The 143,307-nt window shown below is 44.9% G+C and overlaps 4 protein-coding genes across 9 annotated transcripts; 1 reads left to right on the forward strand and 3 right to left on the reverse strand.

Moving 5' to 3' along the window:
- Nucleotides 1-1,029: 1,029 nt before the first annotated feature.
- On the reverse strand, nt 1,030-8,795 carry ift57 (intraflagellar transport 57 homolog (Chlamydomonas)). Its single transcript, XM_041948363.1, has 11 exons — nt 8,254-8,795; nt 7,253-7,427; nt 6,625-6,743; nt 5,968-6,058; nt 4,547-4,618; nt 4,247-4,369; nt 3,793-3,864; nt 3,325-3,456; nt 2,993-3,055; nt 2,393-2,459; nt 1,030-2,293 (listed from the first exon to the last, which is right to left on the reverse strand). The coding sequence occupies exons 1-11, from the start codon at nt 8,412-8,414 to the stop codon at nt 2,112-2,114; spliced, it is 1,257 nt and encodes a 418-aa protein (XP_041804297.1). The 5' UTR covers nt 8,415-8,795; the 3' UTR covers nt 1,030-2,111.
- Nucleotides 8,796-18,086: 9,291 nt separating this feature from the next.
- On the reverse strand, nt 18,087-31,360 carry cavin4a (caveolae associated protein 4a). The gene is made up of 2 exons (XM_041948365.1): nt 30,822-31,360; nt 18,087-19,925 (listed from the first exon to the last, which is right to left on the reverse strand). The coding sequence occupies exons 1-2, from the start codon at nt 31,227-31,229 to the stop codon at nt 19,362-19,364; spliced, it is 972 nt and encodes a 323-aa protein (XP_041804299.1). The 5' UTR covers nt 31,230-31,360; the 3' UTR covers nt 18,087-19,361.
- Nucleotides 31,361-37,567: 6,207 nt separating this feature from the next.
- tmeff1a (transmembrane protein with EGF-like and two follistatin-like domains 1a) lies at nt 37,568-106,833 on the reverse strand. The gene is made up of 10 exons (XM_041948366.1): nt 106,671-106,833; nt 72,226-72,335; nt 67,472-67,601; nt 60,760-60,789; nt 56,028-56,124; nt 54,806-54,954; nt 46,151-46,210; nt 40,238-40,361; nt 38,576-38,737; nt 37,568-37,757 (listed from the first exon to the last, which is right to left on the reverse strand). Exons 1-10 carry the CDS (start codon nt 106,828-106,830, stop codon nt 37,673-37,675), a joined length of 1,107 nt encoding a protein of 368 aa, XP_041804300.1. The 5' UTR covers nt 106,831-106,833; the 3' UTR covers nt 37,568-37,672.
- A 21,185-nt stretch (nt 106,834-128,018) lies between these two features.
- slc39a6 (solute carrier family 39 member 6) lies at nt 128,019-141,586 on the forward strand. 6 transcript variants are annotated; one of them, XM_041948356.1, is made up of 13 exons: nt 128,342-128,587; nt 128,674-128,754; nt 130,856-131,063; nt 131,623-132,238; nt 132,692-132,848; nt 133,576-133,668; nt 133,775-133,944; nt 134,484-134,681; nt 135,088-135,172; nt 135,440-135,838; nt 136,542-136,622; nt 136,767-136,957; nt 138,597-141,586. In XM_041948356.1, the coding sequence occupies exons 3-13, from the start codon at nt 130,858-130,860 to the stop codon at nt 138,747-138,749; spliced, it is 2,349 nt and encodes a 782-aa protein (XP_041804290.1). In that variant the 5' UTR covers nt 128,342-128,587; nt 128,674-128,754; nt 130,856-130,857; the 3' UTR covers nt 138,750-141,586. The 6 variants fall into 6 exon arrangements, with proteins under 6 accessions (XP_041804291.1, XP_041804290.1, XP_041804292.1 ...); XM_041948358.1 differs by having other exon boundaries at nt 128,342-128,583; XM_041948357.1 differs by lacking the exons at nt 128,342-128,587; nt 128,674-128,754 and adding an exon at nt 128,019-128,137.
- Nucleotides 141,587-143,307: the final 1,721 nt, after the last annotated feature.

Genomic DNA, 143,307 nt, shown 5'->3' on the forward strand with positions numbered 1-143,307 from the left:
CTAGGAAGTCCACGATGGCTTGTGTGGACTCATGTTGCGGAGTTTCCTGCTCTGTCTGCTCAGCACTAGCAGGTGCACTTTGGTTGTTGCTGCTAGCCTTTCTGTGTGCGTGAGGAGTAGGCATAGCCTGTTTCTTAGCTCGTGGCTTTATCAAAGTAATAGTTCATGTTGTCCTCATGGCTCACTCTTGATGAGGCTCATTGACCCTCGAATTCGTCCAGTACTAGTAGCCTAGCATCTGCTGTGGCTAAAGAGGTCTGTATCTGTAGCTCTTCTCACTCTGCCTTTATCCTAGCCTCTTGTACATCAAGTAGTCGTTTCTGTTTTAGAGCAGATGCTTGGGCTTGTAATTCAGCTTTCTCTAATTCAGCCTTCAGACGCGCTGCTGATACAGATGTTGACGCTTTGGAATGTACTGAGGATGGTGCTTTAGACCCTTTCCTTGACATTCTTGAGACGGTTACGACAGATGCACTATCTTCAAGTGACGCAACTTTTCCTCAGGGGCTTTTACTGTGACTTTAACCTGTCTAGGTTCATTAGATCTCGGCATTGGGGTGAATTTCTCTGTATGGCTCATGTTGACTGTCAGTGGTTATATTGAAAGTCACTGAATATCTATTACCGTAGCAGCTGCCACCAAAACTGATCGCGCTGGTCTGTCACTCCGACACTTCACACACAAGGACCACACCAGCTGGCACTAGCTTTTAATTTAGCTAGCTAGCTACTGTCAGCACGTCATTAGCATCAATAGTTTCATGGGATAGAAATGGCTCAGATGGCGCCTACCTTCATCCTCCTCACTCTTCAATAACTCACGGTAAGTCCTTTATTTCTTTATCTTCGGGAGCAGTTTTCTTACTTATGTGAGGGCCGGCAATCCGCTGATTTGTTTAAGTTACTCGTATTGAAGTACGCTCATTACTAGCAAGGAAAAACTCCGATGTAAAGATGACAGATGAACGTTTATTCTTCCACAGGCGAAATCTCTTTACAGGAGTAAATGATATTCCCTTAACTAAACCATAAACTTGGCTATTTGCCACGAAATAATACTTCAGTTATGGTAAGAAAACTGTATACTCGTAGTACAAATTCACCGCCGTCTCTCCCTCACCGCTCACCGCCTTCCGTCACAGACAGCGAAGCACGTCTCTGAGTCCCTTAAAGGGCCAGTACCTTAAAAAATGAACATGAGCTCGAAGCAAAATAAAAGAGTTACCTAGGCTCATCTACCGAACTAAAACATGCTTAGTACAAATATATCCAAAGTTATCAATCTAAACATTAATTAGAGACTGAGAAAGTACAACAATGTGAAATACCATTAAACTGAATTTCAATGTCCAAAGTAGGACATGGCAGTCGGCAACTAACTTATAGAAATGAAATAAAGGCCTATTCCATAGTCCAAATCACATTTAGGACGCTTTGGCTCCTATATTCACTGAGCCTGCAGCAGCTTCAAACAGCATCAGTAAAAACAGGTTTAAATAGATGTGTCGTTCTGATTCAACGACATGGAAATACATGGAACCAAATCTAAAGAATCACAGACTGATTTCACGATCCTGTGACTGGACCAAATGTCGGCTGCACATTGTCCAGCTGTTGCTGAAGTTCAAACCCTTCGCTTGTTGAAAAAGCTCAGTCTCTCACGGTGTCGCTCACGATCCCTCTGCTACTTTATTGTTTGGTTTTCTAGTCTCTGTTCAGAACTGCCTGCTGAGAACATTTCACACGTATGAATTCTGTCACACATATTACACATGTTTCAAATGAAAGCTGTAAAACTGAAAGTCAGAAATTTCTCTTCTGGCGACATCTAGTGGTCACGTTGGAGTAAATGTTTAACAAAACAAATTTCACTTTAACATCTGAAGAAATGATCTGCATCAAAATTTATTTCATGTTCATTAAAAAACAGAAACAAAGAAATAAATAAGTGACATTCAGGGAAAAAGAGTCACATCAGGAGGTGGAGCTCAGGAGGAGGAGGGCCCAGTGCACAGGTGGAGCTCAGAGAAGGGCCCAGTGTGGAGGTGGAGCTCAGAGAAGGGCCCAGTGTGCAGGTGGAGCTCAGAGAAGGGCCCAGTGAGCAGGTGACGCTAAGCGAAGGGTCCGGCGGCGGGCTCAGGGATGTTGGTGGCGTGCATGTCGCGTGTCATGTTGGACTTCTCTTTGAGTTTGGCCTGCAGCAGCGTGTGCTCGACGACGCCGATCCTCACGTCCATCTGAACGATCTCCTGCTTCAACTTGGTCAAACTCTGCTTGATCTTCACCACCGGAGCTGAAGGACCGACACAGACGGACGTCAGAAGCAAATACAGACGGTTCATTTCTTTAAAGTGAAGCTAAAGTCAGACAGAGATTCAGTCATCAGTTTCACCTCCATCAGACATGCTGCTGCCTTTCTCCTCCATCTCCTGCTTCACCTTCTCCAGCTCCTCACTCATCTGAAACACACACAGCTGTTACACTTTGAACTTAGCCCTTTTCCCTGCTCATGACTCTGACTCTCAGACAGCATTTATTCTTACAATCAATACATTTTCATTTATCGATCCTGTGATTCTCAGGACCTCTGATTATTCAGCTTTCATCATTACTTAAAGAGATTCATTATTTCACTCTGACTGCACATTTAAAGGCCCAAAAATGTCCCTGACTACACAGAACTGACAGCTATGTTCATATTAACTGTAGAACTGAAGAATAATGTGATAAATGGGATAAAAGCTTGGTGACATCTGTTGATGCGATTAGGAATCAACTCTGGCTCCTCAATAACTGATCAAATGTTGAAGCTCCAAATGAAAAGCTGATCGTCAGCAACAGACAGAAGCCTCAGGAAGTTTACCTGCAAACTGAGACGGAGAAAATAACAGGAAGCCCAAACACTACAGAGTCAAACGTGTTTCTGCCTCAAACTTTCTCCACATGGACGCCACTGCAGAGAGGTATGAAAATGTGTGATGTGTTCTCTGACCTCTGCCAGGACTCTGGTCCTCTCAGTCACTCCTCCACTGGCCTGCTGGTAGCGCTCCTTTGCCTGGAGGAGAACACGGGTTTGTTAGCAGGCTTCTCTTTGTTCCTCAAACAAAAATGATTTTATTTGAGTTTCACCACATGTGACAGAGTTGACAGCTACAGTCTGAAATGTAAACGCAGATCAGGACACAAGGTTTATTCACAGCTTTCCTGTGTTTTCAGCCATTCCTCAAACCTGCAGCCCATCAGCTGGAGCTCATGGCTTTGTGTTTCTGTATGTTTGGACCTTGTGGGCAGTTTGGAGTCGCAGGTGTGACTCTGGTGTTTTACCTGGCTGAGTTTGGCCTGAGCGCTGCGGTACTCCTGGATCAGAGGCTCCAGCTGGTTGTTGATGTATTTCTCTCTGCTGCTCACCTTCTCAAGAGTCTTGCCGATGTCCTCCTGCAGTTTGTCCAGGTAGCTCTGCAGAGACAGGAGAGGACACACCACCACCACAGCTGGATATTATGAAGGATGTTTGCAGCCTCTTTCCAGCAGAATCCTGCTCTCTGGTTTGTTTTCAAGTTAATACTTGGTGCAGTGTACTGATAGTGTCCCAGTATTTTGCCATATCAACGTTGTGTGTCGTGAAGACGGTGTCACACAGCAGAGGCTCGTTGTAGTCAAGGCAAATATGAGACTGGAGATAAATGTAGATGTAATTAAACTAATATACAGCAGGTGGAGCCAGACACACACAGAGACATCAGTTCAACACTCATCACAGCTGTAGTCATTGAACCAGGTCAGTGAACGCACCTTGGCCTCTTTCAGAGAGGACTTGATCCCGTCTCTGTGCTGATGCATCTGGTCCACGTGGATCCTCCAGTCCTGCAGACCGACACACAGACCAGAGACCCGTCACACACAACTGAAACAACAGCGCCCACAGAGAGCATGCTGGGAAACTCCAACAACTGTCTCACTTTGTCATCATGTCCATAATGTGCATAAAGGTTGTCCTTTAAATCCTCAGGACTGAATATTTCAGACTGATCTTCATTATATTTATTTACTGCCCACGTGGACAAAGTGACAGATGCATGATGTTGATCATGATTACTGTAATAATAATTATCTGCAGTAATACAGGAGTCATGGTAGCAGCAGACGTTTAGCATGTCTCCGTCATCACAGCTGACCTATAAGACCACATTTTATGACCTCATTCAGAGAACAGAATCACCTCCAACCTTTCACATGAAGGCAGTACCTTGTTGTCTGTCCTGATGGTGACTTTGAGTTGTGGCAGGACTCTCTCCACCTCCAGGTTCCACTCTGCTGCATCAACAGTCGACTCCAGAATCTCATCTGGTTTGGAGGACGGCTCGGCTTCCTGTCAGAGAACCAACAACATGATCTGTTTCATCAGAAAGTGCTGCAGAGCTCACATTCACAGACCTGAAGGAAGGAAGCTGTCAGTCGTGTGCTGACGAGATCCTCCTCACAAAATGTTCAACTCATTCAGTAAGTTCAGAGTCTTTAAACGCATCATGCTTCCAGGTGAACTCACAGTGTGAGTAGTTCGTAGCTTCAGAGCCTCCAGGTCCATCACGTTCTCTTCTTCCTCCTCCTCAGGCTCCTCCTGGGGTCACACACAGGAGACGTATGAATCGACTTCACAGATATCACATGATTCACATTTTTCTTTTGGTCCATTTGAAACTGTATTCAGGAAAAGCTGTTGCAGCTGACAGGTCTTGATTTGTTACACAAGGAAAGAAAAACATGTTTCTATGAGCAAAGTCAGCAAATAAACTTTTCGATTTGGGGTTGGAACTTAAACTCTGGTATCGTACTGTACACACTATGTGTGTGTGAACAGGAAAATGTGTGTGTGTGTGTGTGTGTGTTAGATTGGCCATGACAGGTCACAGGTCACACCAATATATAGATCCACAGTGATACTGAGCTTATCTGCTGCACTCATGTGTCTGTACAAGAATCCATTATCGCCTCCATTTCCTTCAGACACTGTTTTTGTTGTCTGCAGGAATATTCTGATTTTTTTATAGCTCTACCAGAGTCCGTTTTACAGTGTGGTGTTACCAGCTGGGTTGGAAACCTACCGGTCAAATTTAGGCCTCAAATATTTCGTCTGGTTAAAAGGGTGGGGAAGATTATGGGAATGTCCACATCCCACACCTCCGAAGACTTGTTTGAGCAGTCTATCCTTCGGCAGGCGAACAGGATTTTATCTGACCCTTCCGATGTGCTGAACTCTGAGAATGTGCTGATGACTTTTGGAAAGAGCCACAACGTCCCCTTGTGTAAGCACAACTGCTATAAACATCCATTTGTCACTCCGTCAGTTAAAATGAATGATTGGCAACTCTGCGAGGACAGACACAAGGGTGGAGACTCTCCCAGAAAACTGGATGGTTCCCACCCACCGCTTGTTTTTACCATTGTGAATCGGTTGTTTACCTGAGGTGAGTGTTTGCACATGTTTTCCTCTTTCATGTATTTTATTGGGATGTTTGGCTTTGATGAAGCAAATCCTTTAATTAAGATATTTTCTTCTTTTGGAGGCTAAAAACAACCTTAAGAAGATTTCCATCGACATCTGTGACCTGCCAAATTCACCAGTGACACTGATTCAACGACAGCTGGTTACATAACTGAACAGTTGTTGCCAATGTTTGTGATCCCTTCCTCCACTGATCAAACTATAGCTTGTACCTGTTGGAAAGTATTTTTTGGTTCGCTGTCGTGGATAGCTGCAGCTGGTGACCAGCAGGTGACCTTTTATCTAAAAGTTGTTTCTGTAGAGTCACAAAATGTGATCGGTCACTAATTTCAATGCAACAGCATAAAAAAAATGTTCCAAACAGTGTCAGAAATAAGACAGCAGGGTGATTTTGTTGGATTTAAACAGGTTTAGGTTTGGAAGTGATAAATAAACATTTAGTTGAATAAAGTTGGGACACCTACGATCATCTCCTCCTCTACTTTGCTGAGTGTGAGCTCTGCGTCGTCCTCTATCACCGACTCTTCTTCTGTGGTTTCTGTTGGGTAGTTTGGTCTGGAGGAAAGCAAGAAACAGGACAGGAAATCAAAAGACACAAACACAACTGGCTTCTCATAGATAAAAAAGGAGATGAACAGTGCAGACAAACTTGATAGTGGGGTTGAACCCTGTACATTAGAGGTTCCCTGTGGTGTTTTAGACCCCTGGTGGAGCTTTTTTCCTTTGAGAGGGTCTCTGGTTTGTTTATCTCATGCACGAGGATGCATACATGGGTGAAGCAACACACTGTCCTCGCAATAATGACAGTACTCCACTGATCAACAGGTGGCAGTAATGTGCAAAACTATGCTGAAGACAGCAGCTTTGCAAATTATTTATGAGGAAGGAAATGTACACAGTGCATTTTGGTGAGTAACACTTCATGCAAACATAACTTTGTTTACAAGAAACTTCATCTTTAGAGCTAAATAACAGCCCTGAAAATGTCTGAATCTTTCCAGACCTGAGAAGGAACCCAGCAGGTGATCAAAAGCAATGAGCAGAAGCACAAAAAAATAAAAACAAATGAGAGCTGAAGTAAGACTGGAAAGATCAGATTTGTTTTGGAAATGTTTGAGTACCTTCTGAAGGAGAAGCCCCTCCTCCTCAGAGCCTCTTCAGCCAGTCGGTCCAGCACAAAGCAGACGTGTTCGCCTGAACCTGATTTCAGTTTGGAGGGCGGGAAGTCCACTTTAACCCCCTGACAGACACAGCGATGAGTCAAATAATTCCCTTTTACTCTCAAAGTTCTAACTGTATAAAAGCAGCTAACAATGAGCAGTCTGAGTCGGCTGAGTTTGAGGTCAAGATCAAAAGCACTCAGAAGTATATTCATTGTTACATATTTTATTCATCTGTTTCACTCAGTATTCATCTGTCAGGTTCAGACTTTTTTGAACTTTTTTAATCTGAGTTCAGTGAAGCAGACACTTAATTCTGCAAAGTGAAAAATGAAAACCAAGTGTAAGCTGTCAGGATGGGCTGATTTCTGTTTTTGTTTTGCATATGTGATCAATATATTTACATGCTGTCTGCACATGAAGACTTGGATCTACCTCATATGCTTGATTTATTACTAAATAAAGTAACATTTGTAACACCTGAAAATCTGAATCTGATTTGACCGGACTCGACACCGTAAAGTCTTGATTTTAACTGCAGACACTCGGGAGTCACGACAAACAGATCTGTCGGTTAAGCGTCACTTACGAAAGCCCTGAGCTCTGCCAGGATGTTGGACACGGTGGCGTTGGGCTCGTCGTACTCCTGAGGCTCAGTGAACGGCCTCCCTGCCGTGCTGATGAGCCACGCTGCGATGATGGTGAACATGTAGAACTGCTCACCCGGGTTGGACGCCAGATATGTACTGGAGACGAAGTAATGTCTGATGGGGGAAAACAGGGTGGCGATCACTGCATTGACAGGTCTTTCGTGCCTTATCTCTTAATAACTTGCCTAATTTGGGTCATCTTCATAGATGAATCCTTTTCTTTGAATCGACCTGTTTTTTTTTTTCTTATATTGTTCTGGAATCTTGTTTTTGTTCCTCGCCCTGTGAGGCTTTGTTTTTTGCAAAGTGGTGGAAGACATACTCATATCATTTACCTAAGTAAAAGTAGCAATACTACAGTGTACAAATACTCTACTACTCTTGTTAGGTAAAAGTCTGGCATTCAAAGTACAAATGCATAAACATTAAAATATACTTAAAGTACTCATGATGCAGAGTGGTCTGTTTCAGAATATCATATATTACTGGATCATAATTACTGATGAGCTGATGCATTCATCGCTTTAATGTAGCGGAGTAAACAGTAGAATATTTTCCTCCAAAATGTACTGAAGTAGCAGAAAATGGAATAGCTCAAGTTAAGTACAAGTACCTCAAGACTGTACTGAAGCAGAGTACTTGCAGTACTAGTACTAGTAGTAAATGTTCTTAGTTACGTTCCGCCACAGGTCCTACTAAAGTTAAATCTCGCAGTAAGTGAACCACAATTGTAATTAGGACATTGTGGTAGTAATATCCTCCCTACAAACTATAGATCTTCACTCATTTAAAAGCACCTGACAGGGATCATTTCTGGTGGAAGTAAACAGTAGGTTAAGCAGTTCAGCTGCCAGCATTTGCAGGCCAGGTTACTAAAATAGATCTAATCTGTGACATCCAACGGCTTTAATTAACTAGTTAACTAGAAGTTATTTCTCACCTGGACAGGTTTTTCATGTTGTGTTTGGCCAGAACTTCCTCCTCATAATTTAACACCTTTAACTTCTCCAGTAAACACTCCATCACTACAAACACCTGATGAGCTGCTCCGGGACCGCGATCATCTTCATCTCCTCGTCTAACATTACCGTCATCCGCCATAGTCTGTAAATTACCATCTGCCAAACATACAACTAAATGTCTAAATAATATGAGACTAGACCAATTCTTGATCTCCTTCAGCCAGCTAGTGCGTTGTTAGCCTGCTAGCTGTGAGCTGGTTTGTTGGGCTTCGTCTCTGTTGTCAGGCAACCGGGCGCTAACGTCAGTAGCTGTGTGGGTAGCTAGCTAATCTTAGCTGCCATCGGTTTCAACTTAGATTTCGTACTCCTAGTTTATCGAAATAAACGTGTTTTTATCACTTTAAAGTAAATGTATAGGCCAGAAACTTTAAATGGGCCATGACAATGGAGTTGCAGCACTTTAGTTATCCAACACGACTAGCTGTTAGCACTCGTAGCATCTATCAATACCAGCTGCAAGTGGTTCCGTTTTGACCTTCGAAAATAAAAGCCTTCCTGTGGTTGTTTTGCTGGCAAAGCCTTCAAATTAAAAGCTCATTAATGATGTTACGTTTTCAAAGAGGAGGCTGTCAAAAGTGTAATTATTTTTATGGTTACATACATTTGATAATTTTTGAAAAAAGCGTGTCAAAGGCCAGAATAAAGTAGAAAAAAGTAGACAGAAAAACCCAACAATGTATAATATATTTGTCAATCAATTCATTGTTGTAATGAGAAAATATAGTTTGGAAATAATACAATACATCATATTGCTTTGCCACATCACTATGTCTACTCTCATTCTCCATGTATAATGCACCACATCCCCAAAAACATTTATTTGAACTTTATTTTAGAGATATGTGGTTCTCACAGGACAACCACGCCACAAGATGATCGTATAGAATATGATGCATGGCTGTAGATTAAACCAACCAATAGTATATAAAGTAGTTCAAATGAGCTCAACCTGAAACATCTACAGCAGTAAAATGCAGAATCCACATTAATGCAGCAGGAATATTAATCCACAAACATCAGATATGATAGAAAAACACTGATAGGAACAATTTACCGCTACATGAATTCTTTTACTTTGATACTTTTAGTAGAGGATCTGAACACTTCCTCCACCACTGATGCAGCGTGTGTGCATTTGTCTGTGTATTAGTGAAGGGAGGGGGGTGTTTGTTTAATCTGCATGCTTCTCCCTGCCTGTCTGTGAGCACACAGGTGGAGCTCCCTGGTGACTGCGTTTGATTGACAGGCCTGCTGACTGCCTGCTGCATCGCTGATGACGCTCAGCGAGCTGCAGAGCTGCTTCACAGAGAGCCTCGACTCACCACCGGCTCAACTGAACTGAGATATATGATCATAGAAACACAACATGGAGGTGTGGGTGTGATTCAAACATATTAAAGGAATATTCAGACATGTGACGTGATGCGTTTAATGTGTTTAATCTCTGTATGTTCAGGAGCATCAGACACAGGTCCAGGACATGTTTAGACATGTTATGATGAGGAAATCCAAAAGAGAAAAATTCCTACAACTGTAAAAAAAGATAAATTAATCTTGGAAGATTGATGTGTTTTCATCGGGATAATTTGGTCAAGATAGTTGTACAATGAACTGTACATATTTGCTTGTGTCTTTCATATCACAGCAGGCCATTGATTCATTATTAATATGAAAAGCATCACCTTGCTGTCCACCACCACCACACAGACAGCCTGCTGTCCATGAACATGTGCTGCAGCAGCTGTTAATGAATCTCCTCCAGACACCTACAAACCAAACCCAGACCTGAGCCAGTCTTTACACAACCTGTGGCCTTGCCTCCTTTCCTTGGCTTGCCAGTGTTCGATGGAGAGGTAATTTAGAGGAGAAGCAGAGGTGGATCCACGGTTTAACCTGAGCGAGGCGGTAATGAGCGCCTCAGGGCCAGCAGGAAGCTTATCAGCCCGCTGGGCACCATCCAGAAAGGCTATTTATGCCTTCTTGCACCAAAATAACTGACTCTGAGAGTCATTATTTCACTGGATATTTTCTAAAAATGGTGATAGGTGACGTTTCTACTGTTCTGCAGCATTAAATGACCGTTTGTGAGCTGATATGTGTCATGGTTAAAAATGTGTGGTAATGAGGAGGATATATCAGAATCACAGTCGGCTTTATCGGCCAAGTATCGTACAAAAAGGTTGACACAGAAAATAATTTACAGGCAGATGGAAATAACCACACAGCTAAAAACAGAGCTCAGTTAAGGTTAGCATGGACTGACAACACACATGCACTGAGAAAGGCCAGAGCAGACCGGACCTGCTGAGGAGACTCGGGTCTTTGGGTCTGCAGGGGACACTCCTGAGGACCTGTTTTGACCTCTATGGAGGGTCTTCTGGAGACTAGTTAAGAAGGCCAGCTCTGTCCTGGGATGTTGTTTTAGCGGGACAGAGTTTCTGACACTGTGCGACTGATTTAAGAGTGACGGCCTGTTGGGAGAAGCTGTCCTTGCGTCTGCTTGTGTTGGTGTACATTGCTCTGTAGCGCCCACCAGAGGAGAGGAGGTGGAGCAGGTTGTGTCCAGGGTGTGATGGCTTAAGCTCCAAACCAGACAGAGATGGATGGACTGGATGATCGCAGTGTAGAACTGGATCCTGAGGCAGGTCGAACTCGATTAGATCCTCACTTTAGGTCCAGAAAGAATGTAGATCTCAGAAACCTGAAGGTTTCCCCAGCAGTCCTCTGTCATTATCAGTCAGCTGCCATTGATCACATGTATCAGGAGGTCAGTAAAGGTCAAAGATGACTCCTTTAAAGAAACAGGATGTGTTGTAATGGTGACTGTTGCTTGAGCACAGAAGTGAGACCGGCTCACAGCTTCATCAGTATTCCACCTCCTCTGCCCTCGCCTCAGCGCTCATCTCCCTAACAGAAGGTGTCAGTTCTTTCAAACGCCGAATTCGGCATTTTGGAAGGAAAACACTCCCTTTTCACAGCTTGATGAGTCATTATGTTCCCTGAAAACTGACTGGCAGGTGAAGCGATTAGATGCCACACACTGAGTGCTCCATTCACCCTCACTCTGCATTGATAACACCTCTACATTCAGAAGGTCCACAGGTCTGCAGATGATGTTTCAGGGCACCTGGACTGTACACACAGACATTAGTGGACACGTGTCCTGATCTATAATGCTTCTGTTTCAGTTTGGACCCAAAACAAACCCATTAAAAAAAAAAAAAAAACTTTATTGTGATGCTTATTTTGAAAGCAAAGAGCTGCCAGAGTTGAAATAATTGTCTTGAGAGAGTTAAGGGTTGTTTTAAATGTAATAAATAATAAAGTAATTAACACGTGACATAATGGTTGATTTCAGCTTTTGAAAAAAAGGAGAAGTTTAATTAGATAAGATAAGATATACTTTTATTGTCCCCGTGGGGGAATTTTAATGTATATATATGGATTTTCTCATTTTTTATTCTGATCACTTCTATCAGTAATAATGACACTGTGCTTAACATCTGTGAACAAAGAGAGCTCACTAACAAGAAGAGACACGAGCAGAGAGGTTGGAAACAAACCAGCAGGTTGCACAAACTTAAATGGAAATAATAAAAAAAAAAGTTAAAACGCAAACTGTCTGCTGGAAACATCAGACCCACTTCCTGTTTCTACTTTGACCCTGTGTGCTTCCTGTAGCGTCCCTGCTCAATGAGGGATTATTAGGAGTTATCAGGGGTGGTCTCTCACTGTGAGTTTGACCTCCACATAAAGTGGTTCAGCTCATCTGGATAAACTGTAGAACGAAAACAGTTTTCACTCCTCAATCACACTGTGGTGCTGGAAATATTCTGAAGCTATGATGAATGCTTCATAATTTCTCCAATATGGAGGATGCAGACAAATTAAACCCGTCCACCTGCTGCTTCTGTGCTGAGGCCAAATGGATGTGATAAAAAAACAAAACTCAGCGTTTATTGTCATTTTGTGGTTTAAACGGTTCATCTGTTCGTTTATTTCCTCGTCCTGTTGGGAAAGCTGTCGTCGAAGCTGAAACAAAGTCGTTAGCTTGTGGAAGAGGATGATGGAATGTTGTGGAAATGTGATGCTGAGACAGTGAGACAGGTGTCGGCTGGTTGTGGCTGCAGGTCCTGATAGCTCACAGCACTAACAGTGTTGTTGTCTAGCTTGATGCTCAAAGGTTTGACTACAGCTGACTGTTACATTTACCAAACAACTGATTCAGAAAAGCAAACACTCGCCATCCATACTTCAACTAGCTGTCTCTTATTTCACAGAGCGAAAGGATCCTCTAGAAAACGTAATAAAGTTAACTTAAATATAAAGATTTAAATTCAACATGGATTCTGAATGTGCACTTATTGCACTTTGCATAAACAATAGTAGAATATTGTCTTGACTCATTTCTGCTTAATGTGACGATCACAGCGATGCATATATGCAACGCTGCAGATGCAAAATGGTATCAGGCCGCAGCTTAGCCTAGCACGCTATCTTGTTACTGACTCGTCTTGTTGTCGCCACCTGCTGGACTGCACCGGTGGAGCTAGCAGTGGCTAATGCTGAGGTAGCAGCTAAATACTGACTCTGTGTGTGTTTCCAGGTGTTGCTGAGTGTATGTGCGTCTGATGAATGTCCTCAAGTGATGTCACTTGAGTCAGCATTGTTATAAGCCGACGACTGCAAGTTTGAAAATTAAGAAACAAAAACACGGCCCAAGCTCCCACCCAGTGATCTGCAGTTGAGGTGCACTGTGGGTAATAGTCAGCAGGTTTTGACGAGGAAGCAGAATGCAGAATGAAAAGACGGTGTCTCGGCCCTGTTGTGTCGATTGTTCGCCCATCATGAGTCGGACGCTGTTACAGGAATTTAACGTTGAACCTGTGCAGGACTCTTTTAATGGAAATGTCATTCAGGTGGCGATATGTTCGTGTTCCTGCCACACTTTGTGCAGTATGCAAATGTAATTTCTGGGAGACGACTGTCTCTGTCACTTGTGTTCTGCACTTTGACTTCTTTTGTCACTTGATAGCTCTTCTTCTGTGGTCTTGTAGCAGTCACAGTGCACAAAGAAGCAACATGACTAGACCTCCGAGCCAGAGCCTTGGCCAGTCTTTGACACAGATCACTTTCAAGAAGACATTTCCTGGATGGTAGCTGAAGATGTCGGCTTTTCAGGCTACGAATCAAGCAAAACTCAGAAGTAAAAGAGTCCTGAATCCAGACGTGACGTTCACTCCTGCTAACACAATATGTAAATCCTACCTGTGAGGGTGTTAATGCACGCCACGCTGCGAAAAGAGCAGATTTGACAAGTCAATTTCAGAGCAACAGAGACTCCTCATGGAGCATCCGCAGGTTATTCAAGTGTTTCTGGCACAGAAGAAGAAGTGTTCACACTCGGAAGGAGATGATGAAACTGTGTAAATGGAGCCGTGGATCAGCAGACGGCGCTCCTCTTTTCCTTCTCCGCACTGGAATCACCCGAGGCCATTTCTCTTCAACAGATTGCTTGAAGAGCTCAATTGTGCTCAGCTAATGCATAACAAACAGATGGAGCTGAATGCAATCACTCCAGAGTGGCGTCTCCATCTCTTCCTCTCTGCCTCTCTCTCTCTCTCATAAGCACTGAAATAAATCAAAATGATGGTTTTTGGCGTCAGGGCCGCTATGCAGCACTGCAGTGCAACGGAGTTACCATGTGGCACAGAAGCACGGATCTGCCTGAACGAGGGCAAATTAATTACCGTCATTTTGCTGCGCTTCTCTCAAGCTTTGACGGGTTCAGTTGCCGTGACAACCCGGTGATTGCGAAGCACAGGTGGCCGCAGGCGACGGCCGGTATCTATGGCGGGAGGTGTCATCTCTCTAAGTTTGGTAGGGGTTATAAAAAGCAGCGGCGCTGAAATTAGACGGAGCAGCTGACAGCCTGCAGAGAGCAGATCTGAGTCTGCAGCTCGTTCACGGAAACATCCAGATTCATAATCACACCGAACACAGAGATTTAAACACACGTCAGGCACTGAGCTCAAACTCTCTGACAGAAGTGACCTGATAACTCAGACCTGCTGGTTACAGCCGTCAAACATGTGATGATCTTATAGAATATGATGCATCGCTGCAGATTAAACCAGCCAACAGGATATAAATGAGCTCGACCTGAAACATCTACAGCAGTAAAATGCAGCATCCACATTAATGGAGCAGGAATATTAATCCACAAACATCAGATATGATGGAGAAACACTGACAGGAACATTTTACTGCTACGTGACGACTGTTAGTTCTACTTTAAGTACATTTTGTTGATAATATTTTCACACAAGGATCTGAATACTTCTTCCACCACTGGTCAACAAAGCAGAAGCACTGCGGCTTTCTCCTGTCTGTCTGTCTGTCTGTCTGTCCGTCCGTCCGTCTGTCTGTCCGTCCGTCCGTCTGTCTGTCTGTCTGTCTGTCTGTCCGTCCGTCTGTTTGTCTGTCTGTCTCATGAAATGCAGTCCACTGTATGGTCCATGTTTGACAGTCATTAAGGCTCAGTTCACTGAGTAATCATGTCTCCAGGACACTGAGCAGAATCAAATTCGCCCTGTTCAGAGCAGCACGTCTGAAGATGAACTGCAACACTCACAGCATTGATCAAGTTGCTAGAAAACGACCCGTTCGGTCGGTTTAGGTACGAGGACGGGCTGAACAGTAACACTACATTGGTACATTGTTAACCCAGTGTTTTTTAGTGTGTATGTGGTATCAGTTCATCAGTAAGATAATATCGGCTGTCGATCGGTCCAACACTCAGTTTGAGGACGGGTCAGGACATGTGATTCATTGTCTGTAGTCTGTTGCTGACTACTCTAAACGTCTTCCGGCCATCTCTTCTTCTCTTCGTGCTTTCTGAATCGAACAAAGATGTTTTAGTCGTGTCGAGAAGTGATTCAAATGTCTCAGCAAATGTCTGCCCAGCTTAATGACCCTGAAGTGCTGTTGCTATGGTTACCAGCAGTTTATTACCTTCATTACCTTAAAGTGACCTGGAGGGTCCTGACCCCCACTAGGTGTCGCCAAAGCCTCACAGGGGCTCTTGAGGGCGCTTTGATTTTGAAGGGTGTCACAAAACCTTTTCTTTTTTCTTTTTTTTTTGAATATGCTTCAGAGAGAAAAAACTGTGAATCTGTCAAAAAAAGAAGCCAGTTAAGTCTGTATGATTATTAAAATGCAGAAATACACAATACAAACAGAGAAATGTGTGTTTTGTATTGCAGGAAGGACTTTCCTTTTCATTTTGTGCATTTTGTGAATTACAGTCATTAAAAAATAAAGTCTTCTGCAGCATTTTGCAGCTTTTCTGGTAAATTTCTGTCACATTTCCTGTGAGGAAGAACAACCATTCGACTGTACATCTGATCGTCCAGTCTTTTATCATTTTACTGGGTTTATGTTGCAGTTGGTTGGTTTGATTGGACTCTTTGAGGAAACAAGGGCCCCTGTGTTTGCTTTAGGGCCAATAAATTCACAGCTGACAGAGCGCGCTGGGACCCCCGGCCACACACGGACAAGTCCAACTGTAAATTCCCTCCGGAGTGAAGGAGACTGATTGGCATTTCATCTGGACGCCGCCGCCGGCGGAGAAGTGAATCCGCGGGACTCTGCTGACTCAGTTGAGTGATTGTGTTTTGCTTGAGCCGACATCAAGTTAGAGATTTAATTTGAGCCACAGAGAGATGAGATCGGTGGAAGATAGCGACAGGCAGGAGGGATGCTGTGAGCCTGAGCCCCTCACGACTGTGAGAAGATAAGCAGGAATCAAAGGCCAGACAGTATAACAGTCATGATAACCAGGCCACAGAAATGATGTTATTATTAATATTATTATAAAGCAGGGTCTGAAGGTGTCCACAGCCTGATTTAGTGACTGAAGCAAGATCATTTTTAATTTTAAAAGCATGTAGTATTATATTATATATTGCATTTTTTATGCAGCGTACCAGTTCAAACAGGTTTCATGAGAACTTTATTTATACAAAAACAGAACAAAATGAGTAACGTCTGCTGCTGATTATACAGTACAGGCCAAAATAACAACAACGCAGGTCCTTGATGAGCCGAGTTTCCCCCCACAACATTAAAACTGGATTGAGATGATTGTAAAAACGACAAAGGAAAAACAATATGGAAACTGAGGTCAAGAATCAAAAGAGGGTAAAATATATATATATAATATGCAAGAGGTGAAACCTCGTTCAAAATGCTCAAACCATATAAACATATACTATTGATCTACTGCATTACATCCACCATCAACACATCAGAACTGAGCAGGAACATAAATACAGGAATTTGTGAAAAGAAAAGAAGTTTAAAGCTATACAGGAAGTGTATTTTTCAGAATAAGACACAGCACTATAAGATAAGCTTCTAGTATCTGATGACTAAAATCCTGTCATCCTGATGAAAGCTGTTACCTCACTAATCACTCCAGCAGAATAAAGTCAGTATGCTCACTGAACTTCAAAAGAAACTACGAATATCAAGCAGCAAAACTGAAAAAAAAAATTAAAACATTCATACAGCAGAGCTCAAAAAGCTTTGAAGCCGCCAACACCACATCTCAGAGCGCCTTAAATCCACGACGCTCACTTTCAGAAGAGTAATTACAGCCTAACGTCTAAAACATGACAATCAAGATGAGTTCTGCATCACGACTAGTTGTGAGAGACTGTGCTGCGGCAAAGTTCATGCAAAGTTTTCATGAGTTCGATGACTCGATGGCTCCTGTAGTGTACTGTTAGTGTAACTTTATTTAAATTCTCGTGGGGATCCCAAAGTCTCCAAAGACACCAAACCTGTCAGGCTGAATTCTGGGAATATTTCCCTCAGTGTAGTTTAACTGTAGAGCTGGAACATGATGATATAAAACACAAATCTCTGCGACATTAAAGGTTTGCAAACTTTAAAGACACTCAAAGGTCCAGTGTGGAGGATTTAGAGGGATCAGCTGGCAGAAATTGAATTTAATACCCGTGTTTTCATTCGTGTATGATTGGCTGAAAATAAAAACTATCGCAGAATGAGCTCTTTGTGTCTGCAGGGGGAGCAGATCCTCTTCCACGTAGTCCACCATGCTGCACCGCCATGAACGGGCAGCCTTGAACGGACAAACCAAACACTGAATCCAGAGACATGGGTAGTTTCTCCTACACGATTGGAGTGGGAGCGCTCAGGTGGTTGCAGTTTGCAAATTTACAGATTTTTTACTGTGCAATTGTACAAAAACACATCGTATTTTATAATCCACATCGTACGTGCAAGTCAAAACTTTCCATCGTGAAACTGAGCCATCTTGTTTAAAGGATAACTTTCGTTTTTTACAACCTGGACCTTATTTGTAGCATTAAATACGCCCATTTACTCACCCAGTGGTGACATGTTATCGACATCCGGCGTCTCTAGACAACTACCTCTGACGTGGATGATGTCATTACCGAACGCCGCGCGCTGCGAGCAGCCAGCCACAACACGGCTGACTCTGCGGCGGTCGGCTACGAATACGCAATAACGAACCACAGCTGTGCCAAACTACAGCTAAACTAGCCGACTGCCGGCTCAGAGGGGAATAGCACCAGCATATCATAACTAAATATTGGAATATGAACGAGTTTCAGCAGATTATGCGTTATATAGAGGCTGCGCATGGATGCCCCGAGTACTCGCATTATACGGATATACGCGCCGCTCCTCTGGGGCTAATTTCTTCAAAACGACTCCAAATGCCACCAAAGTTGTCTGGGGGAGTAAATGGTCGTATTTAATGCTACAAATAAGGTCCAGGTTGTAAAAAAACAAAGTTATCCTTTAAGGCAATATTGTTAATTATTATCATACTCTTTTTGTATCTAATGTATATGTATATTGTTGATTTTCTTCTTATTTTTGAACTCATTTCGTGTCTTTACTTCTGTTTGTTTCCGTTCTCGTCTGAATACCTTTGTATCGAACGTCTTGCTGACAGGCACTTTCTAATAAGCTTGATTTGCCTTGCTAGCTAGCTACATCCACGAAAACCAGTGATGGAGCTTCACAGAGTGCTGTGAGTCAATAAAAATGAAGTTGGTGGGATGGATACGACACTCACCGCTGACTGGATCAGGTAAAAAACCAGAAACCAGCCATGAACAGTGTGTCAGGCTGAATGAAGCAGAATCACTCTGTCATGAAGGTAACAACACTGTGACTTCATGCTTATCTGCTTATCTGGTAACTGATAGCCGTATTTTATGCTGCAGTACGATGGAACTGCCCCTCCAGATGGTGTCTTATCCAGTGTTTACTCCACATGACAGTTTACTGATGTTGCCTCATTGAATTTCTGGTTCATGAAGCCCAACACTGAAATCTCTCGGATGTCTATCGGAGCCGATGCTGCTTTAAAGCACCTTGAAGTTTTCTTTCACTTCATCGCCTTCCTGCTGTTTTACATACAGAAACCAGTCTGACGTTGAATCCGCTGTATTTCAGCTCCTCAGAGACCAGCTGAGGCCTGCATGCACCCAATTTCACCTGCCCAGTTTTTTTGGTACAACGCTAGTATGTACATTCAGATCGACATTCGCCATCATTCACCAATCATTTACCTTTTACTATATTTCCTTCCCTTCTAGCCATCTTGTGCAAATAAACCTCAACCCCAAATGTGGATTCACAAATTAATCAAACAAATCCTGAAGCTGAATCTTTCTGAGTGGATTCAGAATAAAGATTTTCAGCTGTTTAACTTCTATAAATGTTGAAAACAGGCAGCAGCTGATTAACTTAACTTAGGTTTGATAAATCGCCAGCTCGCGCTCTGATGCGTTTGTGGTGTCAGTGCCGATTCCCATCTCAAGAACTTCCTCTGTTTTAAAACGCTGTGGCAAATAAAAATGTCCGTCGTTCATGTCGACCAATCGCAGACCTTCTCTCTACATCCTGGCCATTACGTGCTTTCTCCAGTGCTACGTCAGCGCTGTCTGATCTGACGTCCGATCTACTTCCTGTAATCCTCTTCTCCTATCCGGGTGGCACCGGCCTCCTCCACGGGCCCCTCCCTCTTGGTTTCCATGGCGACCTCAGTGTAGGCGACCCCCGCCGGTGCGACGCCCTCGGCCTCGGCGCCCTCCTGGCCCTCGGCGACGGCTCTCTCCTTCTTCAGCTTGATGCGGAAGGTCTCTTTGCTGGGGGCCTTCTTGGCGATGTTCTCCTTCAGCCGCTCGCCGGACTGCTTCAGCCGCTCGCCGGCCTGGTGCATCCTGTCCCTCCGCTCGGCCGGCATCACCTTCTCGCCCAGGTTGTGGAACTTGGTGCCCAGGCTGTCTTTGGTTTTGCTCATATTCTCCTTGGAGAAAGCAGCCTTCAGGGACTCTGTGCTCTTCACCACTGATTTCTTGATGCGGGCGGCTCGCGAGGGGTCGGCCTCCTCCACGCTCAGGTACTCCTCGTCTGAGGAGAGGTCGACGGGGACGTCGTAGGAGTCGGGCTCGATCTCCAGCCCGTCCAGGCCGAGCCCTTTGGGAGTCTTGGTGACGGCCACTGATGGGATCTCTGTCTCGCCCTGCAGAGAAGAACAGAATCAGGGAAACAAGGCTTGAGGACAGTCACCATCACAGGTACCCCCTCCATGCGCCTCTCTGACTGCATCAGCCCGCCACGATACTGCAAATCCATGGTCAGGGCTCCTCTGTGGTAATGTTGTCGATGTTTTTCTCAGGAGTTTAAGTGTTTGTGTTCATTCATGTCTGAATATTTTATCTATAAGTGATTTTGCAACATTACCAAAAGGAGGATTTGATCTTCTTTAAGCAGGTAACGGAGGCGTCTTTGTAGCCTCGCAGTGTATTTCCGTCTGTCTGAGTGTATAACTGCATTGATGAGCTGTAAGCTGTGCTGCTTTCACTGTGCAGGCAGTACAAACACAGAACTGAGCTCCCAACACGTCGCCTACCTGCCTCTTTATCACGGATGTTTGTCCTTGGCTCAGGTAAGCTTTCTGTTGGTTTGTGAACATCAGAGAAGTACTAATATCACACTGTGAAAGTCCTGCATTGAAAATGTTACTTCAGTGAAAGTATGTAAGTATAATCAGGAAAATATACTCAAAGTATTGAAAGTAAAAGAACTGTAAATGTCCCCTGTGACTGTTCTCCTGTTCTATCTGATCTCATTAGATTATTGTTTCTCAGTCGTTCATGTAAAAGCAGGATTTTACAGCTGGTTGAGGTGGAACTCAAATTTCATCATATTTCATATTTGTGAGATTGTGAAAAATGTTTTGACCTGAAAAATTATGATTATCAACATTGTTGCAATTCGTTTTCTGTCAGTCGACTAATTTATTAACTGACTAACTGATTAATCTTTTCAGCTGTACTTGTACACACTGTTTGGTAGTTTGATTAACAAAACATCTTATTTTCTAAACTCTGTACATGTTTTTGTGAGTAAAAAATGGAAAGAAGTAAAAAGATTTCCATCTGAGATGTAGTGGAGTAGAAGCAGAAAGTAACATGAGAAGAAAATACTCAAGTGAAGTACCTCAAATTCGTACTTAAGTACAGTATCTGACTAAATACTTAGTTACATTCCACCACTGATGGTAACTCAGGGGTACACTGCCTTCAAGGCTTTTCACGCCCTTCGTGCAGGCTTGCAGGTGTTTTCACTTATCGTCCTCTCTCGCTGCACCTGTCGGCGCAGGACGACCGCCACATTTTTCATTCTTACTGCTATTTTGAAGCTGTTGACCCCTTATTTTCCAACCAATCTCAGCCAAAGTTCAACCCAAGCAGAGGACCAGTCAGTCAGGTTAACTGGCAGCACCTGCATGGGTGTGCAGAGCTTTTAATTACACCCCCTCAAGGAAGGTCCTTTATTCCATCAGCTGTCAGATTATTCAACTCCAGCACCATTTAACATAAGACTGTGTCGATGTTGTTTGACAATTACTATTTGTGCAATATTACATATCATTTACTGTTGTTGTATATTTTTATTTTCTGTGCAATAGTAGTAACACTATTTATTATTATTATTATTATTATTAATGTATTAAATACATTGTTCTTTTTCCACAGCTATTGGGGCAATAAATACTTTTTACATATTTTTTATAAATATTTTTTTTCTACATACCTTATTTTTCTTTAATATAGTTAACTTTTGTTTGTATAATATGTACATATATATATAGTCTACTTTTTATTTTGTATTTTGTTTTTTTTTTTTAAATGTTCTCTACCTACCTACCTCTCTCTAAATTTCCCCGGCTAAGGATAAATAAAGTTTTATCTTATCTTAAGACTCTGCCAGTTTCCTCCAGTCTTTGTGCTAAGCTAGGCTAAACAGGTCCTGGACCTGTCTCTGTGCTAGATGAAACTGACGTCCCTCTGAAACATCTGAGTCTGGAAGACAGAAAATAGGAGGATTTGAAAAAGTGCTGAAGCCTTTAAAGCCGAGTTCTGCTGAACTCTGAGCACGGCTTCCCTTGAATCTACCTGTTTATCAGGTGGGTGGCTCGCTCTTTAAAGCTCTGAACCAACTGACTTAATAAAATGTCACACTGCACACGTCATCATCCACCAGGCTGCGGTCCTGTCGCTGCACTGGACACACAGTGAAACTGATGCATCTTCTCATCCGTCTCTTCAGGCCAGTGTGGATTAATTGCTACGTCGCTCACTGATGCAAGTCCAGATGAAAACATGATATTCCTCAGAGAGATTCTGTCAGACCTGCAGCCTCTTGCCTCCACCTCACTGGCATCTTCATGAGATCAAGTTTTATCTATTTTTACTGATGAGGGGAAACTGAGACTCGTTCAGACAGGAAGCTGCCGGCAGGAACAACACCTGTAACTCAAGACGGCCGGTAATAATAATGATGCCGTCCGGTTTTAGCTGTGGGGCAATGAGCTGTGCTCCAGACGGGAAAATCTCGAGGAGTATTGGATAATTTGTCCTGAAATTTGGTTCTGACATTCACGTCTTCTCGGGGTGAATCATCATCAGATTACTTTCCAACCAGCGCCATCATCAGGTCGACATTTCACTACTCCCAATACTTCGTTTTCTGACCAAATACCTGCAGAACCAATGACACATCAGCCTTGGCTGGAGATGGTGTTTACTGCTAATTATTAGCATGCTAACAAGCTAAACTACAGTGATCACCGTCAACACTGCACTTGCTAAACATCAGCATGTTAGCATTATCATTGTTGGCATGTTAGCATGCTAATGTTAGCATGACGCTCAAAGCACCACTGTGTTTAAGTAGCTACAGCCTCACAGAGCTGCTAGCTTGTGCATCTTGTTTCAGGCTTTTAGTGTGATATCATATTTTACTTTGAGGTAACTGCTGATTGGAGTTTTAATTATTTTCTCTGCTCACTTACACTGCAGTTATTGTTATTGTTGTGTTCATGGAAGCTGACAAAGCATCGATATTATCAGCTTTTCAAAGGAAAGGATGGAATGAGCATTATGATTCTGCTTTTCTGACCAATTTATTCAGTGTTTACAGCAGCGAGAGGAGCTGTACTGTTTCTAAATAGCAAAGTGGGATTTCATTTAAATTACTGATAAACCACGTTTCAATCTGTCACAGTGTAAAATCTCTAAAATCACAGTAAAACATTTTTATAAACAATCAGACTTTTTTAGAAACTGTCACTCTTGTCGTGTAATTTTGATTTTAATTGACCTTGTATAGCTTCTATTTTTATTTCTGCTCTTATTTTTCTTATAAATACTTTTTACTACTGTTATTATCTTTTATTTCAGTCCCGCGCTGCTGCAACACCTTGACGCTTCTTGATGGACTCAAACAAACCAGCTCTTGCGGGGACTTCCTCCCCAGGCCTGCTCCACCTGCCGTGCCCCACAGGTGACTTTAGATGTGAAAGCCAATTAATCCTAATTAAACTGCGGCCACCTGCAACGATCACACTCATTAATCAGGGAGGAGTCATCGGAGCGCGTCCAGTCGCGGTGAATGACACAATAATTACACCGGCAGGGAATGTGGGTCGAGGCGTGTATTAATAACCTCGGGTGATGGCGGAGGAGGGGGAGCGACAGGAAGTCCGGACTGTGCCTTCCAGTTCGACGCCATCGAGACATCGCTCACACTCTTGCTTCAAAGTGTTTCTCGGTGTGAAGTTTACAGAGAACAGATGAGTGATCGCTCTGCTGTTAATCCAGAGGAAGATGTTTTAAACCCTGAACGCACCACAGCTGCGTTTCACCTGTCAGCACATAAAACTGCCCCGGTGTTCTCCAAAGCACTTAATCTAGCAACCTACTGGGAGCGTTCTCGAAATGTTGAACGAATACTTAAGCTAAACTATGTATTATCAGGAAGTATGAAGAGTAAAAGTATTCATGTAGCAGTAAAATGTTCCTGTCAGTGTTTCTCATCATCTCTGATGTTTGTGGATTAATATTCCTGCTGCATTCATGTGGATGTTTCAGCTTGAGCTCATTTGAACTACTTTATATCCTGTTGGCTGGTTTAATCTACAGCGATGCTTCATATTCTATAAGATCATCATATGTTTGTCCTGTGAGAACCTCGTATCTCAGAAAAACAGCCTGTTTTCAGCTTTGTGACGATGCATTTTCAGCTGATCCAAGAGGCTTTTTAAACACTTTATTTAGCTGAAGAAGGACGAGGATTTTCTCAAGACATGAAGGGAAACTTCATCCTTCAGTTCATCACAAACATTCAACACATCTGGAGATACGTGCTTTTCACTGGACAGGAAGGAATCTGTGAAGTAACTAGTAATTAAAGCTGTCAGATAAGTGTAGTGGAGTAAAAAAGTACAATATTTGTAGAAATAAAAAGTTGCATCAAATATAAATACTCCAGTACAGTAGGAGTACTTGAGTACAGTACTTGAGTACATGCAGCCTCTGCTCGTGTAGCTCACAGTAAAAAAAACTGAGGCACAATCTTTTGCTTGTTATCACAGAATAACACTGCAGGAATATCTGTTCAGAGGCTGGGTGTTAGGTAATGCTATCGCAGCGCTCTCTGTTGGCTGGCTGACCTCTTCTTTTAATTGTGGGAAGTTTAACTCATAAACTTGTCATTGCTCAGCTCCTCTCATTGCCGCACAGCAGAAATATCACAAGCTAAAACCCATTAACGCCTCTGAAATTACACTCTGTCCTCTAACGTCCGGCGCTGTGAACGACGGCCGAGGCAGAGCGGCCCTGGGTGCAGACCGGCAGCCGTTTATCTTTTTCTTATTACTGTCCCGGCCTTCATTATTCGGCCGCTGGCGACGACTGTCTCTAACAAACTGCCTGTTGCTTCCTGGTTAGATGACCGCAGCTGAAGCTCTATATTAGGAGATGAACGGAGGCCTCAGAATAACCGACAGCACATCAGTCAAGAGGAAACTCGACACTGCGACCGTCTCCTCTGCAGGCAGGAGGACCAGCAGGAATACAGATACAGCTGGGATCACATGCAGCTGCAGGGACCAGGCTGTGGTTTGGTGATCCAGTGTACTTCCTGCACTCTGTCACTGACACACAGTCAAATATATCAAGTATCAAATATATCAAGCGGAAGCTGGCTGGTGTGTTAGCCACGGCTAGCCTTAGCTCCTGGAGAGGTAAAACTAGATTTACCTTCAAATCATTTAAATCAATCAATTATATTCAGACTCAATAAAATGAAATAAGAATGTATTCTATTGATCTTGAAATCGATATTGTCGTATTGTTGAACAGCATGAACTGCAGTATTATAGCAGAGAGAGCAGACCTGGTACCACAGACATACGTTTAATCTCTATGAGCAGGAAATGATGAAAACCAGATTTCCAGTAGTTGAAAACAAAAATGTACATTTACTCAAGTACTGTACTTAAGTACAATTATGAGGTACTTGTACTTTACTAAAGTACATCCATTTTCTATGCTCAGAGGGATTGTACTTTTACCCCACTGCATTTATTTAACTTTACTTTGATTTTACATACGGAACAAACTTTATGATTAACTTCTCAGTGATGCATTGTTGTAGATTAAAGGCCCCGCAGACGCTCACAGGTGATGCAGCTGGTTGCACCCGCCCAGGGGGCCGCTGTGCGAAGTACATGATGTCATCGTGTAGTTAAATGGATGATAAAGTTGTAAATGACACAAATTATTATCTTGTGTGCATGAACGTTAAAAACTATCATCATTCAGGGCCCTGAAGGCTCTATAATTGAACACTCTGAAAGGGGCTATTTTGCGTAGTGAGTAGTTTTACCTTCAGTACCTGAAGTTTATTTTGCTGGTAATATTTCTGCACTTCAACTCAAATTAAATTCAGAAAACAGGACTTTGACTTGTTTGTTACTTTGACTTGAGTAAAGGATGGGCTAATCACTGACCATGTCCTCTGTTCCAAATCAGAGTACACTGCGGGTAACCATAGCAACAGTACTGATGCTTCAGACTCAGGTCAGTTATGATGTTAAACTGACGATAAATGTGAGAACACAGAGGAGGATTTAAGCTGCCATCTTTTGCTCACAGACAACAGACGACCCTGCTTCGTGCCACATCGTTTTCTTTATTTAGGAGTACTCAGGAATCTAAGTGTATTTATACACATGAATGTACTGTATGACCACTTCATCCTGAAACAACAACTCAATTTATGAAACCTGCAGCATTTTTGACAGTAAACTCACCTGATGTCAACACGTCGAGAACAAAATGTCTGTTAGCGGATAGATGACACTGTTACACCCATTAAAAGATTCTGATGATTACTTCAATGCAGGCCTGAGGCATCTTATACTTCTTCTGAACTTCAGTGCAGCCTCACTGATGGAGCCTGCTGGTCCCTGAATCCAGACTGAAGAATGAAGGTGACTGGTCTTATTCCATCAGACCTGAAGACTGAGGCGTGCTTGACTTTGATGTAGTTTTACTGTATTCAGACAGTTTTATTCGCTCTGCCCCTGAAATGCTGACGGCTCGAATCATCAGTCGAGATGCTGCTGAGCCTCGTTCGGTGGAATCACCGCGCTGTGTCCTCGTTACAGCATGGCGGTTTCAAAATGAAGTACTTCTGAACCAGACGCTGGTACAGCCTCCTCTGCAGCCAGTGTCGCTAAGCTGCTAAAAGCTGTTAGCAGCAGGAATCACCAACTAAACACAACACAAACTAAAATACACGCCTCCAACTCACAGAGACGAGAGGTGAAAAGAGAGGAAGGAGGTAAATAACAGGAAGAAGTGGAGTTTAGTCAGAGGCTGAATGCGGAAACACACATTCAGTGACATCTGCTCAGCACGCCACTGTTCCTCCTACAGGAAGGAAAAACCTTCATCGTGCTCCTCGGTTATTTAACTCATGACTGGACGGCGTCTCAAGCGTTGGGATGTTGTCTGTTGTCTTTTAGCTCGAGCTTCCTGTTTGATTCAGTCTCAGTGTTTCCTGCGTCGTAAGCAGCCACGTAGCTGCAGAGCCTCGTGTGTCCCTCAGGAGTGGAGACCAAAGCGGAGCTAAAAGAGGGCCAACGCTGGGCTCCATCACGACGCCATGAGTGATCATGTTGCTCTGCTGGATGATATGTGTGATGTGCTACCTGTGGCAACCTCACGAGGTTATATACTGCATGTATGCAAATATATGTTGGGTTTTAAGCTTGTTCTGCTGCCCCCAAGTGGCCAAAGAAGTTGATGAAAGCAGCTTTAACTTCCTTTTCTTTACATTATGTCACATGATTATTTTTTTTCTGACAGTATTTAATTTCATCTTCCATTATGTTTTGTTTTAGGTGGTTAAGGGGCGGTCCTTGCAGCAGCATGTCAGGATGATTGACACCTCCGCCCCCCTCTCTGTGATGAGATGCTCTGTCAGACCCTGATTGTGGTTGACAGCAGTTTATAGCGTGTCCCTGCTGGCAGCGAGGCAGAATGCCGAGGTCCCAGAATAGATGCCTCTGTCACGGATCCACAGCAGCTGTTAGCAGCACATAGTGGCCCGGTTACCGCTCTGAAGTCCGGACGCTAACGAGGATGACACCTCCAGCTAATGCAGCCTGCTGAATGTACGTCTGCGGAGCCCAATGAGAGTTCATCTCTGTTTTACTGTCAGCGCGGCCGTCCATCGTTAACATCGTCAGGGTTTTTACTTCAGTTTGAGCGAGTCAGAGGGTTGCAGTGTTTCATCTGCTGATGTAAAGATTAGAGACACTAATTGAACTCCACAAAACCTGGAAAAAAGACCCAGGATACTGGAGCTCACATCACTTTGAAACAGAAGCACTTAATTGTTTGTCTTGAGCTTAATAAACTCAATGATAATGATTAAGGTCATTTTAATGAATTTTAAGTTGACTAGATGAAATTAGGTATTTTTCATGGTTTATCTGCACAGTTTAAGTTAAAACTCCTTCAAATTAACCAAATAACAAAAACCACCTGAACACGTTTTAATACACTCTAACATTATCGTGTCAATTATAGGCTGTTAATCTAATCAAAGCAGAAAATCCATGACCTAGATTCACGTGTTTGGTATGTTGTTAGCTGTTAATTAAGGATTAATTAGCAAGTAATTATTTTAAATTAAGTACTATTCACTCAGTATAACATATTAACTGCATGATTTGAAATATTGTGTCAGGTGGGTTTGTTTTTACACTGCAGTACTGGTACTTTAACTAAAGTAATAGCTCTTCCAGCACTGCACTGGGTTGTATGTCAGCTAGTTTGTGATAATTTGATGAAACATACATTTATTGGAGGATATGAACTATTTGAAGCTAAGCTAAGCTATTTGAAGCTAAGCTAAGCTATTTGAAGCTAACATCAACTATCAAAGATATTAAATGAAGCTCAGTGTAAGACAAATTTTTAATGAACTGCAAATGAGTAATTAACCAATCTGCCCCAGATTACTTTCCACGGAGGAGAAGGTGTGGACGTGCGACTCCACAGCAGACTGAGTGCTTCTGGTTCCGGCTGCAGACACTGTTCAGCTCTGACCCGACTCAAGCTGCACTCACACAGCCTGCAGCGATGAACACAGAGTCTTTGATCACCATTAAAAGTCCTCTGAGTTCAGAGAGACGTCTTTTTCTGTCTGTCCTCTCAACCCCCACATCGCTCCAATTGAGTGCCATTATAAAGTCCGTCCATCTCTTTAGCAGCGACAGCCTCCTCAATCAGCACGAGGGCCTCGGATCCTCTGCTCTCGCTCTCTTTGCACTTGTGCGGCACTTTTCATGTGTCTATTTGGAGATAAGACGCCTCTTTCGGTTTATTTTCCCTCCCCCTCATGGTAAGAGATTACTCAACAGGAATATTTGTTCATGCAAATGTTGATTTTTGGGCTCAGAAGCTCTCCGACGGTTGTGCTCAGTGGAGTGTTTCAGATTAGTAATTAAACTCCGAGGTGAATCATCTTGTTTTCACTCGTTTCACCTGACCTGGTTACGGTCCTTTGATCAAAGTTTGGCCTCTCAACGCAACAAGGAAGCTTTTTTATAGATTACCTGTGTTATGGAGTCCAAGGCTCTTGAGTGTTGAACTTAAACCACATTTCCTCACACCCCCGCTCGCCCTCTCACTGCGTCCACCACGTAATGAATTGAGTCAGAGTTGATTTGAGTTAAGATCTCGCTGCTTGGCACGCAGTTTGTCGCGCCTGAGGGAAGGAATCGACTTTATTTTTGATACTTAACTTAATTATGCTCCAGTTCCTCGTAAACTGAAACCTGGACGGGACCCTGGATCTGAAAACCCGGAGCAGAGCTGCTCGATGTCCTCTGACTGCCTCCGGTGTGTTCAGAGATTCTTATTTCAGTGTCAAAGCTTCCCCCACCGTTAAAAAACGATGTCATTGATCGACGTCTCACTGTGATCAGTGGTTTCCTCCTCACACACAAAACTTTCCCTCAAAGTCACGGCGACTGTTTTTCATTTCACACAGATCCGACCTTCTGTCCACACTGATCTGAAGTGGGCGGGGCTCAGGTGAGCAAACATGATGTCATGCGTTGCCATGCACCAATCAGGACTTAGCATAATTTGAGTCAAAATGTGAGGACAGTTGTTCTGTTGTGTGCTTTGTTGCAGAGTTTTAAACTCTTCATTAACAACATTTTAACACTGATTGTAACATATTTAACCATCTATATTTAATATTATTGATATTTTAATTAGATATGAATTAATTAGGCAAGATTTGACACCTTGGGGCTTTAAGCACTGTTTGTGAAATATGAAATTAAAATACACGTATTATCAGTTAATTTAGTGGTTCTTAATCCATTTATCTTTAAGCTTTGTCACAGGTTGCATATTTGTGGCGGCCAGTTCAACCAAAGCCTGAAATCATTAGATTTATAAATAAAAGTGATTCACAAGCAGAAAGCAGTTTTGTTGTTTTGTGTGGCAGGAAAGTGTTTTTTCTGCTTTCCCAGCCAGACGGTCGCCTGAAGAAGCCTCAGATTCATCTTGTGAACACACATGTTGGAAATCTCTGGATTAATCTATCAGGTTTTCTTGTTTCGTACTGCGAGGAAAACAAGCTACTTCAGAACAGTGAGGGACGGCTTTTTTACCTGCATAGCAGGTATCTGAAACTGAAAGCAGTTCAGTAAAACTATAGGACTTATTGCTGAAATGTGGCTATAAAGAGAAAACCTGCAGCCGGTGGTGCAGAGGCGCACCAAAGAACAAAAAAGGCTTCGCTGGCTGACGCCTCACAGTGTGCTATGATAACGGATTTATTGAAGCATTCTGCAGGTGATGATGTTATTGTGTGACTGAAGTAAATGAGATCATTCATACGATCAGGCTGGAGGTTGTTTGAAAGAGACAGACATGAGTCAGACAGGGAAACGTCTGAGGAAGTAGAAGGAAGAAGGAAGCAGCCAGCGTCACTGAGCTTCAGAGTTCAAACGACGCAGAGTCAGAACAGCACACAACAAGCATGCCGGCCCAACCTTAACGCGAACAATACCAATTAACAGAGTTTGTCTAATTGATGATTTGCTCAGCGAAAAATGTGTCAGTTTGAATTTGGTGCATCGGTCTGGGGCAGCATGGCAGCAAATTCCTGCTGCTGCTTTTTTTTTGCTTTTCAAGAGGTGGTTTGCATGAGAACAACCACAATTTAAAAAATGAAGGTGGCGATTATAATGATGGTTTACCTACAACATGCTGTAGAACACTCTGATTGGATCAAAATGTAAATATCTACTTCGTGTCTGATACTGTAAGGGAATGATTGAGCTGTGTTTTACTGTGTGTGAGAGAGAGAGAGTGAATAACTGTAATTCATCGTTAGGTTGCATTTGCAGGCCACTCAGCAATGTTTTGCTAGCCTGCCATTGGGTTCTCTCTCTCACTGTTCCCTCCACCCATACTCACTGAAATGGAAGCACACAGTACATGTTTTTTTAACTTTCATTCAAACCTCTGCTTACCTGATAAATGACGACCCGGAACTTGTTGCGGGTGAGCAGCTCATCCTGCGTGGATTCAACCTTCTTGACGCGAACGTTTTGTTTCTCGACACGCGTCCGGACCTCCTTGACGTTGGCGCTGACCTTGCGGGTCTTCTGCAGGAGCTTCTCCACCGTGCCGCTGGTGTCGGTGTGGTCCTTGGCCAGTTTCAGGACGTCGCCCTGGATGGTTTTGATGTTGTTCTCCAGCTCCAGCTGACGCTCCTCCATGCGCTGCTGGCAGGACTGGACGTTATCGATGATGCCGGCCACGCGCTCCAGCAGGGACAGGATGGTCAGGGCACTGATGGGGTTCCCTGCCTCGTCCTCCACCCCGATGATCTCCAGTTTCTCCTGGACGCCCGCTGTGCGATACTTGTGCTGATCCATTGCAGTGTTTCAATGACGGGGGGCCGACTGACTTTGGTTGAAACCTACCTAAAAGCTGCAGATGTGTGGTTTACTTTGGCTCAAGGAATCAGGAACGTTGGTGTTACCAGCAGGGAGACCGGAGAGAGGTAGCACCCAACCGCTGTGACCCAACCTCAGGTCTGGCGACAGGGAGAGTGGAAAACTCCACCTACCCCTTTTAAAAAAGGCTTCAGGATCCAAATGGAACCTGAATTCAGCCCTCATTGGGATTTGGGCCAGGGGGTAAACTCAGAGGGGAGCGGCAATGCTCACACGAACCCCCAAGCTAAAAATAAAAACCCTTTGTAAGGCGACACTCTGACATTTTGGAAGATGCAAAGCAGAGGATGGTGGAAATCCCCGTCAAAGTCCTGCTCTGCTTCGTTAGAACCACGCAGACTGATTCATAATTTTCCAACATTTGCACATATGTTCGTGCCGGCAGCTGCGAAACATGTACATCAACAGTAGCTTAGGAGTCATTCTGCAGCTCTGCAGTCACAGATGCAAAGAAGCCACAGTTGTCTGGTCTGATTACTCAGCACTGGAATGTTTTTCGGGGGATTAAACAGTGCAGCAGCGCCCTTCTTACTTTCCCCTGGGCCGGTCCAAACATTGACTGTGACTGAGATCTGAAGCTCTTTATAGAGACGACGCAAGAAGTGACTGACAGTATTTTAACACTCGCGCCTCTGAACAGCCAACGCACAGCAGGATTCATTGGTTCTGAGGTTCTTCTGAGCAGTGCTTTTGTGCTGAGTGCACACTACATGTCTCGGGTGAGACATGTCGTTGGTCTTCAGCTTCTAGTTTGACAAAGTCAGGAACTTGCTTTGTCACCTTTTAATGACAATGTGTTCAGAAATATTTGTATTCCATAGATAGACACATGAATGTGTCAAAAATAACAGAGGCCCACACTCAGAGCCGCCCCCCCCTGCAAAGATGAGCTTTCGTGTCTTCCTCCCACACAGTAATGGGAGCCTTAGGGTGTAATCAGAGGGAACACAGGAAGTGCACACAAACAGCGCTCTGACAGCAAGCAAATAACACAAAGCAAATTTGACTGGGCTGTTTTTTGTAGTTTGTGTTTGCGTGGACGAACTGTACAGACAGTAGCTGTGAGCTAGCTGGTGACAGAGTGTGTGTGTGGTGTGACAACTGCGACTGATCTCAGAACTCACCAGGAACTCCACTGGTTCTTCTTCCTCTTCTTATCCTTGCATATACAGACGCAGCTTTGCCTCAGTTTATGCTGCCCACATTCAAACTATTCACATGTCATGTATGATTTTCTTTGGGTTTGGTCTTCTTTATAATGGCTACAGTTATTGTTACTAACTTTTTATCATGTTAGGTTAATCACAGCCTCATACGGTCAAACACAGGAGCTAATGATACCGGATTTTAATCTGCTTTAAAGGAGCAGTGTGCAGGATTTAGTGGTATCTAGTGGTGATGTTGCAGATTGCAACCAGCTGAATACCTCTCACCTCACCCCTCCCTTTGTAAGTGTGTAGGAGAACCTATGGTGGCGCCAACTAGCATAAAACACAAAAGACACTCTCGAATCAGTGTTTGGTTTGACCGTTCTGGGCTACCGTAGAAACATGGCTGTGCAACATGGCGGACTCCGTACAAGAGGACCTGGAGATATGAAGAGCTAATTCTAAGGTAATGAAAACAATTAATTATTCTTATTTTGAGGAGAGTAAGCACTAATGGAAACATGTTTCCGACCACGAATCCTACACCCTGGACTTTAAGGTTAGCCTTCTGTTAGCCAACATTAAGAGTTACTGTTACTGACATTTTTAGCTGGACAAAAACCTTGTGTTAGCCAGTGTTAGCTAATGAAGCTTAATCATGTTACCTTAACCCTTAGTCTTGTTATGGTTAAGAAACGTATTTTCAGTTCAGCGTCTCTCGCGCTCTTTGTGAATTTCTTTCCTTATTTTGAAAAAAGCTCCACCCTGAGACTCCACCCTGAGACGGCACCACTTCAGGATCAGGGACTTTTTAATGAATGAATGTTGGATCATGACGGACGTTTGGTAGTTTGGACATTGCTAAATGTGTTCGACTGAAGCCAGCAGCTGCTCCTGCCCCTGAATACTCCCCCACCCGGTCCCACCTCCTTCCACCCCTCCACCCCCAGTATATAACTCTATATTTACTCCAGGGTAGCGTGCCTGAGTCCCTGCCCCTTGCAGAAATGTACTACACACATGTTGGTGTATTTTCACGTGGAGAGGCGCTGACCTCTGCTCCGGTTCTGGCTTCTGCAGACGAGCAGTTTTTAATTAGACAGAGCATCAATTAATGATGTGGCCCCTCCTCTCTGACAGGTGGGCGGTGGCTGATAATGAAGACATGGCCATTTTTAACCTCATCTGTCCTCCTCCTCAAACCACGAAGTCCCAAAGCTTCTAAACATGGGGGTAAGGATCAGTTACATTTATTACACGCTAAAATATCTATTTTCTGCAGGTGATATACTGTCAGTTAACTAAAAACTGCAAAACGCAAGACAAGAAGTGTTTCAACATAATACGTATGATATCAGATATTAAACAGCAGCAAATGTTCACATTGGAGAAGCTTGAGGAGGAAAGTGTTTATATTTTTTCGTGTTAAATGTGATTCGACGGATGGAATAATTGCTGAATCACAGATTGCACTGAGCTGAACAGACGCGACGTCATGACTGATGTTTCTACACAGCAGCCAAAGTCAGAAGGTTTACCTGAAACGTCTGCAGCGTCATAATTGTACAAAGAGTGTGTGGAGGGAGAAGCACCAATGCAATAAATATAATTAGCTAACACTGTTAATATGATGGCACAAATTCAGTGTTCGCTGGGAACTCAAAGCTGTTTAATACATACTTTTGTCACGTGCTAGGCTAAATAAAATTTTACTTGTGCTTTCTCTAAGAGGGCTGATAGCCTCACACTGTTACAGATGGATTTCTTATAAACACTGCCAACATTAGAGGATGGTGTGTACTGCATAATGTTCGGACTTGGTGTCTCTGTAGAGCAAAGACAAAGAAAAGCGTCTGTGTATGTGAACACACAGGTCACACTTGTATTTCCATCATTTTTGGACATTACATAGACTAACATTCATTTCCTGGTGACTTACCCTATCCATAACTACAAGAACTACTGCCTGAACCTAACCTTATCCTAACATCGACCCTAAAATGCAGTAATACATGCCGACACACACACAGTTTCTTCAAACTGACCAGTCAAACACAAGTCCAGACAAACCTCACAGGACGAAGAGATTAAAGGGGACATTTGGCTCGAATGACACATCGGCACTCTGGTGTACATTAAAAAAACATTTCCTTTTTTATTTTGGCAGAGACCAAAAATGGCCTCTCAATGTCTACATGCAGAATATTAACATGTCAAACACATTCTAGTCACATTTAGAGAAGTCACGGCTGCGATGGTCGACAACAAGTGGAAACACGTTGCTCAGCAGAGGGGGGGTGAGGGCTGACCTACGACCTGCAGACGTGGACTAAGACGCTACAGAAAATAAACAGAAACGTTGAACATACAGAGCAGACAGACCTCCCCTGAACTCACATTGTGGACCTCAGCACAGCCTCAGACTCTCACTTCCTGTTCCACGGATACACAACGAGAAAGAAGCACGAGGAAAACGCTGAAATCTGCCGTCATTAGGATCCCCCCCTACCCGATAAATGACAGTGTCTCTATTAGCCATGCACAAGAAAATCTAAATGATGAGTGAGTTATTACTTCACACTGACGCACCGGGGACGCTCATTGTTCTCTGGAGATTTACTTTTGACCACCGTGGCTCGTTAGCTAGCACTGATTTTCTTTTTTTAATGACTCACAATATAATTGTTAATAATTAACCATAAGTTAAGAGAATAACTGAAGAGGTGTGTGCACCAGCGGACAGTTGAACCTGCAGCAGAGCAGGGTTAGATGAAGCTAACACACTAGCTTCCTCAATACTCTTTGGCTGTCTGTTAGCTTAAAGGTCAGCACTGTCAGCATAGCTTGCTGTTGGTCAATAGTGTGATTTAGAGTCCGTACAAAAGGTCAATGTGGATTTAGTTTAATTGCTTCCTAATCCTTTATCCTGAAATGAATTGGTTTTGGTCCAAACTTTCACTGTCGCGATGCTGGTGTGAACGGGCCTTTTAGGTACTTGACTGGCAAGCTAATCGTTACCCATTCATTAGTCCCAGACTAATTTAACAATCAGCTGTGGCTTCAGTTTCCATTAATGTTCATCATTCGCTCTTAGTCTCTTCTTTCAGTCTCAATTTTAGTTCAGTTTAGTCATTGTTCTATAAATTGCAAAGTGAAGTCAATGGCAGTAGAGTTAGTGCATAGTTCATTTTCCTACAAGCTCCCGGTTCAGTTCATATCGCGTCAAAGCAAGCAGAGCTTTCCCACTCACTTGTGTTATTTGATCATTGATTTTGATGCCTGGTAAAAACTCGTATGGGAACGTAACGCTCTGACAAGAAGTCCTGAACACTGAACTTCGACGATCGGCTGCATCAAAGGATCAGAAAGTTTACCTGCAATGAAACGAACATAAACTCTTGACAGCTGGTTTAGTCTGTGATTGATTATTTGCTGTAAAACATAAATTCTGATGTGTCAATAACAAGCTGATCAGAAGCAAACAGATTTCAGTTTGAGAGGGACGGAGTGGGACGAAGAGTGGAAAGTTTCCGAGACAACGTGATGGGACAGCAAAAAGCCTCGCTGGACATACAGAACAGAAGGACAGGCTGTGCTTCAGTGGACGGGGGGACACACGGGAACAAGACAGAAAAGACAGAGACATCATTCATCGGGCGTAAAGTTCCTGTTGACACGTTCAGGTTGTTGTTTCAATCTAAAACCTTTGTTGCTTCTTGTCTGATTACTGTCATGTGACGTGTCTGCCATCACTGTTTAATGCTAAGACTTGAAAATATCAACACGCCAAAAGACTTTCATGATAGCGAGTTAGCGACATGTTACTAATATCTGTCAACCCTGTACCTGATCACGTTAATACTGAAGGTACTTTGTTTTGTAAGGTGTGTTGTGAATATTAGCTAGGGGATTATTCTGTAGTTTTTTTGGGGGAGGGGTCGTCTGTGCTTGGAATGTCTCGCTGAGGAGAAAATGCAAAACTAGAACAAAGACCAAAAAAAGACAATTATTCTGTCACATTCAAAGAAAAGCCTTGATCGCAGCCTTCTGAGCAACCAAGACTTTTTTCCAGGTACATAAAAAATAGCATTTAGAGTTGACCTCCATTTGCAGTTTCAGTCCTTCAAACCCCCGAAACAGCCGACACACGTTTCCTTTACAATCCTCTGAATCCAGATTTTCAGACAAAGATGCAAAAACATTCCCGCCTCTGAGCGTTAAAGTCGTTCAAAGCAAAAGCTTTTAGATGTTTGCCACCATCAATGATAACTACAGTTTTTTGTTGTTTTCTGGGGTGGCTGACGACTGCTTTTCCAAACATTACACATTCGTTTCTTTAACACCGACGAAAGCCCCCCCCTCAGCGTCGTCCGTTCATCAGTCCGACAGTCCGACAGTCCATCTCCATCGGATCTCTGCGGCTCTGAGATGGAGGCGGCGTCGAGGCCGTTGGCTTTTCTTTTAAAAAGTTAAAACTACACCACAGTACACAGTTTTCACAAGTCATGCGAGTATACAGGAACTAGAATTTAGAAACCAACATTGAAAATAAAAAGTAAGTAAAAACTTTTAAGTAAAAACTACTTAAAATAATAATAATAATAATAAATTATGATCTTGTTTGAACACAGTGACGTCTTTAAATGGACTTTCATCCCGAAGAATAAGCGTAAACATATCTATGTCACTGCCTGCCCCCCACTCACCTCCTACAAAAAAATAAAAATAACACTAAAATAAATTAAAGTCAAACTGCATTTGGTGATCAGCTGCACATTTTTAGTAAAAGTAAAACAGAGAGGGCCGTGGAAATGATCATTTTCAATAAATATCACATTCCAGAGGGGGAGACGTTATTTGTTAGCCAGTTTAGCATAAAGCATTCAACAAAACCTCGAAAGAAGCAGTTTACAGTGATTAAGACAGCAGACGTGGGAACGATGTGAAGTGACGGCGAGTTTTCATGATTCGGCTCCTTCAACTTGGTTTTGCGGCAAAGAAAGAAAAATCACTGTGGCGCAAAATTAATGCGCAACAATTCCATCCGAAAAGAAAAAAAAGGGAGGGAAAATAAGGCCCCTTAAATAAATATTCTCATTCTTCTTTTTTATGATTTCCCGGGAGAAAAAAATTGAAACCACACATCTATTGTTAAAAAATGGTATTCCCATGCCGTAAGAAAAAACTTATCAAAAAGAACCCAGACGAACGCGGCTATACCATCCTGGAGTTAGTGTCCGAGGAAAAGTGTCCCAGGTTCTGTTTTTGTCGGCGCCCCCTGTTGTTTTTTGGACATTTCCTAAAGAGACACACAGAGAGACATTCATTCATTTCCATTAGCTCACCGTTAGGGGGTATCAAGGGGCACTTAAAGGGGATACCATGTGCACAAGGCTTTCTGACAGAAAGGCTTTCTGACAGAAAGGTCACAGTAAGAAAGAGATTTTGGTTGGATGTTTGAGTTAAAATACTTTTACACAAGCAAAGTTAAAATCATCCAAACTGGTGTCAATAAAATAAACCGATATGATCGTCACATTATCCATGAAAGTGCCGTGTTTCTGTTTCTAGGAGACGAATATTTGCTATATGAATTTTTTTTTTTTTTTTTTTTTTTGTTCTAGAGTGAGGTGAAAACTGCGAGTGCTGAGGAAGAGCGACGTCCTGGTCGCCACATGTGGGCGGAGACGAGCGTCCAGGTGTATGAACAGGTGTATTTATAACCTCTTAATGAGAAGTGAGGCTTGTTTGACTGTCAAACGTTTGCTGAAAACTTTGACGACGCAAAGCGAGACTGACGTTTTATTTCCTCCTCGGGGTGATGGAGTAAAGCCCGTGTGCTGCTTCAGAGGAGGGAAACGAGGCCGAGTCAAATCTGTTTAATTCTCCTCAGCTTTAAGCCTCAACCGTCACCGGCAGCTCCATCCTGACAGACATCACACCTACACTTCATGTGTGATGGAGGAACAGTGAGGCGGCGTGTTCGCGGCTGTTTGTCTCAACTGTTCTTGTCTTTAATTTTCAGCTTGTTTGTCCGACCGAGCCAAACAACACCGAGCGAACGAAAGCCTGAAAACGTCTAATCTAACACTCATCTAACCCTAAACGGTGCCTTACCTTGTGATGCACATCACCACGGCGACGATGATGGCGATCTGCACGGCGCCGATGATGGCGGCGATGAGGACGTAGTGGAGCTTCTGTCCGCTTGGAACCACGTAAAGGATGTTGAAGTCCTGAGTCTCGTCACACTGAGGACCTTTGTAGCCTGCATCACACCTGGGACACACACACACGCACACACACACACGCACACACACACACACACACACGCAAAGGGACGTTTGGTTTAGCATCCGGCCTGCACAGGTTGAGTACAGTGAAAGCAGCACGTTGGCAGCATCAGCATCAGCACTCCATCAGGTCACAGAGGATGCGTTCAGGCACAGTACTGAATGTAGTTCATCCGGGTTTCGGACACACAATCACTGAAGCTTTGCAGGCTGATCAAAGCTGAAGCTTTTCTGTCGGACGCACACACTGAAACTGAAACACAAGGCTGACGATGCACGATGTGTAAAAGCTCACCGTTCATGTAATTCTGACACGTAATTGGTGGCTTCATGTTTAAAACGTACAGGCTGTGTTCTGTTAATGTTCATTTACTCTGAGCAACACAGACATGAACCTCCCGCAGCTTGTTATGCTGTTGGTATGTGATTCAGTACAATTACTCAAGTTCTGTACTTAAATACAAATTTGAGGCACCTGAGTACTCAAATTTAATACGACTTTAAAGTTCAACTCCACAACGACACAGAGACAAACACTGATGCAACAGATGTCTATAAACCAGGCATTAGCCTCAGAAACCATAAGTAACAACAAAACTGGCAACCTGTTGCTTCTTGAATTGATTTCAAGACATTATTGATTACTTTGAAAGCCCTCAGAGGGCCCACCCTCAGTTATTCATCAGCTCTCTTAGTGCCCCCGGTCCCCTGAGATGTGTCCTTCCTGGTTCTTCCAAAGCCGATTCTGAAGTCAGGGATCCTGCCCGGTGAGATCAGGGCTGAGAAATCTTTCCAGCTTCACGCTCTATCTGGGATTTTATTTACTTTTTATAATATTTCAGTTCGTTTAATTCCCTTTGTGTTTCAGAGTGGATCACTTTTTGTAAATCACTTTTTAACTGCGTTTGGAAAGGTGCTGACTACATTAAGTTCAGTATTCATTCTTAATGGTGGGTGTGTGTCCATATAGTGCTGCTCTGTGGGTGCTGGCAGGGTGCTGGGAAGGACTTCGATGAAGAGCTCTATATGGACACAAGCCCTAAAGCTGCTATTTCAAAATCAAAGACCACATTCATCAATCAGAGCAGTCACAATAAACGAAGCACTAGCAGAGGGTAGCATTGTCTGTTCTGAAACACCAGCAGCGCTGACCATCTGGAGATGGTCGCAGCCTCTGCGACGACACATCGGAAAGACGATGCACAGGGGACGTCCAGCCGTATGCAGACTGTTGCCCTTCAGTGCTCCTTTATGTCTTGAGAAAGTTCTCCTCCTTCTTCAGCTAAACAATCTGTTTAAAAAGCCTCTTGGATCAGCTGGAAATGCATCGTCACAAAGCTGAAAACCTGTTTTTCTGAGATACGAGCTTCTCACAGGACAAACATATGATGATCTTATAGAATATGATGCATCGCTGAGGGAACATCTGAAGGATCAGCAGCACTGCTAACATCAGTGGTAGCAACATTAGCAGGTAGTCACAGACCTGCAGGTGGCCATGTTGTACTTGATCTCACATTTCCCGTGAACACAGTAGCCGGCGTAGCTGTCGGCGCAGGGGATCGGCATCCCGGCGTAGAAACCGTCGCCGTGGTCCAGACCTGTGGTTTCTGAACGGGTCGCAGAGAAAAACACAAACACACAACGTGAGAGGACGATCAGCTGGTGTCTCTGCTGCAAACACTGCAGGATCAGCTGCTGTACAGGTGAGAGCTGGAGGGCGATGGATTCACCTGGTCAGGTGGTTTTTAACCCTGAACCTGAACCTGAACCTGAACCTAAGTCTATATCAGCAGGAGCACAAGAGATGAGAAAACAGAAAAATAAATATTTTAATGACATAAATCAAATTTACCATAATTACAGTAGTAAGCTATTTAAAACATTATATACAATAAACACATTATAACACCTTAAACTATATAAATTAATTAGGAAATATAGAGTATATGTGCAGTAATGAGTCATCGTCCAGGAATCTGAAGCCTTCTCGAGGTATCGTGACTTGTTAGAGTCCAACTGATATAAATAAGCAGGTACAAATACAAATATAATACATGTAAAGAAGTATAAATAACTAATACAAAGTACATTAATGTGTAGTGTCATAGATCTTCCCTGTGCAGTATAACTTTATAGAGACACATTCAATTATACAATAACAAAGTCAAATGAAATAACAACATAAGTTACATCAGGGATAATGTATAGTGAGCAGAGTGTTATTTATATAGATCTATATACACTCACCGGCCACTTTATTAGGTACACCTGTCCAACTGCTCGTCAACACAAATTTCTAATCAGCCAATCACATGGCAACAACTCAATGCATTTAGGCATGTTCAAACCGAGCATCAGAATGGGGAGGAAAGGTGATTTAAGTGACTTTGAACGTGGTCGTTGGTGCCAGACAGGCTGGTCTGAGTATTTTGGAAACTGTTGATCTACTGGGATTTTCACCGACAACCATCTCCAGGGTTTACAGAGGATGGTCCGAAAAAGAGAAAATATCTAGTGAGCAGCAGTTCTGTGGGTGTTGCTGTGTGTTGATGCCAGAGGTCAGAGGAGAACGGCCAGACTGGTTCAAGCTGATAGAAAGGCAACAGTAACTCAAATAACCACTCGTTACAACCGAGGTGAGCAGAAAAGCATCTCTGAACACAGAACGCGTCGAACCTTGAGGCAAATGGGCTCCAGCAGCAGAAGACCACACCGCGTGCCCCTCCTGTCAGCTAAGAACAGGAAACTGAGGCTACAATTCACACAGACTCACCAAAACTGGACAATAGAAGGTTGGAAAAACGTTGCCTGGTCTGATGAGTCTTGATTTCTGCTGCGACAGTCAGATGGTGGGGTCAGAATTTGGCGTCAGCATGGATCCATCCTGCCTTGTATCAACGGTTCAGGCTGGTGGGGGTGGTGTAATGGTGTGGGGGATACTGAATTGAGCATCGATTCAATGCCACAGCCTACCTGAGTGTTGTTGCTGACCATGTCCATCCCTCTATGACCACAGTGTACCATCTTCTGATGGCTGCTTCCAGCAGGATAACGCACCATGTCATAAAGCTCGAATCATCTCAGATTGGTTTCTTGAACATGACAATGAGTTCACTGCACTCAAACGGCCCCCACAGTCACCAGTTATCAATCCAATAGAGCACCTTTGGGATGTGGTGGAACGGGATGGATGAACGGATGTGCAGCCGACAAATCTGCAGCAACCGTGTGATGCTCTCATGTCGATATGGACCAAACTCTCTGAGGAATGTTTCCAGGACCTTGTTGCCACGAAGGATTAAAGCAGTTCTGAAGGCAAAAGGGGGTCCAACCCGGTACTAGCAAGGTGTACCTAATAAAGTGGCCGGTGAGTGTTTATGTATGCAGCCATGCAGGTGTGTGTGTGTGTGTGTGTGTGTGTGTGTAAAGTGACTGTTTTAAAAAGTTAGATCAGAACTTGTGATTATTAAAGTACGGCTGAAATCGATACCACAGATGTCGCAAATGCATGATGTCATCATCATCATCATCGTCATGACGATAATCAACACACGATTTGAATTATCAAGTAAACAAACTGAAATCTGCTGCTTCAGATTCAGTCACTCTGCGTCCGTACGAGCAGATAAATGAATCATGAATGCTTCGCACATTCAGGGATCGTTCAGCCGTCTCTTCGCCATAATTCACTGCAGTGATACAGAAAACGCCCACAAAGCAAAGTGGCGCTCATTAAAATGACTCACACGCAACGTACCAAACGCACACCAACACGAGGAAAGTCTTCCGTCATAAAAAACCTCGGGCAGGACTTTAAAGTTCACCGTTCGCCACTTTTACGACTACAGAACGAACAGGAAATGTGGGAGATTTAAAAACCTCTAGAAACCAATAACTGCTGTTTAATTAAACCTTTTAAAATGTCGAGTTATCAGGACTATTAGAGAGGAGGAAGAACGCCGTCACGGCTTCAGAAAGCCAGGAGCTGGACTGCCGGACAGCAGCTCACTGAGCATCATTCCCACCGCTGTTCCAGGAACCGGAGCATTAACTTCTCGTCTTTGACTCATGGCGTGAGCGGGATAATCACAGACCGCGGTGACACGATACCTTCACTGCCGAATTAGCGAGGCTGTAATTACAGATTCAACACACATCCTGGGAATCGGTCCTACAAACCTCCCGGCGACGAGCTCAGAGAGGACAAACATTAATGACCAGAATTTGCTCGAGAGCCCATGTTTAGCAGTTTCCCTCACAGACAGATGATTACACTGTGACAGAGATGATCGCTGAGCAGCGGCTCCTCCAGGTGGCTCCTTTGTTCGATCAAAGCTCACTTCTTTTTGCCATTGATGCTCCTGTTTTTCGCTGTTGGCTTCAAACAGACAAATTAAAGGCCGCTTCTAGTTTTCAAACGACATTTCAGTGACTCGCGACTTATCAAGTTGTTGTTTTTGTAAACTGTCCTCCAGTCAAACTGGGTAGAGATTTGTTCATTATTTTAATTTTCTGATGAATAATGACTGAATATCAGCATCAAATCAGACTCTAGTCTTTACTCACTGCATCTGTGTCTTTCTACCCACAATCCCTTGTGTTTTGGGGTGGTTTCCACGGTGGATTATGTAGCTTGGTGACATTCATTTCAATAAAAACTGCTGTAATATGAAGAATGATAACTAACAGTGTTTTATACTCTGACATCAACAGTTTCACAGAATTCTCGTATGATAGTGAACTGTGGTTTTACTGAAGATCTGCCATTTTCTGTGTTCTACATACTCCAATTATTACATAAATGATTAAGACAGTATGAAACCAACAATTACAGGAATAGAATATATTTAAAACCCCAACACAGTCTGAGGATTTACCAAATGTCACTTCATGGTTCCTAATTTTAGCAAAAGAACAAAACCTCTGAGCCGAGAAGCCGACTTAGCTCGTTAGCAGGCAGAGTTGGGTTTCTGAATTATTCCAGAATTTACTGATTTTCATTTCTATCCATAACTTTTGTTTCAATGATAACTGGAGGTCATAGAGACCGAGGAGACGAGACGACGGCGTTCAGGTGAGGGTTCCAGACAGGTGAAACCAACAGTTCAACAGTTTGGGAACAACACTCATTTGCTTTCTTGCTGTGAAATGTTCAGATCGATGCCTCGCTCATGTTTGTACGGTAAATATGAAGCCAGCAGCCGTTAGCTTAGCTTAGCATAAAGACGGGGGGACGCAGCTAGCCTGTCTCTGTCTGCAGGTGACAGCACGTCTAAAGCTCAGAGTATCAGATTTGATCTTCTGACGTGCTGCGATCACCTTGTGGTTCTTTTACTAACAAGTTTCCCATTTTTTGAATTCACTGAATCCGCGACGACTCGAGAGGACTTCACTTTGAACCTTCAGCTGAACGTCTTTGTGAAGCGTGAGCGATAAAAGCAAACAGCTGAATGATTTGAAGTTCGAATGATTTATTGCTTTGAAGGACACGTCTGAATGTAGCGTTTTATTAGACGAAGGTGGATGAACCAGAGCAGGAAGCCCTGCAGAGCGCAGATAAACGGATGTGAACGTGGCGGCAGTGAACGCAGCCTCTCTCGAGTCGTGCGTGTCACGTTATCAGCCGCAGAAATGTGTCGCCGCGTCCTTCGCCGTTCGCGATGCCGACAATGCGGCGGTTTAATCCGATCCCCCTATTGTTCGTCTCTGAGTCCAAGTTAAAACACAGAGTGAAGGAAGTGACGGAGCCGCGGGGGGATCTTTCCCCCGGCGCCGCTTCAGTCAATGATATCAATGCACAGAGTGAGCTGCAGATAATAAAAGCCTCTGGATTCACTCTCATCTCCGCTTTCATCTCCAGACTCAACGCTTGCATTGTGCAGCTGGCTAACGCTAATCTCTGTGTTTACTGATGAGAAATTACAGCGTCACAGGCTCAGGCTTAAAGAACAGTGAACTCACATTCTGTTCGCTACCAGCAGAGACTCAGAGCGGCGAGGCTCCGTTTCCCTCCTGTGAGGACGCCATTGTGTTTTAAGGAGACACTCGGTAGTTTTATCCTCTGTTACTGCTGCTCGCCAGGTTCACACGCAGGTTAACAGGCCGCCGAAAGGCCACGAGAAGTTTTACCATCAGCTGCATTAAAGGCAGCAAAGTGGATTTACAACTCGGTTATATGATCTGAGTACAGATTAACACAGAGCCTGGGGGGTCGCTAACGAGGTGAGTGAATCTCTTTAGCCGCGCTGGCAGCGTAGCTCCAGGGTAAAGATGTCTGAAATATCTGAAACAAGTATTTCAACAAGCACTGGATGGATTATTATGACATCTGGTTCAGATGTTCCCCAGAAGGTGAACTCTGGACTTTTGTGATCCTCTGACTTTTCATGTAGCGCCACCACCAGGTCAACATTGTACACGCTCTCATACTTTGGTTTAGGACCAAACACCTGCAAAACTGATGACGCTCCCATCATGTTAGAGATGTCTGACTGCGGGTCCAGTGTTCACGTTTAGTGTGAGCGCGACACTGCGGACGTCAGTCAATCCAAACCGTGAACGGAGCATTAAAGTCGCAGCTTCTGGACGTGCAGGAAAGACGGCTAAAACGTGCAGAGCTACCAGTGGGAATCACAAACGATCCGATTTGTGTATCTCGCTGCCCCTGATGAGCTCACTGAGTTGTTGCCCACGGCGATGCTTCGGTTTCTTGACTTCCTCTTAGCGAGCTTGTCTCGCAGTTATCAGCCTGGTGGGTAAAGTGTGATTATTACTGATAGAAAGTTGGAAGAACTTATTGGCTTTCCCCTCGTGGTCGTTCGGGAGTAGCTCATTATCACCTTGTTTACTTCCTGCTATGGTTGTCATTGTTTGGTTTAGTCACATGACACAGCCATGTCACAGTTCAGAGGTTATGATCAGGAAGTCCTTTGGTTGTTACGTTACATGTGATCATCTGCAGCTAGTTTGTCCTCAGTTTGAGTCTTGCAGCTTGTAAGTTACAGTTACAGTTAATTAAAGTACTCCAGAGTCATGTGACACATTCTGGTGTGTTCTATTCAATATTTTGTTTATTTACATGTAAGTTCATGTTAAACTAGCTATGAGTGGCTCTGCTGTTTCCTGTTGTCATAGCTGTGACAGCGGTCATGTATGCCAGTGCAGACATTTACAAGTTACATGCAGTTTTTTACACGTCACTTGAAAGTGGTCTTTGTTAGAACGTTGCAGCCATCGTTAGCATCATTTCATGCGTCATGTCGTTTGAACAGCAGGAACTGATGCTGTTCATCTTTCTGCGTCATTTCAGTTTCAGCTTTCTCTTGAAGCCCGTCAGCTGTCTGTCGACACACACACACACACACATACACACACACCAGGAACAGAAGAGCCTTACCTAAGACCTTTACTTTGAAAGGACTGCTGTCGTCTTTCTTCCCCAGTTTCTCTTTATCAGCTGTGGAGGAAACAGATGTCAGTTACAGTTACAGTTACAGTTACTCTGAATAAGTAACGTGGTGAAAAAAGACATGAACAGATTTGAGCCCTTTGCATGTGTGCGTGTGTGTGTGCGAGTGCGTGCGTGAGTGCGAGTGCGTGTGTGTGTGTGTGTGTGTGTGCGTGCGTGAGTGCGAGTGCGTGCGTGAGTGCGAGTGCGTGTGTGTGTGTGTGTGTGTGCGAGTGTGTGTGTGTGTGTGTGTGCGTGCGAGTGCGTGTGTGTGTGAGTGCGAGTGCGAGTGCGTGTGTGTGTGTGTGCGAGTGTGTGCGTGAGTGCGAGTGCGTGTGTGTGTGTGTGTGTGTGCGAGTGTGTGTGTGTGTGTGTGCGTGTGTGCGAGTGCGTGTGTGTGTGTGTGCGTGTGTGTGACGACAAACAAAACAAAGAAAGAGGCAGCATGTTTGCTGTCTTCATGCTGTCTGCAGGAGGAGGAGCTGCTGGGGATGTTATACAGTGCACACACACACACACACACACACACTCGCACGCACACACACACACACACACGCACTCGCACTCACGCACACACTCGCACTCACACACACACGCACTCGCACGCACACACACACACACACACACACACACACACTCACTCACTCATCCATTTTTAATGCTTCTTCTTTCCTGAGGAACTATTGACACAACTCTCTCTCTCCTTCTTTCTGTCTTTTCCTCCCCCACCCTCCCACTCCTCATCCTCCATCCCTCCTCACATTTCTCCCTCTGCCATTTCTTCCTCATCATCATCCCTCTCTCTCTCTCTCTCTCTCTCTCTCTGTCTGTCTCTCTGTCTATCTCTCTCTCTCTGTCTGTCTGTCTCTCACCCTTCCTCCCCCTCCTTCTTTCTCTCTTTGTGTTATCAAAGGACACAGAAAAGCGAAAACATGGCATGAGAAGAAACACTGATTGCATAACAAGAAGAACAAACGGAGCGGAGGGCGTCGGTTTGTCTGTGGTGAGAAAGCAAACCGAGAAACTGCAGACTGGATGAGGATGGTAGTAGATTTAGATGATGTCGTGTTCACACTACTCGTCATCAGCCTGATAACAGCCGGCGGCGGTTTTATTCTGCCGGTGAGTCACGTGGTCGACAGTCGACGCCTCGCAACGCCGCGACAGAAACAAATGATCGATCGAGGGCCGTCGTGTCTCTGGAATCACCTGCTGATCTGACAGAGACCACCTGAACAAAAACACCTGTAGTCTGAAACCACCTGCTGATCCTCAGCGGCTCAGAAAGCGATCTGGTGAGTGATCTGTATGCGTGACGTGAACCCGTGGTAACACGTCAGCAGGTTGAGTTCTTCTCACCTTATGATGTGTCCTATGTCGTGTTCTGTAGAAGCTGTGTGACGCAGCCATCCTGCAGCGTTCTTCATGATGTTTCTGCTCAAGACGCCTCTTTTCTGTCGCTCATTATTCTGAACATTTGCTCTCTTTTAACACTAATAATGCTCATAGTTATTTCTAATGGTGGAATGTAACTGTAATGTAACTTAAATTAAATTTAAAGGTGGTTTTACTTGAGTATTTCCATTATGTGTTTAAATGCTGTACATTTATCGGACATAGTTACTTCCAATTTTACGTAGCACAACTTAGTTTTTCTTCTTATCTCTCCCGTTAAGCATGTCACAACCCTGCAGCCTGCACTGACGCTACATGAAGAGCTCAGTCATTCCTCTCACTGCTAGCTGGTAGTCACCCCAGGCGAGCCTGATGGAGCTGTGCAGCTCTTTGGACACTGACTCAATTATTGACTTTCACTTGAGGACGTTTCTCAGACCTCAGGCCGCTTCCTCTGGAGTCGCTGCAGGCTTCATGCGGCTCGTTCACACCTGCAAACACGCTCAAAAGTTCTGCTAACGTCAGCATGTTTAGATGCTAACGACGGAAATGCTAGTATGCTGATGTTTAGCAGGTATAATGTTCACCATCTTAGTTTAGCATGCTAGCATGCTAATTTAACACAAAGTGCCGCTGAGGCTGATGGGAATGTTGTTAGATTTGTGGGTATTTTGTCATAAAACAAAGTGTTGAACAAATTCAAGCTTTAACCTGATGATGGCGCTGGATGAAATGAAGCTTGAAGAAGAGTTTAAAATTCATCCTCTGGGGACATGAATGTGTGAACTGTATTTCACAACAATCCATCCAATAGTTGTTGAGATATTTCAATTAATACATATTGCTGCTAAAACTCATTGATCACTGAAGTTGACGCTGAATATCTGAAGCAAACACCACGTCAATCCATCAGAAACTGCAAATACAGGTACCAGTTTTTCTGATTTGTTCTGATCGGCTGATAAAGTGTGTGGGGGGATATTTAATTTCAGTGCTGGATCAAACACCAGAGCTCACTGACTGCCAAGACAGAAGGAAAAAGCTTAAAACTGCAGTTTTATCCTCCAGAAACAATAAAAAATAACTGAATTTCTTTGCTGTGACAACAGTTCAAATCAAATCCTTTGACTCGGGTTTGTGGTGTTTGGTGAATGTTGGCCCGACGCCTCGAGGAGACAGCAGATCAGGAGAGAGGGCAGCTGCTCCTCACCTCAGGGTGCTAGACACCCACATACCCACCCCACCCGCCACCTCCCTGAGCCAATCAGACGCTTGGTCACCGGCCACCCGAAAGCCATAACGGCTGACAAGGAATCCATAAATCCTGCCGGGCCGCCGTCTCCTGCCAACCCCCGCAGAGACAGAGCTCAGAGTGTCTCCAATGAGACGACACATCGTGATTCAAGGTGAGTCCGTCAACATAAATCAGATGTTCGTGGAGGATGTACCGAGACTGTGTGCTGGCACAGGCTGAAAAACATTCGACGGCAAACTGTGACTGCAAATGAGGTTTGAACGGAAGACTCCCACCACCCCCCCCCCTCTGAAAAATCATAAAAGCTTTTCTTCTCCTCCTTAAAAGCTGTTGTGAATGAATGAAATGCAAATGTTTCACAGTTTGGTAACTAGGTTTTGAGACTAACAGACAAATGAGACAACCGTAAAAAAAATGTGCAATTCTACCAAATGTTGGCGTCTGACGTCTGGTCAGATCCTCTTCATGCACTCTTTCAATCTGTGAACTTGTTTTTTAAGAGGGGCAGAGAAGAGAAGACTGAGTCTTTTCCACTTTTTGCCTCTAATCCATATCCTGATCCTTCAGCTGTGTTTGAAATGGTGCACACATGACTTAAAGTGAGGCTCAGGTCCGCATCAGTAAAACAATATAATATTCATAGTTTTCATCAGCTGAGAATAAGAGTCGTTGTGTTTTTGTGACCTTAGAATGAGTCTTTATATCTACAGAGGAAGCAGCTCCTCGTCCACGGAGTCCGCCATGTTTCTCCAGGAGCCCAAACTCTAAAGCATCGATAATTCTAATCCAATAATAAAAGATATATCATTCAGAAACAGGCCATTCTGCATAATGAGGACTTTTACTTGTGGTACTTTGAGTACACTTGATGTTAATCCTTTTGCCTTTTTTCTAACATATGAACGCAGGACTGAGAGTATTTCTACACTGAGGTATTACTTCTTACTGAGAGTAACAGATCTGAGTACTTCCTGCTGAGCTTTGAACCACAACAAGCTCGCTCTCAGTTTCTGGCCTGGAAAAGCTGATTTCTGACAGAGTAAAACCTGCACAGACGTATGAACCAGCAGTTAGTCTTGACCAAATAATTCCTCAGGGAACGAGGTGGGGATTAATGCCTGGTGTAATCAAAGCTCCGCTTCCATGGAAACAACCTCATGCTTGGTTTGTGGGTTAATTGAAAACGCTGGTGATTAGACATACATTTGTCTGACACGGTTTCAATAATGAGGCGGATTTATGGACGAGATGAAACAGTCACAGTTGTGCAGTCAGCAGTGTTCACGGAGGGCGAAACAACATCAATCCTGCGTTTTACTACATCAGCAAGTTAATGTGGAATAATGATCCCCGTCTACAGCACTTAAATGATGCTGGAGGTGGAGGAATTAAACAGTGAGGAGCAATATCTGTGATTCAGGGAGAATTATAGACGCAGATTTAAACCAAATGAAGGTTTCTTCTCAGCGAATGTGAGAGACTGAACGATGTCGGGTAGAGGAAGCAGAGTTCCCTGCTGTTGAATGGAAACCTTGAATTTCAAGGACAGAAAGAAAGAAAACAAGAACGACGGGCATAAAAATAAGGAGACAGAAATCTGGGAATGTATGTAGAGAGATGTACGAGAGTAAAAAAGTGGGAAGGATAGAAAACCAGGAAAGAAGGACAAAAGAAAAATGGATGACAAGGAAGAAACATTTAAAGAAAAGAAGAAAAACAAGGGAAGTAAAGAACGACACATGAGATGAAAGTAAAAAGTAGGAAAGTCAAAATGAAAAACGAATGAGGGAAAAGATGAAAAGATTAAAGGAAAGAAGGAGTGAGAAATGACGGAAGAAAGACAAGAGACATGAAAGAAGAAAAAAGGAAAGAGAATAAAAGACACAAGGAAAGTGAGAGGGGACAGAAACACTGAAAGAATAGCCAGAAAGAAAGAAAGAAAGAAAGAAAGAAATATAAAAGGAAGAAAGGAGGAAGGACCAGTGCTTTAAGTGGGCCGGTGTGGAGTACCAGCACTTCTTAGGTTCACATGAGCCCATCATATCCCCTCTTGTTGTATTTCTCTCTTGCGCTTTGTGATATTTATACTCCTGTGGCTATGCTATTACCCAGTGTGCACTGGTACGCGCCACACGCCCCCCCCCCCCCCCCCCCCCCCCCGCGAGGCGTTCACTTGTAATGAGGTCTGACAAAAAGGACGTGAAGAAGACATCTCGACGACGTTCAATGCAAACATTAGCGCGAGTTGAAACCAGTTGAACCCGCTAATGTTGGCGTGGCTCCAAAAGGCCCAGAAGAGAACCTGGACTGGTGCTGGACCCGGTGAAGATGACACAGGACGACACACAGACGTCAACGGTAATCTTGCAAGTGACGAGCAGCCAGCTAGCAGTAACGTTAGCGCTTTTGCTAACACAGACGTGGCTTCTGATTCACCTGTTGACAGGAAGGTCAACAATAACTCCAGAGAACAAGAACGAATAAGACCAGATAAGGTATTTTTATCTCACAGAATGAGCGGCTTATAATTAAGGACAAAAGGCGGGGGTGCAAGGTATGTAGTAAAGTTAATGCAAACTACTTGAGCCCCCCCCATCCAAGTGAACAAACAGAATTTATCTGGAAAGTTTCATACTCAATGAAAACAAATTTCTTTTTAAAAATCAGGATCATGTCCTAGTATTTAAATACATCACTGAATGATCTGCCCACCGTCTAAGTTACCTAGCAACAGTCAAATAAGGGGAGTACTGGCACTTTTTTTTTCACTTAAAGCACTGGGAAGGACTGGAAAAACAGGAAAATGAGTAAAGAAGAAAGAAGAATGACAAAAAATGAAAACAAGAAGGAAAGAAATGGAGAAATAAGGAAAGAAGAAGAAGAACACAAATTAAAGAAAGGAAGGGAAGAAAAAAACAGAAAAAACAGAAGGAAGGAAAAAAGAACAAACACACTCATTTCCTCCTTCTAAGGAATAATTAGGAAAAAACAAAAAACAGCAACCGTACACTCACAACTCTGCACAATCATCAATTTATTTCTGCGAGCTTTCGGTTTGTGACCTTCAGGCAGGCACACTGAGTGAATGTGGCTGTAGATGAAGGATTCAGGCCCTTCACTTGATTGCATAATGCCAGACACCTGTGTTGACATGAGGCTACGAGGATATCATGGAGAGTGTAGTCCTACATCAGATACAGCCTTAGACAGAGTCTACTGAAACCAAGATACATAAAAACATCATTTCATCAATAAATCAATACATCAGTATCTCAAAATAATTTACAATTAAATAAATTTTAACAACACAATAGAAAGAAGCGACATTTTTTATGCAAACATCAGGTAAAGACCATCACAGAGCACAGTGTAGCCAAAATAAATTGATGATTGTACAGAGTTGTGAGTGTGCGGTTGCTGTTTTTTGGTTTTTTCCAGTGTCATAGTTCAGCTCCAGCAACTCTAAGAAGAATCTTGTCCACGGATGAGCGGTGCCTTTTTCATTAAGGAATAATTAGGAGAAAAGAAAAACACGAATGAAAGTAAAAAACTACGAAGGGGCAATGGAAAGAAAAGAAAAAAGGAAACGACAGACACAGCTGTCAGATAAATGTAACACAGTAAAAAGCACAACATTTCTCTGTGAAACGCAGCAAAGGAAGTAAAAAGTCTGCAAAAAATACTCGACGAAAGAAGTAAAGCTTGAATCCAGAGACTCAGAGACTCTGAGCGTCTTCTTCCATCTGAGGATCAGTGAGTCTTCATGGTGAAGAATGGACCTCATCATGATTCACAGAGGTCATGGTGGCCATTTCTGAAGCTCAGCAGGACGCGATGGAGGGATTTTCCAATGTGGAAACAATAAAACGGTGATAGAGGCATCAGCCTCTGTCTGCACGCAAGCTGAAGAGGCCGACACCCGCCCTCGAACGCACTCCAGTCGAGGTCAAAGGTCGACACTGTGAGCGCTTAGTGCTGCAATCTGCATCATTTACACTCAGCAACAGGATAACAGCGTCACTGAGCTGTGTGCAAACACGCCACGGGTTCTACAGATGGAAGCATCCAGGCGGGCTGCGTGAGGCGGGCTGCGTGAGGCGGGCTGCGTGAGGCGGGCTGCGTGAGGCAGGCCAGCTCCCAAAGAACCGCAGGAAAACACAAAACTAGATCAAACTGAGAGGAAACGTACAAAGAAAAGCTCAAATCAAGCTGCCATTGAACACTGAATGGCTCATTTTAACGTGTAACACACATCATCATCACGCTCACCAGAAACGCTTTCTGTTATGAGCGTCTTTAAATTCAACGCTCCTCATTGGCTGAACGATATGTTGGCGCTTCCCGCCGGCCGCCACAGAGCTCCACCTGACCGCTCATTCACGTCAGTAAACAGCGTGATGACTGAGAGCTGGACAGATTGCAGAAGGCTGGTGGTCTTCAATCAGTGGACAAGCCTCAGCCACGCCGCTCAGCAGCGAATGTTTCCACTAACAGGAAGTGTGACAGATCCTCCTCCGCCGAGCCGCAGAGCTCCAGCACCGTCCAAAAACTACTAAAAACACGTCAGCGAGCCTCAGAGTTGTCAAAGTCAAAGTCAAAGTCAGCTTTATTGTCAATTCTGCAGTATGTACAGGACAAACAGAGAATCGAAATTGCTTTACTCTTCAACCCTTTGTGACAGGACATATATTAAAAAAGAGATAAATAAAAACTGTACAATCTAAACAATGAAACATTGAGAATGTAATAGTGCAAATGCTCTGCTGACATTGTTCTTCATCACCATGAACACACACGCTGTAGCTTACTCTGCCTCAGTCTCACACACACACCGTCCCGCTGCCACAAACACGCACCACAGCACCAAACGTGGATTAATCCGCCGCTGAAAGTAGTCCCAACAGATGCTCCAATTTCCTCCTGTTTCCTGTTTGTTTGTCGTGTTTTCGTTTAAACTTTTAGGAAGAAAAACGTGGCTGGTTTGTGTGTGTTTCAGAGTGTGTGTTTGTTGTGTGTATTTTCAGTGTGTGTGTTTGTTGTGTGTATTTCCAGTGTGTGTTTGTTGTGTGTATTTTCACAGTGTGTGTGTTTCTTGTGTGTATTTTCAGTGTGTGTGTTTGTTGTGTGTATTTCCAGTGTGTGTTTGTTGTGTGTATTTTCAGTGTGTGTGTTTGTTGTGTGTATTTTCAGTGTGTGTTTGTTGTGTGTATTTTCAGTGTGTGTGTTTGTTGTGTGTATTTCCAGTGTGTGTTTGTTGTGTGTATTTTCAGTGTGTGTGTTTGTTGTGTGTATTTCCAGTGTGTGTGTTTGTTGTGTGTATTTCCAGTGTGTGTTTGTTGTGTGTATTTTCAGTGTGTGTGTTTGTTTTGTGTATTTTCACAGTGTGTGTTTGTTGTGTGTATTTTCAGTGTGTGTGTTTGTTGTGTGTATTTTCACAGTGTGTGTGTTTGTTGTGTGTATTTCCAGTGTGTGTGTTTGTTGTGTGTATTTCCAGTGTGTGTTTGTTGTGTGTATTTTCAGTGTGTGTGTTTGTTGTGTGTATTTCCAGTGTGTGTGTTTGTTGTGTGTATTTCCAGTGTGTGTTTGTTGTGTGTATTTTCAGTGTGTGTGTTTGTTGTGTGTATTTCCAGTGTGTGTTTGTTGTGTGTATTTTCAGTGTGTGTGTTTGTTGTGTGTATTTCCAGTGTGTGTTTGTTGTGTGTATTTTCAGTGTGTGTGTTTGTTGTGTGTATTTCCAGTGTGTGTTTGTTGTGTGTATTTTCAGTGTGTTTGTTTGTTGTGTGTATTTTCAGTGTGTGTGTTTGTTGTGTGTATTTTCAGTGTGTGTGTTTGTTTTGTGTATTTTCAGTGTGTGTGTTTGTTGTGTGTATTTTCAGTGTGTGTGTGTGTGTGTGTAGAAAGCAGCAGAGCCTTCACAGGTCATGTGACCTGTGTTTGATGACCCTCAGCCTTACCGGGGCACCTGCCCAGGTGTTTGACGTCGATCTGCTCCTGCTTCATGCACGACGCCTCTCGGACCAGACAGGGGTTGTTGTAGGAGTTCCCGTCGGTGGCGCAGACCGGGTTTTCGTTGTGGCCGCTGCAGTCGATGTTACATATGCACCTGAGGAGGAGAACGAATGTGGCGTCGGCACACGGCTGCTCTCATCAGCACTAAATCACCCGCCGGCACATTTAGAGACTCCTAAATGAAGACGCAGCTCATTAATTCACCGCAGGCTGAGATACAGTTCATGGAGTCTGAAGACCTTTTCACACACACAGATTCAGCTCAGAGTGAATGAGTCCAGAGATTCAGGAGAACAGTCCTCTTTCCAAACATCCCACCATCACAATCTATTTTCAACAAAGTCTGAGGAACTTCAGGAACTCTAGTTCTCACTTGTTTAAAATTCCCTTCGCTAAAATCCTTCCGAACACGTTTATAAGATGTTAATCTGTTGGTCGGTGTAGGGGCGCAGCATCAAGTGTGTGAGGGAGGTGGGCACTGAACGTCTCGTTTTGATAGAAATCAACTGATTCTGATTGATAAAAGATTCAATTAGATAAAAATATCAAGGTTGAGTTAAGATCTTTGCAAATGCAGTATTTGTTTTACTTTAAAATCCTCGCAAAACCATGAAAAATGATGAATCATTAGCAGAACAGTTGCCTTTGTATTTCCTGTCAGTCGACTAATTGATTACTTGATGGATCATTCCAGATGTTCGTGTCTTCTCTGCTGACATACGTCCATTTACAAACTGCAGGTGTGTTTACTTCCTGTCAGCCTCAGCTTTCTCCTCACAGAGCTTCATCACTTCACTTTTCTTTTTGTTCGTAGTATTTATTGATTTGTTGTGTAAAGTGATCATTTGATGGCTTAGATAACCGTTAGCGATATTAGCTCGTCACTCAGTGTAGCACAGTTAGCCTGATTTTTGCAGAGCTTAGCTAACTTAGCTAAGGTTCACAGAGAACCGATGAAGAGCGAAGGACCGAGCAGAACTGCCCTCCTCTTCAGCTTGACGGAGCTCTTCTTCATTTAGCCGCCGGCTAGGCGAGCTGACTGGCTAAACTTGCTATCTAAAGACATTGAGGTGATTATCAAAATGATCAACGAGCACAGAACAAAACATCACAAACTCTGTGTGTTTTTCCTGTAGCAGAGGGGGGGTGTTAGATCACAGCACTCACCAGACGTCCTCTGAGTCTTCATCACACTCGGCTCCATATTTACACGTGCTGCACTTGGTGAACTTCTTCCCGACGTCGGAGCCCGAACCTTCATCATCTGAGAAAAACGACAGAGAGGAAGAGGAGATACGGTTTGTCCTACAACGTGAAGCAGTTCTCGGCTGTCTGACGGGGGCTCAAAGACCCGTTTCTCAGTGCGTCTCTTCTTCCTCGCTGATGAAACGACGCGTTCTTCAAAGAAAACACAAAGAAGCAGCGACTGAATGCAGACGTTTATAAAAAAGGAAGGAATCGATCACATGAGTCCTGTTGTCAGCCCGTACTGACTGAAGTTTGAGTCTTCATTCATTCACTAAGGAAAGTGAGCAGAGTGTTATATTTAACTGGGGAAATTAAAGACATTTGGGGGGGTGGTTTGGATTCCTAATTGGAAACATGTTGGATGTTTCTATTGAGACAAACTCGTTTCTCCAGAGACTCAAAGTGGAGAAAGTGACTGAGACCTTTTCAGCGTTGAATATCTGAATCATTGAATTCTACGTTTTTCATCTTTTCTTTCAGCCTCGATGTGTTTCTGCTTCACCAGCCTCCTCGACTCACACAACATAATCAGATTTTATTATTATTATCATTGCACTCCTTCCAGAACAGTGACTTGATTTCATTTCCAAAACAACCTCCAGCTCGCATCAGTTTCTGAGCGCCGTTAACGCCGCCGCCGTCTCGAGCATCAACACACGACACGGCTCGCACACTTCCTATCAGACACGGCGGAGCCTGCGAAGAGACTCCTGAAGCTTGTCGGCCAAATGGAAACAGAGCCGCGCATTATCATCTTATGATGTTATTATCATTACGGGGGATGCGTTTAATGCCATCTCGCATGGCAGCGTCCATTTTCCAGCAGAGAGCGAGTTCAGAGCGGACGAGGCGGCAACAACCGGAACATCAAATATCAAAGAGCTGCGGGGATTATTCACGAGCGCCTTTCATCACGGGAGCCCCCCCTCCTGACTCATCCAGTGTCATTTTGTGAGGGAGCAGAGGAAAAGCCCGTGTTCACACAGAAGTTCAGTAAACCAGAGCAGCTGCTTCTCTGCAGCCTCGCTCCGAGAGCGAAGGCGAAAACGACGAGAGCAAAACACCTGGAACAAGCAGAGGCCACACATCGCCGCGGGAAACACAACCCGCCCAGCACGAGCAGCAGAAGAACACGTGACGAGTGTGTCAGCACGTCGAGGCTTTCTGGAGCTTTCGACCACATCTTCACGGCCTTCCTCAGCTGTGATCACATGACCCGAGGACGGAGCGACCGAGCAAACTCAACGCAGCTCCGACGGCTTTGAGCTGGATGACTGACAGCTGAGCGGCCGGCGAACGCCTGCACCAGGTGTGTGACGCCTGCCTCCCAGCAGCGTCTTTGACTGCAGGACTTTTACTTGTTACACAGTATTTTTACTATGTGGTACTTTTACAGTACTTTTATTTAAGTAAAGGATGTGAGTTCTTGGTCCACCACTGGAAATGAGAGTGGAGAGGTCTCACTCTGCTGCTGATTCCTTCTCAGATACTGTAAGAAAAAGCGACTTTAGGAGTGACAACATGATTAAAATGACGTGAGAGGATGGATGCTGGTGTGTGAGTGTGTGTGTGTGTGTGTGTGTGTGTGTGTGCACGCCTGCTGGCTGACAGATTGGCCCGCTGCGTGTGGATGTATTGAACATGGAGAGCTCAGCCGGGGCTCGGAGGCTGCAGATCGATCGACGAGGATCTGCAGCAGAGAGGCTCTTTGTTTGTGTTCGACTCCGCTGACGGCGGGAAGCTGCTGCTGCTTCACACACACTCAGCCCCCAACCAGACCGCACCAACATCCCCCGTCATGGTGCTCATCCAAAAAATATGAACCTTTAGTGAGGTTGGATTTGAAAAAGCCTACAAGTCCTCATTAGTCAGGGCAGAGTGGAGGAGGTGGTGGAGTGATGAAGGTGGAGGTGGAACGACACAGATCTTCACAGAGGACAGAATTACTGGATTTTAGGTGAAAAAAGGAAAATAACTTGTGATGTAATGACCACGACAGAATGAGCCCTGAGTCGACTGATAGAAGGTGTCTTTAAGATGCTTTAGAAAGATGAAATGATGCTAACAGTTGATATTAAGGTAAAATAAATCATCATTAATGCTCATTAGCATCAGTAATCGACGGCTCTATCAGTCATTAAAGCACTCAGTAAAGCCTTATTGTGCATATTCTCCAACTACTCGGACATTAACTCCCCTCGATAACCTCCTGATTACTGCTGCTGTTGTACATGAATTATTATTAACCCTTTTAATAACCTAATAAGTGCTTTATCATGACTAATAAAGAGCTAATATGCTACCAACGCACGCAGATAAGCAACAGTTAACAGTGTTTATGTGAACCTTAAACTAAAGTGTGACCAAGATAACTTTAAACCTTCACCGCAGTGAGACCTCAGCAGCAGTTAAAACCTGCAGCAGCACATGATGATGAGGCGTTCAAAGCTCAGATGATTCGCAGGATAAAGTCCAAACGCCACGAGGAGGTTTTCTTCAGGCAGATCAGCTCGCTTCAGAAAACCGAGCCAGACCTCATCATCGCAACATTTACTGTGAGGCTCAACATGGAGAACACACCCAAAGACACACACACACACACACACACACACACACACACACACACACACACGCACACGCACACACACACACACGCACACACACACACACACACACACAGAGGCAGCAGTCGGTTCATTAGAAGCAGCTACACACACGTATCCTGCAGGTTTATTCGGCCTCGTCAAACGTTAACAGGTGTATGATTTAAACTCTTTTAATGAGATTTTACAGTTTGCAAGCCGAGTAACGATAACTAGAGTTCATGAGTACATGAAGAAAGGACTCTCAGCCACGCTGCTGCCAGCTTTTCAATGCAGCTTCCTGCGCAACAGTTAGCTGGAGCTCGTTACGATGGAACCAATGACAACATGAGTAATGAATGCAGATCCAGCTGCACCCACATCGTAAACGGATGGTAGAAGACGAGAACAGCTTAAACAGTTCAAACATCACAGAATTAAAAACGTCCTCGCAACATTAGCTAACTGATATCTGTGCATGTCAAGGTGTAACCTTTCAGCCCGTATCCTGTCCCGTCCTGCGCTGGAGAAAGCACAAGAAGTCTTACTGGATCTTATTTTGGGAAACAGGATGGCGATGTTGAGCTTTGGTCCAGAGTCCTGCACCAGTCCAGTTCTACAAACCCGCCGCTCGCCTGCAGAGCTCAGCTCAGCGTCGGAACCTGCAGCCATCTCTGATCACGACTGGACGGAAGAAATCTTCATGAATAACAAATAAAAACGCAGCGACGACTGCAGAGCCTCCACGTCTTCACACACTCACATCTCTCCAGTGTGTGTGTGTAACACTGCACAGCTGGATACCTTCATTAACAACTGAAATCCTGTGGCCGACCGCAGGATTTGACTGACTGTGTGTGACGAAACATTCACAGTTTACACACTGACACCGTTTGTAGAAGCAGAAACTCCACACTGATGTCTTATTATTTTGTTTCCAGATCTGAGGACTGTTAAACGACCTTCTTCTGTTGGGTAAATAAGAACATAACACGCAGACGCAGCAGCATCTGTAAAATCAGCTGCATGGTCTCTGTGTCTGTCCTCACCTCTCGATGTCTACACATGTTTAAACGTGTTACAGTCTCCACGGATGCAAACAGAAAGACGACTGTTCGTTTCCGGGACCCTCTGAGCTGTAAGTTTTCCAGATGTTTTAAAGATGATGTTTGAGCATCGCTGTGGCGCTGTGTGCTCAACTTTGGTCTTAGACTTTTATTAACCAGCTAAAATAACTGTTAAATTCATATGTTTTGTTTCAGGGAGGTGGATATGAAGAGCGTGACTCTGCCAAGTGTTTATGATAATGAATTCAGTCATTTTGCATTGACAGTCTGGAAAATAAACTGTGCAGACGACAAACTACAGTGAAAAAGATGGACTCGGCATCATCGTGTAAGTCCAGGACCACCTGGGGAGGGGTTTGTGCTGGAGGTCGGACAGCACACAGAGCTTTTATCAACCCTGTAAAAAAGTGGAAACCGTTTCCCGGGTGGAGGTTTTCATGTCTGGAGAGTAAAAATCAAACAAAGAAGCGAGTTCAGGTTTAATAATTCATCTCTCTGACTCGACCAGTCCTTCGCCTGCAGGGGGACCACGGGCTCCTCGACTCAGCCGAAGCCTCCGCCACACGCAGATGGAGGAGATACCGTCTCTCCGGGGACGGCCTCCGATTAAACCCCCCAGCGGCCGGATCAAACGACAAACGCTGCGGTCGGCGCTCACAGATGGTCGCAAAAGGTCTCTGTTGCCAGATCTGGCAGCGGCGAGGCTTTCAGCTCGACTCCAGCGAGACAGCGAACATTAATCCATCCATCAGGGAGGAGTTAATGCAGAGAGCGAAAACCTCCACACGGCCTTCATTAGAGGAGGGGGGGCAGGTACAAAAAGACCCTCAAACGCTGCGTTCAGGCTTCATTCAGCCTATTCAGACCTCAGCGGTGATTCGCTTCTCAATACAAGCAGTTTGTGTTGGTGGGAGGCAGATAAAGACTCACCTGTCATTGATTTGTGTTTGACTTTCAGGAAATGAAATCTTTAAATAGCCCAAAGAAGAAAAAAACACTCACCGTCTCCGTCTCCTGAACCGGATCCAGGATCTGTAAAGACACAAGAGACACAAAACCTTCAGTCACGTCTTTATGAGCGTCACGAAACATCGATCAAGCGCCGTAACCACGAAGGACGCTCTTCGTTGCCATGAGGCGTTTTGGAAAGTAGCTTGAAGCAAGTTTTATTTAGACAGTCGGCGTGTTTACATGCACTTACATAACCGGGCTACGTTCTCAGCATCACAGTGCCCGACTCCACCAAACTCCTGGCACAGGTGGAGCGTGGGTGGAGCTGAGGCGGCCCAATGAAGCCTGGCAGCTGAAACCTAGCAGCTAGCTGTCACTCACAGCAGCCATGAACACAATCCTACAGAACTTTAAGGGTTAATATAATTTAAATGAGTGACTTCTATAAACATCCCCAGTGGCAGTTTAATATGGGGGGGGGGGTCTATGGGGACTGATGGCTTTGGAGGCAGCCTCAGGTGGTCTTTGATGAACTGATGCATCAGTGTCATTGCAGACGATGCAGCAGCACACAGCAGGTGTGAGTGAACGTCTGCAGCTTTCATTGGCTCAGCTCTGCAGCTCCATCAGGAAATGGACTCTGACAGTATAAATCTTGGCGCGCCAACCTTGAATTAAGAAATGGACGCTGTGTTTGGACGCGCTGGCACGCCGCTGCTGCATTAAGAAATGGACACCGGCTGCTTCGTTCAATTAAATTTCACCTTTAGCTGCTGCGCTTCTTTACAAAGTCACGATGAGATGAGCTTTCATGGAAAAGGAGGCAGAACTGATCGGAGGCTGAGCGGAGATATTAATGATTCTGTCAGCGTGTTATTGACTAAACGTTAAGAGTCTGGTTTCAAACTGCAGGTGGAACTCTGCTTTAACCTCTTAAAAAGAAGAAAAGTCTCCTTGGGTGAGGATAATGTTCATTTACTAATGAGAAAATCGTTTCAGTTTAATGTTTAAGTGAAAAGATTGAAACTCTTCTTCTTTATCCTTAAACACCTGAAGCGAGCTGGAGAAACGTCCCGATGAGGGAAACGAACAGCTTCAAACTGTTTCCTGTCAGGCAGCTGGAAAGGATGGAAGGTAAGCAAAAAGGTAGGAAAAAGGAAGAATGGGAAGTAAGTAGGAAGGAAGGTATAACTGGGAAGGGTGGAAGGAGTGAAGGTAGGTAGGAGGTCAGTGGGTACGTAGAAGAAAAGGAGAGTAGGTAGGAAACAAGACGGAAGAGCTGCTGTGTCAGTAGGAAGGACAGGAAGGAAGGAAGGTAAGTGGGTAGGTGTACAGGAAGGAAACGAAGTAGGGTAGACGTAGGGAGGAAGGGAAGTAGGAAGGTACGTGGGCCAATAGGAAGTAGGACTGAAGGAAAGGAAGAATTGGGTTGGTGGAAATGAAGTCAGGAAGGTAGAGGTAGAAAGGTAGAAAGGTTGCAGAGCAGGAAGGAGGTACTTGTGAAGGAAGGAAGGAGGGAAGGAAGGTAGATAGTTAGGAGGAGGTAGGTACCAAATAAGGAAAGGAGGTATGTAGCTATGTATAAAGGAAGTAGGAAGGAAAGAACGATCCTTCCTTAAGCAAGAAGGAAAGTAGGTAGGTAGCAAGGAAACAAAGTTTTAGTACGTATAAATGAAGACAAACGAGTCCAAACAACGCTGATCACCTGTGGATTTATCTCCTAAAACACACCTGCAGCTCGTGTTCCGCCACATTTCCAGCAGGAACACACAGGTGGAAAAATCAGTGCACGTCTTTACGGGAGAATGTCTGACCAGAGCTCGCTCTGCTGCAGCTGAAAGAAATCCAGAAATCCTCCCGTGGACAAAAAGCCTGCGTCTCTGCAGCAGCAATAAAACCTGCCGAGGAAATTAAACATGGCCGATTCTGTGTGTAATGAAGCGGACGAAGCTTTTACTGCAGCTTCCTCTGCTGCCGGCCGCGTGTGGAAATCACTCAGATGCTCCGAACTCTGAGCTTTTTCTGCTGAAAACATAAGTCAGTATTATCATTATTATGTGTTTCTTGTCTTTGTGCCTCTTCTGAACGTTGAGGGCAACTTAATACAACAAAGAACTTCTTTAAAAAAATGATGGAAAAGATTTACAAGAAAGAAAACAAAGTTTTCTGTTCAGTTCACGGGTGGAAACAGAAAAAAAACATCCACTGCGCTGTCACGATTTGACAAGCATTTGTTCAGCTGCAGCTTCGGACATTTTGCAAACAAACAAAGCAGAAAAGTTCATTCTTGACCTTAAATTCGAACACTGAAACCAAAATGTCTGCACGGCCGGACACGATGAGACGAGAAGAAACTAAAGACCCACACGTCAGACAACACCTGACTGGGGGTGGGTTAGGGTTAGGGTTAGTCCACGTTTTGATTGTGTCGAGCGGATGGTGCGTTACAGGCTCGTCTGTTTGAGCAGAAGACAAATGAAAGATGTCGTCAGTAAACAAACGATCAGCATCAACGCTTCTATGAGCAGCCGGGTTCGTTAATTAATGTCCTCATGATTCATAGAAAACAGTATTCAGTCGCCATTCTAACTCCGTCAAAGCACATTTGCTGTCGATTAATTAGTTGTATTTGAATAGAATTTTCAGGAGACGAGGCTCCAACAACACCAGCACCACCACACTACCATTAACGTCTGTCCCATCGCTGCACGCCACATGAAGCACGAAGAAGAAAAATGCTCTCTGCTGCAGGCGTCGCTCTCTTCCTCTCTGTCGTTCCCTCTTCCAGCAGGCCAAGAAGGTCAAGAAGCCAACAACATACGTTTAATGACTCTGTCCTGAGGTTCAGACCCACCGCTGACCTGTGATCAGACCCCAGCGACGAGCCTCAGCCTTCCTACCTCCCACAACCTCGCGGTTAAATCACTGCATTTCCTCCTCCTCCTCCTCCTCTTCCTCCTCCTCCTCCTCTCCGGCTCGGGGGAAAAAACTTCTCTGAGTATTTGCGGCGTTGCCTCGGCTCACAGCCGCCGAACGCTCCAATTACAGGAAGCATAAATCTCAGGGAGAGGAAATTGCAGAAGGACGGGAGGGAGGTGAGGGAAGCGGAGGGCACGTCGCGGCGCCGGATCCCCAGTGTAACGGGTAATAAGAGCAGAGCGCCGGGCGGGGCCTCCTGGGAAATCAGGCCACTGCCCCTGCAGATGGAGTTGACCGCCACCACCTCCGCCGCTGCTGTGGTGTTACTATAAGTTTCCTCAACGCATTTCTCAAGAGTGGGATGAGAACATAAACTCTGACTGAGACGTCTGAATCCAGAGAGTGGGATGGGAAAAATGCTAACCCGTTAGCGCTTTGTGTCTGCCTTAGCATGGCTCAGCCGTGGGACATTAAACCTGCACGTTTCAGGAAATAGACTCTGCCGATATCCCTCACACGCTGTATGTCCAGGTGCACCGTACGGCTAAAAGTGTGGAGACAAAGGAGATGAGTGAGGGGGAACCTTCAGTGATGTTTCAGACATCAGAGTTCTGCAGCAGCTTCCTCATTATTACTGTTTGCAGCAGGTGGACATTAGCTAGCAGCTAACTCTGGCACATCTATTCGCTTTGGATGAGATTAATGTTGAATGACTTGTCATAAAGTTAAAGATGAAACATTCTTTTCAACATTTTAAGCAAGATTACTGTATATTTTAAGAGTAATAAAATGAACAGAGCAGCCTGAGCAAAGGTTTGGGCACCTCGAGAGATTTGAGCTCTCGCATCTTTTACCAAAGCCTTTGACCTTCGTTAGCTCGACAGGTCTATGGCCTGATCACAATCATCGCTACGAAAGGCCAAGTGATGCAAATTTAGGAGCTTTACAGATACTCTGACTCCTCAAAACCTTGGACGGGAAACATTTCACTGACAGAAGAACGGATTCAATTAAATACCAACAAATTCTGCAATCAAGCATCACAGCGTCTGTAAAAAAGCTGCAGATGAAAAGAAGAAGGCTTCTTCAACAGGATAATGATCCGAAACACCTGAAAATCCTCAACAGACCGCCTCCAGAGGGCCTGGATGTTCTGCGGTGGTCCTCGCAGACCCCCGACCGAAACATCATCAACAATCTGTGGATCCACCTCCAACAGCAGAACATGTGAGACGAAGCAAGAATCTGACAGAACGAGAAACTTCTTGAAAGAAAACAGACAAAAATCCCCCAAACAAGACCTGAAAGAGTCTCAGCTGGACACAAAAAGCCTTCACAAGCTGTGACGATGAGAGAGAGGGAGAATGAGTACTGACCCTGCAGGGGGGCCAAACTTTTGGTTCAAGCCCTCTTCCACTTTTTAATATGTTGTTCCTGTAGAAGGTGGAAACTGAGGAATAAAATGTGTCGTCTTTGACTTTCTGACTGTTGGAAATCGGCTCATCTACTCGCTCACAGTGACAGAAATTTTGACCCGAGCTTTTTGCCCGTCACCGTCCTTCTGGCCGGCTTTTCCATCAGTACTGCGTCAGAATTCCTGCATGAAACAGTTAGTTTTTGCCTTCCTGGGTGCCACATGGGTGAAACCACCATGATGTGGTGATGTGGGGTATTTTTCTCTCATTTTTCAGTGGTGCTAATCGCCCAGATGCCGTAAAACTCATCTGTTTGGCATCTTCAGTGGCTTCGAACCACCACTGAAAATATATTCTCAGCTTGTGCACCATTTAACACCATCAGTGTGTTAACATCAAGTTACTGAAGCCCCCCTGCAGTAATCTGATTTCTTAAATGTCCTGCATATTAGGAGGCTAAGCGGGCGTTAAAATAGACCCGCGTGAAATAATGCAATGCAACAGTGTGATGGTGGGGAGGGAGAGAGTAAAAACCAGCCAGCAGGTCCAGTTTGAGTAACAGTTCCTAAATGTGATGTCTGAGCAGCTGCATACACAGTAAAGGTGGATTCACAGGGACAAGGCTGCTGCAGTGGATGTAAAAGCAGTGACATGGGACTGGTTTAAACATACTGATGTTTGATTCATTGATCTCTGGTTTCTGGTGTCACACTTTCCAGCTGTGTCCCTCCTGAAACCTCTGAAGGACCCCTGGACGGCCCCTGGACCCTGCTTTTAGAACCGGTCAGCTTTGGGAGGACTCTAACAGCTCTCATCCTCGGCTCCTAATTAAAATTGATCAGTGGTTGATTAACTGGCTCGTTCCCTGAAATCAATCTGACTGATGACGTTCTCCAGAGCTCAGAGGAAAAATCGAGGCCGAGCGCTCAGCGTTTGGTGCTCAGTCAATTAAAAATATAATGACAGTGAACTGCGGCATGGCCGACTTTGGGGGTGTAATTAAAAATATTAGTGAGGCGGTTACAGTCACATTATAGGACGATCAGCTGATCTTCGCCGCAGTGAGGCTGCACAGTTTAAATGATTACTTCTACGATGGGCCGACATCTGAAAATACTTTAAATGAAGCGAATCATTTACACAAACTTTCTCTGAAATGTTTGGTTCCTGACAAAAAGCTATTCTGTGGCCACCAAATACCCCCCCTGCAGGCGCCCCCCAGTGGCCAGCAGGGTTTTTCAGGTCTGTGTTGAGGGCCGTACCATGTTTTCAAACAGCTTGATTTCTTTAGTTTAAATAAATCTAATTTCAGTTGCTGAGATTTTTCTTGTTCTTATTTCCATTTGATATGGATTCAGTTGGAGTTTTTGCACTACAGTTCCCATCATGCATCAGGTGATGCAAACAGGAAGTATAATGTCTCCACAGAGAGCGAGCCAGCTGTGGACCACACATTAACCCATAACTAATTTCGGTGAATCTGCACCATGAAAAGAAGTGAGGCTGCGTTAACTGCAGCACTTCCTGTTCGCTCTGTTACCATGGAGACGGACAACAATCACCTGGATTACTGTCGATACTGAGGAAAGAATGTAAATATGATGATTTTGAAGTCATAAGGAGCTTTTTTCAAACCTAAATCTAAAATGATTTATGAATATTTATCATCAACCTCCCTTAAAGAAACAGCCTCACTGATTCAGGAGTGTGTGTTTGAGCTGAGAACGGCCTGTGATTACTGATGGAGAACGCGGGAAATTTAGAGTTTATATTGTAATAACATTTACAAGTTAAACTGCTCAGAACAGCCCCATCAGGCAGCGCAGGTGAGGACGACAGCGAGGTCGTACCGGCGTGTCGCTGCAGGAAAAGAGACATTTTTTAAAATGTTTTGTGCAAACCGAACTAAATTCCATTCACCTCCATCATCTTTGAGTGGAAGATATCGAAAAACACAGAATGGATGAACACCAATAAAGGCAGAGCTTGAGTTCACCTGTGTGGAGAAACGACACCTGTGAGTACAGCACACTGCAGGTACCCACTGAATACCAGCCGCCACCTCTCTGTCCTGAGTACAGTCACACAGTGAAAGCCTTCAGTGACAGCGTGCAATCATCTGATCAGTGATCAGTTTCATCGCTTGATAAAAGAGAGTCCTGCCGTTACCACATGACTGTCGGGACAAATGAAGACAAGTTCTGTCTCTTTTCTGAGGCAGCAGGTGAATGATCTCGTCCTCCGACACTCTGAGAACATCTGAAACGACTGAACCCTTTACAGCTGCTGACTGATGTCCTCACATTCTCTTCCACTGGTCGATTTCAATAAATGACCCCCCCCCCCCCCCCCCCCCCCACCCCTACAATCAATCAGTGTTATTTCAGGTTTCCATTGCACCGGGCCTGTGTATTTCCTGGCACACTCACCGGCGGAGCAGGGCCCGTCGGACACCCGGGAGATGAGCCTCTGCTGTTTGCAGGACGCCTGTCGCCTGTAGCACTCGTTCTGGTAGGTGTCTCCGTTTGAGCCGCACACGGGGACGTAGTGTTTGTGGCACTGGAAATCAAACACAATCAAACGTTAATTAAGTCTCAATGTGACCGCTGCTCCAGTCCGATGGTGACGACTCAGCCGCAGCTGAGAGGAGCTGTTTGTACTGTGTCGTTGGCTCTGATGATGGAAACTGAAGGAAGTCAGGTCAGATCCTTCAGCTTCTGACCGGAACAGAAGTGTGCCCGTTCCTTTTCTTTGCAGATAAAGTTTATTTGATTAATGGAGTCAAAGTGATTTCACCAATGTGTGGTTAATTTGATGCGGTTGTTCAGTCTCAGGGGCGTAGCGTTGCTCTCAGATATTTATATGCTGTTTATTTGTGCTTTTATATACATGCTTCACATAATAAAGATCTGTATTGTGACCCAAAATCAAGTTTGCTTCCCCTTATAGATACAGGTGTTTATTTGGCCCTGAGTTCTGTCTGAAGGCACTCCTTTCCGGCTCAGCAGCAACAAATTCACTAATAAGCTGAATACTTATGAGGAGAGGAGGAAGATTATACGATGAAAGTCTAGTTTTAAGATGTTTTGAACAGGCAGTAAAAGGAAAACAAGCCATCACTTATGTCGCATCGTGCGTGACGGGAGTTAAAAACGCTGTGAAGTGCTGAGCAGTTAGAGGAGGATCGGGACTTTCACTCATTCTGCATGAAGCTTCGGACACAATAACTTGACTCTGCTGTCAGATACGAACTGCAGCTGCCAAGGACACATATCAGTGTTCAGCAATCCATATTCTATTAACTCACAGCCATCAATCATTTAGCAGGAATCCCCTGCAGAGCTGAACCCTGTGACCTCTGCACACCGCACGAACACACAGCCACACACAAGTACGAAACCGAAGTACAAATTTGAGGTACTTGTACTTGATTTTCATGCTACTTTGTACTTCTGCTGCATGACACCTCGTCAGCTTTAGTTACTACCATTCGTTTCCAAACCAAACGATCCATCGATTAATGGAGGAAATAATCAGCAGATTGATCCAGAATGAAAAGAATCATTAGTTCAAATGAAGCTCAACCAGCTCCAACAGTAAAATCCTGCTTTGACATGAACGACTGAGTCACAGTAATCTGATGAGATCAGAGAGGACAGGAGAACAGGAGAACAGATAGAACAGGAGAACAGTCACAGGGACGTTTCACTGCACTCAGTACTTTTACTTTAATACATAAAGTCTATATTTCCTGATTATTACTTCAGTAACATTTTCAATGCAGGACTTTTACTTGAAACTGAGTATTTTACAGTGTGGTATTAGTACTTTCACTCTGCATACGGCTCTGTTGAGGTTTACACGGGACAGAAATGACTCCAGCGATGTCTGCAGCTGCAGCTTTATGGAGATTCATCTCTGACAAACTAACTGAGCAGAGATCAGTCAGTGAATCCGGCTTTGTGACGGATTCATGAGCGCAGAGTAAAGACTGAATCAGACTAGTGGAGCAGCAGGCCGTCATCTTTAAAGCTGCTCAGTTTTGGCAGATTGTTTTTTTAGACCTGAAGAAGTGAAGCATCGTCCTGTCAGGCTGCTTCTCAGATTTTTGTTAAACTGCAGATCGGTCGGTGAGCCGGGGGACGAGGCCGCTTGCTGTTGAAGCAGGAAACAGTTGGTAGTCACACGTCTGTGGTTCTCTGCTTCCTCCAGGCTTCCTGCAGGCATTCGTTTGTCCCGGACAGCATCACTCAGTCCTTATTAAACTATTCCTGTGTGTCTGCTGAGGAACACTGAGCTCCTTAATACAAGTGAACATGCAAACACAAATACGCTCCATCACTGAGTCCGACTCCAAAGACCTGAACTCAGACCACAGCTGCTGACTGAGGCAGGCGTTTATTTTTTTAATGCTGCTAAACTATCAGTTTCCCCCTGCTGCCACTCTTTGTGCTAAGCTAGGCTAAACACACCCCGGGCCTGTGTCTGAGCTCTTCTGTCCAAAGCGACTTGTGGTGCTGGAAAGAGGAGATTGAAACGTGTGTTTCCTGCAGCAGCAGCAGAGCTCACAGGATGTTTTCATCGCTGCTTTGCTCCGTCTGCTGGCTGTGATGTGTGTTACTATGAGCCTGCTTTGTGTTGCTATGTGCTTCTCGTGTTTGCTCGTATTTGCTTTGACAACATTTAGCTGAGGTGGAGTTGTGACTGTCACATGCGAATGCTTTGAGTGCTTTCAAAAAACACTAAACAGGTGATTGGATAAAGCCTCTGTCTATCACAGGCTAACTTCAACCAATCAGATCGACGAAGCATGTGACATAGCAGGAGAGCAGAAGCCAATCGGGAGAAGGAAGAGAAGCCTTCAGTGTGGGTCTTTGCTCTTCTTTCTCCAGCTCTGACAGAGCTGATGCTACAGCAGCAGCCACGCTAACCTCGTCAGGAGCCGCCATGTTGTTATCAAATGAACGCCTTTCCCGCTGTCGTCACATGTAAACCGGCCTGCAGCTGCCAGGAGTTCCTCGCAGGGCGACGACTGTCCGAACCACTGTGCTTCAGCCACGAGAGCGCAGCATGAACCCTGTGGAGACGGATCCTCTCGCTGGCGTGATCTCAGGTGATCTCGTGAAGCCGGCCGTCGGGCATGGTCAGCTGATGCAACGTGACGAGCTGAACATGGGGAGCAGCTACCTGAGCGTTTTGCACGCTGATCTTTGTGAATGAGAGAGCACAGAGCAGATTTGTTGCCATCAGAGTTCAGTGATTCAGCACATTTTCTCCACCCGTCATCCTCACTTGCACTTGCAGTGAAATGCTGCAGGATGGAGCTCGGCTGGGGGAAAGATGAGCGGCAGGCTGATTATTCTAGAAAAAATATTCCCAGCCCTGACACGACGCCTCCGATCGGCCATCTCTGCAAAATCTAGCTGTTAATTGACATGAAAAACATAAAGCCATGCGGCGGTGGAGCTCCTCCTTCAATCTACACATCTTGCTGCACTCAGCTCCAACAACCTCCACCTATGAGGGAAAAGATCAGCTGAGACCTGCAGAGTCCACCAGGGACTCGCTGAGCCTCGTAAAGCTCAACTGCTGTGAGCTCACAGGAAGAATTACAGGAGAATCAACATTTTGATCAACTGGAGCTAAAGAATCATTAAAATGAATGAAACGAAGCAAAAGAAAGCGCTGAAGTCACGTTTCATTATTCTCCACTGAATCTGTTCGACTGTTCGTGGTTCGGCGGATCTTTCCAGGAAGGTTTGAGGACTGTTCCTCTGCTCGTCTCCTCCTCTTGTCCTTCCTGTGATGATCTGACTTGCGATAACGGCTGGCTGCTGTTTCAGTATTCAGCTGAGGACGCCTCAGTGCTGCCGTCGGGCTCCGGCAGCTGTGAAACTCTCTGATCGTGTCCTGTTTGTGTGGACACGAGTAATAAATGCAGGTCTGCTTTCAGATCACCGAGCGTGACGGTTACTTTCAAACAGCGTCTGTGTCTTGTTATTGCAGCAAAGCAGCAGCACTGTGGTGAATTTCTCTCCCAGACGCTGTCCTTCGTGCTGTTGGGCCGAGAGCGAGAACAAACAGCGTAATGCTTCCTGAGTCTACAGCCTCGCCGCACAGCGCTAAGAGATGTTCAGGATGCTTAGACACTGACAGGGGCGTTTAAAATGTGGGGGTGTTCTAGGTTGTGGCACATGAGCAAAATTTTCTGAATCTATCATCGGGAAAATTAACCAACAATTATCCATTAATGTTTAAATTTTCATATTAAAAAAGTAATATATGGACGAAAATAATAACAAAAATGTGTTTTTCCTCAATTAAACATTTATTCCAAGAAGAACAAAACCCCTTTAGAAACAATTCCAAAAGATGTCAATCGTATGAAACAATACCACTGAGGTGATGCTAGTTTGGGAGCAGGATTTTCAATTTTCTGTCAAAGAACTCCTGAACATCTAACTCAGTCTTTATTTATATAGCACCTTAAATACAACTAAAAATTTATACAAAGTGCTTCACAAACTAAACACTTTTGACAGAAATACAATAAATCAGAATAATGAAAACCTGCCCCGTAACGACCCCGCAATGTTATTGCTGTTTAGTGTTCTAGTTTGCAACCGTCAGTGAACGCCTCTGGTATGGATGCGTGCGTGTGGTTGGATGAGAAGGAGGGGGCGGGGCGAGGGTGAGGAAGTGTACCTGTGTGTGTGTGGGTGGAATGGAAAAGACAGTAACCGTTTATCCTGTAATAAAAAGCAGGTGAGACCAACTCTCCGTCTGTTTCCTGGATCCAGTGGGACGCTACAATATATAACCTCAGGAAAAAGTGGGAGGTATGAAATCATCTGGTTGTAAAAGTGGGGGTGTCACACAGGACGCTACGTCCTCGTTAAAAGCTTACAAAGAATGTTTTCACACCTGTAGTTCGGTTAATTTGGACCATGAAGAAAATGATCAAATGTGGATCAATCCGCTGCTGAAAATAGTCCCCAAACAAAAAAACTAGAGTGAGCAGCTGTTTGCGGGGATTACTGAGCCTTTTTGAAATGAGACGACGTATTTGTGAGGTGTTTTCACAGATGTATGTCTTCAGTAGGAACCGACGGGCCCGGAGCTGAGAGCCACGGACAGGAAGTCCGAGAGCAGTGACGTGAAAGATCATTTCATCACTTCCTACCTGGAACTGGCAGACGCATTTGAGCTGAGCTCCGTCGTCTCTGCAGACGCCTCCGAATCGACAGGTGGAGTCATCGCACACCCTCAGGTCGCTCTTCTTCTCTGACAGGTCTGCAACAGAAACACAAGCGCAGGGACGGGGTTGAATAAAAAGACGTGCGAGCAGGTAGATCGATAAGGCGAATCAGACCGACAAAACCTCTACAAGAATCAACAGTAAAATCAGACATCCTCCTCTGGCCCCTCAGAATAAAACCCGGACAGTTTTATGAGTCTGTGAACAATAAACGCAGTCAGAGAGCAGAGCGGCAGCTATGCACAACAGAGGAGATACGTGTTTATCAGACGGAGCACTGAGGCTTCACATCACAGCAGCAGACACCTGAACTACAGGTGAGCGCTGTGTTTACACCAGGAAATAACAGGTATGATGTGACGAGCCTCAGAGAGAAGCCCGATGAGCGGATATGAAGCAGCGCTCGTCTTCAGGACGAGATCCTGATCACCGTTCACGTTATCACGGCCAGGAGCACCACGGCTGGACGGCGTCTCTCTGAGAGTTTGTCTGGGTTTTTTCACCGACAGATGCAAACTATGCAACGACACATGAGACCTCAGAGCTCCGCTGCTGTCAGACCTCTGAACCGGCTCACATTTCTTCATCGATTCAGACAGATCCGGTGATCACTGTACGCCGGGCTGAGAATGGATTTCCTGTGCCAGAACCACGACAGACGTCAAAACTCTGATGATAAAAGAAGAAGCTCCTGCAGCTCACAAGTGAACTTACACAGTTCACACACTGTAGAGTCTTTGGGTTTGACACGGTGCTAACTGCGTGAACAGAATTGTGTGTTTTCTGTAATAAAACTGATCTTTGCGGATAAGAAATCTTCATGATTAAACATGATACGGATGAAAAATTAACTGATCAGCAGAAATTTCACAACCAAGAAATATTATCTGAGATTAACAGTCTCAGTCTTTGTGCTAAGTAGGGCTGGGTATCGATTCAGATTTCAAGAATCGATTCGATTCTGTAGTCAGGGGGCGTGGCCGAAGTAACAGCTGTATTCCACTCTCTGCGTGCCGTACATCCTTTTACTGGCGCGCGCAGTCAGCTGTCAACCTGAATAATAAAATGACTATTTCACTGAACAAAAAAATTGAATATGTGCTAAATAATAGCCAATTAAAGTATTAATCAAACGTTAATGTGATTTCTGCTCCTGAACCTCAGCGCACAGCGTCTGCACATCAGCGCCGTCACCTGCATCTTTACGCAGGATCGTAAGCGGTCATCTGTGAGCGCGCGCAGTGTTTGTTTCAAAACAAACAAACTAAAATAAACTAAAACATTTGAAATAAATGCTCATTAATTATTTTCAGGAGCCGCATCAGAGGGATGAAGGAGCCGCATCCAGGTTGCCGACCCCTGATCTAGTGGATGCGTAACGCAACCCAGACACCACAGGACGGTAGTTTCTGTCTATGCGCCTTGTAATGCGGTGCGCCCTATATATGAAAAAAGTTTTAAAATAGGCCATTCATTGAAGGTGCGCCTTGTAGTGCGGAAAATACGCATATAAATGTATAAAAAATCGATGTTTGGACGCGAAAATCGATTTTTTTTTAATAAAATGAGAATCGATTTAAAATCGGTGGATCGATTTTTTCAACCCAGCACGAGTGCTAAGCTAAGCTAAAGTCCTGTGCCTGTTTCTGTACTGGACACAGATTAAAGTCACATCCGTCTTCTCATCCAACCGCCAGCAAGAAGGCAATGCAGCAGACGGTGAAACTTGTTGCTGACCCTGAATCAGTTTTGCCCTTTAGAGTTTCATTACTGATCAGTTCACAAAATGTCGACATTCATTTGCAAAATCTTCACCGTGCATGTTCTTATCTGGAAGCTGGACACACACACATAGACACACACACACACACACACACACACACACACACACACACACACACACTGGCAGCTTGTATGGGAGTCATGTCTTGCCTGATAATAACAGGCCTCCACGACTCAGAAATGTGCAGCCGACTTAGATTATCCACATTTTCTTTAAGATAAAAGCCACAGATTCCTGCGTCTGTGTGTGTGTGTGTGTGTGTGTGTGTGTGCGTGTGTGTGTGTGTGCGCGTGTGTTGGTGTAAGTGTCGCACACCACAGCTGAGTGGGCTTTGAAGAGCCGTGTAATGGTCTGTAATTACTGTTTGCGGACCTCCCCTGCTCCTAAAAATGGCTGCCTGAGGCCACAGCGACAACCAGCCACAGAGACCCTGAAGCTGAGCGGCTGATGTGAACCCCCGGCTCTCAGAAAACCGGGACAGAGAGCCACTGAGGAGCAAACAAGCAAAACCAACCTGCACATTCAAGGAACAAGAAACTCAAACGCTGAGAGCTAAGAAGCCCTTACATTCATAAGTTAGAGAAGTGAAACCACAGAACACTCCAGTCCTGCGTGGGAAACGTTACTTTCCTCTCAGAGCTTTAAATTATTGATGCATTAAAAGGTTTGAAATGAAAATCCCTGGAAGTGGAGGTTATTCCAATTTGGGTTTTCTCCCAAATTGTTTTTTCACAGAAGGCTGAGTTTCTCTCTCGCCGCTGTCTGTTCTCACCGGTGTGGGGGTTTCACGGGACGTGGACCAATCTGAGTCGTGGGTTCGGTTCTGAACGTCTCAACCGTGCGTCACAGATTGAGCACAGAGCTGTGACCGCTGTGCTGTCCTTCGCTCTGGAAAGGACTCGAGTGGCAGAGGGTATGAAACGTTAAAACATGTTCAGATTAACAGCTGCTCAGCTTCACTGACTGATCTGAGCTCAGACGTTCGCCTCCTCTGACCAGACGACAGACAAACTTTCGTTACCGCTGTGAGTGAATTATCATGAATTAGCTGCAGTTCAGTGATGTCTGAGCAGAATAAGGATCCAGCCACCTGAATCTTTTGTATGTTGCTCTTTGTATTTTGCAAACCAGGAACTGGATTTAATTATGGAGCTGGCTTTGGAAACCAACTAAATGATTCCTTTGGAAACAGCAGCTGATGAAACATCTCTGGGTAGACTAGAGCCACGTCTCCACCAGGCAGTCTGTTGTTAAAATCGTTTTTTTTTTTTTTGTTATTATATTTAACTCTTTTTTATTTTAGTTGGTGAGAGGCAGGGGTAGATGATGGTAGTGTGGCAGCTGTGGTAGCATTGTAGCAGCTAACAATAGCTAAAGCGGTGGTAGTATGATAGTATCCTAGCAGTTAGCATTGGCATCTAGCAGTTAACATTAACAGTATAGGTGAATCTAGCTGTATTGTCTTCGGTAGCGGTTAGCATTTAGCATTAGCATTAGCTAAATGGTAGCATCAGAACTGTATTGTCTTCTTTTGTTCTTCTTAGCGGTTAGCATTAGCATTAGCAATAGTTAAATGGTAGCATCGGTACTGGCCACTACCTGGAGCATCTCTGGGTCAGTTGAACGTGGCGGTGCTGTTTGGATTGTGTTGGAGCAGTGTGAACTGGCACTAGGGGGGGGGGGGTGACTCTGGGATGCCGGAGTTCTCTGCCTAACCTCCTGGAGGTGTAGTGGGACTAAGTAGGCGAAACACCGTTGAAGGGAGGTTTCCACCTGATGACCCCCAGAGACGTGTTAGGAATCACTGCTCTTTGGCAGGTATAGAGGCAGATTAGAGCTCCAAGGTTCTTCACTGAGAATGAATCCTCTTTTTGAGCACAAGTATCTTGTGTTTAAATGAACTTTAAATGCAGACACCTTCGTCACTGACTCTACACCTGCTCAAAATGTCTAACACCACATTGCATCCATCTTTAAGATCCAGAGATGATGAACTTTTCTACAGTCTGAGGATCATTCAGGCAGCCACGACAGCCTCCACCTTTATCTCTGCAAAGCCATGTTGACATATTGGGCAATGCAATGTCTGGTCCCCCCGTCGAACTGAACCGCTTCTATTGCAGAACAAGTTTACCCCCCCCCAAAATCGTTTCTGACATTTCCAACATAGATTATTAGTCAGGAAGCCCATCGAGTGCAGCTTAGAAGGAGTAAAATAGATCACATACACTGAAGCTCATGAAAGAGCATCCAAAGGTCTGAAAGGACTGACTGGCTCCTGTTGATTTGGTCGAGCTCAGCTCTGAGAGCCGGCCGGCTGTCGTACCAAGCTGAGACATGGTTTGGTTAAGAGCTGGTAAATAAAGAGGGGAGCATTCACACAACAGCTATTTGTCATGTAGAAGTTCGAAACATTTGGAATTTTAACCTCTACCAGACCTGACCTGCAAACCACGGGATTCATGCATGCCAACAAAAGCTGCTCAGCAGCTCAGCGTGGGTCTACAGGTGGAGGCATCCAGCTGCTGCAGGCTGCAGGCTGCAGGTCGTTCACGGCTAATTAACCGGACGCCACCTCCATCAGCAGCTCGTACCCCGGAGGCCGACAAACGCTGCCGATCAGCTCCGAGTGTGTGTGACAGACAACGTGTCCTGTTTCCAGGTTAAACTTTTAATACCAAGATTTAAGATTCAACACCAGTTTGGGTCTTTAAAGCGAAACACGGACAGAAATGCAGATGGAAGCATCCCTGCTGCGTCTGCACCAGAGTGTGTGTCAGTCTGAAATGTGTGTGTGTGTTCACACTGTTATCTGAGGCGCTCTGCTGATGTATTCCTATATGTGTGTGTTTGTAGTCGACCCCGGCCGTGTTGTGTTCAGGTTCCTCACCCTCATACATTTTACAACAGAAATGGGGATTTGAAATGCACATAATTCCCTCTTTTGGATCAGAGCAGAACTAAAGAAGCTGACGGAGCGTGGAGGCAGCCGCCGCCCGGAGGCACATCCACCTTCCAAATCCCCCGAGCTCGGCCCGGTCGTCATGGCCACCCAACCGCCGCACCCAACCCCCCCCTCAACCGCCCGAGGCTCGTTATCTAACCCCTTCCTCCACTGCAGCCCTGACTCCAGGAGAGATGGATGTCAATACCGCGTCTTCTGTCTGCTGCTCGAGGCCTTCAGCTCTCTCCACATCCTTTAACCCCGTCACTGCTGCAGCACGCAAACACACTGCTGTTCATCCGCCAGCGTTACACACGATCAATACATCATCAGAGCGGTGTTTGTGGCCGAATGAGCTCACAGCCTCACTGATGAACAATAACAAAACAATATCTGCAGTCCAGAGTTTAACCTCCACCTTTTGGTGGTGGAGAATCCAGCAAACATACACCGTCTGTTTGAGGCCGAGACTTCAACTGCTGCTGATTATTCAGCTACGATTAAGAGTCTCTGCACATTTTACATGTTAAAGGATAACTTTGTTTTTTTACAACCTGGACCTTATTTGTAGCATTAAATACGACCATTTACTCACCCAGACAACTTTGGTGGCATTTGGAGTCGTTTTGAAGAAATTAGCCCCAGAGGAGCGGCGCGTATATCCGTATAATGCGAGTACTCGGGGTATCCATGCGCAGCCTCTATATAACGCATAATCTGCAGAAACTCGTTCATATTCCAATATTTAGTTCTGATATGCTGGTGCTATTCCCCTCTGAGCCGGCGGTCGGCTAGTTTAGCTGTAGTTTGGCACAGCTATGGTTCGTTATTGCATCCAAACAGCACTGCCACGTTCAACTGACCCAGAGATGCTCCAGGTAGTGGCCAGTACCAAAGCTACCATTTAGCTAATGCTAATGCTAACTGCTAAGAAGAACAGAAGAAGAGACCAACAGTCCAAAGATCCACATTATTACAAACACATTCATTCTAGTTGGTTGATAATGATGATTTAAGATGTACTTAATAATAATATGTTGGGGGGGGGTTAATGTCTAGCAAAACATATTCATCTGTTTGTGTGTAAAAATCCTAATTTATAAAGTAACTGGTAACTAAAGGTGACAGATAAATGTAGTGAAGTAGAAAGAGGCATGATGCTGCTTGACTAAACATACTTTGTTACTTTCCACTTGATATGTATACACACACACACACACACACACACGCACACTCACACACTCACACACACACACACGCACACACACACACACACACACACTCGCACACACGCACACACACACACTCACGCACACACACACAGAGGTTTTCATTTCATAGAGAGTGAAACCCTCTCAAGGACTGCTGTGGCGTATTGATTTGGTTTTCTAAAAGTGGAGAGTTTATCCTCAGCAGAGACGTGAAACACGAGAGGGAGGAGGCGTGACATCCATGTGAAGCACCGCCATCAGTGATGCATGATGGGACTTCAAATCCCCATCATGCTCAAAGACGCAAACGTTCCAGCTTTCTTGGGGAGGCATTTTGAGCCAAATAAATAGTTTGTGAAAGCTCTCTTTGTAGCTTTACAAAACCTATGAATCTTAATTTTCTCTCCAGCTTCAAAGCTGCACATATATTCGCTGCTTCTTTAACGTTTTTAAGGTGCAAGATGGTGAAACAGAATCTCCAGCTCTGCTGCTTAAACCTCATAAAAACCTCAATCACAGCATTTTCCTTTCGCCTCGAACAACTGCTGTTGCTCTGTTGTAAAGTAGCTGCTGAGCGTCCTGCTGCGCTGCCTAATTACTCCATCTGAAAACTCCACCTGCCGGCACACGGGACTGTTCACACCTGCTGAACACTCACAGAGCGCAGACAAAGAAATGGAACACACCCCAACACGCATGCACCAGCACTGACACACGAAAAGCAGCGTTTCATTGCTGTGTTTGCCAGTGGTGGGATGTGACAAGGTACATTAACTCAAGTAGAGTATTTCAGAACAAATCCAAGGTACTTTACTTGAGTTCCACATTTCCTCAAATACAAAGCAGGAGTTAAATAAAAGCTGGGTCTCGAATAATGGCTGGGGAAAAACAGTGGTGGATAAACTTCCAGTAGGGCTGTAAAAGTGGGCAAAAACAACGTTTGCTATTATTCCATCTAAAAAAAAAACCCACACAGGTTTGAACCATTCCAATATCTATTTTACACATTACAGGATAAATAAATATAATAATGTTCAATACCGCGGTTTTGAATTATTTGCTCGTTTCTGCTTGACCTATATTTCATTTTCAATCAATCAAAGTGATGTCATGTTTCCAGTTGGTGCTGGTCCACGTGTCCTGGAGGACTTCAGTGTCCTGGAGGACTTCAGTGTCCTGGAAGACTTCAGTGTCCTGGACAAATGTACTGCAGTGTAATCCTTTTCTTCACAGAAACAGCAGTCTTATCATCGTAAAAACACACATTTTCACTATCGAGTTTATGGATTTAAAGGTCCTGTCCCTTTAAGAGGAAATACAGTTCCTGTTTTTCCTTAAATTTAAAATGATACTAAAACAGGAAACTCACTTTATTCTCTACACTGCAACTTTATGTTTCTACTCCATCACATCTCAGAGGCAAATACTTTACTTTTTACTCCACTACATTCGACTGGCAGCTTTGGCTGCTTGTTACTCTTCATCTTACAGTTTTTCATCCACTTCCTGTCCAGTGAAAACCACGTATGTCCAGGTTTCTTGATGCAGAATGCTCGTGACTCAACCTTTGCTAAAGCACAGAGTGACGTCATTCAGCAGCCCACGGTTGTCAGGCTCATCGGTAGAGGTTCATATCTGTGGTTCACTGCCGTGTAACATGAACAGGGTCACTCTGCCGGTGACCTCACGGTCATCCTACGAAACCTGGAGCGACGCGTCCCGATGTGATGTCGTCTGGAGAGGTGACATTGTTCAAAGTCTCCACCAAACCACAAACATCATTCTCATCGCTTCGACATCTTGAAAAAAGCAAACGGCGGAAACATGAATGTTACGAGTGTCTGCGGAGCCATGATCGCCGCCGGCAACACAACACACGCCACAGTCAGGTATTGATATTCATGTCAGGACAGACGACATCGGATCCCGCAGAGACGCCGCAGCAGAGGCGGAGCGCGTTGAAACGTGATGACCGACGTGAGGTCTGCTCTCACTAATAAAGACTAAACGCTGCGAGCTGCTCGGCTCCTGTTGTCCGTTTGTTCTGGATCTATTTTAAACCTCCTGACCGCAGCAGCTGGATGACTTTCTGTGTGAAGAGTTTTTCTCTGTTCTCCTGTGCGGTCTGAATAAAACATGAAACCCTGACCGCCTCCGCCTCCTCCTCCTCCTCCTCCTCCTCCTCCTCCTCCTCCACCTCCACCTTGTTGCTGCAGAGAACACAGGGATGCTGACGTCCTTCAGCCTAAATATTTTGCATTTTTATATTCAGTTTTGGTTTTTCCATCCATCACTGGCCCGCAGGAAGTTTACGTAAGACCGAGTTTTGAAGCATGAAGAAAAAACTACAGCTCAGTGGAAATTATTCAGATGAATCTTCAGGGATCTGAGCAGCAGAAAAACAGAAACAGGACTTATTTCTGCAGAAAACAGAATAAGTTAATAAGTGAAGTTAGTTTGTTTTTTGTCTATTTATGGATTTGTGATTCAGATATTTACAGTTTTACACCTTGTAGCATCAATATTCATGACATTCAGTCCAACACAGCCGTCTTACTCTTGACAGCAACACCGTGACGACCTCCAGGAACGACACAGTCGATCCACCGCTGAGTTCACGCCGAAGTTTCTCTGCAAATATTGGATGAACTGTCGTGAAATGTGGTTCAGACATTCATGTTCCCCTCAGGATGAACTGCAAAAACGTCGGCGATCCTTTGAGGTGTCGTCTAGCGCCATCATCAGGTCAACATTTTAACATGTCCGACACTTTAGTTTATGACCAAAAACCTGCAGGATTAATGACATTCACATCAGCCTCTGCTGCACTTTGTGTTTACTGCTAATTGGCAAATGCTAGCAATCTAATAAACCAAACAAAAATGGTAAACATGGTGGTACGTTATCTGTGCTTTGCTTCAGCCTGTTAGCATTGTCAGTGTGAGAACGTTAGCGTGCTGTGAGCTGCTGGCAGGGCTGCAGACTGCTGAAGAGACGCTGCAGAGGTTTGGACCACTTCTGGTGCTGTGAGGTGTTTTCACCAGAGCAGCCAGATGACGCTCAGAAACACGTCTGAGCACGTCGGCAACTTTCTGCCGCCAGTTTCACTCGATTCACTGACGAACAAGAAGTGCAGCGACGGGCACGCGAAGGGAAGGAGGAAGAAAAATAAGAGGATGCAAACATGGTGATGAACAACTCAGGATTTTAAATATTTAAATGGGCTCAAGGATACACGCAAAGCGTTTGGTGAGGAAATCTGAATGTGAACAAAACCAAACACTAAAACTCCATAAAGCTCCTTTAAGTGTCACACTAATGTTCAGTCTTGGTTATTTCTGTGCTGCTGAAGTCTGTCAAACTCCAGCAGTTTGTTCAGTGATTTTGAATATTTACCTGAATATTCTTAGATGTCAGTGTCACGCCTGAATGTGTCACATTGGAGGAAAGCTGTTTACTTATTTAGGACGTTTTATTGTGCTCAGTCTTCATCAGCTGTAGACTGTGTGACGATCCTTAGCGCCGTTCAATAAACCTCACATATTAAAACAGAGAGTCGGAGGACAAACAGCAACAGCAAACCAGTGAAAATAAGATGAAAACTGTGATTTGAACCTTGAACTGTGACAGCGAGCAGATGCTTCAGAAAGACCTGCTGGCTAATTACTGCCCTGCCTTCCTCCTCCTCCTCCTCTTCCTCCATAACTGGGACTAATTTGTCCAGTTTTGTGTGTTTTTTTTCCTCGAAGGCAGAGCGAGCGTCTGATGCGAGTCGCCCGGGGCCCCCGGCAGACGCTCGGCTCGTTTGGCTTCATCAGCTGTTGCAGCAGACTAATCTTCACCTGGGAAGCAGCGAGTGCAGCGCGAAGATAACAGCTTTGATGTTTTATTCATGCCGAACAGATCAGAGGGACAGACAGACTCCTTCCAGGTTCATTCTGGAGTCTGACGCAGAGGCAGAGCAGGAAGTAATTGACCTCCAGGGAAGTCACTCGAAGACGAGTCGGGTCACTTGGGCCTGTTGGCGGTTCGGGTTGTTGCTAACAAGCCTCATATCCTCTGCAACGGAGTGCAACGCTCATATACATACTGTCAAACTGCTCCAGAACATCCTGGAAAACCTGGAATTCCAGTAAGTGGAGATTTCTACTCAAGGAAAAGTCCTGGAGCTTTGAGCATCCAGCGTTTATAACACCAACATTTTATTTGTGACATCAGTGATTCCACAAACGTCCAGAATGAAACATCGAACAAAATCCGAATCACTATAAATCCAGTTCTGCTTTGACTCAGCTCGACAGAGACAGGTAAAGGTTTTCTTCTCGAGGGCACAATGAGCAGGATTTTCCTCAAAAACAATGTGAGTGGCGGTGAGTATCTGCAGAGATCTGTGTGGGACGTTTCTGGCCGTCACTCTTTGGTCGGCCAGCCAATAACAGCGTGCCGGGTGTGAGGGCGGGACTTTCTGAAAACAGAGGAGCCAGATCGTGACCTCGACTGCGAGACGAGCTGCACTTTGACGCAGCCCTCGCTGAGCTGGAGCATCTTTTGGAAAAGTCCAGTTCACCTCGAACACGGCGAAACACCCGGCTGGCGTTTTAAGTTCGGAGAAGTTTCACGTCTTGCCAATGAAAGCAGCTTAACGTGGTCGTACTCTAAATCGTCTTCGTCTCGGCCGTGAGGTCCCCGCATCGAAACTGCCGCTGAGGTGTGACGGACGTCAGAACGAGGCGCTAAACGAGCTCGTCTGACCTGATGATGCAGCTCAGGGCGTCCCTGAAATAAAACTCAATGAAAGGCGCTTTATTTGTTCTACGGCCTGCACACCCGCTGACGGCGCTGCTGAGGAGAGCCTTCTGCTGCTTCCTGTCACCTCAGGCGGATGGTGTTTAATTACCTTTCTACTAAAAAACATCTTTATGGATGTTTTTCTATTTGCTGCTTTGTCTTTGACACTGTTTTCCTCATAATTATTAATACAGAGAAACTAAACGATGTTTCCTGAACCACAATACGGCTCCTGTGTCAGTGTTTTTAATTACAGAGCGAATATTTCAGCAGATATTACGTAAAACAGGCACAAAGAGAATTAATCAAATGGCTCCTCTATTCACTCTTGTTTTATTTAAGAGATTTTCCAAAAGCCATTTAATACTTTCAGAGCTTTGTTTTAAAATGGTGCACTCATAGAAAGCGGAGGGGAAATAAAGAGAGGCGTCCTTAAAGCAGGAAAACTGCCGTTGACGTCCTTCGCTGATTCACGGCTCTCAATGTTTCTGTTGTTACTGTTAATGGAAAAGCTGTTTGCTGATGTAAAGCACTCGAAACTGTAAATCTGAGTCCATTTTATTTGCAGGCAGGGCTCTATTTCGCCTGACTTACGCCGCCATTATACCTACAGGCTCTCATTATGTGCAGTAAAAGCAGCAGGACGAGTATTCTTCAGCCGGTTTGATTTCACCCCACACAGAGCTGAACAGCAGGACCTGCAGGCTGGAGGCAGATGGGGATCAGGTTCAGATTTGGCATAAAAACAAGGATTTTAAAGCTTTTTCTGGTCATGTTTGAACCTTGTGATGTGTTAAAGGTTGCAACGCTCGCTTTGACCGCAGCAGTGATGGCCTAAGAGACAGGTGCAAGACGGGCTTAGCCTAGCTTAGCACAAACACTGGGAACAGGGGGAGCTGTTAGCCTTGCTCCATCCAAAGAGGATCATTCACATGCTGCATCGTGTTTATTTAACAGGTGGACTGGGATCAGGTGCAGTTTCAGCAGCAGTTAGCATTGGAGCTATGGTGACCAATGACTGCTACATGTTAAGTGCAATAGCAAATGCTAGCATGCTAACACACTAAGCTAAGATGATGAACATGGTAAGTATTATTCCTGCTAAACATCAGCCTGCTAGCATTGGCATGCTGATATTAGCATTTAGCTCAAAGGGCTGCTGTGCTCAGGTAGCGTACAGCTTCACTGGGCTGCAAAGAGCCTGCAAAGAGCCCCCCGCTGGTGGAGGACTGTGACTTTAGCTGTTCACCAATCTTGTATCTATTTCACATCCTCAGACTTTATCTGAGCTTCAGAGGAGAAGAAAAGAGGAGCAGGACTGAAAATAAACGAGCTTCTGAACATCCAGCAGAAGGTGACGATATTTTCAAAGACTTGACATGATGAAAGATTTCAGGTGCCGAGAGAATTAAGAGGCTGAGTGACCCCAGGCCTTCGGCCCGGAAGCCACCTTTAGTCCGTGTGTGTGTGTGTGTGTGTGTGTGTGTGTGTGTGTGTGAGTGTGTGTGTGTGTGTGTGTGTGTGTTTGTGTGTGTGAGTGTGTGTGTGAGGGAATTATGGCTTGGCTTTTGACATCTATTATCTAAACTGTGAGCAGAGGCCTCCATGAAATCGCTTTCAAGCAGTCAGCCATTTAAGACTCATTAAAGACAGCGACTGTGTGTGTGTGTGTGTGTGTGTGTGTGTGTACAAAAACAAGGGAATAAGAGAAGCACACACATTAGAAAGAAAGAAAACACCAGCTGACATCAACAGACGATGACATGACGCAGCAAAGACAATGGCAGCTTTTCTGCAAGAAAGTTTTCGCCACTTTAATATGGGGGTCTATGGGAAGATCGGAAGTGACTCACTTTTGGAGCCAGCCTCAAGTGGCCATTCAAGGAACTGCAGTTTTTGTTTGTTAAGATCTGAACACTCAGACATAATGCACATACTCGTAGGTTCAGTGCCATGTGCACTTCACACTGCAGCATGTGAATAATGGAAGCCATCTCTTTAAGTACTGGGAGTAAGTTTTGATGCTGATGGCGCCACCAGTTGGCCATAATGAAGCACATTAAAAGCACAGTATGAAGAAGCTAAATTCTTTTCCTGGATTCAGTGATTCCACATGACAGAATCAGTCAAACATGTTTCTGTCTGCACTGATCCTTCTTGATTTTCTGATATTTTTCACCACTGATGACCAATTCAACAAATCTCCATCGAGTCCTGTGCAGAAAATATTCATATTTATATACAGCTATTTAAAATACAGCATTTCACCATAAAACAGAAACACGCTGGATTTATTTGTTTAAGGTTTTTAGGGGGACTGCTGTAAATCTGTGACTGGAAGCAGGTCTGAGTTTTCCTTCAGGTCTTCAGGACCTCCTGAGTGTTCCTTCTCTCTGGCCATCAGTCAGCCCCTCCACCCACCTGCTCCCTGTACTACTCTGGTTCTGTTGCCCACCTAATGCAGCTCGCCTCCCCCTCCCCGCCACTCTCAGACCACCACAGGAGGCCGAGGCAGTGAGCACAGAGAGGAAGAACCGCAGGCATTTTCATTTTCTCTGTGCTGCGTTTGGCTGCAGCTTTTAGCCTTTTGTCCATTTTGTTCTCTTTCGTCAAAGTTGAAGTGGTCTTACCAGGACAGGAAGAGACCGTCTCTGCAGGCCAAAAACCCACCGGCTGCTGTCAGCATGTTAAAACCAAACAGATGCTTATCAAACAGCAGGACTCCAAGTGAGAGTGATCATTCTGTATACAAACACTTTAAATATTCAGCTGAAGATAATATGAGGATTCAGCAAAGTTAGAAATCAAGTCGGGATCCTTGTCATGGCGGTCAGATGTGGGAGCACACATGGGGGGTCTGTGCTAAAAAACTGTTTGATTTTTATAAGAACAACACAATGAAAACAAGGGTTGAAAAGCCTGCGCTCGCTAACAGTTTCCACCTGCATCCAGTCTTTGTGCTAAGCTAGGCTAAACACATCCTGGATCTCTCTCTGGACTGGACCCCCAGAGATGAAACGTCTCATGTGACTCTGGGGAAGACAGGTCACTTCAAAAAGACGTCTCCAAAACCAACAACGTGTTAGTCCGTCACTCAGTACCGTCTGACTTCCTGTCTGTGGCCCGTTGGTTCCTGCTGAAGACGTAAATCTTTAAAAAACCTCACAGAAATTTAGTTTCATTTTCAAAAAGCGCCTAAATAAAATAAAAAAATGCTCATTGTAGTTTTTATCATTCAAACAAAGGAAACAGATTATTTGCTGGGACTATTTTCAGCGGCGGATTAATCCACATTTGTTGCTGCAGTGAGCGTTCGCGGCAGCAGGACGGTGTGTGTGGCATTCAGTGAAAATAAAGTCCAGTGTGTGTGTCCATGGTGATGAAGGAGGCTCGCTGATTTTTGGGATTTGTTGGACATTAAAGGAGCTCTGTGGCTCAGAGGAGGAGGAGCTATCAGGCTGTGACGCACACATTCACGGTTGGTTTGGAATTGACGCCAAGAAGGAAAATATCACCTGATTTCTCCTTTAAGTTTATTTCTTTAACAAGGAAACGACTCTTTGGTGACCTCTCTCCCTGTTGCCTGTAGGTGCAGCCGTGCCCGCAGGCTGTAAAAACACACACCTGCTTCATCATCATCATCATCCTCTTCGTCACCTTGCTGCTGGCTAAGAATCAGCTCGTGTGTCAGCCTCCTCACCTCCCTCCATCCCTGCAAACCATTTGTGTAATTTGCATAATTGCAGCTCCATAACTTCGTCCAGTGGCAGTATGATGGCGGTGTGGATGAACAGCACAGCGGCTGCAGACGCTGTTCCCTGGCTTTTTCTGGTTGACCATTTCTGTAACTTTCCAAAACACACGACTGGTCAGCTGTGCGGAGGTGAGAAACGAGTCAGAGTTACAACTTGAGCAGCGTCATGAACGTCTTCTGAGGACGTTATCCCGTATCTAAACGGCATCACATCTCCCACCTCCTGGCTTTTCGGATCAAGCACAAGCACCTTTGATCCGTCTCACAACGTCTGTTTGACTCGTTCAATAACAGTAAAGAAGCCTGAGGAAGATTATCGATGATGCTGCACTCGCGATCCAGTGTTGGCGTTAGTCACGTTCATAAAGTGAGCAGCCCCCCCCCCACCAGAGACAAAGCAAGTGATTCTATAGAGAAGTAATCACTTAGTGCAAATACACCGAACAGCAGCTGCCCATGGTATACAAACAGAATAAAAACCAGAGGGATTATAACTTTAACTTGTATTTTCCCTTGTTAATTATTACTTTTACATCACTAAAGGGTTTTAGTTCCCCATCTGCAGGCGGTGTACAGATTTGGTCCGTCTGTGTGATTTGCCTGCAATAAATCTGGTTTATTTTTGTGGTGAAGTGCCGCTTTTACTGTGGAAAGCTCTTCAGAGAGCCTGCACACAGAGCCGAACAGAGACTGAGAGGGGCTTTTGTCCTCCCCCAGACGTTTCTCACAGACTGTTTACGGCCTCTCTGCATGTTGGGACTGTTTATGAGCCTCGTTGACGCCGCTGTCAGGGCGCCACGAGCGCACAACGAACCCGAAAGCGGTCACAACCTCCGACCGTTCCCGAGGTGCCCGAAATACAAAGGCCGAACAAAGGGAGTCATTCAGCTTCCAGCTGTAACAATATATTCTGAAACCTTGATTCTACCACTGATGCGTGTTGTTTAACGCAGCCGTCAGGAAGTCAAAGAGACCTGACACCCGAACAGAGAAGCGGCTGGGTTTTGTGGGTCGTCTTTCAATTTGTAGCTCTCAGGTTGTTTTAATTGTCTAGTTTTTTCTTAACTGTCTGTCAGAACCCGTCGTCCCTTCTGCTTCAATCTTAGCGTTCAGTCTTTAACCTCGTCCTCTCCTCACACCAGCAATCACTTAAAATCTCGCCACCGGCGTGTTAACAGCGCTGCGGAGATGCAGCATTTCTCACCCGGGTATCGATTCTGAAGCGGCGTCACACGACATGATGTGAGCGCCGTTCGATTAGGTTTTACGGCTTTGGTTCGGTGCGAGACGTTGCCCTCTCCTCCGGAAGACAAAAGAGAGATTTAGCTCTCAGATGCTCGAGACTGAAGCTCTGCCGCTGCGATCAATCTGCTGCCGGAGGAATAAAACCTCAGCGAAGAAGCTGAGCTACAGCGGTAAACAAGCGCAGAGACGCAAAAAACCACAAGCAGGCGGAAATCCGCTGAAGAAAGCCGAGACCGCAGAGGGTTTGTGAAGAGACGAGCATCGCAAGCACGAGCGAGAGTCATCAATCAGAGTCAGGCAGCAAAACCTTTTAATTTAACAGATACCAGCTGAGTGTGAAGGTTAGTCCCTGAACACAACGACAGATAAACAGTTTGGAGCAACGGGGGCTAAAGATAAAGCAGTCTTGGTCATGACAAAGGTCCGTTATAAATGGGCTACATGTATACGGCGCTTTTCTAGTTTCACTGAACCCTCAGAGTGCTGGGAGTGGAGTAGATGGGGGTTACCGAGCAAGGTCCTCAGGAGTGATGACCAGTCACACACTGATGGTCCAGCAGTCGCAGGTGGACTGCAGGAGCCAGGGATCAAACCAGCGACCCTCTGATTAGAGGATGACCGGAGATACAGCTGTTCAGATGGATGTCAGACCAATGTCTGCATGTTACAGAGCTGGAGACAGGAGGTTGGTTAGCCTAGCATAGCAGAAAGACTGGAAACAGAGGAGAATTTGTCATTTACACTACGTTTACTGTCTGGTGTGAGAGCCATTGTCTTTTTGTGCAGGACAGAAATACATATATTTACATGCTTATATAGCCTGAAATGTCAAATACTCTACAGCTAAAACAATTGCTATCGTCACAAATTAATCTGCAACTATGTTGATAACTGACTGACCACTGATAATTTAAGTCATTTTTCAAGACCGCAGCAGCTCTGTGAGGCTGTGATTAGCCACAGTGGTGCTCTGAGCTATATGCTAACATCAGTGTGCTCACAGTGACAAAGCTAACATGCTGATGTCTAGCAGGTATAACGTTTAGCATGTTCACCATCTTAGTTTAGCATGCTAACATTTGCTAATTAGCACTAGTACAGCAGTTGTCACGTTATTTCACTTGAAACCACAAATATCAATCTCACGGTGGCGCTAGAGGACGACAAAAGGATTAATCATTTAATCAAGGAAATAATCCTCAGATTTACTGATAATGAAAACATTTGATGAAGTTGCAGCTTTTGTGTTTATTATACAGGAAAGTGTGAACAGTCGCTCATTCACACTTCAGCGTGCTAAATGGGAACTGTGGACACTCGGGTCACACTGAAACCCCTCCATCACTGCGGCGACACCCTCTGTCCTTTAAAACGACCTTAAAAACGCAGCCTTCATCCTTCGACAAACCCGATCATCTGAATCCTCCCGATCTCAGACTCTGAGCCGACACAGTGACAGATTTGTATGTGAGGAACTTCTTTCAGCCTCACAGCCGCTCCTCCCCCTCCTGCCTCGTCGCTGCATTGAATGGATTCGCCCGCGGAGTCTGTGATGCGAGACTAATCAGGTCCCATTCCAATTCTGGGCACAGCGGAGGACACCAGACCCCGGTCCCCCCAGCAGGTGATTTGCACTTGATGCATTTTAATTTGTGCACAAAGAGGTCCAGAGCCGTGCGTCTGCAGCTCCCGAGGTGTCAGGAGACGTACAGCAGTCGACCCCGGTCGGCTCGAGGCTCTTTGTCTGTTCACGATCAATGGGAGGGGAGGCTAACCCTGAGCGCCGCGGCGGCTAATGGCTTCACAACAAACCCTGCAGAGAGTATGAGCTCCTGAGCGACAAAGGCTGAGGACGGTAAAAGAAGGCCGAGCTAGCCTCACACACGCATACCAAAAAACCACAGTCAGGATGATACACGACGGCACAAAAACACAGCAGCGCCGATTTATGAATCATCTCTGCCATGAAAATATCGGTTCAATCAATTCCTGCAGAATAAATAAATGCATGAATCTGCCTCCGCGGGTTGTTTTGTCGTGTAGAATTCATCACCATCAGCAGGAAGCGGCTCTTTATCCCGAGGCTACGAACAAGAGTGACGGCACATAAAGACAGCGCTCAGTCTCCGGGACAGACGCTCTCTCTCTCTTTATTTACAGTTACAGAATACGTTCATTAAGAAGGAGAACGGCTCGTTGTTCCAAAGAGACGCCTCGAGCGGATTAGAAATGCATTCAGTGTCACCTAAAAGAAAGCCAATCAAACTCCAATCCTGTCTGTGCTGTTCTGTGCGTCGCCCTCCTTCCTCGGCTCGCTCCACTTAGACTTTGTTACGTTTCACGGCTTTGAGGGGAAGATGAGTCGATCAATTTGTGGATTAGAGCATATTTAGGTCATTTTAAAGGTCACGTGACCACCTAAGATTAAAGCCACCCATAAATTTGCACATTTGAAGGTTGAAGGTTTCTTAAATGGGGAAATGAATGGCTTAATTATTGGTTTCCAGTATACGAAGGTGTGTCCATTGTTTCCAGCTTTAAGTGGTTTTAAGGGGAAAGAAATGAACAAATAACATTAAAGTCACATCATCATCATCATCATCATCACTTTAATCAAACATTAAAGCTCTTAAATGCTACAAAAAAAGCATAAAAATGTACCACTTTTTTAAGGGACATCAGTGGATTCAACGTTGGATCACACCACATGATGGAATTTTCATGGTTTCATTAGATATCACAAAAATGGGTTTAAAGGGTAAAAACACTCAGCAGAGTGCAGATCACAGCTCATGGTAACAGAAACAGGTCTTCATTCATCTCGTCTGAATTTAGGGGATCATAACAAACCGGCTATGAAATTAATCTGCAGATGAAATAAAACATTTTAAAAATTGTGACTCACCAATAAACTGACAAAATGAAAGGAAATATTCTTTAACCTGTTGTGAGCTGATTTATTGGGTTGTTTGTTAGTGAAATGTTCTGAGTGAGTTTAACCTCCTGCTGGTCAGCTGGTACGCAGTGTGCGTGTCTCGTGCTTTTATTGTGAAAGGCAGAAAAAGGTCAACTTGGCAAAGCTGGAAGCAGGAAAGGGTTCATTTGGTTCAAACTAATAAAATACAAGCCTACGCCTCTTTCACCGAACTAAGACGAGCTTAACTGCTTCGTTATCTCATCCTTAAGAGGCAAATCAGCAAAATGAAGTGACAAAAGTTGTCCTAAGAAACGCCGCAGTGATGGGCTGAGCCGATCGATGGTGGCTGATATATTTGTCCATGCCCGGCGGAGCTAAATGCTAATAGATTTTAACATTTTAAGGTTTTTTAATGGATGCATTAATGTAGGGATTGAGGGGTTTTTTTTGAAGAAGAAAAAAATTAATAAAACCCCCAAAGCATTAAAGCAACCCCTGAATGTGGACCTTAATTAAGAAATCAAAGCCCTTTTAAAACAAATTAAGAGGTGGCATTAATTTTATTACTTTCTAATTAATTAAGAGGCTTTCATGTTACTTGTCAGACTTTTACATGATTCTCTTTTGTTTGGAGCGATAGCTGTTTTTTCATTTTGTCTTATCAGTTATTCGTCGCTTCCCCTGATGCCTCCGTTTGGAAGCAGCTTGTTGATCCAGACTCAGCTGACATGAGCATGCAGGCAGGAAAACAGAGGTTCACTTTCTGCTCGTCCAGCCATTTCTCACAGTTTTAAGCCTTGAGTCACTGTCTGGAGGAAGCAGAAAGCCTTTTTCACAGCCTGATTTGGGAGGAGAAGCTTCACAAAGAAGGAAATTTGTCCAACTGCGGTGGAGGCGGCGTGGCTAACAGGAGCAGAATGTGGCTATCTGGATGTGCGGTCATGGCTTTGTGAGTCTGGACGGCTGGAAAACAAAGCCGACGAGCTCCTTAATGCTCACACAACGTGGCGAAAACGGGAGCTGGTGTTTCCATGGTGTTTCCCACAATGCTGTGCATGAAATAAAGAATCTGGTGTCAAAGGAAACAGAGTGTCTGAATGAGTGAACCTCCCGAGGCTGCAGCACTCACATTTAACGCTGCACTAATCAAGATTACAGTTAATCAAAAGGCTCTAATGTTGAAGTCACTCACAGCGATGAACCCACAGAGAATCGTGGGCTCTACTGAGGCTTTCGGCCTCTTTTAGCTCCTAGTTATGGCTTTGCTGCACATTTCCTGTAATGAAATCAGTGTGGAGACCAAAAACAGAGCTAAAAGAGAGGGCCAAATGGATAATAATGTTGCTCTGTGCCTGTTGGATGTGGAATCAGGCAGCAACTTCATAAAGGTGTGAATATGTCAGATTTTGTGCTGTTAGCTTGTCACTCTGCCCTCTGGTGGACAAAAAGGCATCTTTAAAGACTCTGACCATCCATACAGAACGAGCACATGGCAAAAAGGGAAAGGGCTTCCACTGAGTGGTACACACCAACAATGTTGTATTTATAATGATGAGTGTATGTCTTGGCGATGCTGCCGTCCGGATCTTCCCGTCTGAACCGCAGGGAGGCCGATCGTCTCCCCCGACGACAGCTGAACTAACTGGACCAACAGATACTGTTGATTCAACACTGTTCACTTGGCAGAAATCACTGACGTGGCTTTCGAAAGTGTAAAGTCGGACAAGCTGCTGTCAGAATAAACATCCGCCAGCAAAGACAAACAGAAAGAATTCCCACGTATGAAACCCACCTAATGTGAAGAGCCGCAGCTGCTTCCTGCAGCAAACACATTCAGAGCCGAAGACTTCCTGTGGGGAGTTTGAGGTCTGAGAGTAAACAGATCTCCTCCTCCTCATGCTCCCTTCTCAGAGTAAAACCAAACACTTCCTGCTTTCTCATGCATCTCAACCAGGATACTGCCATTGCATTGTGACCTTTGACCTTTATTTTGAGCGTACTGCACTGATGCAGCAGAACCAGCGATATCGTCTTTTCTCATTCCACACGTTCATCTTCCTCATCGAGACCTGGCATCCGTTACCCACAATGCAACTCGACCCATGAAAGTTGGGCGTGAGACCAGCGTGTGTTATGCTAGTAGCGGCTAATGTAGCCTGCAGCAGAGGTGAGGAGCAGCTGCAGAGCTCTGCTCAGCTCACTTCCTTCTTCGCTTCAGCAACATCGTCATCCGACTCAAGTGACATCACTCGAGGTCATTTATCAGACCCGAACGTGCTGAAATAAGGTTTGTTTTGTTGCGAGTGAGACACTGAAAGTGTCAATCACAGCTGGGGAGTCATTTAAAGCTAAACTTCCTCCAACGTCCTCACTTAACTGACACCAGGAGCCGGTTTGAAGGCTGATCAAAGCCGTTAAAAGCTAACAAAACGATCCTCGCCTCCATTTTCTTAAAACAAGGCGCTGCTCTGATTTTTCTAACCACAGACGCTTGTAACTCCTACAGCACAGAACACATCAGAGGCCAGAACAGGAACGTGTTTCATCTCCAGCTCACACACCAGATGACTTCGTCACCGCCGTTTCCTGCAGCTGTTCCAGCACAACAAACCTCGAGCTGCTGCGAGGCTCTTTCACTCAGTAAACAACAGCAGGACACGCAGCTTATTTACGCTTCCTGAGAGACGTACGACGAGCCCAGCAGGCGAAAAGCAGGGCTCGCAGAGATCACAGCAGTCAGACAGACGTGGCTGAAAAGCTTCTCTCGGGAGATGTTTGTCCACAGCAGACTGAAAAACTGAACATGAACACATCTCAATAATCTTCAGTGTGAAACGAACGCTGGTGGTTCTGCACCAACGAGAGCTCCAGCCTCAGTTCTCTATACCGAAAGTTAAAAATAGCTTCAAATGGTGCGTGATAGATTCGCTGTTTTAAGTTCATTCTAGACCTTGAAAACGACAAAGAAAGACTACATTTAAAGAGCTTTCAACCAGGAAACTCCACTGTGTTTGAGATCTCTTTGTCAAATTAATATCTTAGTCAAATAAAAAACTGATAAAAAATTTAATAATCAATTAGTAATTTTCATTTCTCATGTAAAAATGCAACATTGCCTGTTTCCAGCTTCTCAGACGAGTCGGTTTGTTGCTTTCTGCTGTCAGCTGATCTCTGGACTGCAGCTCGGACAAAACATCTGGAGTCAACACAGGGAAAGGCAACGAGAATTCTTCTGACATTGTAAAAATAATCAAAAATATAATTAACAGATCAATCAATACTAGAGATACTCTGCATTCATTTTCTAGGCTTGAGATCTAACCCTGATACCTCTGCGGTGACGTCATCAGACGTCACAATCTGTTGAGTATCGATTGGTCTCAAACATCTGGTCAGATTCATAACCTTGTTGTTGTAATATCTGATCGGACAGTTTCTGATTTAATTCAAAATCTTTGAATGAAAAGACTCAGGTTCAGGCAGAGCGCTCGTTTCGTCGACTCATCGAGTCTCCAGCCGAGCTCGCCGCTCTGCTAGCCGCACCTGAGCACACACTGTGGTGCTTTGAGCTAAGTGCTAGCATCAGCATGCTAAGATGCTCACAATGAAAACGCTAACATGTCGACGTTCACCATATTAATTTAGCATTTTAGCATGCTAACATCTACTAATTAGCAAAAAACATCAGGCAACAAAGACCGACGCATGAATTTTAAGCACGTTTCCATCGATTGATTTTCAATTCACTTCACAAAAAATGGGAATAAACTCAACTCTTTTGCTGGAGGTGTAAAAGTTAGTGCGAAATGGAAAACACACGTGATGAATAAATTAAACTTGAATGTCTCTTTCATCGAAGAGCTGAAAACATCAGATGTGCGTGGAGCGATGAGGAGGCTGCAGCCTTCCTCACATTCCACCTTTGACCGGAGCTCTCTGAACGAGGTCGTCTCGTTGCGAGTTAACGGCACCGCCTGGAGAATCTGCTCCACCTGCTGTTTGTCTCTTGTGAATCAGCTGTGAATCATATTCACACAGCAGGAGTGAATGGAAACACATCCATCTGCGTCTCCTTTCACAGATGAATTTGGACAGAAAGGCAACATTTTCCCATCCGCGTTCATCTTGGCTCCTGATTTCTATCAGTTTTCCACTTTGCTAATTTAGTCACATTTCAGTTATTTGATGTAGTCATGTTGCGTTTACTGTCAGTACACTTTGCTTTGCTCTGCTGCGTGCTGGCTGTTCTGGCATCGGCCTCCGAGCCAGCGAGACGAATGGCGGCGCCGTCACCGCGCTCCAGATACGAAGTGATTCTGGCTCCCCACAGCTTGGAAACACTCACTGCCGTTCCATTCGCTCTGACGTGCAAACCCATGCTAAATCACCACCCTTGTATTTAGCATTTTGATGAGCCCTGTATCTTTAATCAGGCCCTGCATTTCACGGAGAGGAACACTTGGTGAAATAGAGCAGCAGCGGTGTGGAGGCAGAGTCGCTCTAAATCTGACAAATGAGGCCCCCGCATCTTCACTGCCTTCATAAACCTGCCGTTCACGCCTAATCTACAGAGCCATCGACGCGTGCAGCATTACCTCGCATAATTGACAGCCTACACGTTGAGCCAATGTCACAGAAATCATTTTAATTTTCTCAGCGAGGGGGTGGAGGCAGTCGCCAAGTCTTAATTCTTCCTTTGGTTTGACGCCCAAACGTCCAGGAAGATTAAGACGTGTTACCAGACCAACCAGTCTGAAGCAGAGAGGACGAGACGCTGTCAGGACGTAGAAGCCATGTTTATCTTACGGCCGTGTCTCTTTGTCTCATCTCATATGTGCTCTACATGCAGACCGCCGCCTCAGTGGACCAACCAGCCTGAAACCCCCCCTTTGTGTTTAGTTTGTCGTCCGCAGAGGCCTTCGGCCGATGGAGCACACCCTCTGTGGGTGTGCTCCTCCGGCCGGCTCTGTTTGTGACGCTGTTACTTCATAGTGAAGCTGCAGCGTTTCTGCTCCTCGCTCACATCTTTCTGTCATCACTCCGCCGTCAGACGCCGCCGGCTTTTAATTTGCTGCTCCCGCCTCATTAAAATGAGGTGACAGGTGACCGACAACACAACACAAAGTGAACTGAAGGATGCCGCTGATGCTCAGTGGAAAGACGGATTCAGGTTTCGTCTGCTCGAACTGGAAACGTTTAAACTTCAGGATTCACAAGAACGCAATGAGCCGAGAGCGTTAACGAGTTAATACCGAGAACAACTGGACTTCCTGTCTGAGCTGCCGGAAGACTCGACAACAATGAACCAAAAAACAGAGCGGGCGAAAATTAGTTTGGGATTCAGTGTAAAACTGGAGGAAAAGAACAGTGACTTTGGTTCATCAACACCACAAAATCCACCGTGAGGAGTGATCCGACCCTGACCTTTGACCCCTGACCTCACGGTGGAGGAGGGGCAGTGGGGAGTAAAGAGGAAGTGAGGTATCGCATTCCTACAGCAGAATCACCCTGAAAATGATCCAGAGAGATCAAAGAGGTGGATCAATCAAGCGCTCGCTGCTCGTCACGTTCACGCCGTCGGTCAGACGGCGTTCAGATTTACATTTGCAGAGCGAACTTGATCTGAGGCTTCGGCTGAATAAGATTAGCCCCGTTTGAAGTGCAAACATCAGCGTTTGGTGGCGGCTGACAGCCGGCGCTGCAGGGCGAGGATGACGGGGTGTCGGCGGCGTGCGCACCTGAGGGCCTGCAGGCTACGACACACCTGTAGAGCTGCGAGATCAGCTTACCGTGAGTCTGCTCGCCGCTGATCATACACATGTGGCTTCACGCGTCCATGAGAGGGAGGGTTGTGGGTTTTGATGTGTCACCTTTATGTTTCACAGTAGATGACTCGACTGTTCCTACAGATGTGTTTCTCCTCGCCGCAGCGGCAGCGCCAAGAAACCAGAGCTTTCACATCTCCGACAAGCTGCCAAGCTGTAAATAAAAAAGATCTTATCTACAAGATCTTCTACAAGTTTTGGATTCATTGTTCAATTTATTCATCTATAGCTCATCAGAATTAAAGAGTTCCCATTCTAATCATCCAACTGCAATTACAAGATATACAACATCATAAATGAGCAAAAAAACAGCATCCACTGCTTAAAATTCTTATTAAAAACTAAATCTCTTGTCATTGTGCATAAAAATGATAATTAAATGTGAATCTTCATACTGAGGAAGAGGCAGAACTCGTGCATCACACGGTGTGATCTCTGTTAACGAGGCTGTTCAACATTCGCTGAAGTGGAAGTCGCAGGATGTTACCTGGTGCTGAGGAGGAAACACACTGATGCCGCTTTTACAGAAAGAAACATGTGAAACGTCCACTTCTGTTTGAGAACGTATGAAAATGCACATCAGAACTGAAGATTTATTAAGTGAAATGCTGCTTCACTGTTGTGATGTGACTGTCGGCACACGTTTTCGTTCCTGAACAGGTCGACGGCTAACGACTCGCTATGATACGTAGCTCCAGTACGTTAAATGCAGTCGTGTTTGTTTGGCCCATCCACCCATCCACCCCACCTCCTCCACGTGTGGACTTTCCTGTTCTTCATCCTACGTCACCTGACTTTGCTCCCGTCATAATTAAAACGGCCACCAGAGGTCGCCGCCTCATGTGAATAAGGGTTGTAATAACTTTGCCCAGACGACCTCCGACCACTTTTCTGGTGAGGACAGGCTGTTTTTTCCAGCAATGACAGCTAATGCTAACTCCCCAGTTCTTCTTCTTTTGTTTATTCCAAATAAACCCGACACGTCAAACACATGAACGAGCCACCAAGTGAGAACTAAGCTGGACAACTATTGTATTTGAGAAATTATTGACTGAGAGTGAAAAATATCCAGTAAAACACGAAACTGTTTCAGATGATGACTGAACGACAACCAACACCAACAACAAGTGACTCCACAGACTGTCGACCTCTGCAGACTCTCTGCTGACAGGCGGCCGTGGCTTCAGCCAAACAGCGCCTTGACTTTACGCCGTGTTTTATCCTCGAGGCTTAATTAAGCCTTCAAGAACCACAGCAGACTCCGAATGTCCACAAACACCTTTTATGGCCGCATGAAAGACAATTAGAAGCTTCGGTCACCCTGTGGCGCTGCAGATAATCGGTTTGCCAAAAGATAATTCCTCTCAGCTGGAGAGGAACGACGGCGGCAGAAAGTAAACTGACATCAGTGGAAAACGCTGTGCAGGTTGATCCAGTCCGGTGTGTTACACGCACTCTGTGCCGGCATTTCATTTTAGGAAAGCTCTTCTTTAAAATGAGCGAGCAGGTGGTCGGCGTGTGTTCCATGAACTGAAAGAGCACCTCGACCTCACAGTGTGCTTCATTCTTGAGGCTCAATTAAACTCCAAGAACCGAGGCTGAGGAGCGACTTGATGTTGAAATGAACTCTACTGGAGTCGGTTTTGATGTGCAACTGAAGAAATGAAAGAAATGTTCTGGCATTTCAGTTAATTAACCAAACTGAGGAAAAAGGACACAATTCAAAGTTTGCATTGATTATCTTCAGAGAGGACGATGAGTCCTGCCGGCAGCTCTGTACTGTAGCACAGACCTGAGCTAAATGCTAACAATGGCAAGCAAGTGACAACATGTGGATTAATACCATGTTGTTGAACATGTTAGCATGCAGCATGTGCTAATTAGCACAAACCACGAAGTAGCAATGTAGCTGAGCGGATACTGACAGAAACGTCAGTGAAAAAACATCCCTTAATGAAACGAACACCACTAGATTACATAGAAAGAGACTCTTCTCCCCTCGCTAGCCATCATTTTAATCTGTTCTCTTTCTTTTGGAAAAGGCTGAAAAATGTTAGACCCACGCTGTCAGCTTCTGTAATGGCTGCAATCCCTGAAGCTGTTCGCCTCCTTAACGTCTGAACAGACCTGAACGGACCATCAGGGTTGTTTCATGCCGCAATTATACAAAAAACAAAATGAAAGCAAATAAAGAGATAAATTCTTATCCGAAAACAAACATAAATGGCAACAAAACTGTCGATAAGCCTCCCAGAAAGTGAATGCAATGAGTCAAAAACATATTAATTGTATCGTGTTATAACCGAAACAGACTGGACCCACATTCACACGACAGCTCGTCAGTCTGTAATCCTGGAAATAAGACAAAACTACTGTCGAGAAAATGTTCTTACCAAGCCATTAAAGTCTTTTTAGTTTCTAAAAAAAACATTTTTTTAGGAAAATTTTCCCTCATTCTTACACAAAATTCTTGGGAAAATTCCATTTTTTGTTCACTTGCTTGAATTAAATACATGTTTAGATCACAATTTTAGACACAAAGAAGTCGAAACAATAGATTTAAATCATCGTTATCATCAGAGCAATATCTCAATTTTTTAAATATTTTTATAAATATCCAAGATTAGATGGTAAAAATGTGTTTTAGACACACTTTTGTCATGATGTGATTCAAATGAGTCAGACAAAACATGACAAGCAAAAACATCCAAAAACAAATCGTGTGTGTAATAATGTGAGAAACGCCGACCGCCGCACGTCCTCGTGTTTATTACGGACGCACAAGTGTCATCAATCAGCAGCATCGCTGTGGATACTTAAAACCTGGGGGTGGCAGCATCCTGTCTGTGCCAAAAACATGATTAATGTTGTTTCTGCTGCTGTCAGCTGCGTTTTGAATAAATTGATATTTTGCTTGTTTGCTTGTGTTTTTGCAGAAAGCAGAAAGAACATCGCGCCGTTTATCATCTGTTGGTTTTTGCTTCATTATGATGAATAAAACGCTCGTTAAGCAGAGTGAAAACACACACAGAGCTTCACCCAGAGCTCGACAGTCTCCTCCTGGTGTGGTCCTGAAATCTCTACCAACTGGAAGGAAGATGAAACCACAGGGTTCATCCTTTAATAGCCAATATCAATAAACAGTAACAACATCTGTGGACATGCTGCAATCAGTCAACACTTTAACTTTAGAATTACTAACATTAAAAACCTCCTTCAATGAGCTCCATCTAACCTTTAATCAAACTATTTCAATATCAGAATGAAGTTTCAGGCTCAACACTGGAATCCTCCGAGTAACTATTCCAGTAAATACTTAAAAAAGCATCGACTACAGTGAGGAAGACTTTATATATTATGCATATTTATATTAACATCTATACTTGAATTACAGATAATAGTAACCTTTAATCTGAATCATTATGCTAAGTGAGTGTTTCTCACTTCTTTAGAAGGTATTTAGCTGCTTTACAGACGTTTTATACGTTTCATAACTTCAGAATATGATTGTTGGAGAGCACACCACTGAATGAACTCCTGCAGAAATGCTGCAGAACGGCTGTTCAGATTAATGTTGATTATATGACAGGGTTATGATTACTGATGCATTAATGTGGTCAACACTTTAACGTTGCAGCTGATAAAAGTGGAGCTGATTTTGATGACTTTATAAAGTGCTGGGCAGCTTTAAATTCCCCCTGAGGATCAATTAAGTCTTATCTTAAGCAATAATATGACCTCGTAGTCAATTTGATTATATTATAATATTATTTTGAATCTGGAAAAAACAAAAGTCATCCAATAAAGGTGAAGTCGAAGTACAAATAAGCAGGAAATGGAATAACTCCAGCAAAGTTCAAGTCCCTAAAAACTGTACTTAGTTACTTTAACGATTTGTGAGAGAGAGCGTGATGACACGGACACGGCGGTCGATAAAGGCTTTAAGATGAAATCTGGACATTTCTGTGGCGCCAAGCTCTGAAATCCAGAACAAAGTTGCTATTTGCTGCGAACGCTCAGCGCTGGTCCTGTGCGGCGGAGGCCAAGCTGCATGTTTTCAGCATTGCAGATGTAATGTCCCATCTGAAGAGCCGCCACGCTGAACATTACAGCCAATCTGTGGACGCCGAAGAGAAACAGGCACCAGCGAAAAACAGCTGTCAGCATTTTATGTGACGGCCATCACGACAAGAGCAGGCGTAATAATACGTTAAATCCACTGCAGGTGAGACGTCAAATACGTGCTTATATCAGAATCGTAGTCTGCCAAAATAAGAGCATGGACAAAACGGATATCTGCAGAAATTCAACGTCACGCGTCCCAGGTGAGAGAGACGGCTGCACCTGTGAATCCCAGACAGGCTGAAGAATAAAGAGCTTCAGGACTCCTGAACCCCCCGGACTCCACCTGCTCGTCACACAGGTGAGTGAGGAGGTGATGTTGCTCTCATCATCAGCTGCTCTGGATCAGTGTAAACCTCATCTGCAGCTCTGTTAGTGTCAGAGCTTCTGCGGAAATTTTAATCACGCCTGTTAGCAGAATATTTGTTGTGCACGTGAGCGTCCCTCCACTCGACGTCACGACGGGGGGGGGGGGGGGGGGGTGAAGAAGCTGCAGAGCAGAGCGCTCGGAGAGGATCTCCCAGGAGGCGAGTGTTTTGAAAACCTCACAGGAGACCACATCATACAGCGTGATTTCATTTATGCCGGCTCAGACGAAGCTGGAGGAAAACTGCTCGACCGTCTGAAAGCACTTCAGTCTGAACCGAATAAAAGCTACTTATGAGTAACAGCCTCCTGTTCTGTGGAGAAACCGCCGGCTGTCGCTCATTAGAGTCCTTCAGGTTCACATTCGCACCGAGCGCGCGTTCTCAGGCGACATTACAGCGAAGCTCTGCACCTGCTGGGGTTCATCCAGGCGCTCTGCCATTTTATTATTGAAAGTAAAGCTGTGGAGCGTGATGAGGGCAAATTCTGCTGCAAAAGCCAAAAACATTTCCATTAAGAGAAACGTGCTGCAGCTTCAGAAACACATGAAAATCCAGAACAAATAGAACAACTGAAACATGCTGCAAATGAAAACCCTGCAGCAGAAAGCCAACACACACACATGAAAAGCAGCCTAAAACACACAAACTCCGAAAAAACAAACAACAGACAGCATGAGTGGACAAAGAGGTGACGAGACTTCGGCCAGGAAGCAACCTCTGCCCTCCAGAGGCTTTGGCTTTGTGCAGCATGTGTTTCTTATCCGCAGCCTGTTTCCGTTGTTCTATTCCTTTGGATTTTCGTGTGTTTTGAATCGGCATCGTTTCTGAAGCTGCAGCACGTTTCTCCTGATGGAAATGTTTTGGTTTCATGCCTGTAGCTTTGGTTCAGATCTAACAGGGTATATGTGAAAGGGAAGTCACCCCAGAGTCTAGACTAAGGGCCGGGACCAGAAAAGAAGATCCACTTGGCTGAAGCTCGGCCATCTTTAAATCACACTCTTTATGATCTTAGCATATTTAGTTTTGTCTGCACGAGTCAGCAGAGACTGATGTGTCCAACCCGTTAAGGTCATTTTCAGTCCACGCAGACGCCGTGCACTGACGTCCACGCACTCAGATCGAGCCTTAATAAATCTAAGACAACTTTACACAAGCTGAACCAGAATCAACTAAAGAAATCAAATATTTTATCCAGATCATCCCAGTGCCCAAGGTCCAGATCTCTGCTGGTTCAGCCATTATACAGCTGGAACATCTGCTGGATGTCAGTAAGCGGCTGGTAGCAGAGAAAAGAGGACCTGGTTAGAGACATTCCAGCGTGGGAAGGTTTATTTGAGCTTAGAAGTAACGAGCCAAATAACAAATATAAGCCACAGCCTCAGATCAAGAGAGAGAACATACGGCATGTTCCTCCAGGAAAATATTCCCATGTCCATGTACGCCACAAAATTACACATCCCGAACATGTGGAGGGCAGAGCTGAACCAGCTGACAGATTACCATGAGGACACTGTACGACTGACTTTAATGTCAGAGATTCAGACTCGCTGATCTGGTTTGTTCTCACAGCGTTTCGCCGACAATCAACACGAGAGTCAGACAGAACGTCGATACTTGACTTCAAACTAAAGAAGACGTCTGTCTCCGGGACGGGACAGTTCACCGATGGCTGTTTGTCCACTCTGTGCTGCTGCTGTGTCCATGAAGCAGCTGTTAACATGTTAACATTTCAAACTCTGACTGAGATCAGTGGTCGTTGATTTTAAACTCATTCGGCAAAATGTATGAACATGATATCAAGGACAACAAAAACACAGCTTTGATTCAACATTTGGCAAAAACAAATTCTGACAACTCTGAAAAGCCAAACTAAATATTGCCTTTGCCTCTTAAAATGACTCCACTGATTGCTGTGATTCTTCTAAAATGAAAAGATGTTCTGGGCTGACCGGACATTACAGCTGCAGTTCCTCCGATGGCCACTAGAGCTCAACAACACAAAAACAAAAACAAAGCCATCAATGAGCCAACTGTTGCTCTGGCTGACGTGTTCCTTCACACACACACTGTAGTTTATTCGGACTCAGTCACACACACACACACACACACACACACCGTCCTGCTGCCATAAACACTCATACAGCACCAAATGTGGGTTCATCCGCCGCTGAAAATAGTCCCAACAAACGCTCTATTTCCTCCTGTTTGTTTAATAAAAACTATAGTGAGCGGCTGTTTGAGAAAATTACTGAAGCTTCTTAAAAAATGAAACTAAATATGAGCGATGTTTAAATACTTCAGTCTTCAGTCGGAGCCAATGGGCTGCAGACAGGAAGTCAGACAGTGCTGAGAGACGAACACGTTGTTGCTATGGCCTACAAGAATACAGAATAACACAGCATAACACCAGGATTATCCTTTAAGTTAGCTGTGCTGGTTGCTGCTCGCACCTCATCTTCGCACACATCAACACGCAGCAACCAACAAGACAGACAGACAGACAGACAGACAAACAGACAGCAGCACGCAGTAAACACAACCTCCGGGCTTGCAATCGTCCTCTCAGGAATCCATAACTGACGTCAGAAATGCTAGAACCATCGTCTCCACACACTATGTTTTACAGCACAGTCATAACACCAGTGAATAATGGAGCTATGAATGCTTCATGCATCTCCGGGGCTGTATTTCCCCTTCAAACCCTGAACGCAGCAGCCTGCAGCTTCAAACGCAGTGCCATTTTCTCCTGTCCCTCCCCCGACTCTGAAAGCCTTCCTTTCTTCTGCTTTCCGGGCAACAACAGTTTTGAAAGCAGTGCAGTCAATTATCTGGTATCAGGACTCAGTGCAGTGCAACAAGGTGGTTGCTATGCATGGACCGTGTGAATTAAAAATCAAGGTGTTTGGTTTGGTTCGTGACTCGGAACATTTTCATTTGCCTCTGCAGAATGTTTGCATTATGCTCCGGTGTGTCGGAGAGCAGCGATCAGGATCAAAATGCTCCATTTCTCAATGCAAACAATGCGAGCGGCACTAGAAAAGGCGACTCAGCGGTTTATGAATAAAACATGACTGAGGCAGGTTATTCCAGACAGCTGAGAGTGACAGCTAACACTCATATACATGACTGCTGCTTTTAATGTTTAATTAACGCTAAAGAGGAAGAGCAGCATAACACCATGATGAATTTATGAATATTAGGTATTAATGCAGGATGCAAACATGTTGCAAATAGCAATGACTGTAATCCCTGTCAGAATATGATGCAGAAATATTAACATGATGGGCCTGCTGAAGCTTACTGTGGACAGAGAGTTACACAAAGGGATTTTAACAGGACAAAAGCAAATATTTTTCACACTTATCGCCTTTGAATTGGACAATTTAGCAAATAGCGAAAACAAATGAAGACGTATAAACGAATGAATACCATATTTATCATTTCTACCTGTCATGTAATCTTTAAACAGTGAGTTTATCCCTGCTGGAGCAGGTGTTTGGTTTCTAAAAGCTCTGCTCACTGTTGCTCTTAAGATTTCCATTTTCATTTTCAGGTTTTAATGTGGCCACAATAAATACGATGGATCACAAGACTTTGTAAGGTGAAGCTCTGCTGTTCTCACCATCTCTGCAGCTCTCTGGAGCTTTTTAGCCTCTTTTAGCTCCTAGTTGTGGTTTTGTGGGACATTTCCTGTCTGGCTCAGTCTCAGCTGTGATGAAGCGACTGTGCACGACCTGCCGAGCAGCAAACAGCAGACGCACACAGTTAAAGAAGAGCTGCAGAACGTAGTGCAGCATTTAGCAGCTAAAGAGCTGGAGGAGCCCCAAAGCAGAGCTAAAAGAGAGGCAATACTGGAGCTAGACTCATCAGGTGACACAAACGTGTCTCCAGATGAATGATCATGTTGCTCTGGATCTGCTGGATGTGGAAATAAGCAGCTGCTTGCTAACAAGGTCAACATACCACCTTAAAAGGTGACAATATGTCAGTGTTATCACTACAAGTTGTTTCTACTGCCCCCACATGGCCAAATGAAGTCAGTCTTTGTACTGTTTTTTAAGAAAATATGAGAAACCCAATGACGGTTTAACCAATCGATTACTTCACTTAATCAACTGTTTAATTTGTGAAATTTTATATCCCAAAATGTCAAATCAAAAACACCTGGCACATCTTCCTGGAGCTGAAGTGGAATCTTCAAAGTATTAATTCTGGGTACATCGTATCTGTTGTATTGATGGTTCTGACTGTTTATCATGCAGTCTCACACACTGAAACCAGCAGATCTTTATTATTTTTATCCGACAAAAATGACCACAGCTGGAACTGATTATTGATCCTGTCAGCTCGGCTATTTCTGAGCCACTGTGCAGAACCGCCCGATGCTTTCTGGAGGATTTGCTGTCGGCATGTTGTGTTGTTGACGACGCACTCTATCAGTGTGTGTAACCCCTTTATTATTGGAAATCAGACTGTAAATGTTTAATCTGTTAATTACTTGTCAGACTACAAGTGATTCACAGGTTTGTTTTAAACGAAGCTGAAATGCTCGTCACATCTTGGAGCACAGAGACGATTACAGACGACTTCTTTTGTCTTTGTTCAGTCACTTTCTTTGTTCTGTTACTTGCTGCTGTATATATAACATAAAGCATGTTCAGTTTATTTGTATAATTCATAATGTCTTTCTTCACAAGCAGCCAAAACCCAGACAACCGAATTTAAAATATCAAAAACAAACTGTTTACAGAGGTCACTGATTCCTGACCGAGCCATCAGTGCTATCAACCGCTTTGAGTTAAATTAAATCCAGACAACATCACTTCTGAGAAACCTCCATACACCATGAGCCTCTACATGTAAGTACAGCAGCAATATCATAATAAACTCTCCATAGGAATATGTATTGATCTGTACAAGCGATTTAAATGCCTCCTATAGGTCCCAATACTCATGTTCTAACCATACTATTGATTTTTCATCCAACCTGCAGGAATATTAACATGATCCTGTCACCTTTCAGTCAGCTGGAAAATAATGATGCAGCACAAACAGTCCAATAAGGACAGGAGACATCTGATAGCTTATTAAAGCCACTATAATTAGACTCCTCTGGTACCTTATGAGATGCAAAGGTCACCATAAACTCTGAGCACCACAGAGGCGCAAACGTCACGACAGGAACATGACAGAGATCTCAGGAGCTGATTGTAGCAGCATTACAGCCATAACACGGATTTTTCGGGCAGAATCACATGAACTGCGCGTTGAGCTGTCAACATTACACGAAGGTGATGCTGCTTTTTCTCCAGCATGAAAGTGATTATTCCACAGGGTGCACACACCCACAACAGACGCATCACAGCGGAGCACGCACGGCCGCGCGGCCGCGCCAGCGCGGCAGCTCTCTTACCTGTGCAGTCCCTCCCTTTGCCTTTGCACTCTCCGCTCTGTGGGTAATAAGACGCCCGAGCCTCCGGCAGGTACAGCAGCAGACACAGCAGGCAGGCGGACACCAGGTACCGGACAACCCCGCCGGGACGCCCGAGACACCTCCCAGGGCCTGACACCATGATGAAGATGGTGATCCAACCTCCAGACAGCGGCAGACTAATCACTCGGTTCTCGATTCAGGTGAAGAGGCGTGCAAACAAATCAGCGTAATCCCCGGTGAAGCACACAGAGACGCCCGGCCGCCGCACGCTGTGTCCCGCTGGAAGGAGAGCAGAGAGAGCGCACAAGTCTGCGGTGAAGATGGAGGAATGTGCACAGAGCTCCTCGCCTGATTCCGCATTCAGGAAGCCTCGGAGGCGGTCCGGCTTGTCCAGAGAGGGAGCACAGGAGGCAGCGGCAGCATTCTCCGTCCAGCCATCCGTCCTTCCTCCGCACCGAAGCCACGCGTCTTTTTAGGTAGATTTATCTGATACAGCTTAAATCTGTCGGGTGTCGCGCACCTAGCTATCCCCCGGGTCCTGATTTCCAGTCGGGCTGCTTATCGCGGCGCTCCGCCTGTATTTCTCCGCGCGGTAATGAAGCGGTTCACGGTTCCGGCGGAGCGGAGACGCGGTGCGTAACGAGAGCAGCAGCTGCAACCACAACAAAGAGATCCGGACTGAGGAGAGGACAGACAGGCTGGTCACGTGAGAGGATGCAACACTCCTCTCCACCTCCACGCCCCCACCGCACGCGCGCACGCACTCACACCTTACACGCAAACGCAACCCAAAGAAGGCAGGAAGGCCACAGAGATGCGGAGTGAGAGCACGAGTGATTCAGTGTCATCACAGTGTCATCACAGGGTCTACAAGTCTGAGCTGACTGATAATCATCATCATCATCACATATGGCTTCATCTGGTTCAGTGTTTGCAGGCCCAAATTAACATAGTTATCAATGAGAGGAAGTAGTTGACATCCTGAAGTGTGTTATGAACAGTGCAGATGACGTGTGTGATGATGCTTCAGCTTCGTCTCACCTGAAACTAAACCAGGCATGACGCTAAAAACTGATGTCAAACACTTTCAAACATCTAAACACAGGTGATTGTTCCTTCGATCAGCAGAGACAGGATGGACTCCCAGATGTCCTCATTTAGAAAACACAGGAAGGACGTCTTCTGGATGCTTTGACGTGCACCTCCGACCGGACAGCAGGCGCCACGATGGCCTCCATTCATTTGCACCGACGTTGCTCGCCACACACATGAATCAAAAAGCTTTTTCTAGCTTCCACGCCGTGTGTCCCACAGCACAGGCTCAGTTTCTCCCATAGACTTCACAGTGGAAAGACACCACACAAACACAAATGATTTTTCAGAAACATTCATGGTTTAAACATGGCCGAAATATAAACATATATAGTAAATTAAATCTGATGGCCAAACTTTAGATTTCATGAACATAAATACAGATATTTATGTAGATTAATATATATAGTAAATTTTGGATATACCATTCGAGAATTTTACTGAACGTAGATCAGTTAAGGCTTCGTGCTGTGGTCTCACTGTGCCAGCAGCACTTTCAGCTTTGGGTGCACCTTGTTCAGGCCTTTTACTGACTTTTACTGGACTGATTGGGGGTTAAAACTCAATAAAAAGACTTTTTATTTGCTCTGTTTCTTTGAATCACACAGTGAGCTTGAACAAGGCTCAATATGCAAAATATATTCAACGACTACGTGTGTCTTTGTTCAAAGGATGAGTGGCGTCACGTGCACCTCACTGAGTAAGGAAGGCTGCGTCGATGTTGGACATATTGGCTTCTGTGTAACGTGGCCTCTTCATGGCCCTGGATTTGGAAAAATCCTAAATCCGCCCCTGGTAGAGACCGAGCTTGTTGGCAGTTGGAGATCTCCTGGCAACAGTTATCAAGACATCACATTTATAGTTGAGGTCTTCAGGGGAAAAACTGGGCATGTTTTTAGTTATTTATCGGCAGCCAGCAGAGCAGAGACGCCGTATCATCACTTAATACCTCCATGTTTACTCGTACATAACCGTGTAATGTGCCATTGACATGCATCAGAAGAAAGATCGCAGGGACTCTTTCAATAAAAACTGCTCCATAGCACTACAAGAGGAGAGAAACACCATAAGGTACCTTTAATCAGTCTGAATATTATTATATGAACGTTTACAGGTGGAATGTTTCCAACATGATCGATAATATCATGACTTTCCTTTCAGGGCTTTTTGGTTGTTGCTGGTTTATAGAAAGATTGAAGTCTTCAGGTGTTAAATTTTGTTCATTCCACTAAAAAATGTGACTGTTTCAGAGATCTTCATCGCCTCTGTATCATCCTGTGGAGGGATTCCTGAGCTCGTTGTTTGAACAGGACCCAACACGACTCATTAAACTCTCCATGTTGACTGGATTAATATTTACACAGCTCAGATTGGCTCACGGCTCCATTTTGGGCAGCGCTGGCACTCCACCAAGACGGACTAGTGGACTAATTTGGCACGCCACCTTTCATCCAGCTGCTGTTGGTTTGTCGTCTCTCCGTCAGGCTCAGGCTGTTTTTCTCACATGGTGGCAGCAGCTGCAGCTGCAGCGGCGGCGGCGGTGGCGGTAGATGTGAGTCCTCCGCGGTGCTGTTGGACATGGTTGGTTCCACGCCGGCAGCTCTAGCGGCTCTCCCGGGCGCTATCGCCACCTGCCAGACGGCAAAGTGGAGCAGGCCTGTTCTAAATCACTCACAATGCTGCTGATTAGCTTCTTGGACGAGGTTAAAGACCTTCCAGAAGGTGAGGAAGGAGAGACCAGAGCAGAAATGAATGAAGTCTTCCCTGATTTACTTCACTTCCGACAGACGCTGAGACCGGCAAGATTAATGGCTAACCCTCATGTTGATGACCAAGTAACTCCTGAGCAAGGCACTGAACCTGCTGCTGGGAGGCAGATATGAAGCAGTGTCGTGGCTGCACTCACTGGTTGGCTCCCAGTTAGATGGCACCTGGCTACTTCCTGAGGAGAAACCAAGCATAACGGTAATACCTCGTACTACCTCTGCAGCACATTTCTAACTGGCCTCTTCAATGGCCGCGTTTGCCTCAATGGCCACTTGAGGGCAGCAGAAACAAGCAATGAACATATCATCATATTTTCAGCTGATGCAGCGAACTAGCAAACAGTTCTGCATTTCCACATCCAGCAGATTAAAGCAACACGATCATTCATCTGGAGTCGTGTTTGTGTCACGCACTGTCAGTCCAGTGTGCTCTCTCTTTTAGCCCTGTTTTTGGTCTCCTCCACCTCCTCTGGGAAATATCTGGCTCTTTAGCAGCTGGCATCCTCCCAAGAAAAATGGCAGTGACATCGCCCTCTAGTGGCTGGAGGGAGGAATTGATGGATGGGCCATCATTGTTCCCTAACCTTAACCTTAACTGGGTGTTTACTATGGTAACCATGACGACAAAGGTCCCCTAGCCTTAACAAAGAAGTCTTTTAAACCCAGACCACGACGTCTGTCCTGCTGTGTGTTGCTCTAAAGGCGCTTCAACCCCGACGCCACCAAAGGTAACTGGACTTCCCCCTCTTGGAGTCCTGAAGCTTTACGGATGAGAGTTAAAATGTTTTTAACGCTGCTCAGAAAACCCATTTGAGTCTGGATGTCCTGCGATCTGGAAATCTAGAAAGTTTCACTTTCATTACAACATAAAGCCAAAAGAGACAACAATCCTGCAGTTACAGGACAAACCAGCAGCTGGTGTAAATACAGGAGGAAACTATGGAATAAAAATGTGATTTGAAAACTGATTTATTAAAATCTTGGTAGGCGGATTGTTCCAGACTTTCAGGGCTTCAAGACAAATGAGTCGTATTTGTGCTTTTTTATCTCTAACACTCTTAAACCTGAGCACTCCAGTCGTATAAGCTGTCAGACACTGGCCTTTGTTAGTGTATAACAGCTTTTTATGAGCGAGCAGTCACTGCCGAGCTCCTTAAACGTCTATGAAGGAAAAGAAAACGTTCACAAGACGAAGATTCACTCGTGGTTTCTGAATTATCTCTGAGCACATTCCATGCTTTGGTTTTTATCTTTATCTACATTTCTTTTGCTGAAACCTCGACTCATATATTCAGACATGCGCCATCTGATGAAGTAAAACCTTTACAGCTTGAACTCCAACACTTTAAAACCAATTAAGTGAATTTGGCAGGAGCCAGCAAATCCTCATTCCTCCATGTTTAAGAGACACAAGGTGAAGAACTAATGGAAGAACTGAAGTGCTGAACAGGTTCTGTCTGAATTTCTCATTAAGCTTCATCTACTTTGGCCTCAGCGTTCGGGGTTTTAACCAAAGCCTGACGGTCGTCCGGCAGTCGCTGTCAGATTATTCCTCCACCATATGTCTCAAGAAGAGAATTACAGCTTACTCGGCACCGATCAGGCTCGTTACATATTCATTAGTGGTTGGTTTTAGTTTCTAACTAATTCCCGAGAAGGTTTCCTTAAATTATTCTGAACTTCAGCTGTGAGGAAAGTAGAGACGCTGTTTAACGTGTGGAGATCAGTTCAAGCAAACGTATCAGTGAACAGCGTCACTGTGAGTGAAATCAGTGCTGATTGGACGTTTTCAAAGGGAAAATTCAAAATATTATCATGAGTTTACTATATAAAGTACTTTATACTTCAACTTAATACTACTACCACACTGTATCTCAGTACTCCACCACATTTGTCTGACAGTTTTAGTTACTAGTTACTTTACAGAGTAAAATTTTTCACACCCTTCCTGTCCGGTGAAAAGCACGTATCTCCGGATGTGTTTCTGAATGTTTGTGATAGACTGAAGGTACGAGGTTCTCACAGGACAAACATGTGATGATCTTCTAGAATATGATGCATCGCTGCAGATTAAACCAGCCGACAGGATATAAATGAGCTCAACCTGAAACGTCCACATTAATGCAGCAGGAATATTAATCCACAAACATCAGATATGATGAGAAACACTGACAGGAACATTTTACTGCTACACGAATACTTTTATTTTAAGTACTTTAAGTACATTTTGTTGCCAATACTTTCATATTTTTATTTAGGCTTTTGAGTGCAGGAGTTTGGTGTAATTATTCAATTATTAATTCTCCACCGCTGATTCAAATATGAGCGTTTCAGTCGGCCCGTGGTGGAGGTCGGGCCTGTGTGGGTGGAGGGGTCCGTCTCCTGGAGACCGTTTGAGGGTGTTTCTGTTCGGCTGAGAGCGGAGCAGCGGCCAGGACTGCGAGGACAGAATGTGTTTTCGGGTTAGCTGTCCTCAGCTGAGACGGTTAGCTCCATCGAGGCTCTGTCGCCTTTTCTCAAATCCTAATTTTCAGGCTCCAGTAACCGACCGAGAATTGGCTCAAACACCCCAGGCAGGTTTTTCTACAGTCTGTTTTTCCGTCTTCCTACATTAAGACACAAAGCCTTTGTTGGTGGGCTGCCTGCCTGCTGTAATGGAGTGTAAATGGGAGGGTTGGAGGGGAGGAGAGAGGGGACGCTGTGGATTGTAGAGCCTAAATGGAAGACAGGGATGGCAAATCAGCGATACTAATTCAATTAAGTTCCACGATAGTTATCTCTAATTGGCTTACTGCGTTTGTTGTGGATTGGCAGACACTGAGAGTCTGTCGTTTTACAGCGGCGTCACTGGAAGGACGTCTCGTTGTAACATAATATAAGAGCAGGAAATAAGAAATGCTGCAAGCTGCAGCACTCAGATGTTCCACAACCCTGATTCCAAATCAGCTGGGACGCTTTTTTAAAACAGAAATAAAACAGGAAGTGATCACCTGCTGATCCTTTCTGACACAAACTGACCTGAAAACAGCACAAAGTCAATATATTAACTGTTGGATCTCTGGATTTCTGTAAATATCTGCTGATTCTGAATCTGATGCAGCAACTAAAGACTGGGAAAGATGTGGAACGCTCCAAAAACACCTGTTCAGGTAAACAGGTGGATTGGTAACAGGTGATAGCATCATGATTGAAAGGCTCAGTGGGTCACAGCGAGGATGGAGCGAGGGTCAACACTATGTGAACACGTGATTGGATGAAGAGATTAATACCTGGACTCAGGTACACCTCAGGAAACTGCTGTCAGAGAACACTGATTGATCCATCCATCCATTATCTATACACCGCTGAATCCTTTGCAGGGTCACGGGGGGGCTGGAGCCTATCCCAGCCGTCTCTCAGGCGAAGGCAGGGGACACCCTGGGCAGGTCGCCAGCCTACCACAGGGCTACACATACAGACAAACAACCACGCACACCGGGGACCTTCTAGCTGTGTGGCGACGCTGCTAACCACCGAGCCACCGTGCAGCCCACTGATTGATTGGAAATGATTTTACTCTGTTTTTATACCAAAGTGTAAAAATATAGAAAATAAAAGTAAAATTCCTGCATTTGAAATCTTACTAAAGTATTCGAATCCAAATATGCTTAAAGTACTGAAAGTCAAAGTGTGAATATAAAAACATGTATATGACTGGATTAGAAATATTGATGCACTACTGTGGAGCTCATTTTAAATATCTATATACTCTATGATAATATGTGATAACTTATTAATGGATTTCTACTGTTTATTGATAATCTGGACTAATAATTAATGTTGCTGAATAAATGTCGTGGGGGTAAAAAGTTTAAAGTAGTGAAGAAACACTAAAAACCTCAAAATTGTACTTAATTACAGCACTTGAGTAAATGTACTTAGTTACATTCTGTCGTCCTGCAGGTCAGGTCAGAAAAAGCAAACTGAACATAACTGAACAACACAAGAGCAGGATCTCCCTGGATGATTAGAAACCTCCACCTGGGGGGGACGCGGCTGTTTCGGGGGTTTTAGCTCTGATCCTGACTGTAGCGTGCAGACTCTAATTTCCTCCACCATCTGTAGCATGAGCCCTTCCACGGGGGAGGGTCGACCCCCTCTGCTGCTGGTAACGGGGGGGATAATCCAAACCATCCTGCGGGGCTGGAGAGAGGAGGGGAGGGGGTCGAGTTTAACCCTTCGCTAATCACCACACAACCCTTTAACTGCCGGAAAAAGAGCCTTAACGAAGCATCTAATCTCCACGTCCTCAGCGATCAGTCTGAAGTTCTCCTGGAAACCAGTGATGCAGGACAGAAAGTCCCCCAGAGGACACAGAGGACACAGAGGACACAGGGGCCACACAGGACACAGAGGCCACAGAGGCCACAGAGGACACAGAGGACAGAGGACACAGGGGCCACAGAGGACACAGAGGCCACAGAGGACACAGAGGACACAGAGACCACAGAGGACAGAGGACACAGAGGACACAGAGACCACAGGGGCCACAGAGGCCACAGAGGACAGAGGCCACAGAGGACAGAGGACACAGAGGACACAGAGGCCTCAGAGGCCACAGAGAACAGAGGACACAGAGGACACAGAGACCACAGGGGCCACAGAGGGCACAGGGGCCACAGAGGCCACAGAGGGGACAGAGGACAGAGGACACAGGGGCCAAAGAGGACACAGAGGACAGAGAGACCACAGAGGAGACGGAGGACACAGAGGCCACAGGGGCCACAGGGGCCACAGAGGACACATAGGACAGAGGACACAGAGACCACAGGGGCCACAGAGGATGCAGAGGACAGAGGACACAGAGGACACAGGGGCCACAGAGGACACAGAGGACACAGAGGAGACAGAGGCCACAGAGGCCACAGAGGACACAGGGGCCACAGAGGACACAGAGGAGACAGAGGCCACAGAGGCCACAGAGGACACAGAGGACACAGGGGCCACAGAGGACACAGAGGAGACAGAGGCCACAGAGGCCACAGAGGACACAGAGGACACAGGGGCCACAGAGGACACGTCCTCAGCCTTCCTGTTTCTGTTGATTTGTCTGTCGCAGCATGATGTCATTCACTTAGAAGGGGACTGAATGCTCTTTAACCACTTTACTGTCCATCATTTGTCCTTTTCAGTACGAAAGGACGGAAACAATGAGAGGTTGATTAGGTTGGAGCTCAGAGTACTGTTATGTACTGATTTGTAAAAGTGATTTCAAAGCAGCGGTTGACTGATTCCACATCAGTAAAAACAGAACGGTTGACTTGATGATGACGATGTAAAGGATGAAGAATGATCAGTCAGTTGTCTTGGAAACCTGCTGCAGGCGTCTGTTGTCTTCAGTCTCCTCCGATCAGGAGCGGACTGTGATCTGTCATCATCACAGTCTGAATGTTATCCAGAAGCTTCACTGGTTCATCATCATATCCTGTAATTAGATCGCCGGATGAAATCAAAGGTGAAGCGAGAAACGATCGTCCTGCGCTGAATGTCCTCTGTGACTCATCTTGATTTAATTTTTTCAGTGAGACTCGTCATCAGGTTCTCTGGAGATGGAAATGTGGCTTCTTTTGAACGGATTCGTGCTCTCGGCTCTCGTTTAGCTCGGCGTTGCGGTGACAGATGGAGGAAAAAGTCATTTCCTTTGTCGGCTCCGATGTGAGCTAAAGGAGAACGAGGCCTGAAGGCGAACGAAGTTCAATCACCTGTATTTAAATCCCGCGTCGGTTCAATCTGATGTCCTCAGGTGGGATGACAGGCGTCAGGCTTTCAGTGGTCGGCTTTGCCTTTTTTATCTGAGAAAAGGACATTTCCTGAAATATTTTGGGGTTCTGGACAAAACAAGACAGTGTGTGAGCAGAAAGTGACATTTTTCAGGCTCTTCTGACATTTGATTGGCCAATCTGAAAAGAAAAGAAAATAATAATGATGAAAATAAATTAATGTACAGACTGAGAAACCAGTCTACAAACCAGTAACTTCAGTGAAAAGGACTCAGCGTATGTTAATGTAGGTCATGAAAACGCTCAAACAGAGAACTACAACCTCTAAACTGGACTGAAGTGCAGAACTCGCTCTCATTTTGTCTGATGTCTCTGTTAAAATGACTTTCAGCTGCCACATGACAAACTGATGAACAACGTGTCATCCCCGCATTTTCATCCCTGACAAATGTCTCGAGCTGAACTCGTCATTTTCTCAGTTTATGGTCTTTATCTGGTATCTTTCCTCTGATTCAAATGTTATTGGAGTCATTAATTATGTGAGGCCTGCCCACAGGAAGAATCCCCCTCAGTGCAGCTCGGTGCAGAGCGAGGTGTCCCATCACATCACATCACATCCAGCCACACAGAGACTCTGAAACATCGGATTAAAGGAACGTTCTGACATCCGAACAGACAACTTCAATGGTTTCAATCACCCGCCGGGATTAATTAAAGTACTCGATCAATCAATTAAACATCTGACCAATTAGACCCTCGGCCAACGATAACCAAGATGATGTCACCTTTCACGTCTCGTTTAGGACGACACACATTACTTTGACTCTCTGACATCCAATCATGGATGAAAAACACACGACCAACCCCCCCAACAAGATCAGAGGACATTTACAATCTGACTCCTTTCTACAAATACAGCCAGTCTTCAACTGTGATAGAGGATGATGATGATGAAGACGATGGACGATGTGTTGCAGTGCAGCCTGACGGTGGTTCACTGTCAATGAAATCATTATTGAAGGCTAAAGTGAGCTTCTTTCTCCAGGTTTTTGTCTGAAACAGTTTAAAATGAAGCTGATGTGTGGGGGCCAGGAGCGCTGCAGCGTTCAGAGGCGTCTGACACGGCAAACAGGGCATCATGTGATCATCAGCATCCTGACGAAGACCAGCTGCACGGACCGGACGTTCATTTTTAGAGTCAGAAATATGTGAATATCTTTCATTTCTAAGACAAAGATGCTTGTTTTTCTCTCTCCTCTTCCTCCTGTGATGCTGACAGACTAACTGCAGCACCAGCCCTGTGCAGGCCGTTTCCCATCAGCCCCTGCTCTCCCTCGCTGTGGTGGTCCTGCGCCCCCCGCTTCGCTTCGCTGATTATCATTCGGACTCTGACTCAATCAGGCAGTCGATCTGTTAATGAAGTGGACTGATTTGAGACCTGCAGATTTACCACCCAAACCTTCGGCCCCCCTCCTCAACTCCCACAGCACCACCCAAACCCAACCCCCCATCCCCCAATTGATTTAGCCGAGCCACGGATCAGAGAGCGGCCTTACCAAAGCAGCTCGTATTGATTTGACCCCGCCAACATGATCCAAATTCGATTCAGTTTTGACCTATAAGAAACAAGTCGGCCATTGTGGTACTCAGGGATCTGAGAAATAGATATTTTCTGTTATTGACACGGTTTCTGAGCTGCAGCCGAAGCTCAGAACACACTGAGTGCTGCAGCGCTGCGATAAGGACTCCTCAAAATATTCCACCCTCTCTGAACCTGTCCCTTACTGAGCCTCTGGGATGAATAAAGTTCCGTAAATTGAATTAAAAACAGACGTACGCTGGGATGAAAGATGCCCCTTCAGACATCGAGTCATTTTCAGCCATGCCGGTGCAGATGTGTCGGGGAACAGAACAGAACTCATGAGCACCGGGACACAATCAGCTTCTTTCTGATCCATAAAAAGCCTGAAAACACCTCTAATTAGACTTCGTTGCCAGACATGAAGACGAAGATGACTGTCAGGTGCAGATATTCTGGAACATAAAGTCAGCATGGATCATAAAAGCAGCTAAATCTGTGGGGATCTGCAGTTTCCTATTGTGTCTTTGTGCTTCCCTCTCCCTCCCTCTCCTGTCTGTCAGGTAAGCTTGTGTGTGGGCGTGGCTGACAGGTTTGGCCCGGCCTCCTCCTCTCCTGAGCGCAGGTGTTTCCAGCCAGTATTCGTCGATTCATCAGTTTTCCCTCGTGGTAACGACCAACACCTCGGCTAAATCTCTGAGTATGTTTTTATTTCAGTTTTCTGTCACCTGCGTTCCTGACTCTTGGTTTTTTTGTGCCCAGGTGTCAAACAGCCGTCTGCCGTGCCACCCTCACCTGGCCTGCTCCTGTCGCTCATTTATTAAACTACTGACTTCTCTTCCTCCACTCCTGCCTCCTCCGTCTGAGTGCAGCAAACAAAGTCAGGCTTTTCATCCAGAGGCTTCGAGGCTTGCAGCGGAGGCTACCGTCTTGGGATAGGCTGACTCTTCCGTTCACACATCGTACTGTTGGCGATCGGGGGGTTGATGGGAATCTGTTCGTTCAGCCGTCTACACCTAGTGTGTTCTGGGCTAACCCCAGTGTCTCCAAAGGAAGGAAGGCACCCATGAGGATCCTGTTCAGATGCTGAACTGGTTCCTTTCAATGGTTCTGCTCAGAGCTCCAGAAGTTCTGAGCTCCTTACCCTGTCTCTAAAGTCCTGTTTGCACTGCCATTAATGTGCATCTTAGGTGATCCGATCACAAGCAGACAGCTCTAAGTTCAGGCATGAATGCACACATCTTGAGGACGCATCAAGATCCAATCACTCAGACCATATTCGGAGGTGGTCTGGGCCTCATCAGGCCACATTCTTTTAGCAGTGAATGAGGGCTCGTCCTCTGTGTAAGGTTTAGGTGTGGAGGTTATTTACTGACTGAAAATGGATGGATTACATATGAAACGTGCTGCACAACATCTTTGCAAACAGAAATGTTGTACATGTTTATTTGCAGATGGAGCAGTGATGTAAGATCCAATCACAAGCGGTCACTGGAGTCCTGTGGAGACTCGTTCTAACGCCAGGAGTGAACCAGACTGTCTGCTTGTGTTGGGACTACCCAGCATCCGAGGTGATGCCAGGTGTAAACCGGACCCCAGGCTGAGCCCAGACAACCTACAGACGAAAGTAATTCGGCCAACACAGCGATCTGCTTGTCACGCTCTACTTTACCTTCACTTGTGAACAAGACCCTGAGATACTTAAACTCCTTAACATGGGGCAGCAGCTCACTCCCAACCCAGAGGGAGCAATCCATCATTGTCCGGCAGAGAACCACGGTTTCAGACCTGGAGGTGCTGACTCTCATCCCGACTGCCAAGGTCATGGTCTGATGAAGCCAACAGAACCACGTCATCTGCATCCTCCCCTGGTCTGTGCCTTGAGATCCTGTCCATGAAGATCACAAACAGAATCTGTGACAAGGGACAACCCTGGTGGAGGCCAGCACCCACTGAGACATGTTTGGCTTTGTTGCTCCATAATAAGTTTTACCTTGCGGGGCAGCTGGATTCATCAGATCAAGAGATCAAGATCACACAAGAATCCATCTTACCTACACCTCTGTTGCCAAACCACGGTGGTTCAGACTATCAACGTCCTTCAAGGAACGACTGGCAGCTACGGGCGGCTGTGGTGTTCACCAGGACACAAGAATGGCGGCTCCTAAAGAGGTTAGCGTAGCTGCTGCTGTAGCATCCGTTCTATCAGAACTGGAGAGTTTTTCTTCATTGAAAGAAGAGCAAAGAACGACACTGAAGCTTTTTCTCCATGAAAAGATCTTTTCACTGTTCCTTGACTGATTTTGGCAAAAGTCCCTCTAAGTCAGGCATGTCAAACTCATTCCATAAAGGGCCGTGTGGCTGCAGGTTTTCGTTCCAACCAAGGAGGAGCACACCAGGCCAACGAATCAACATCAAGGGATCCCTTAGTTATCAGCTCAAGATCAGCTGATTAAATGATTCCAGCCTGGTGTGCTCCTCCTTGGTTGGAACGAAAACCTGCAGCCACACGGCCCTTTATGGAATGAGTTTGACATGCCTGCTCTAAGTCATCTGGTTCATTGATCTGATTGGTTGAAGTTAGCCTGTTATAGACAGATGCTTCAACCAATCACCTGCTCTGTATTTACTGAAAGTGCCTGCTCTTTTCCAAACAGTTTGCAAGGATGACTTCCTACTTGGCTCTGGTAACAAACCATGTGGCGCCTCAGGTTATACTCTTATAACCAGGCTTCCTCTTCCTCTCCCAGTGACCTTATTTCCTGCAGCCAGTAGAGGGTGCTGTCACTCAACATAAACAAATCGACTGATGGTGTCTCATTGGAGGTCAGTCTCCACTAAAGCACTTTGCTTCTCCTTCACTTTAAATTAAGTCCACATGAACAAGAAATTCAAGCATCTGTTTGATGTTTTTGTGAAAGTTTCCCACAGTGGAAATATTCAAGTGAAGTAGCAGAATCTCTGAATAACTTCCTGAAATTGTTTTATGTGGAAAACAATCAAGATATTTCTGAAGTCGTGTGTCATTAATGACGGTGTAGGTTTAACACTTTTCCTTTTAACATTTCAAGATGACACTAAAAAAGACAGAAAGGCACATGAACAAGCCTGGAAAAGACTCTCCCACGTCTCACCACATGCTTCTGAACCACTGAGCTGAACGACTGTTTGAGTGTCAGACTCGTTTGCATATTGAGTGCATTTCTCGAGGAGACGGCAGGAAAACATATTTTAAAAAACAACACGCGTGGGCGGACAATTTCAGCTAAAAGCCACGGCGCTGTCCCTCACATGCATAACGACTGCTGTTCGCCTCGAAGTCTGAACAAAACACTGCTGGAGCACACAGCCGGCACAGGAAGCACGGCTGAATATCTGAATAATAATGAGTCGGTGATACAGCAGCAGCTCTGTGAGGAGTCCGGCAGCGCGGCGACTCACCTGAACATCAGTCCAGTCAGTGAAATGGGAGGCGAAGTGGATCGGATCCCTGTGACACACGACTGACTGTGTGTGTGTGTGCTGAAATGAGCTGTTTTCAGAGGGGGGGTTTGGTCGGTTACAGCTCAGTCAGTTGGAAAGATGTCTTGTTGAACACAAATTGTTTCTGTCAGTGTTGATTGGTTTGTTGAGCAGAGCTGATAGAGGACCCCCCCGTCCAAATCTGACCCACTGAGGGACCGACTGACTGACAGCTGAACATTTAAACTCAGGCTTACAGTTCTGCTACCCCTGCAGGTAGCTTTGGTTCTACCTGTTTGCCTTTCACTCCAGTGCGACAGTGAACAGGTGGTCAGAGAAGCAGCCTTCTAGTTTCTCTGTGAGCACGCTAACCATCTTAGTCTTTACTTTGCAGCTATTTGATCATGAGCCGTGCTGACACCACCTGATCAATACATGGCACCTCTGGTGTTCTGGGAGGTTTTAATCAGCTGCTGCAGAGTCCTCCTGTCCCGGACTGTGCACAGACCATGGCAGTTTGCTCCTGCATAAAACTTTAGAATCATAATAACTTTCTCTTGGTTCTTTAAAAATGCAATTTAACAACAGAAAGCAAGCACAGCATCACATAATAACAAGTCTCTGAAAATGGGTTTCGGGGAGTGATTTGAAAGAAGTCGCTGATTCTGGGAGCTTTGTCTCCTCAGGCAGGTCGCTCCAAAGAGAGGGGCCCTGATGGCAAAGGAGGGTCACCTTTACCTGAAGGCCTCACCTGAGGATCTAAGGCTCATATCGGTTTCTGCGGTGTAGGAGACCTAGATGTGCTTTGAAAGTGATCAGTAAAACCTTAAAATCGGTTCTAACCTGAACAGGGAGCCAGTGGAGCCAGGAAGAAGCCTCGCCGCTGCACTCTGAGGCAAGAGAGCGACGTTTGATTGGCAGCTTGGTGCCTTCTTTCCTCTTCCTGAAGAAATCCTGCCGCCTCTGAGCTTTCTGTACCACATGTGTTGCTGTAATGCTGATCAACCATCAAAGATGAGCTCTTTGGGTTTGCTGTGATTGAGGACGAGTGTCCAACACTTTAAAATCCCGTCTGATGGTCAGCAGGTAAACGGCCTGTCATGACCGCCATCTCAACCGAGTCAGATCAGGAACGCAGCGGCACAAATGCGTGGTCAGAAGCCGTGGTAACCATGGTAACCACTCGGCGCCACATAACCTCTCCGCCAGCTGTCCACGGGAGTCACTTCAGGCTGAAACCGCAGTCAGGGGGGCGAGGTCAGTCACACGACGCCTGGAGACGTCCGGCTCGCGGTGTCACGTGTGTACTTTGCTCTTTCGTCAACAGTTTCATATTTTAGGAGAATTATCAGTGGATCATGCTAAAATTAAGAAGTCCAGAAGCATCTGTTCATACAACATCAAGTCAGGTGAGAGGTGGAGCTTTGCAGCCGCACCCATCCTGATGTTGTCCTCTCTGCTTTGCCCCATTCATGAAATCATGAAGACAAAAAAACAGCTGATAGATTAAATAAATAGCAGACGGACTGAATCTACTGCATGAAGCTACTATCCTCCAAACAGTAGATCCCAAAACGGTTCAAACTGTTTTTCTGCTTTTTTCAGTTTGAACTAATGAAAAATATAATATGTATAAGCTTCAGTGTTCAGAACTCAGAAATCTGTTATAGGAGCTCACTTCTGTGACTTTGACTCATCATTTCTTCACCTTCGAGCATCCGAGCACAGACCATCGCTGGTCATCATTTGCACATGAATTAAAAGGTGAAAAGTCAAATTTCACGAAACGGAAACAAAACAGGCAGAACAGCTTCGGCAGCTGCAGCTTTTGTCTCGACAGTGAGAGTAAAGGTGATTGGAACATGAATCTCTGCTCAGCAGCTGAGGTAGAAACTCTGACTTACTGACTTTGATTGAACCAGAGCCATGAATATATCGTGGTCATCACGTCCGCTGGTAAAAATCTGATTCCTCCATTCGGTTTGTTATTCACGTGCAGCCCCGACTAACAAGGCCAGAGAAACCGAAGCAGCATACACTCACATTAAACTCCAGGACGGAGGTGAAGGAAAATGTTCAAAGTTTCATCATATCCTGTCACACACGTTTCATCACATACATCACAGTAAAGGCCTTAAAAAGAAAGTTGATGAAACTCTCAGACACACTGTAAAACCTTTCTCTGTGAAAGAATGCAATCATCTGCATTTTAACGGTAAGTGGGTCATTCTGCATCAAAATGAATCATCGGAGTCGAGCTGAGAAACTTTCATGAAATAAAGTCTTTAAAATCTCAGATTAGAGACAGAAGGTGAATCTAGGTGAAGATTTTTCTGGCAGCTCTTAGAAACGATCATCACAACAGTTTGATGTACGCAGCACAACACTTCATCTGTCCTGCTGCAGGCCTCAGGACACCCACAACAGGCGAACCTCTGTACTGTATTTCTCATCTAGACTGAAAAACAGTGGAAGTCAAGTATCCATCAAACCTCCTGCAGCTCTTCTCACAGTAAACCCTCTGAAATCATTCAAACACATGGAACAAACAGAGACTGATGTAACGCTGACACTGACAGATTGTACATGTGTACCTAATAAAGGGGCCACTGAGCGTGAATTCACCTGAGACGTATTTACGCTTCGTTTAATGCTGCTTAATGCCTCTGACTCTCAGGATCTCAGAGGGACGTATTCCACACTTATCTGACAGTTATTACTTTCCAGATGAGCTTAGAAAATAAAATACAGTGTTAGAAATTAAACTTCTCACATGGTTTAATTTAAATCTAATCTAATCTAATTTACAGTTTGGGGCCCAACGAGGTCAAAGTACACCATATTTCCCAAAAAATACTAAAGCTCAGAGAAAAGTGAACAAAAGGCCCTACAATAAATGTATTTAATCATCAGTAATTATCTGGTGACCCTTTAAAGGGGCCCGACCCCGAGGTTGGGCACCACTGGACTAACTAAACTACTGTTAATGACGTAGTTGAACGTAGCTCCACCTGCAGCAGCTCCAACAGTAAAAATATAATAATAACATAAGCAGGTGAGAGCAGCACAGGTGGTGCCTCCTCCCAAACCTCCTCCTCTCTCGTGCCTGTCACCCCCCCCGCGTCGTTCAGAGGGCGTTTGTTGTGAAGGATCGCCCCCTTGTGGACATTTAGAGTAATAGCCCAGTCCTCAGTCTGGTGTGAGCACACAAACCTGAAGCTGTACTTTTATTCACTGATGAATGCTTGACTGTGTGGAAGAAGTACTCACATCTTTTACTTCAGCGGCAGTAACAATACCACAATGAAAAAAAATGTAATACTGTTACAAATAAAGAGTACTTTAGTAAAAAAAACTTACAAATCTAATTTAAGTAAAATATTCAAAGTGTTATATTCATTCATATTCCTCATTTATTATCATCTAATCAGCATCTGGAAGTTGTCAAGGGAGTTTACATATATAACAAATAAACTTGGCTCTACCTATATGCTTGTGGGGCAGTTTGATCTATAATAACAAATAATCCGATCACGTGTTTGACGCCTAAAATCTGGAAAGTAGCTCAGATGAAAGCAGTGCAGCAGCAGTAGAAAGCAGCAGAAAATGGAAACCTGATGCAGCTCAAATGTGCGAGCTGACCTCGTCTCAAGCCGAGACGTGACCCGCTGACGAGGTGGACGGCTGTTTGATGGGTCCTGGTTCTTGAACCAGCCCCACGTGTTCAAAGCCTCCAGCGTAACATTTCCACTGACACAGAGCAGACTCACCTGGGTGGAGGTGACTCTGCTCTCTCAGTCTTCCACACAGTCTGATGAAAACCCTGCAGGCTTCGTACAAACAGCCAAAATAAAGTCAAACACCAAAAGAAAACTCGTGACTGCAGTAAAATTCCTGCTCACTCTGAGACTCTGAGCTGAGTCACTAAATAAACACACTGAGTGCACTCACAAGAACAAAAACAGTCCAAATGTAAGTATAGTTTTACAAGTTTAGTACTGATCTTAAGTATCAGACTTTGTGGAACACATGTCCAGACCTTGGTCATCTTTGACACATGACATTTCTTTTAGCCGATCCTCCAAACAGCAGACATGAATTTGTTTTGATGCTTGTCTACCAGTCACTTAAACTTAATTTAAAAAAATCTCATTAATGTCAGTTATACTAAATCTGATAAATCACTTTAAAGTAACTCAAGATAACAAAGGAACAAGTTGACGTGGTGGAAGCTGTATTCAGACCTTTAAGATAAAAACACTTTAATGCATAAACGTATAAAAGCATCATCAGCAAAACGAATCAGTCCTTCCAGGTGTGTCTATGATAATAATAGTGATCAATTTATCTATATAGCACCTTTCATCTGAGAAATGCAGCTCAAAGTGCTTGAAAACAAAGAAATCAGAGGCACCAAGTGCTTCACATTCAAAAGACCGAGTGGAGATAAAAACAGAAAAATAAGATGGAGAATAAAACCCATTTGATCAAAACACCAAAAAATGAGAGACTGAGGATGAAAATGAAGAAAATGCATAACATGGAAAATGAGAGTCACTGAATATGACTGGAAAAAAAAATTGGGTTGACGGGATGAAAAGTCAACATTTGTGAAGAAGTGCAGCAGCATGAGGTGAAGCACAAAGTCTCAGAGCTTCAGGAAGTCACAGTCAGTCAAAGCTTCCTGCTTCCTGCTTTCTATCTGCAGGTAGTTTGTTCCAGAGCAAGAGTTTCTGGAAATCCCCAGTAAACCAGCATACATATATATGTGTGTGTGTGTGTGTGTGTGTGTGTGTGTGTGTAGCTGGTTGGGGTGGAGCAGATTATAACTGTTTAAAATACGTGAATCTGCAAAGTATAGATAGAAAGTGGAACATGAATGTGGTGGAGAAAGAAGTACAACGTTCCCCGCTGACAGACGGTGGTGTAGAAGTACTGAAGTACAGTACAACTACTTCAAAATCTCAGTACCTCAGTACAGTACTTGAGCAAATTCGTCTTACTTGCCACTGTGAAACTCTGACTTAGAGATCCTAAAAATGTTTTTATGAAGGAAAAGCGCTCATATTTTGAGCAGCCGAGGGACGTCCTGAACCAGGAGCTGTCCACTGTCCTCACGAGGCTGTGCCTGAAGTCCTCTCAGTGGACAGCGAAGCAGCACTTCGTCCCGTCCAGCAGCAGAGACGCTCCCGCAGCCACGCCAACATTAATATTGTTCTTGTGGGCTGGGTGAGAGCAGCTCTCAGCTTCTTTTCAACATCTGAGGGGCAGATGGAGAACTTTCCCATGAGGCCTTGGCCTTCATGTTCACTCTGCATGTCCTGGAATTTTAGTTCCCTCAAAGTAAACTTCTTCAGGGCAGATTAATGCGACTGGGTGTGCATGCTTTCCTTAAATCCACATCGTTTATTTATTGTCTTTTACGCTGCCTGTGGGTTTAAATGACAAGGCTGGCTGTGTTAAGTGAAAGTATTTATTAATTAAAGCATTGTGTGTGTGTGTGTGTGTGTGTGTGTGTGTGACACCATCCTGCTCCCACTAACACTCATACAGCACCAAATGTGGATTCATCCGCCGCTGAAAATAGTCCCGACAGATGCTCTGTTTCCTCCTGTTTGTTACAGCGAGCAGCTGTTCCAGGAAATGACCGAACCTTCGTAAACATGAAGCTAAATATTTGTGAGGTGTTCTTAAAGATTTACGTCTTCAAGGAACCAATCACAGAAGTCCCGAGAGAGTGAGTCTGCACATGACATTTGCTGCTTGTTGATAAAAATGTAGAACTTTTATGCTGCCTGAAGCTTTAATCCTGCTTCAGTTACCTCTCTGTGTGTTTGGCCCTGAAGCCTCGTTAGTCTAAATATCTCACCCAGCCCAGGTTGGACATTTACATGAATCCTGGTAAATATTAGCTGAGCCCAGTGGCGATGAGCTGCGAGACCCACCCACAAAACAACAACCAAGCACTAATCTCTAATGAACACACGTCTAATGTCCCCAGAACAACCTGCAGCCTCTCAGGACTCACATCAGTCTGACGTCTGATCTCGTTTCATGCGGATCTGCATCAGAGCGGAATCAGAACAGAAGTGGGGAGCTTCTGTTCAAAGCTGACTGAACTTCATTTAGTTCATTCTTGCTGGTTTCTGAATGCAAAAGAAAATACTACCATGACATGTTGGCAGAGTGACTGAACCACTGTTTGTTTTGGAGGCGGTTTGATTACAAATGTGGGGGGCAGGTGATCCATGTGTGCTCGGTTTTCAGCTGTGTGGGCATTTTATCTGGAACTGTGTCTGGAGCATTTGGCAGCTGGTGCAGCAGTGCTTTTACATTTACTGTTATCTCCGTGCAGTGCTGAACTGCATCATTTCACACAGAAAGAAAACTTGAACAGAATTGGAGTTAGCATATTTTTACTCTTTAAAACTCAGCATGTGCAGAAAATAAATAAAATAAAATAAATAACATTTTTGTCCCAAGTGCACTCAGAAACTCTTTGCAAAACAGCTGATCGCTTTTTCAAATTTGCAAATCATGAGCCAAGATTAGTGAGCGGATGAGCCGCAGGATGTGTTCAGAGCCTTTACTCACATCTTAAACTATAAAGTCATAAGTGACTAAAGCCGTCAGATAAACATAGTGAATTGGAAAGCACCCATTCCCTCTGAGATGTGCTGGAGTAGACGTAGAAAATGGCATGAAAAGAAAATATGCAGGTAAAGTACCTCAAACTTGTACTCTAGTACACTACTTCAATTACATTCCACCACTGGTGAGAGGCTCATTTGTCTCGTCAGTCCTCATACATCTAATTAGTTCAAATGTGTGACTTCATTACATTTAGGATTTAAAGGCACTCAGAAAGTCACCTTTCAAACATGTTTCTGCAGATTGTCTAAGCATCAAAACTAATGTTGAGATTTTCCAGGTATTCCAGGACTAATCCCCTTCCCCTCTTCTTTCCCACAGACCTGGACGCTGGCTGGCTGTCACATGCTACCAAAGCCCAGTCACATGGTCTGCACTGCTGTCCTCCTTCACAGCATCTGCTTGAAGCCCCCCTGCGATGCCTTCAAGTGCTGCTTGGAAAATAATTCTCGGTTGCTGCCCTGCATTTCATGAAGCCTTTGCAATTTTCCACCCAGCTGGATTAAACACAGTAGTGAAGCTACCAGCGGTTAACATGCTAATTCTATCTACCTCTATGAGGCTCTTAATGCTGTTTCAAAGCCTTCTTCACACCACCAAGAGCATAAATGTGTCAGAGAAACACTGAATCCTTTTATTTCTATTGATTGTTTTAATACTCAAAACTGTGCGTAAAACTGATTCTAATTTATTTCTAATTGTGGAATATGAACAAAACACTGTCTCAGTTTTGCTAAGATGTTGTGGTTGCTGGGTTATTACTTTGCGAACGTATTTGGAGTGGTGGCCACATTGCTGCCAGGAGTAACTTCCTCATGATGTACATGTTCATCTCCTTTAAAATATGGCTGTATTTTTAAAATGTTTACGTATTCTTTCACATTCTCGTGTTGTCCCTTGGCGTAATTTGCATAATCTCTTAAAAATTACGCACATTGTACTAAGGCCCCCCTCAGGGCTTTGGTCTGTCCTGTATTTCCCCTCCTTCTGCGGAGTGCCTCTCAGATTTCCGGCATGCCTGAAGGCGACACAAACCACATCCACTAGCCTTCATCAGCGGGCCGAAGACGACGGAGCAGCATCGTGGAGCGTGCACACATCGACCGGGGCGGATAAAACACAGCACTTACGTACACTGTAAGTTATTTCCACACATTTAAGGGCTTGTTCTGGCCAGCTGTGTGGCTGACTGGAGACGAAGCATGTCCGCTCCGCACGGCGGCGGCAGCGGCTGGGTTCAGTTTCCGGGTTTGCCGTCTTTGTGCACACGGCACCGGGCTGGTGCAGAGCGCATAAACCCAACGTGTTACTGTTTACCTCCAGTGTGTCGTGTGTTTCTGGTCGAAGGCAGGCACGCATGGCTGCTTGTTCCGTGGGAGAAAGATCTTATTTTTTTACGGCCTAATGACATTGTAAACTTCGGCCGAGCATCGGCAGCGGCACGAGGCCCGAGCCTGGGCCGCAGCCTCCTGGCAGATGCCATCTCTCAGCATCCTCCGAGAAATTTAACCAAATGCCCGCGGTTAGCTGGGTGGCTAACGCTGCTAATTCACGAACAGAAGAGGCGAGCTAGCTTCAGCCGTGTTGGTATTATCAGCAGTTATTCCTGAATCTTTAACCGCATGAATGTATAGCAATTGGTGCCACTAATGAAGAGCTGTCTGTTTATTTAGGGATCTAGTCGTCTAAGAGACGTCCGCAAGTCCGGGCTTCATTTTGGATGCGTCGTACACCAAACCCCATTCAGAAAACCTGTAAGTTTAATATCTGTTCTGATTTACGGACGGATACTAGCTGAACATAACTGAGCTTTTGTAACCCAGTTAGTGAGAAGATGCTCTTCAGTTCGGTTTAACATCCAACAAACTCGGCGCCTGTTATCTACTTTTCTCATCCATCCAAGTATTTCGGGCCGTCCTCTCAAAACGCGTCTGACTTTGAGTTGATCTTAGCCGGCGGAGAGCCTGAGCAGTGTGTGTGTGATCCACTTGTATGGAATTATTATTTTTTGAATAAATGTAGTAATAATAATCTATCGTGACATCCGGAATTAACCACAATCTGTTAAAGGGTCTTCCGTCATCTGGACCAACTGACACATGTTCTATAATCGTCTTTTCCATTGTGTCAGGACGTTAATTCCTTGAAATAAACGGCCGACGCGTTCAGTTTAAGCGACAGTGTGGACTCACTGTAAACCTCAGGTGATTCACTGCAGCATCAGTGCAAACAGAGAATATAAAGTAGATGAAACCTCAACACTGTATCAAATGTGCAGAATTAACTCCACTGCAGCAGCTATAATAAAATGATACTTACAATAATTAATAAATCAGGAACAATAATCCAATCATGTGATTCTGTATTAATATACTGACAGAGGCCGTTCTGCCTGTATAGTTAGTACTTTAAGTCCAACAGCTGATCATGCTTGTGTACAGCAGTTTGAACACTTCAGTATTTTAACATTGTAGTAGTTATAGTTTTACTGAAGTATCTGAATACTTCTTCTGCCACAGTCAATCTGAAGAACGTGTTCCAGGTCTAACAAGGCGGTTCAGCTCCAGCGTAAATATAAACTCTGATTTATAAACCCGACCGAACTCGATTTTCCAGAGAAGGAAGAACACATGACTCCCTCCGCCATCAGTCAGCCGACAGTTTCACTTCCCTCGTCTGAGAAAGAAGGAACAGCTTTCCAGTCTGTGTCCACCGTTTCACATTTAATCTTTGTTTATCCAGTCGCTCGATCCTCGTTCTCTCACTGTGAGCTTCACTCTGTTCCAGCTTCTTGAATTTGTGGCTTTTGGTTTGTTTGTGAGGAAAAACAAGAGTCGTGGTGACGTCTTCAGATTATTACAGGTGCATGATTCATTGTGGTAGCTTGTTCATGGTGTTATTTTTAATTTCCACGGCTTTTAACATTTGAGAGAAGAATTTCTCAGAATATGTTTATGTGGAGCACAAATATAGCCAGGCGGTCGCAGCCAAACTCCATGGACAAAAGGTCTAATTTTAGTCTTATGTGAAAGAGGGTGCGTAATAAGCTTCACAGCTATGATCTCTTTTTGATTATTATTATTATTATATTTTACTTTTTGGTGGCCACATTTCATCACTTCAGGAATGAAATATCCCCCACCTCTGTTACGTGTCCTTTGTTTTCCCTCAGTGTGCTGTGTGTTTCCACAGCTACGATTATTTTCATTATCAGTTATTCCATTGATTATATTCTCAGTTCATCAGTAGTTCTATAAAAAAAATTAACAGTTCAAGTTTAAAAGTTTAAAGCGGTGTGAAACCCAAAGACATTCAGTTTACTCTCACAGCTGGAATACGATCAGTTTACTCTCACAGCTGGAATAAGATCAGTTTACTCTCACAGCTGGAATAAGATCAGTTTACTCACAGCTGGAATAAGATCAGTTTACTCTCACAGCTGGAATACGATCGTGAAGCTAGCACCAGTGTTTATTGGTTGATTATCACAGTTGTTTTTCTTTCAACTCTAAATTGGTACAATGTCTGCTGAAGTCTTACTGTGTCTGAAAATACGTAAAATAAGAGTAAAGTAAGAAGAATGTTTATTTTGTTGGATTAAAATGTAGTTTTTTCGTAAAGATTGGATTCATGAAGTAAAATAGTTGTTAAATGCAGCCCTTGGTTAGGGACGTGTGCCTGTCTGGCTCCAGTCCACAGTCTGTGTGTTAACAGTCAAACAGGCTGAGCAACAGTCCAAAAACCCAACGAGATTCAGTTTACTGTGATTCAGGACTGGAGAAACTGGAACCAGTGAATGTTTTGCATTTCCAGTTCCAGAAGTCGATATTCTGAACGTCCTCCTTTTCCCGGCAGAGATGATGGACGAGAGGAAGAGTCGAGCCGTCGCGGCCGTGATGTTTCTCCTCGCCGTGAGTTTGTCCGGTGGCGGCGGTACGTCCGGTTCGGACTGCGGCCCGTCCAACGTCGACACGAACGGCGCGGCGCGTTTACCGTCAGCCGTGGTCGACTCGCAGAGAGCCGAGCAGAGCCAGAGGCAGCACCTGGAAGCGCTGTTCAACAGGTGAGCTCCCGTCAGTGACCCAGTTTGTCTGTTGGGATTTGTATGAAGTAACATTTCCCAGTTTGACGTCTGCAAAGATTTACTTTTTTGTTGCTTTGCATGTTTAAAAATGTAAAATAAAATCACACTAAATCAACAATTTAAAAGCATCTCTTGAAGGTTTATGTTTTGCTTCACACATGTCGTACCACATTTTAAAAATATTTTTTCAGATTTTGTATTACTATTATTTTTTTATAATGCGTACCTTTGATCATTTTATGTTTTGAGTCAAAGGTGTGCTTCTAATCATGTCCTTTCACTCAGTGCGTCAGTGCTGGGGAGATGTGAATCATGGAGCCTCAGTCAAACATGCAGTTATTATACACACCTCACAGCGTTTGAGATTGATGTGCAGGCAGACGCTAACGAGGCAGCAGTGTAGAAGCTGATGAAGACGCAGGTGTCATCTTCATTAACCCTGCAGCTCAAACACTTGAGATGAAAACCTTTAAATGTTATTAATGATGTTATTTTGCATGTGGACTGATGAACGCTGATGTTTCGTGAAACTGAACAGATACGGAGAAAACGGCACCATCTCTCTGGCTGGTTTAAAGCGCCTCTTGCAGAATGTGGGGTTGGATCGCATCAGGACCGTCATGGTGCAGCATCACGAGCAGCCAGGCCACCATGACCATGACCACCACCACCAACATCAGCACCACGAAGGCCACCACCACCATCACCACCACCATCATCTCCATGACGACAGCTCTCATCACCAGAAACAGGCTCACACTGAACCCTCGCCACCCAGCAAGTTTCCAAAGACCCCTGAAGTGTCCAAACATCAGGACGGCCATCACAACCTGCACGACAAGAGGAGCACAGTGTTGGCTCAGGAGGTCGACACCACGGCGGCGCACAGCGCCCAGCTGGTGGTGAAACCGGAAGAAGAAGAACCCACCAGGACATCTGGCGCCAGACTGGTCACTGAAAGCCAGACACCGGCAGCTGCCGTCAGCCAGGGGGATCTTCACGACCACGGCCACGATCACGGCCACGATCACGGTCATGATCACGGTCATGATCACGGCCACGATCACGGCCACGATCACGATCACGACCACGACCATGATCACGGCCATGACCACGACCACGACGATCACAACGGCAGCACCGACAGTGTAGAGGTACGAGCTTCTCGTTCACAGCTGGCTGTTGGTTGCAGATGTTTCAGTGCCAAATGTACAAATGTCTCTTCTTCTTCCTTTTTGGAACATGACTATTAAAAACTAGAATGATGAAATATGATGCCAAATTAAAAGAGTTTCTTGATTTTTGACCAGAATGAGGCGCTAAGTAAGAACCTGAGCAGCAGCTCATACAAACTTTGAGTTCCAGACACTTTTCTGCCCTTCAGGGCTCGATGGCACTCAAAGGAACCAGCGCTAACTAACACACTGACCGCTGTGGGTTTGTTTGTCGTCATGGTTACATTACAGTAGGACGACCTTGAGCCGTGGTCTTCCTCTCTGTTCAGTAGTGCTGGAAAGGTCGAGGAAGTGAAAATAAATCCGTGCAGGTTTGAGTTCTGTGACTTGTCGTGCGTCAAACCGTTGTTGAGTTTCTGTGTTGGTCTGCAGTGTCTGAGCGCCTCCAGCATCCTCGCCTCACATGGGATGTCTCAGGAGGTGGGTGTGACCGTCGGTGACTTCAGCTTCCTCTGCCCCGCCCTCCTCAACCAGATAGACGGCGGAGCGTGCATCCTGCACGGGGACGCCGCGGGACACGGCGAGAGAGGTGGGAGCCCGCTGACGGGGCGGGACGTTTATGATAACGCTTTGAGTTCTGTGTTTTACAGTTGAATCAGTTTTAACCTGTTTTATCAAACGGATGTTCAGCCTCCGGCTGGCGGAGTGGGTCTGACGGAGGCGTCTCAGGCTCCTCCTCCTCATCGTTTCACCGTGAACAGACGAAGCTTTTTCATTTTATCAACAGAATCCCTGCGTCCGCTTTTAGAGAAATCAGTTATTAGAATATTATCCGTTATCAGACGACAGTCCAGGCGACTGCCTCACTACAGCAGCTTCTCTGGAGGGTTTTCAGGATTTTACTTGGCCTGAATGGTCGTTGGAGGGATTATTTCCTGGTTGTTGCTCAGTGATGAACTGAAGCGAGACTCATTCATGCTCTGGACGTTGTGAGATTTACAGCCACAGCAGAGTTTTACTGTTTTTTTTTTTTATCCAGTTTTTGGTCGACTGACAAAACAAGAACGTAAATTTAAAAAAGGAATAAAACTTAAAGTCAGACGCCCAGGTGAGACGTCATGTCTCGGACTGACTCACCTGGAGTGACGAGGTGCACGTTGACAGTCCAGACTGACCGGTTTATACCGGCAACGCTGGCACGCTGTCAACAGGAAGTCTTCTGAAGAGAGTTGACACCTGACACACATTTACTTTCAGGAAATCTTTATTGTAGTGTGATGTGAAAAAACAAGACTTTATCTCTTTTTCATTTCTAGACCATAAACACGGTCACCATGGCGACCACAACAACTCGCACCACGACCACAGCGAGCGCTCGGGCGGAGAAAGCGGCAGAAGCATCACAACAGGTGAGATGGCGAATGACGCTGCGGAACACGCTGAAGTTTCACTGGAAGTGTGTTGTGTGTGTTCGTGAGGAAGACTCAGACGAAGTGTTTGACGTGTGCGTTGCAGCGTGGGTCGGCGGCTTCGTCTCCATCACCATCATCAGCCTGCTCTCCCTGCTCGGCGTCGTCCTCATCCCGCTCATGAACAGGGTTTTCTTCAAGTTCCTCCTCAGCTTCCTGGTGGCGCTGGCGGTCGGCACGCTGAGCGGCGACGCCTTCCTTCATCTCATCCCTCACGTGAGTGGACGTGGCGCCGGAGGTTTCGGTTTTTCCGGCAGAGTGACGGCTGCTGAGCCGTCCGCCTCTCCGTCGCTTTGATGCAGCCTCCCGTCTGTCAGCTGTTTGACCCGCTGTCGTCCGGTTTTTACTTACTTACTTACTTACTCACTTAGTCCCACAGTCAATAAACCAAACGATTAGTTCATTAATGGAGACAATAGCGGGCAGATGAATTGATATTTTGTATTATTACGTTACATTTTGTATTCATCCCCTTTTCACTTCACAAATGAAGTGTTTGCTATTGTGAAATGTTGTCTAAACATAAAGAAGATGCGACGGGATAACAGTGTGACCCGATGACTCGTATCTGGTCATCTTTCGGTGTCGCCTCAGTCGAGGTTCAGATGGAGCCGACCGATGCTAGACGCTGGAGGGAAAACGCTGCACACTGATTGGTCTCTGTTGTCTTTGTCTAAGTCAGCTTGCTTTTCTTTACCCAGAGGACGTGCTCATATAAGCGCCCGCTCTTCCTCTCTTCGTGTTTGTGTCTTCAGTCTCAGGGAGGCCACGATCACCACCACCACGACGAGCCCGTGACGAACTTCTCGGAGGGACATCACGTCCACGAGGAGGGAGAGGAAAACCTGGACGCTGTGTGGAAGGGCCTGACGGCTCTGTCTGGAGTCTACTTCATGTTTCTAATCGAGCACTTCCTGACGCTGGGAAAAATGTACAAGGACAAGAAACAAAAGGTCAAATCGATCAGTTTCTTTCTGCGTTCTGGTTCCTCCAGTCCTCATTTTACTAAATAATCCCGCTGTGACTATAAACTGATCTTTATACTGAAGATATGTTCATTTTCATGGCAGCAGTTAATGATGGGTACTGTGACAATACATTGTGCTTCCAATAGATGGCAGCGTTTCATACAACAAAATGATACCAACTTTTTATATTTTTAATGTTTGCAGCTATTTTTGACATTTTAAAGACATAAAATTCTTTAATGTGAGTAATTTAAATCTAAATTTGAGGTTAGCTCTTTTTTCCATATTTGCATCCAGCTTTGATCTTAGTGGAGGTTTGAACACCTCCTGTGGGGACTGTAATCACCATGGAAACGTGATGTTGTGTGTTTTGTTGTATGAAATGAAACAGATCCAGAAGAAGTGGGATCAGAACGACAAAGCGGATCCGGAGAAGCAGCCTGCTCTGGAGGAGAACGACCTGAAGCCAGCCGAAGGTGAGACAATACAGATGAAGCCGATTGAAGCGTCCAGGCTCGGCAGCGTGGAGCTGACGGTGTTTGTGGTCCCACAAGCGGCTGTGGTATCGGCTTATCGCAGATGCAGTGTTGATGTCTGTGTACCTGCCTGTCAGTCAGCTCCGTGTCATTGAAAGTAGCCTCACAGCCTCCATCGTCTCCAGTCAAACCTGTCTGAGACCAGCCAGGTGTCCGTTTCACCTTCAACAACAAACGTCTGCACTGCGTCTTTCTGTCTTTCTCCAGATGTGGAGACTAACGGCGGCGGGATGTTTGGCGACCATGCGGGCAGCCTGCAGGACGGCGTGGCAGAGGAGGAGCAGGTGATGCTGGCGCCGCAGGTGTCCGTCGTCTCCCCGCAGGGTTACGGCGCCGCATCGGGGGCTGTGGCCTACACCGCAGAGGACTGCGAGAACAAATGCCACTCCCACTTCCATGACACGGTGGGCCAGGCCGACAGCATGCACCACCACCACCACGACTACCACCACATCCTGCACCACCACCACTCCCAGAACCACCACCCTCACAGCCACTCCCACTCCTACTCGGAGCAGCACTTCCAGCAGGCCGGCGTGGCCACGCTCGCCTGGATGGTCATCATGGGAGACGGACTGCACAACTTCAGCGACGGCCTGGCCATCGGTGAGCGTGCTGCTGTTACTCGTGATCTGTCGCAGAGGTTAGCTTGGTGCTATGCTACGCTTTTTGCAGCCGTCTTTGGAGACAGCGTGGCTGAATTTTCTAAGTAGAAGCACCGGTGCAACTTCCAAATACGCCCCCTAGTTTCAGAAGTCATCATTGTTGATCATGTGACGCACCAGCTGTTGCTGCGCAGGTCGTTGAAGATGCAGACGTTTTTAACACTGACCCACAGATGTGCTTTCGACCTGCGTGAGACTCGTTTACACGAGTCAGCAGAGTTCGTTCACTGAGCTGTCGAGTCACACCGGGCTGACGCACTCGTCTGTCTTCACTCTGTGACGTTTCCTTTTAGAGTAAAACATGTTAGTGTGGACGCCTGATGTTAAATAAATGAACAAAAGTTTGCAGCTAATTGTTGCTTTAAACCTACCGGAGACATTTGAAGCTTTAACTTTAAGCTCAGCAGGAATATTCATTTATATCCTGATGAGCAACAGTTTTGGGGGATAAAACAGAAATTATTTTCCATCCTTAGCGCTAACAGTAGCAGATATGTGCATGCTAATATGCTAACATATGCAGCTGTGCTAGCTGCAGCATGTAAAGCATTAGATTGTAACCATGCTAACGTCTGCGTGTTGTTTAGTTATGGCTTAGCGCTCGTGGTGATGGTGGGTTTGCGTTTCTTCCCGTCATTCTGCAGGAGCTGCTTTCACTGAGGGTCTGTCCAGCGGTCTCAGCACCTCTGTGGCTGTTTTCTGTCACGAGCTGCCTCATGAGTTAGGTAAGACCTTCCTTCTCCAGAGTTAGCTGCATGTAAAGCCTCACTGGCTATAACACATTATCACTGTGTTGTCTTGATATTGTTATCATCTGTAATGACAGATTTGATTCTCCGGTCCGGAGTTAACTCTACTCTGTTTCCCAGGTGACTTTGCGGTGCTCCTGAAGGCCGGGATGACGGTGCGTCAGGCCATTCTGTACAACGTGTTGTCGGCCATGATGGCCTACTTGGGCATGGTGACGGGCATCTTGATCGGACACTACGCGGAGAACATCTCCATGTGGATATTCGCGCTCACGGCGGGGCTCTTCATGTATGTGGCTCTGGTGGACATGGTGAGTCAACGTGGCCTCCGGAGCACGCAGTGCTGCACGCCGAGAGCCAGCAGGGCTGATACGGTACAAACGCCGCAGGTAACGATCAGCTGCAGACACTCAGCAGCACATGATGGACGTCAGCTCGCTGCTTGTGGCCCAGATCCTTTTCCACCTCCGGAGGTTCTGTTTGTGCAGTAATTCAGGAGGACGAGTCGTCTCTGCAGGCTTACTGTTGCCAAGCAGTTCTTCTGAATCGTGGTTTGACTGCACAGAAAACGTTTGTGAAATCTGTCCAGGAAACAATTTCACAACCCTTTTCTCCTTCAGGGGGTTTCAGAGTCTGCTGCTCATATAGTCTGATTTGAAAAAGTCCAGTTCCAGACTGTAGAGCTGTTCACCGATTTCAAATGAATCTCTTTCATGTGGATTTCTGCACAGATATTTGCCAGAAAGATGAGGCCCAACTTTACAGTGCGTGCGTGCGTGCGTGCGTGCGTGCATGCGTGCGTGCGTGCGGTACATGAAGACCAATAATACATGTGCAATGCTTGTGATTCCTGAATCGATTTTTAAACAATTCTATTTCCTGTTTCTATTTTTTATTCTTGTAGCACGAGCTTGATGATCAGGAACAGCTAAATGTAGCATCTCACTTCAACTAAGTCCATATTTTTATTCGTCCCGTTTTTATTTACTGCAGTCTGCAGTGATGCTGCTGAAATGAAAGTGTGACTTCTTGTTTCTAAAAAATCGCACACATTGAATCACAGTACTTGTCAAATCGACACACGCGTCTCAGGACAGCATCGGATCGAGAGAGGAGCGGATCGTCCCAGCGCTGATGCAAACTACAGACGACAAGGAACGCGAAGGGATCAAAATCCATTGAATAGTCACAGAAATGATTCGTTATTCTCAGAGTCAGCAGAACTGGAAGTCCTCTGCTGTCAGCAGCATCTGTGGGACTCGACAGGCCTCAGAGCGAATGTGTGACTGGTGCTTCAGATCAGCCTTCAGGACCACACGGCCTCTTCTGTCACACACACACACACACACACACACACACAGGAGAGCTGAGCTGTCACAAACCGCTGCTGTCTGGAAAACACAGCAAAGCTCCTGTTGCCCTCTGCTGGCCTCTTGTGGCCACTGCTCTGCACTGCGCCCTGTGAAACAGAACAGCACCGTTACATGAAAGTATGAAACTTTATCACAGGCGTGGATAATGGCATCGTGCAGCTCACCAGCTAATCACTCCACCCTGCAGTCGGTGTTTGGGACAGTGCGTTCATGCAGTCAGAGGCTGACGAACAAAAAGCTCCAACATGAACACAACGTCTCCTTGTAACTGTTCTGTTTCTAAACCTGAGCAAGGATCAGGAAGAACATGTAAATCAGGCTTGGAGCTGATGGAAGGTGGATTTTATTCTCTTTAGATCAAGCTAGGCTAGCAGTGTTTGTGCTAAAGTACACCAAACACATTTGTCTGTGCACTGGACACACACAGATGTAAAAATATCTGACACTGGGGAAACCAGTAGTTTTGTATGCTGGGCTGCAGAATGCTGCAACGATAAGGCTGTGAAATTATTATTCAGCTGTTTCTGATGAATCCATTTGTCCTGCGTGACTTCATGCATGTTCATTTTGTTTGCAGATGCCTGAGATGTTGCATAACGACGCCGGGGACCACGGCTTCAGCCACTGCGGCTTCTTCCTGCTCCAGAACGCCGGCATCCTGCTGGGCTTCTGCATAATGCTGCTAATCGCCATTTTTGAGCACAAAATCCAGCTAGACCTGGGATACTGAAGGAGCGGTGTTCATCCTGAGCTTCAGGTGCACTTCAGTGTCTCTGTCACAAGTGTTTTAACGTAGTGTTATATCTGATTTTGTCATGATTTTTTGTGGAAGTGTTTCTGTTGCTGAGTCAAACCATTAGTGTTCCAGTAGATCCCCAAAGTGCTCTAACCGCCCCACTGTTAGTACTAGTACTGGGTAACAGTTTCCATTTTCAAGTCCTTTCTATGAGTACTAAAATACTATAATAATCTTCTCATTTGCTAATATATGACTTGTTTTGTCCGACCAAAACCCAAAGATATTCAGAAAGACTCCCTGAACACTAAATGTTCACATTTTAGAAGCTGGAGTCTGTAAATCTTTGTTTGTTTTTTTTTTACTTCGAGCTGAAGCCGTTATAATCTGCAACAACTCTTACCAATCATCATCAATCGTTCCACCTGTGGTACGTTCTGACAGTCGGTCCTGTGCACAGTATTAGAGGAGCTCCCCCTTGTGATTGTTATGGCTCATTGCAACAAAGACAGCTATAGCAATTATTTGCTTCAGTTATGTGAAATGGCACTTAACAATGTTTATAGTCGGGGGGGCCTTAGAGAGTGTCACATGAAAGTCAGATCAAATCAAGCGGCCTGATCAAGGACCTCAGTAGTGGCAATGAACTGTCGCTGTTGCCGGTGTGTGTTCTCTGTAAAGGATTACTCTGTTTTGTTTTGATTGGCCAAAATGACCAAAAACCTTCATAATGTTATAAAAGGACAAAAAGGCACAGTCCCGGCTTAGGCCTTAAACTGGATCTTTGCAGTGATAGTCGCTGAGAGTAGAAAGAAAAGCAGCCTCGGATCCTCTTTTGTCTCTTTCGCTGGCTGATGTGCTGTAGGACGCCTCAGCTCAGGTGCAGCTGAAGGTGATGTTCGCCTGTTACATTTTACCGCCCATCAAACGTGCCAATCCCCGCTGCTTGCTCAGGGGGCCTAGATTTGCTTTCTCCCAGCGTTTTCTCAAAGCTTCTGAGTCGTGATTGGCTGGACAAAAACGAGCTGCAGGCAGATTTTATTTCTGTTCATTTGTGAGGCAGGAAAATTAATTATTTTAAACTTCGCATAAAAGTTTCCTCCTAAAAACGATTATCACTCCTGTGAAGCTTTTCGTGCTGCAGCGCTTCCCAACGTTTCGATTTATTCTGCAATATTCACAAGACGAAACTTTGGTGAAACTGACCAAGCTGTGGGTTCATTTCCCCTCTAGAGGGCGATGTGTCTTCTGCCTTACAGCCTAAACACTGGGCAGATTCTGACCTGTGGGCTCTGTCAGGACCTGAACCCCAAACCCTCACAGTTCTGATTCTGATTAAGAAACACACACACACACACACACACAAGCTCCAAACTGCAACACAGCACACCTCGATGTCGTCTTGATGCATCGGTGGTCGTCCGTCACCTGAAATCTGGCAAACTATGGCAACAAAAAGGGGGCACTCAGCAGGGACACTGTTTGCTATAATGTGCGTTTTTAATTTGTTTTTATGTTACTGTTACAGTCGAGGAGTTCGACGCCTTTAAAAGTGTCTTCGTTACAATAATCCTGCTGTTCAGTTTGAGTTGTCACGGACGTCAAACTGCAGATGGTTCTGAGTTGAAATGTTGAGGCGGCTCTGATGTTTCGCTCCCTCATTGGTCGTGAGCGAGGTCGGTCCAGACACGCCCCTCATGTGTATATTACATGTACAATGTTCTACTGTGTGTATATATTTATGAACAATTCTGTACAAGTATGTGTTTCATTAGTTTGTCTCAGTATTGAACACAAAACAAAAAGAGTCCCATCCAGAGAGCGTTCCAGCAGGAGGGAGGTGTTCTCTCGAAGTGTTGAATGTGCTCATGAAGGTGGCGCAGTCGCACGGCTCTGCGGTGGGCGCTCACACTCCAGGATGTTTTTTACTGGGAATGGTTTCGTTCGGTTGCAGATTTGACTCATTTTTCAGGTTGTAATTTGTGGTCGTGTCAAACTAAAACCGGGATCACCGGGGGCCCGGAATGAGAACGATGTAATGAGACAGGACGAAGTCTGAAACATCAGGACCACGTCTGCGTCCGGGTGGAATCGTTTCTGACTCGAAGAACAAACGGCGAGTTGCAGATCAGGTTGATTTTCAGTGTAAATTCATCCAGACGACCTCGGATCACAAACTTTATTTACTGGGATCGATTCTCAAATGTTTTGTGCCGTCTTGCTGCCATCAGGGTGTGTGCCATCTGATTGGATTATGCCTCACAGTGAGGTCGTATTTGCCATGAGACCACAAACCCCTCGCTCTTATTTTCACCTCCTGGAAGTTGATCAGATGTTGCGTTCGCTGACCTTTCTAAATGTCGTAGCTCATAGCAGTTGGTCACTGCTGCTCTTTTGATCCCGTCATGATGTTTTCTTGTCACAGCTCAGCGACAGTCTTTTCATGAGCTGAAACCTTGAATATGAAGCATATTTTATATTTTCTATTCAACCCTGTGAGTTACATTTGAAAGCAGCTCAAGTCGTTTTGTTAAGTAATCCATTTAGGAACTTTTCCTGTGTGACTGTAAAGGCAGTTCATGTTTTTCTAAATGCAAATATGCTCATACAACACAGGATATTTGTATATTTTCTCCAGTTGTAAACCTTTCAACCACCCGGCCTCAAAGTACACATTCAAACACTGACTCACAGCTTAAAATGGTTTAAAACAGCGTTTCTGTTATTTTGTCCACCTCTGTATTGAATCAGTGACTTCAGGCAGCTGTGATGTTGACTCACTTTGCTCTTTGACATTCCTGAACTCAAATAAACTTTCACCTTCCACAACGCTCTGCCTCACCCTCACCTGATTTCCTGTTTCCTGAACGACAAAGAACCCTCAGCATCATTTATCGCTCAGTGTGTCTTCAGGTCAGAACAAGGTGTTCACATGTTTTAATGATTTTATTAGAAAAACAAGATTAATGAATGAACGAACATCTTACTTTTGTTGAAGTTTGGTCAGAAGACATGTTTACTTCCCTTGAGTGGAGGAAGAAGTGCTCTTAACTCTTAAACTAGATTTTTCTTTCAGTTTTACTTCAGTTATCAGCAGTAAATGTATTCAAGTGTTATTAAGCGTCGTGCAGTAAAAGTACTCACTCAGCAGTAAAATGTCTCCTGTGTCTGATCTTTGATTCTGTGTGACATTATTAGATTGTAAATACTGAACCATCAATGTTAGAGCAGCATGTTACTGTTGGAGCTGCTGCAGGTGGAGCTGCTTTCAACTACGTCATATTCAGTTAGTGGGTTGAGTCCAGTGGATCGGGACTTTCACGTCATCAGACAGCTCAGCACAGTTCTGACTGTTTTCTGCATCCAAGCTGAGAGAATCTACAACTGTGAGCGATGCTCTGTTAGAAGTCATTCATCGTTTCATATAAAAGAGAACAGAAATAATCACCTTTAATTACACTCATTTCAATAGAACATTTCAGAATAATGTGTATTATGTTATTGGTTTATAATTATTGATATATTAATGTGTTCATCACTTTATTGTTCAAGCTGGTCAAGGTGTGAGTGTTCAGAAACACACACAGCTTCTAAAATGAAGCTTGTAGGCAAGTAAATGCACAAGGCAACAACCTAAATGTTCAGACTGAGAAGTGCTTCAAGAACACATAATATGAGGTCGGAAGATAAATTCAGATGCTTCCTCTCTGATGTGGTCGGTTCAACTGTTGCTACGTGAAGCAAATGTTAGAAGAGGCTGTTAAATCGAGTCTGTGGATTAGGCCTCCACCTTCAGCACCCTCTAAACTTTCTACCCCCCTACCCGAACAAGGGTCTGTATCCAATCCCTACTTTCATCTTTGACTCTACCTCTTTATTTTCTATCCCCTACCCGAACCAGGGTTTGTATTCCCACTCCGCTTTTATTGGTGCAGTTGGTGAGAGGCAGGGGTAGATGATGGTAGTGCGGCACTTGGCAGTTACATATGGCATCTAGGCCTGTGGTAGCATTGTAGCAGCTAACAATAGCTAAAGCAGTGGTAGTATGATAGCACCTTAGCAGTTAGCATTGGCATCTAGCAGTTAACATTAACAGTATAGGTGAATCTAGCTGATGTGCCCTTGAGCAAGGCACTTAACCCCCCCAATATGCTCCCCGGGCGCCTGATGCGGCAGCCCACTGCTCCTGTGTGTCTCACTGCATGTTGAATGTGCATGTGTGTGTTTCAGTAAATCAGCGATGGGTGAAATGCAGAGACTAATTTCCCAGTTTGGGATTACTAGAGTGAATAAAATTAAATTAAAAAAATTAGCATTTAGCATTAGTATTAGCTAAATAGTAGCACCGGAACTGTATTGTCTTCTTCTGTTCTTCTTAGCGGTTAGCATTAGCTAAATTATGCCACTACCTGGAGCATCTCCTAAACAGGCCTGGGTCAGTTGAACGTGGCAGTGCTGTTTGGATTGTGCAGGAGCACTGTGAACTGGCACTGGGGGGGGTGACTAAGTGGGCGAAACACTGTTGAAGGGAGGTTTCCACCTGATGACCCCC

This window comes from Chelmon rostratus, chromosome 12 (genome assembly GCF_017976325.1).
Source record: "Chelmon rostratus isolate fCheRos1 chromosome 12, fCheRos1.pri, whole genome shotgun sequence".
Taxonomy (NCBI): Eukaryota; Metazoa; Chordata; class Actinopteri; order Chaetodontiformes; family Chaetodontidae; genus Chelmon; species Chelmon rostratus.

Coding starts and splice junctions, on each gene's coding strand:
- ift57 (XM_041948363.1), bottom strand. CDS start 8,414: ATGGCGGATGACGGTAATGTTAGACGAGGAGATGAAGATGATCGCGGT. Junction 4,370..4,546: donor AGCTACGAACTACTCACACT/GTGAGTTCACCT, acceptor GTTCTCTGACAG/GAAGCCGAGCCGTCCTCCAA. Junction 2,294..2,392: donor CAGCAGCATGTCTGATGGAG/GTGAAACTGATG, acceptor TCGGTCCTTCAG/CTCCGGTGGTGAAGATCAAG.
- cavin4a (XM_041948365.1), bottom strand. CDS start 31,229: ATGGATCAGCACAAGTATCGCACAGCGGGCGTCCAGGAGAAACTGGAG. Junction 19,926..30,821: donor TCCGGGTCGTCATTTATCAG/GTAAGCAGAGGT, acceptor TCTTCTCTGCAG/GGCGAGACAGAGATCCCATC.
- tmeff1a (XM_041948366.1), bottom strand. CDS start 106,830: ATGGTGTCAGGCCCTGGGAGGTGTCTCGGGCGTCCCGGCGGGGTTGTC. Junction 60,790..67,471: donor CGACGGGCCCTGCTCCGCCG/GTGAGTGTGCCA, acceptor GTGTCTTTACAG/ATCCTGGATCCGGTTCAGGA. Junction 54,955..56,027: donor GAAGACTCAGAGGACGTCTG/GTGAGTGCTGTG, acceptor TCTCCTCCTCAG/GTGCATATGTAACATCGACT.
- slc39a6 (XM_041948357.1), top strand. CDS start 130,858: ATGATGGACGAGAGGAAGAGTCGAGCCGTCGCGGCCGTGATGTTTCTC. Junction 136,623..136,766: donor CGAGCTGCCTCATGAGTTAG/GTAAGACCTTCC, acceptor TCTGTTTCCCAG/GTGACTTTGCGGTGCTCCTG. Junction 136,958..138,596: donor ATGTGGCTCTGGTGGACATG/GTGAGTCAACGT, acceptor TTTTGTTTGCAG/ATGCCTGAGATGTTGCATAA.